Source organism: Ascaphus truei, chromosome 3 (genome assembly GCF_040206685.1).
Source record: "Ascaphus truei isolate aAscTru1 chromosome 3, aAscTru1.hap1, whole genome shotgun sequence".
NCBI lineage: Eukaryota > Metazoa > Chordata > Amphibia > Anura > Ascaphidae > Ascaphus > Ascaphus truei.
The window spans coordinates 189,961,047-190,105,225 of record NC_134485.1 but is presented as its reverse complement, the minus strand read 5'-3'; the positions used below and the strand labels follow the sequence as shown (position 1 = coordinate 190,105,225).

The 144,179-nt window shown below is 43.9% G+C and overlaps 1 protein-coding gene across 1 annotated transcript; it reads left to right on the top strand.

Moving 5' to 3' along the window:
* The first annotated feature begins 40,106 nt into the window (after positions 1-40,106).
* UPK3B (uroplakin 3B) lies at positions 40,107-113,192 on the top strand. Its single transcript, XM_075589827.1, has 6 exons — positions 40,107-40,347; positions 68,692-68,835; positions 77,980-78,196; positions 93,650-93,726; positions 106,054-106,183; positions 112,354-113,192. The coding sequence occupies exons 1-6, from the start codon at positions 40,290-40,292 to the stop codon at positions 112,514-112,516; spliced, it is 789 nt and encodes a 262-aa protein (XP_075445942.1). The 5' UTR covers positions 40,107-40,289; the 3' UTR covers positions 112,517-113,192.
* Positions 113,193-144,179: the final 30,987 nt, after the last annotated feature.

The following is a 144,179-nucleotide window of genomic DNA, read 5'->3' as shown; positions in this document are numbered from 1 at the left end:
CTTACGGTTCAAGTTCGAGCTCTCACTCGGCAACTGTCACCCGGAGCGTCCCCTGCACCTGCAACTACCTTTCCCACTCCTCCGTTTGCCCTGGAACCTCGTATTCCTCCTCCCAAACACTATGCTGGGGATCCCCAAGGATGTAGGGGCTTCCTTAACCAATGCCTCATCCAATTTCGTCTCTCTGCCTCTCGTTTTGTCTCTTCCATTTCCAGGGTCGGCTATATCCTGTCTCTGCTCACCGACCAGGCACTGGCATGGGCTTCTCCCATCTGGGAACAACAAGGGCCTCTCACACAGGATATCGATCTCTTCGTCGAGGAGTTCCGAAGAGTTTTCGATACCGCGGCACGGAAATTAACGGCAGCTTCAGCTCTTCATCATATAACCCAGGGAGATTGTACCGTCGCCGGGTATGCCGTGGAGTTCCGCACTCTTGCTGGTGAGACGGGTTGGAATAATGAAGCACTATCTTCTGCATTTTGGCAGGCTCTGTCTGAGTCCCTGAAGGATGAGCTCGCGGCGCGGGACCGTCCTACTGATTTAGAGGAGTTAATCGCCCTGGCGGTTCGAGTAGATCAGCGTCTACAGGAACGAAGATACGAACGCTCTCGTTACCGACAACGGGTGTCAAGAAACCTTGCTCCTTCCTTCATTCCTCCGTTACCTCCTACCGAGAACATTCCGGAACCAATGCAGTTGGGGGGCAACAAGTTGTCTCCTGCCGAGAAACAACGTCGGCGCAAGGCCGGTTTCTGCATGTACTGTGGCAACTCCAGTCACACGTTACCCCAGTGTCCTCACAAGCCGGGAAACGCCAACTCCCAATGAAATCCAGGAGAGTTTCGTTGGGAATTCTCACCCTTTCTCCTATTGTCAAGGACGTACTTCCCACCAGGATAATGTTGCCTATAACACTGTCTGGAGAGGGGTTTCACGCTCAAGCGCGAGTGTTCATTGATTCCAGGTCCACTGGTAACTTCATCGATGAGACTTTCGCTAGGCAAAACAATATTTTGCTTATCACCAAGAAGACGCCAGTAGGTCTGGAGGCCATTGACGGTCGACCTCTACAACCGGCATTTATCACGCTATAGACGGTGCCTCTCCTAATGCAGTTCATTGATCTTCATACGGAGTTCCTTACTCTCGATGTGATACACTCTCCCTCGGCTGAGCTGATTGTGGGTCTTCCTTGGCTTCAACTCCATAATCCTCGCATCGACTGGACGGATCGGGAACCCATTCAGTGGGCCACTTCATGTGCCAAGACCTGTACCAGGATTTCCCAGATGATTGGTGGGTTGTCTACCCTGCCAGAGAAGATCGATTCTCTACCTTCTGAGTACTGGGAATTCCGTGATGTGTTCGACAAGGCACGTTCCGAGATACTACCTCCGCACCGTCCTTTCGATTGTCCCATTGATCTACTTCCTGGAGCACCTCTTCCTAGAGGACGATCCTATCCGCTCTCTCTCCCAGAGACGAAAGCCATGAGCACCTACATCGCTGAGAATTTAGAAAGGGGTTTCATCAGAAAATCTTCCTCTCCAGTTGGTGCAGGCTTCTTCTTCGTCAAAAAGAAGGACGGTTCTCTCCGTCCATGCATTGACTACCGGGGGTTGAATAACATCACGCGCAAGAATCGCTACCCTCTGCCCTTGATTCCGGAACTATTTGACCGTCTCCAGGGAGCTACTATCTTTTCTAAATTGGATTTGAGAGGTGCCTACAATTTAGTAAGGATAAGAGAGGGAGACGAGTGGAAGACTGCCTTTAACACCCATGACGGCCACTACGAATACCTGGTGATGCCGTTCGGACTGTGCAACGCACCAGCAGTTTTCCAGGATTTTGTCAACGAGATTTTTCGGGACATTCTTAACAAATTTCTTATTGTTTACCTGGATGACATCCTTATCTTTTCCCAATCCACTCAAGAACACATCAAACACGTTCAACAGGTGTTGTTACGCCTTCGGGAGAACCATCTCTTTGCGAAATTGGAGAAATGTCAGTTCCATCTCAAATCAGTGGCGTTTTTGGGTTACGTTATTTCTGATTCCGGTTTCAATATGGATTCAGAGAAACTTAAGGCGATTTTGGACTGGCCTCGCCCGACCACTCTCAAAGCCGTGCAATGCTTCCTGGGTTTTGCGAACTATTATCGACTTTTCATCCGCAATTTTTCCTCTACAGTATCTCCCATAACTGCTCTCACTAAGAAAGGTGCAGATCCTTCATCGTGGTCTGAAACTGCCATACAGGCATTTGATCTGCTGAAAATGGCTTTTGTCTCTGCGCCCATCCTCACACACCCGGATCCCAAGCTTCCATTTACCTTGGAGGTAGATGCTTCTGACATCGGGGCTGTGGCTGTTTTGTCCCAGAGGACATCTCCCTTAGCCAGACTGCACCCATGTGCCTTCTTTTCGAAGAAATTTTCATCTGCAGAACGGAACTACGATGTCGGGAACCGGGAGCTTTTGGCGATCAAATTGGCATTAGAGAAGTGGAGACATTTCTTAGAAGGTACAGAGACTCCCATAACCATTCTTACAGACCATAAGAACCTTCTCTATCTGGAAGGGGCACGTCGTTTAAACTTTCGGCAAGCCCGCTGGGCATCATTTTTTTCACGATTTAATTTTCTTATCTCCTTCATTCCTGGCTCCAAGAATCTTAAAGCCGATGCTCTTTCTCGACAGTTCCTTGCTGAGGACAAATCTGAAGAGCAGCTAGAGACAATCATTCCTTCTAGATGTATCTTGTCCGCCAACTCCTTTGATATTATGGGCAAGATTCAATCCGAACAATCCCAGACTCCTATAGGGCTCAAAGTTCCGGAGGGAAGACTCTACACGGCATTCCAACACTGCAAAAAGGTTCTCGAATGGTGCCATTCTTCTAAATCTGCAGGACATCCGGGGATACAGAAGACCAACGACTTGGTTCAACGCACCTTCTGGTGGCCAGAGAGGGCTAAGGATGTAGAGGAGTTTGTCAAAGCGTGTGGTACTTGTGCTCGCAACAAGGTACCTCGGGTCAAACCAGCAGGTCTTCTTCTTCCTTTACCCATTCCAGATCGTCCCTGGAACCATATTTCTATGGGCTTCATTGTAGAGATTCCAGACTCCAAGGGAAAGGATACGATTCTTGTGGTCATTGAGCGTTTTTCCAAACAGACACACCTGGTGCCTTTGAGGGGTCTTCCGAATTCCTCCCGCCTTGCGGATATCTTCATTCAGGAGATTTTTCGTCTTCATAGGGTGCCAGCAACCATTGTTTCTGATCGCGGATCTCAATTTGTATCAAGATTTTGGCGTGCCTTTTCCCGAAAATTGGGGATTTCACTTCAATTCTCTTCAGGATACCACCAATGGGCAGACGGAAAGGGCCAACCAAAACCTGGAACAGTATCTTCGATGTTTTATAACCGATACGCAGCAGGATTGGGTGGATCTGCTTCCTTGGGCCGAGTTTGCTCTTAACTCTCTTCGCAATGATTTTGTTACGCCGATGCTCACCACAAACCGGGACCGGACCGCGGGGCTGAGGTGGGGTTATATAATCATCGACCTTAGTCCACGCAGACTGATCCGGAGTGCGCAGTTCGTAGTCGTACATCGCAGGGTCAGGATTGGAGAAGGCAGCATCGTCGTTAATGAAGCAGGAGTTCGGCAACAGGAAATCAGGAGTGTCCCGCTTCAGCTTAGGAGCGTGAGCGCGGGGGTGGCTTCTGCGCGAGGAGCGGCCTCGGCCCATGACGCCGATCTCAGCAGGAGGAGACAGCAGGCTGGCCGAAGTTCACCGCAGGGCAGCGTCGGGAAGAACCAACGCTTCAGCACAGAAGTCCAAGGCAGGCCACTGCAAGAGGATCGCAGCAGGCCGCAGGAAAGGAAGGGTAGCCACTGCTAGGAGGGAATGCAGCAGTTACCAGTGCTGGCATCAACGCTTCAGCACAGGCGTCCAGGGTAGGCCACTGCAGGAGAATAGCAGCAGGCCATAGGACAGGAAGGGTAGCCACTGCTAGGAGGGAATGAAGCAGTTACCAGTGCTGGCATCAACGCTTCAGCACAGGCGTCCAGGATAGGCCACTACAGGAGAATAGCGGCAGGCCAAAGGACAGGAAGGGTAGCCACTGCTAGGAGGGAATGCAGCAGTTACCAGTGCTGGCATCAACGCTTCAGCACAGGCATCCAGGGTAGGCCACTGCAGGAGAATAGCAGCAGGCCGTAGGACAGGTAGGGTAGCCACTGCTAGGAGGGAATGCAGCAGTTACCAGTGCTGGCATCAACGCTTCAGCACAGACGTCCAGGTTAGGCCACTGCAAGGAGATAACAGCAGGCCAGTGCTGGCAACAACGCTTCAGCACAGACGTCCAGGGTAGGCCACTGCAAGGAGATAGCAGCAGGCCAGTGCTGGCAACAACGCTTCAGCACAGACGTCCAGGACCAGGCCTCTGGATACTCAGGAACTTGGAAGGTAAGAACGCTAGGAGAGAGGCCTGGGGTGGTTTGTGGCAGAGACAGTAACATAGAGGTAGGAATAGTTATGCTCAGCGCTGGTTCAGAGCCAACGCCTAGAATATAAAGGGTGGAGATCCAATCACAGGAGGAGGGTGTGTGAGAATTCCTCCAATGAAAGAGCACAGGGTAGAAGCTGCAATGAGAGGCAGCACCTGTGCCATATATTGCCAGAGGAAGCTTGCAACTGCACAGGTCTGCAAGGCAATAGTCAAAGCCAGTAGTGGATTCCTTACAGATTCCACTCAAGAATCTCCATTTTTTATTAATTGTGGCTTTCATCCTTCCCGTTTACCCTTCTCCTCCCTATCCTCAGGAGTACCAGCGGTGGACAAGCGCATCTCCCGGCTGAAAGACTTATGGACAAGGATTCAGGAGAACTTAAAGGTAGCCACAGGGAGACAGAAACTCCAGGCAGATCGCCTTCGACGTCAAAGGTGTGGCTTTCTTCCAGGAATATCCGACTAAAGGTTCCTACCATGAAGCTTGCTCCCAAGTTCCTCGTCCCTTTCCCGTAGTTAGGAGGGTTAATCCTGTGGCTTACCATCTACGCCTTCCACCTTCGATGAAAATACCTTCGGTCTTCCATGTATCTTTACCCCACTTCCTCTTACGATTCAGGGTCAACAGGAGTATGAGGTCCAGTTTATCTTGGATTCCAGGATTTCCAGAGGAGGAGTACAATACCTGGTTCACTGGAAGGGGTTCGGACCTGAGGAACGTTCATGGATTCCCCATCGGGATCTTCACGCACCTCGCCTTCTTCAGGCTTTCCATCATAGGAATCCCTCCAAGCCTTGTCATGGATGCCCGGAGGTCGCCCCTGAAGGGGGGGGGGGTACTGTAAGGAAGCAGGAGTCACGCCGTGCATGGCGTGCTCCTTACTCACCCGCGGCTCTGTCTGGGCCTCCCGCGGCTCGCAGGGACTCCTTCCCCATGGCGCCGAGCTCCGGTCCTCCTATGCGCGCTCGCGCACGTCTACTCTCCTCTTCTGCCCTCGGTTCAGGGCATGGGTCCGCGCACGCAGCTACAGACGCTGCCACAGGGAGGCGCGGCCACACAGGGGCACACCAACCCTTTAAAGAGACAGTACCCTTTTTCAATGCCACAATACAATTCACCAATACTTCTAGGATTTATAGCTCCTCCTCCAGGAACTCATCTAGACCTATCCCTGTCTCAGCCTGGCCCATTCACACACCCCCACCTTGCTACTCAGCTATTGGTTCCTCATACCTACATATACCCACCAGATTCATTAACTCGTCGGCTGAGCATAGAACCAGTTGTTCTCATCACTCTCTGCCTCCCTAGTTCTATTTCACAGATTCCCTCGTGTACCGGACCGGCTTCTGCTACGTCTTCCTGCACCTCTGGCATCCCGAACTCGGCATGCGGCATAACGACTCTCCTCATCTCTGGCATTCCGATTTTGGCTTACGGTAAATGACAACGTCTCTCTCTCTAACCCTGGACTTGGCTTCCGCACCCTCTACCATCCGTACCTCTCCTACCCCGATCCCGGAATCCCAGACCACTCTTCAATCAAGACGTGCCCTCGTGGCTGTGGGTGGCGTTATATCCTATTCCACCTCAGCACCGCGGTCCCGTCTCGTTTGTGGTGAGCACATCCTGACAACCTGGTCCTCTAATCGTCCAGGGCCAGCAGGAGTATGAAGTTCAGGCCATCCTAGACTACAGGCTGTCTAAAGGGACTAAAATAGGGTAATCAGGCGGTTCACTGCTGCCGTCGGGGTATGAAATAGGAGTTCCACATGAAGATGAATAAAAGGTTGTTTTAATTAGTGCATATACACTGAAAAAGTCTGCTACAGAGAAAACTGTGACGCATTTCATCCACAGGTAGGGACTTTGTCAAAGTCCCTACCTGTGGACGAAACGCGTCAGAGTTTTCTCTGTAGCAGACTTTTTCAGTGTATATGCACTAATTAAAACAACCTTTTATTCATCTGCGTGTGGAACTCCGGTTTCATACCCCGACGGCAGCAGTGAACCGCCTGATTACCCTATTTTTGTTCTATTTCCCTTGGCTGGAGCACGCTTTGTTTCACTTACGGATCAGAGGAGCCCTACGTCATCATTTGAGCGGAGACCCGGTGTGTCAAGACTGTGAGTTACTACTCTCTTCATTTCCCCCTCCCCTACCTCCGCTGTGAGGGGATCTTGGCCGTGTATGACACCGGGTGTGTGAGGGCAGTGGCGGAGGTTTGCGGCGTACTTAGCTATATATGGTTCCCTAGTAGGTGACACGGCGGTACTGCTGCTTCGTTTTCTTCCCTACCACATCATAGCCCCTACCCGTGCACAGTCACGTTACACGGTACAAGTGGGGTGTACATATTACTCATTTATCAGTGGGACACTGGACGGGAGTGTGTTCAATTACTTATGGTGCAGTAATTTTTCTGGACTGTGTGTAGTACATATCTGTGTACAATTGGTAGCATCAGTTACTCCTTGGAGCGATTCTGGGACACTTGTTGTCTAAAGGGACTATCCAGTATCTCATTCACTGGAGAGGATACGGTCCCGAGGAACGATCCTGGATTCCACACCAGCAAGTCCACGCACCCGAACTCATCAAAGAGAATTTCACCTGAAATATCTCCTGAAGCCTCGCAGGGATCACCCAGAGGTCTCCTCTGAAAGGGTGGGGGTACTGTAAGGATTACCGAAGAACAGCCGCTCCGCGCATCCTCTCGAGCACCACCGCGCACGCGCGGGGTGTCTATGGACCACATTCCTTTCCAGACGCGCGCAGCATGCAGGTGCGCCAAAATAGCGTCATCCGACGCTGCGGACTCTGGCTCCGCTCCCGGATCATGACGCACACTGACTGTGCGCAGAGCTTGCATGTGACACGTACACCACGCCCCCAAGCTACGTGTCAAGTTTCATTAGCTGTACTAACAGCTGCACCTTCTCATAGATGCATTCTTTAGCTGCACAAACAGCCACACCTGCTCGTTGAGCCCTGGACCTATCACAGCTACCACAGAGGCCGCACCCCCACTCCACCCCCCATGGGGGCTGGCTGATCCAGCCTATATATGCTCACCAATGTTATAGGCACATTGGCTGAGCATAGATTCATATAGATAAAGAAAACCTGGCACCAAATGTTCGTATGGAAAGTCCTGTGATCTTCAAAGAATCTGCATATATGCTTGACAGGCCATGAAACGAAAAGAGAAAAAACAAACACACAAACACACAAACTACAAAACATATATTTAATAAAATAATGAATCAGTGTTGTCAATTATGACATAGTTCATTATTTTATTAAATATATGTTTTGTAGTTTGTTCACTAGGAGTTTTTATTTATATATGGTACATAGTGTATACTGATTTAACCAACAGTTGTGCGCTATGATGTGTGTTTGTTTTTTCTCTTTTCATTTCATGGCCTGTCAAGCATATATGCAGATTCTTTGAAGATCACAGGACTTTCCATACGAACATTTGGCGCCAGGTTTTCTTTATCTATATGTGGTTTCTGTTTGTACTAGACAGTAGGTACTAGACAGCCTACCTTTATTTAAAGGATATTGTTTATAACTTGTTTTTTCTACACTTTAGTGCTTTAGTCACAATTTCTTCTGTCTATGAGCATAGATTCATGTTACTGTGTGTTTACCCTTGCTGTTCCTGCCTTGTCCCTGTCCTGTTGCTTTGTTCCAGTTTTTGATCTTCTGTGTACCGAACCGGCTTGCTTTGACTACTCCAACCTCTGGCTCCTTATCTTGGTTACCTCTGACTCCTCGCTCCTCTCTAATACTGAACTCGGCATTGCACCTCGACCACTCTCCACTCTCCAACCCTGACTTTTGGCAAAAGTACCTTCTACACTCCGGATATCTCCTACGTTGAACTCGGCAAGTATAAAGACAACTCTGATATCTATATCCCTGACCCTGCTGCCAAGACAAACCTACACTCCGGACGTGGCCCCGTGCCTGTGGCTGGTGTTTGTTACTACTCCCATCTCAGTACCGGTGTCTCGTCCTGTTTGTGGTGAGCACAGCGTGACAATAGTAAAGACCCCCTGAAGAGATTGTGCAGACTTATGAAACCGGGTCGTAACCCTGCCCAAGTCTTAGGAAGCTGGGTTCCAATTTATGTGGTTGGGCAAAGGCAGCCAAAATGGGGCGCTGGGGGTGAAGCATTCCCAGCAGGTTGGTGAGAGACCAGGGAAAAGGGAGACCAAAAAGCGCACCAGCACAAACGGAGCAGGAAGAACCCAGGACAAAAAAAATGATTAAAAGGGCACTTTAATGTGGCAAAAGACCCATCCAATGCATTTCGAACGTCGCAGCGTTCTTTTTCAAGGATAAAACACAATGTGATAACATCCATTATATACCCTCTTACCTGTGGGCCATTTCGCGCCAAAAATCAGAACCTGATGACGTCATAACAGAGCGACTCAGTGCCGATCTAAGGGCAAAAGGAAGTACCAAAGGCAGTGTGGCCATCTTGGATGTGGGCAAACATAGGAACACAATAACAAAGCTTTATTGACCATTCCAGCAGAACAAAATACATTGCTGCTAACTGGACAAGCATATTTAAACGAAATAAAGCTATATTAAACTAAACTAATGCTTAATAAAGGGTACTATTATATCAAGAAAAAACATGAACAAGGTGGATTAAAAAACTAGCTGTGTTGCAACTAAGTTATATACAAAAAAAAGTTAAAAATAAAAACCTCTAGACATGATTAAAAAAATGTGCAAGAAAAGTAAATTTAAAGACATATTACACATACATACTGCATAACACAGATTGTGTACCTAAATCATAGGAACCAGGGAAATACAACCATTATAAAATATGAAGTATTATCCACAAGATACATCAAAGAACAATTTAAGCTTACATATTAGCATAATATTTGCATGATAAGGCATAGGTTCAAAGGTTATAATGATAAGAATATAATGTCCAATATAATGACAATTGTCTTATTTAATCTGTATTACCAACTAATTAATACGTCTATCACAAAAATGTTTACAAAAAATGTGTTAGTTGCCAGTCAATGTTCAAGCCCATAGGGAAGCGCGTTTGGAGAGTGAAGATCCAATACGCCTCCCTACGGTCCAGAAGGTTGATATGATCACCTCCTCTAGATTTAGAAATAACTGATTCAATCCCCAAAAAAGGAAAAATTATTAATTCCTCCCTGACCACATTCAGTGAAATGTTTTGAGACTGGATGATTAGTGTCTCTCAATTTTATGAGCCTTAAATGCTCTAACATCCTGACTTTAAGGGCTCTAGTCGTCCTCCCCACATACCTCTTGCCACAACCACATGTTATTACACTGGCGACACAGTTTATTGCACTGCGGCCAGATCCGCAAGCCGGGAGATTTCCCGGCTTGCTAGTGGCCACCCCTCGGCGTGCCGCGCGTCACCGACATGCGTGCACGTGCCGCGCGTCACCGACATGCGTGCACGTGCCGCATGCTTTTCCTGTATATAGTGCCGGGAGCTGCAGGTAAGTGTATATGTGTGTGTATGTATGTGTGTGTATGTGTGTGTATGTTGTGTGAGTGAAATTAAGTCTTAAATAAGATTTTTTTAAATAAAAAAAAGTTTAGTAATTTTTTTATTTTTATTTGTGCAATTATTTACCCCCCCCCCCACACACACACATCCATACAAACACACATCCACGCATACATGCATACATACATACACACATACACACTAATACATACATTTGAGCGCAGGCAGCGGCGCGAAAAGATGATTTTCTTCATCTTCGCCGCTGTCTTTCGGCTCCCCTCTCCCTGCCGTGCGCGCGCGCAGCCCTTCTATAGAAAGGCTGACTGACGTCAGTCAACTAAAAATCTGCGCGCACGGCATAGCGCGCGCCCGCCACTATAAAACGAGCCTAAGGGTCTCCCACCATGCTACTGTACTTGCAGGACGCATGGATTCTTCTGCATACAGGGACTAGTGGGCTGGCTGACAGGTTAATTTGTAAATGTTTTGAAATAAATAAAGCTGTGACCTTATTTTTACTTGTACAAAACTGTGTAGCCTCCGTTTACAGGTGGGGGGGGGGTAAAATCAAGGGGTAGGCACACTAAGCTTGCAAGGGTAGAAAACATTTAAAGGTCAAATAACAAGAACAATATTTACAGAAAATCCTCTTCTCTTTTTTGTGGCAGAACTGTCTGTAACACATGTGTGTTAATTAGAACGGATGTTATAGTTTTGTCAATGCGCATGTGCAGTGTATTGGTTAAAACATCTCTGCGCAATGGAAATCTCCATTAATACAGCTAATGTAACAATGCTACAGTAGTTTACCGAACAGCTATTGTTTAATTAACTTTGGGGATACACGTTGAACTGGGAACTACGTTAGTACCGTAGCCCAGGTTTTTATGGACCTCTGAGGATTTACCCATAAGAGTACTAATTTGTATGTCATTATCCAGAAACCCTGGCTGTAGTGAAGCACGGATGCTAAGTGATGATGGGTAAGGCAGGTTTGTGGGTCTTTATGTAAAAATACTCAATGTTTCCTATTTGCACCCTGAACTATCTTTGCAATTATATGATTGATTGTACTAGGTTGAGCGGCATAGGTTATCACTTTGGTATAGGTTTGTGGACCTGTCAGGAACATGTGAATGTGCTTATACTGGTAAGTGATATTTTTATTTTCAGTGAGACTAATAAAATGATGCGCCTCTGTGCATCTCTTTTCCTATATCAAAAATGTTGCCAATTTTAAGGTGGCATTAACCTTCTTGACATGAACAAGTCTTACACATATGGTGCAAGTCAGAACAGTAAATGGCACAAGTACATTAAAAAAACTGTCTAGACACGTTTATCCATACAGTGATATACACACTTACTTGTGCACATAGCTACTCAGAGACTCACTTATGCACATATACTGTTGGCACTGTAAAACTGTCATTTTTTTTTGCTTCTATGGGTGTGGTGTCCCTGGATTTAACAACATAGACAATGTCAAAGTTGTATAAGCTAGAAACAATACATACATATTACGCCCAAAGTCAAATATGGTGGAATGTTCTACAGAACAAAAATGTTGACCTTTTGTTATTTGTTATTTAATGTCTAAGATGGTGCTAAGTTGTCACTCTGCTTCTTAATACCATCTACCACATTATATATATAAAACACACACACACACACACACACACACACACACACACACACACACACACACACACACACACACACACACACACACACACACACACACACACACACACACACACACATATGAAAAAACAAAAGAAAAACAGGCGCACTCCTACTGCACCGACACACTTTATTCGAGCAAATACCCAGTATGTACCTGGCAGATACCTGGAATGCGCCGCTCCTCACCTCTGACAAGCCCCGTTGCGTTTGCCTTCCCAGCCTGGGTTCATGCCTGGCTGACGGGCGGCTGATCTGTTAAATGATAATGATTAGGATTTAATAGGCTGCAATGCTTCGCGTGTCTACCAGATGGCATAAATTCATGAATTGTAATGCAGTATATATATATATATACTGTGCAGTACTGCAGCCAGCGGGAATAAAATGCTTCAATCCCTGCCTGGAAAATACCTCAATGCACTCGGGCAGAAAACAGTCACAAACCTCAATACACCCGGGTATACCCGAATTCGTGGGACTAGCCGAGCTCGAATAAAGTGTGTCGCCAGTGTAGTGTATTAAAGTATCTAAAAGTTTTATGGAACTATAACATATAAAAAGCGCACTCACAAACAGAGCATAAAATCAAGCATATATGAGATATACTCATTCGCCAAAGACTGCAAGGGTCCACGCCAACCGTTCCTTTGGTGCCTCCTCTGCTGTACCAGATAGCTCAGCAAGATGTATGGATAATCCTGGAACCGGATGATGTCATTGCTCAGCGTTCCATGTAAAGATGTCCTCCGGTAACAGCACTTTCAGCTGGCACTATCCAACATGAAACTCGAAGTAATCGTTTTCTGTATGACTTTATCAGTCTCTCACATTGTTGTGGATGAATTTTGGCCCACTCTTCTTTACAACGTTGCTTCAGTTCATTGAGGTTTGTGGGCATTTGTTTATGCACAGCTCTCTTAAGGTCCCGCCACAGCATTTCAATCGGGTTGAGGTCTGAACTTTGAATGGGCCATTGCAACACCTTGATTCTTTTCTTTTTAAGCCATTCTGTTGTAGATTTGCTGGTGTGCTTGGGATCGTGATCCAATTTCGGCCAAGCTTTAGCTGTCAGACAGATGGCCTCACATTTGACTCTAGAATACTTTGATATACAGAGGAGTTCATGGGCGATTCAATGACTGCAAGGTTCCCAGGTACTGTGGCTGCAAAACAAGCACAAATCATCACCCCTTTACCACCGTGCTTGACAGTTGGTATGAGGTGTTTGTGCTGATATGCTGTGTTTGGTTTTTGCCAAACGTGGCTGTAGGCAGACGCTCACAGAGGTATGCAAGGGAGACTGATTAGGGTGAAATTAAATAAGCCTTTTATTGCGCCTTTTCCTTAACATCAGGAAACCATCCAAACAAGGGGTAAACAAAGCTTCTATTCACTTGGGAGTATTTCTAGTGAAATACTATGCGGTTCACAACTCCCTTAGATAAGCATGTCTCCCAGCCCCAAACATATACAGTAGCATGAAATGAACAGATATAAAAAGTCTTGTAAATAAAAGTCTTATCTGTTCCTTGTGGTTTGGAGGGAAAATATTCTCTGTCCCTGGTTCAGCTCCCTTTTCCTCAGGGTGTGTCAGCATTCAGGTTTAGAAGTTTCCCCTGTGTCTTGAAAGCAGCTCTGCTATTTCTTCTGGCAGGGCTCAAGACAAGTATCCCTTCCTTAGTTCAGCCCAGTTGTGGACTAAGGAATCTCTGCTCTGTCTCCAAAGTTCAGCTTAGGTGTGAGCAAAGGAGTCTCACTTCCTGTCTCAAAAGACAGGCTTTTCTAAGCCATCTAAATCAGGCAGGTGGTGTTAGTTAATTGCCTACCAGCAGTTAACCACCACACTGCTGGATTAGAGGCACATTTGTGAACAGGGATAAGTCCCCTGTTACATACCTCCCCTGTTTGTTGGAAGCTCGGGCTTACCACGGCCAAAGCCCATCCTTCCACTCTCATTTGAGATCTTTGTGACTTGAATAAGAGTGGATGGAGGAAGAGAACCCTCTGTCTCGCTGGGATTGCAGCCCTTTCTCCAGATTATTTTTGTCTCCTCCTGAAGGTGCTTGAGATCAGCACTCCTCAGTCGCTCGAGGAGGACTTTTTCCAAGTAAAGTCTTTTTACAGAGTGCGCGGTCATGAGATTTCTGTTGTGTCGGGCACTCCTCTTTTTGTAGACAAACTGTATGGCAACAGTTGTAGAGCAGTTTTGGACTAGCCCTTAGAGTTTTCCGCTTTTGAAGCGGTCTTTCTGCACCTCTTCCAAACAACGGAGTCGACAGTTCAGCTTCTTTGGGACTGAGTTGCACCTCCACCGCCCTTTCCAGAGAACGTCCTATCTTTTCAGCTTCCTCAGCTAAGGATTCTTCTGGCTTTGATTCTACACTCCTACCTCTGTTTGTTGCCTGTTGGGCAGCTGTAGGTTTGGCTAGTGCTTTCTTGGGTGGCTCAAACTTCGTAATCTTGTTTTGAAGGTGCGTAGAGTCCCCAACTCTCACTGTACCCTTGTCCTCACATGCATTAGTTACTGTGGGATACTGGTGATTGGGCAGAGCCAATACCTTTTTCCGTATTGGAGGAATCTGTAAGTTACTGGTCTGCAGAGTCTCAACCTGTTTGAGTGCGTCTTGCAAGTCTCTTCTCAGGGAATTTATCTGCGTACTTTGCTTTCTCTGAGCTTGCTTCCACATTTTTATTGCATTGTGAAGCACTATGAACTTCTTTGCTTGGGCCACAGTTACTTGTTTCTGTTTCTGGACCTTCTTGTGCTCCCTTTTGGGCCTTATCACCTGGGTTCTAAGCTTGGCCTTTAGCGTTGCTTTGGTGACGCTCAGGGTAGCCTTCAGTTTCTCATGCTGCTTTGCGGGGACATACTGGGTAATCAGACATTCCTGCAGCACTTGAATTTCTTTAACAGCCTGCAGATTGTCTTCCTGCAGAGTTCGCTGCTTCTCCTCAGCCTTCTCGAGGTGCGTATGGAGACCTTGCAGTTGGTTCTGCAGTCGGTGCTCTGCTTCAAACTTCTCACCTTCCAAAAGTCTATTTATTTCTTTAAGCTAGTGCAGCTTTTCATTTTTTTCCTTGACGTCGTTTGTCAAATTTTTTCTTTGTAATCTTAAATTTTCTCATTTTTCAGTCTCTGTACTATTCAGGGCCTCTTTGCAGTCCTCCTTCCATTTCCGCACATATGCTTTGAGAATGACAGTCTCCTGGCGTGAGACTTCCTTCTCTAGGTTGAGGGTCTGAAGCTCCTTCTGGGAGACTTGGAGATCTGTATTAAGATTTACAATCGTTTCTTTAGAAATGTCCAGCTCCTCAGTGAGACTGTGGAGTTCCTTTCTGGAAACTTCCAGGTCTGTGCGGCAGCTGTTGGTCTCATGTGAGGCATCCAGTGCTCAGCGGAGGGTCTGAAACTCTTTCTGAGATACATCCACCTCTGTCCGGACATTGTTGACCTCCTGTTGTGAGGCATTCAGCTCTACGCGAAGAGTGTGAACCTCTTGCTGAAAGACTGTCATCTGCTTTAGTGCCTCCTCATACTTCCGCTTCAGCTTAGTCATCATTTTATCAGATTGGCTTTGCTTTTCATCCATGCCGGAAATAGTAGCGTTTGCAGTATCTAACTCAGTCTTGAGATCATCCAATTCTGTTCCAGATTCAGAGTACATTGCGAGCATCGTCTTCTGTAACTCAGCATTATCTTATCTCTCAAGTTTCAATTGTTCTCGAAGTAGATCACAGTCACGCCTGGCATTTTTCAGGGCATCCTCAGGGCTGGTCAAGGGATCGACACTCACTGGTTCTGGCTCCGCTTCCCTGGGATGGTTGGTTGAGGGTTCCTCACTGTTGGCACCGGACAGACATTTCTTTGGGGTACACGACTTCTGCCTTGGGCCCTCTGGATATTCGGTTAACCGCGGGACAAATTCTCCATTTTCTCTAGGCTTCAGGGCAACTCGGACCCCCTTTTCCTCCACAGGATCTGCGGACATGTCTGTTCCTTCCACGGTAAGTGAAGAACCGCTTTTCTTTTTCCGCCTTTTTGATTTGGATGACACGTCCCTTCAGGGATACCTGGGGTCTCCATCTTCATTTGAAATTTTAGCAGCGTCACTGGATCCACCCGGCTTTTCTTGCAACTGTAATAGCTGACGGAAATATTCGGTGATCCACTGCTCCCGCTCTTTTTCTTGCTGATCATATTCGTCATCAAAGGGAGCGGTCTTTTCGGTTCATGCCCAGTTCAGGCACCCCCACCATTCTTGGGGTGTTTTGTGGGTGTGACTCGGTTCGGGTTCCCCATAAGAGATGTCTTCCTCTTTATTGGACTGGAAGGGCCACTCTTCCGTGGGGTAGGGTTCATTACAGGAACGCTGCATCTTGTCCTCCATTTTTAGGCTATCAGGTGTAATTTTCTTCCTGACCTCAGGAGGCGCTATTGCAGCTGTTGCCACTGTATTTGCTAGAACCCCCAATTGTGGTAGTCCTACAGGTGGGCATATTTTGCTTGTAGAGGTCGTAGCTCTCACAGGCATCTCTGTAGACTTTTCTTTCTTGGGTAAGTTTTACAATATCAGCAGTACTGTGCATGCATTTTCTCTTATCAGGTATACAAGATGTGCAGTTGCTAGGTAAAAATATCTATTTGCTTTACACCATTTACTTGCTAGGTATAATCTCTCATTAGGTATGCTGAATGTGTAGTTGCTAGGAAAAAACTTCTGTTTGCTTTACACCATTTACTTGCTAGGTGCAATCCCTCCGCTTCAGCAACAGAATTAGGTTTTCTGCTTGAGTTCAGTAATTTTCAGTCTCATCTTTGGGTATTATGGCATTCACACTTCACACTTTGGGTGTCTGTTTTGCTCCCAAGATACATAGGTAGACTTTTTTACTTGCAGAAAAAAAAACATTCTTTGCAGTGGAATATTTCTTTCACTCCCGGCAGGGGGACTCAACACTCAGAAATTGGCTTTGGAATACCTTTTACACAGTTCAGCAATTACTTTTTCCCCGGTAGGGCATGTTACACTCGGCATTTGTTTGCTAAAAATTCCCCTGCTTCAGCACAGTCTTGTATCAATTTTCACACTTTTCTGCATATACTCCATTCACAGCTGGTAGCCCTATGCGGTGTGGCAACCTTTCTTTGCAAAATCAGTACCGCTCGTGGGTCACCATCTGTATTCACTGCTTCAGCGAAACTTTTGAAAACAACAAACACCTATCCCTTTTTAAGGGCTGACTCACTTCTTGAACCCTGACTATGGCTGGAAGGCAAAACCCCTATTTCAATGACCATATTACACTTTGTGATAGGCAAATAAGGTTTAGCTGCTTCAGCAGTCTCTCTCCTCTTGGGATTGGGGAAAAGAGTCCATCTGTGGTTTTGTAGGTTTCAGGGCAGTGTAAGCTTCCTGCCTGGGTGTGTATCCCTTTAATTCTGATCTCTGCTGCATGAGTTTTTTTTTTGTTGTTTTTTTTAAGTTGCTCAGACTGTTTGTAGGCAAAAAGCATAAAAAACATTTTCACATACACAACTCACCCAAACCGCCGTCTCACATACACCCCGCGCATTGTGGTGCCGCGCTGCTCCACAGGGGGGGGGGGAGCAGGGCAGTGGCGGTCACGGCGTAGTTGAGTGTCCCCTGGGGCAGCCGGTGGAGGGACACTGGCACCGCCTTTCCTACACCCAACCCCCATCCTCTCCCCACCGGCACTAACCTTCAAACTTGCGGGCGGGGTGACCAACGCGCAGGGGGGCGTGCTGCCCAACATCCAGCCCGTGCTACTGCCCAAGAAGAGCTCCTGTGTGTGTGTGTCTCTCACTGTGTGTGTCTCTCACTATGTGTGTGTGTGTGTGTCTCACTGTGTGTGTGTATGTGACACTGTGTGTGTGTGTGTGTGTCTGACTGTGTGTGTGTGACACTGTGTGTATGTGTGTGTGACACTGTGTGTGTGTTTCACTGTGTGTGTGTGTGTGTTTGTGTGTGTGTCTCACTGTGTGTGTGTGTGTGTGTGTGTGTGTGTGTGTGTGTGTGTGTGTGTGTGTGTGTCAGACAGTCTGTGTGTTGGGGGGACACTAATGTGAGGTGCAAAGGAGGGTACAGTGATGTCACGTGTAAGGGGGAGACTCATGTGAGGTGCAAGGGGGGGGAATTATGTGAGGTGCAAGGGAGGGAGTGATGTTAGCTGCAAGGGGGGAGAGTCATGTGACATGCAAGGGGGGGTAGAGTTATGTGACGTGCAAGGGGCGGGAGAGGGATGTGAGGTGCAAGGGGGGGAGAGTCAGGTGACGTGCAAGGGGTGGGAGAGATGTGACGTGCAAGGGGGGGAGACTTAGGTGACGTGCAAGGTGGAGGACAGGTATGTTGGGGCCAGGGGGGGAGAGTGATGTGGGGGGCAGGGACGGGAGACCGCAGCTATGAAGGAGGAGGAGTGGGGACCCGAGCTGTGAAGAAGGGAGGATGGAGCTCTGAAGGGGAACGGAGTTGTGAACATGGGGGTCAGACACCTGTGAAGGGGTGTACATCCCGGGGTGAGGGGGGGGTGTTGTTGGGGGGGGGGGGGGTTGGTGCCCGTGGAGCAGCGCGGCACCACAACTCGAGGGGTGTGTGAGGTGGCGGTTCATGTGAGGGGGGGTGGTGTTGGGGGGGGGGGCGGTGGCTGCTTTCTGCGGTGAAAGCAGGTGGAGAGGCTGGAAAGTGTTGCTGGATTGATTCTTCTGAGAGTGTGGTAGATGGGTAGGTGCGTTCAGCGAACCACGCTGGCCAATGAGGTGTGCGGGGGCGGGGGTGGGCCACGGACAAATCTGATTGGCCAGAGGCTGAGTGACAGACCGACGGACCAATCAGATTGCCCATAAGCACAGCAAACATACAACATTTTCAATTATATATATACAAACCTATATACAAACCTACTACCTACAAAAAAAAAATATATATATTTATTTTTGTGTAGGTAGTAGGTTTGTTTCACCTTTTTTCACAGTATTTTATATAGACGTCACAATGTTATCACTTGTGTGTTAAGTATTGGTTTAATTCTCAAATTATCACTCTTATTTCCTGAAATTTTTTTTGCATAATTTTAGGACACTAAGATCACTTGTAGGAGCGCCCAGTTACACCCCCTCGATGTAACGCCTGTATGCCCGCAGACCTGGCCAGTCCCCAGTACTGAGGTGGGTAAGGGTATAACACGCACCCACAGCAGTGAGGGCGTGCCCGGAGTGTGGTAATTGCATTGCTGGGCCTGATGAGTAAGGGTTAATGCTATACTTGCTGAATCCGGGGTGCCAGAGGTCGGAAGGTAATGTCCAAAAACCAGAGTTCAGGGGTTGGAGAGAGCAGCGTAGTGATGTCCGAAAGCCAGGGTTCAAGAGCAGGAGAAGGCAGCGTAGTCAAATCCAAAGCAGACTTCAATTTCAAACCAAAGGAATCCAAACAGGGGAAGGGACAGGAACCAGAGCTGAAACAGACAAGGGAGCTAGGCATAGACACTGCACACACAGGAGCTACAGGAAAGCTATGCAGAGCAAGGACTGAGAGGACAGAGAGAGGTTATATGGGAAGAAGGGCCAATAGGGGTGAAGGGAGGAGCAGAGGTTTGAGTGGGTAATTGCAGGGATAGGTCTGTGAGATCAGGGGAGGAGACGGGGAGGTAATCGAGGGTAATTGCTTCAACCGATGGGGGGCGGAGCTAGTGCCTGGGGAGGGCTGGTAAATAGAGCAGATGCGCGCGTCTTCTGTAACCTTGTTACTGTATGCGCGCGCACCGCGCGTGTACCAGAGCATGGGGGAAGCATCGCAGAGGAGGCGCTCGGCACGGGATACTGATGGAAGGAGGAGTGGAGGAACCAGGTAGAGAAAGGGCTGGGATGACAGAGGAACACTGAGGGGCATGTGTACCACGATAGGAGGCAAGAGATCGAGAGCGCGCGCGCTCGGTGAGAAAACCGTGTGCGTGCACAGAACGTGTGCCTGGGCATGCGGACGTGCCATGGAGGAACGGCGCAGGGAGGAGGATAGAGATTGGGGACGTAGGGGAGCGGGACAGCTAGCTTCCATGGGACCTGGGGTGACGGGGACACGATGGGAAGCGCGAGTCCCCCGATCCGTTACACTCGAGTTTCTATTAGTAAGACCACACCTTGAATATGGAGTACAGTTTTGGGCACCAGTCCTTAGAAAATACATTATGGAACTAGAGAAAGTGCAGAGAAGAGCCACCAAATTAATAAATGGGACGGATAATCTCATTTATGAGGAGAGGCCAGCAAAATTAGATTTGTTTACATTAGAAATGAGGCATCTAAGAGGGGATATTATACCTATATACAAATATATTCTGAGTCAATACAAGGAGCTTTCAAAAGAACTATTCATCCCAAGGGCAGTACAAATGACACAAAGTCATCCCTTAAGATTGGAGGGAAGGAGATTTCACAAGCAACAAAGGAAATGGTTGTTTACAGTAAGGGCAGTTAAAATGTGGAATTCATTACCCATGGAGATTGGGATGGCAGATACAATAGATGTATTTAAAAAAAAGTTGGACCTATTTTGATAAAGGAAATGTACACTGGCGACACACTTTATTCGAGCATGGCTAGTCCCGCGAATTCGGGTATACTCGGGTGTATTCAGGTTTCTGATAGTTTTCTGCCAGAGTGCATTGCGTTATTTTCCGGCCGGAATTTAAGCTTTTTATTCCGGCTGGTTACAATACTGCAATGCCGTCAAAATACACATGGTGGCGCTTGCGAGCTATTCTCTGTGAAGCCGTCCCCTATAATGAATTGTAATGCAGTATATACTGTATACTATATACTGTATATACTGTATAACAACAACCCCTGTAAGCCCTAACATACAGTACTGTACAGTACTGTACTGTACTGTATATGCACATACATAAATGATACTACTGTATGGGCGGCGGGGGCGAGATGTGTTTGCAGCAGAGAGAGATCCGCTGCTCTCTCTCTGCGCAAACATCCGCACATTAAAAATTATTTGAAATACATTTTTATTGATAGTGTAGATGTGCAGGGGGTCTCCGGAGCTGAACCGCGTTGGTTTTAGGTCTGGGGACCCCGTGCCCCCCGAGATACAGGCCCCTTTAGGGGGTGCCGGTATCCCTCTGCGTTTAAGGTCCCGATCACGTGACCGCGGCCTGTAAACCAAGCAGAGCAGAGGGATACCGGCACCCCCTAAAGGGGCCTGTATCTCGGGGGGCACGGGGTCCCCAGACCTGAAACCTGTGCGCTTCTGCTCTGGAGACCCTTGCACATGTACACTATCAATAAAACACATACAATATACAGTATAAATAAACACTCGTTCTTTACCTTAGCGTCTATGCGCTATGGTAAAGAAGCATTATTGTAAAATATTGTAAAGTGAGCAGGGGGTTCCCTGAGCCAGAAATTAATGCTCAGGGAACCCCCTCCCCCCTGCTCCTGATCAATATTATTAAAAATACGGAAAATGCTGCGTCATTACCATAGCGGATAGCCGCTAAGGCAATGAAGGGGTTAACCCACCGTGCCCGCTTTATTGTGTGTAGTGGGGATGGGTGAGGGGGGTATTTGGCCCTTGGAGTGAGTTTAGGACTTGCGGGAGGGGGGGGGGGTTGCGGGTGCACTTAACCCCTTCACGACCGTAGCAGTTAATACCGCTACGGTCATGAAGGGGTTAAGCCCTCCCGCTACCCCACCCCCCCCGCAAGCCCTCCCCAACCATCGTTGGGGCGAATACCCCATTCACCCACCCTCCCGCAACCCACAACAATAAAATACACACAGCAGCCGCCAAAAAATAAATAAATAAATGACAATAAATACATTTGAAATACATTTTTATTGATAGTGTAGATGTGCAGAGGGTCTCCGGAGCTGAACCGCGTTGGTTTTAGGTCTGGGGACCCCATGCCCCCCGAGATATAGGCCCCTTTAGGGGGTGCCGGTATCCCTCTGCTCTGCTTGGTTTACAGGCCGCGATCACGTGACCGCGGCCTGTAAACCAAGCAGAGCAGAGGGATACCGGCACCCCCTAAAGGGGCCTGTATCTCGGGGGGCACGGGGTCCCCAGACCTGAAACCTGTGCGCTTCTGCTCTGGAGACCCTCTGCACATGTACACTATCAATAAAACACATACAATATACAGTATAAATAAACACTCGTTCTTTACCTTAGCGTCTATGCGCTATGGTAAAGAAGCATTATTTTAATAATATTGTAAAGTGAGCAGGGGGTTCCCTGAGCCAGAAATTAATGCTCAGGGAACCCCCCCCCCCCCCTGCTCCTGATCAATATTATTAAAAATACGGAAAATGCTGCGTCATTACCATAGCGGATAGCCGCTAAGGCAATGAAGGGGTTAAGGCATAATAAACAATTAATACATTCAATACATATTTTTCACGTCTGTGTTAAAACTCCCTGCCTTCTCTCTAATCTATGTAAAACCCCCTCCCCCTATTCTCGCTTTTAAAACGCCCTGCCTTCTCTCTAATCTATGTAAAACCCCCTCCCCCTATCCCACTATTGTGTGTGTGCGTTAAGCTTCCCTGCAAGCTACTGGTATGTAAAAAAACCTCCCCCTATTGTGTGTGTGTGTTAAATCTGCCTGGCCTGTGTTTCTGAGTGCTGAGTGCTCTGCGTTTAAAGGTCCCGATCACGTAATCGCGGCCTGTAAACCAAGCAGAGCAGAGGGATACCGGCACCCCCTATAGGGGCCTGTATCTCGGGGGGCACGGGGTCCCCAGACCTGAAACCTGTGCGCTTCAGCTCCGGAGACCCCCTGCACATGTACACTATCAATAAAAATGTATTTCAAATGTATTTATTTATTTATTTATTTAGATTTATTTATTAATTGTGCTGCTGCTGCTGTAAGTCGTAAACTCACACCAAGGGCCAAACACCCCCCTCACCCCCAATAAAAAAAATTCACGCACAGCAGCCCCACAATTAATAAATAAATCTAAATAAATAAATAAATAAATAAATGCCAATAAATACATTTGAAATACATTTTTATTGATAGTGTAGATGTGTATATATATATATATATATATATATATATATATATATATATATATATATATATATATATATATACAGTATACAGTATATATACACACATGATGAACCAATAGTACAAATACATGTAGAATGGTTATCAAAATCATACTGTCCTACAGATAACGCTTCTCTATACAGACAATAATAATAATCCATTTAATAATCCTACAGTAACTTATTTTACAATATAAAACATAACATTACAATCCACACAGTACATTGCATTTACATTGTATACTGTAAATGATGCATAGCATTAAATCTATGCACCATATACAGTACTGTACATTCTGCAAATGAATGTTAACAATATAATTGCAAGCTACTCTACCAGTAAATACTGTACAAACACTTCCAAACAAGTCAACTACAGTATTTTAACCAATCAAGTAAACCAAAATCAATATACTGTATACTGTAAGTACCAACCAGAAAAGACAATTTAAAACCAAACTAACCCTTACAATACCAAGGATTACATCTATCTAATTGTAAAAAACCTTATACAGTACATTATACACAGCATTGTTTAAAGCCCCCTCCCCCCTAATGTTTCTGTTAAGCAGATTACACTGAAGGGACAGAGATATAAAGGCCTAAAGCCCCTTCCCCCCCTAATGTTTGTGTTAAACAGATTACATTGAAGGGAGAGAGATGTTTCTGTTACCAGTAAATCTCCCTCCCTGCATTGCTAACCACCCTCACCCCCTACCCACATACCGTTAACCCCCCCCCCCCATCCTGGCCATGGCCCCTCCGCTTCTGCAAAACAGACACAAAAATTAAAACATACAAAGTATTGTCCCCTAACCCCTTAATCACCATAGCGGTTATTAACCGCTACAGTCATGGAGGGGTTAACCCACCCTCACCCACCCACCACTCGGGATGCCTACATACCCTCCCACACTAACCCCCCCCACCCGTGAGGCCTAACCACCCAGTCAGTACCCACAAGGGAGGCCTACCCACATACCGTTGGGGAAACACCCCACCCCCACCCCAGTACCCACAATAAAAACAGTACAATCACCCACAATAAACAGCATTCTATTTATTAAATACATTACCCACCCCCTGTGCCCCCCCCCCCCCATAAATACAAGATTTATTCTTTTACATTCAGGGTCCATAACGCAGCCCCACGCTAGTCCCCGGTGGGCTGGCAGGGCACCTGGACAGACCTACAGTTTACCAGCAGCATTCCACAGGTTCTGGAGGCCTGCTGGTGGATCCTGCCAGCACCATGGCGCCCAGGTGGTCTCCTTGGGTCACCGTGAGCCACAATTGGGTCCCCACGGTAGGCCCAAGGATGTCTGGGAGCCCCGGGTCAAACCCACAGGTGTCTGCGGGGCCTCGGTGGTTCCCATGGGGTCTGGGGAACTCACGGGTGCTCACTACGGGTCCGCGGTGCCCCCACAGAAGTGGGACCACACATCATCATCCCCGCACCTACGGGTCGGAGGTGCCCCCACAGAAGTGGGACCACACATCGTCATGCCCGCAGACTACGGGTCCGCGGTGCCCCCACAGAAGTGGGACCACACATCATCATCCCCGCATGTGTCACCCGTGGAACCACCAGCCTGCTACCCTTTAGGATACCCGAGGATTCCCCGCGGGTGGTCTCCAGAGGTCCCACGCAAAACCACGGAAGTAACCCTGAATGTAAAAAAAATAAACCTGGCCTATACATTCAATACATACACCCTCCCCCCCAACACCTACAGTACAATAATGTGCAAAATAACTATTATCCAGATATGGATAATAGATTAATTGCCCATTATTAAAAACATCAACTAGCATATACAAATAAATAAAGTACTACTGACCTCATCAATACGAAGTGTCCGATGCCAGCGCCTTCCTTCTCTTGCACACACAAAACATAGCCAAAACCAAGGAAATACATTGCAAGTACAGTACATTCAGATATCAATTAACCCCTTAAACACCTTATCAGATAATAACCGCAAAGGTGATTAAGGGGTTAAGCCACACAGGCCCGATACCCACCCTCACCCATGAATTTGTACTGTGGCTTCATCATGCAACTATATATATATACTGTATATATATATATATACACAGAGAGACAGAGAGAAAGAGAGAGAGAGAGAGAGATATATATACTGTATACCGTATATATATATATATATACTGTATATATATATATATAAATACACACACGTTATATACACACCCATGATAAACCAATATACAGTACAAATAAATGTAGAAGGGTTATCAAAAGCACTGTCCTACAACCAAACTCTTCTCCATACATACACACTAAATTAAAATAAATTTCCTTTAATATTCATAACTGATCTCTCAATCTACTGTAAATCATCACTAAACCTCTGAAAAGCCATTTAAACAACTTACATTCCAATATAAATAATGCCTAAATATCTACTGTATGCACCATATACATTCTGCAAATTACTGTAATCAACCAAGTAAACAAAACTCAATTAGCAATCATTATTTACATCCCTAAACAATTCAGACTAGATCCCGAACAATAAAATCATTAACAAATTCACGCCTAGAGCAGAACAATTAAGCCTTTGAAAAAAATATATGTACCGACAAAAATACAACCTTTCCAAACCAAGCCTACCTACAGTATCCCTGACCTTCCTCAAACACACAATACAATACCAAGGAATACATCTACTGTACAGTATCTAATTTTAAAATACGTTAAACTCACAAAATAATTAAAAACACATCTAATCCAGCTTTTAAAACATCATCATTTCTTACCCTGAATGTATACTGTACAGTATATCTCTCTAGACATATATATTGTACATACATACATACAGTGGCAAGAAATGATATACCACAAAAAAAAAAAAAATACACAGGTTAAAAAACCTTTTGAAAAAATTAACAAGTTAAATAAAATACATTTCTTTACTGTAGTTCACTTACCATTACTTGCCCCCACCGACTCCCGTTGCCCAGCTTACTCACGAACCAATCCACGATCAGGAACCCATAAAATAATAAACCATTCAAAATAATAAACATTAAACTAAAAATCCAAACCAATCCACGGGTCTTCTACTTGTAATACATCTTCATCTGTATTCTTCTTTCTTCTATCTCCTTCCGGGCGGGGCAGGGCGTGGTCTTCTTTCCATCATCGGCCACGCCCTTGTCTTTTTTCTTCTCCGGAGGTCCTTCCTCCGCGGCGTCTGGCTGCAAAATGAGACGACATAGGCTTTTAAAGACCTATGACGTCACATTTTGCGTCATGGTTCCCACGGTCCTGATTGGACCGTGAAAACCATGTGTTTTGGCCGATAATAAAAAAATGATGACGTCACTTAAAGGGAATGAAAGCACAGCCAATCAGAATGGCTTTGCTTCAATTGCCTTTAAGTTGACGTCATGAAAAGGCACATGGCCGTGCACACATGGTACTAGAGCCAATCAGAGCGTGGGAACTTTATCCCTACTCTGATTGGCTCTGGTATACCATGTGTCAGGGGCTTGGGGGAGAAAGGATGTGACGTCAATGAAAACCTGTCACGTGGTACGGTAGCCAATCAGAGCGTGGGAACTTTATCCTTATTGACGTCACATCCTTTCTCCCCCAAGCCCCTGACACATGGTATACCAGAGCCAATCAGAGCGTGGGAACTTTATCCCTGATATTCCTTGGTATTGTATTGTGTGTTTGAGGAAGGTCAGGGATACTGTAGGTAGGCTTGGTTTGGAAAGGTTGTATTTTTGTCGGTACTTATATTTTTTCAAAGGCTTAATTGTTCTGCTCTAGGCGTGAATCTGTTAATGGTTTCATTGTTCATGATTGAGTGTGAAATGTTTAGAGATCTAAATAATGATTGCTAATTGATTTTTGTTTACGTTGATTAATTTGCAGAATGTATACAGTATGGTGCATAGATTTTATGCATTTTGGAATGTGACTTTTTTCATTGGTTTGTGATCATATACAGTACAGTAGATTGTGAGATCAGTTAGGATTTTTAAAGGAAATTGATTTTAATGTAGTGTCTGTATGGAGACGTGTTTGGTTGTAGGGCAGTATGCTTTTGATAACCCTTCTACATTTATTTGTACTGTATATTGGTTTATCATGGGTGTGTATATAACGTGTGTGTATATATATATATATATATATATATATATATATATATATGTATATATATATATATATATATATATATATATATATATATATATATATATATATATACTGTATATATATCTCTCTCTCTCTCTTTCTCTCTGTCTCTCTGTATATATATATACAGTGTATATATATATATATAGTTGCATGATGAAGCCACAGTACAAATTCATGGGTGAAGGGTGGGTATCGTTCCTGTGTGGCTTAACCCCTTAATTACCTTTGCGGTTATTATCCGATAAGGTGTTTAAGGGGTTAATTGATATCTGAATGTACTGTACTTGCAATGTATTGCCTTGGTTTTGGCTATGTTTTGTGTGGGCAAGAGAAGGAAGGCGCTGGCATCGGACACTTCGTATTGATGAGGTCAGTAGTACTTTATTTATTTGTATATGCTAGTTAATGTTTTTAATAATGGGCAATTAATCTATTATCCATATCTGGATAATAGTTATTTTGCACATTATTGTACAGTAGGTGTTGGGGGGGAGGGTGTATGTATTGAATGTATAGGCCAGGTTTATTTTTTTTACATTCAGGGTTACTTCCGTGGTTTTGCGTGGGACCTCTGGAGACCACCCGCGGGGAATCCTCGGGTATCCTAAAGGGTAGCAGGCTGGTGGTTCCACGGGTGACACATGCGGGGATGATGATGTGTGGTCCCACTTCTGTGGGGGCACCGCGGACCCGTAGTCTGCGGGCATGACGATGTGTGGTCCCACTTCTGTGGGGGCACCTCCGACCCGTAGGTGCGGGGATGATGATGTGTGGTCCCACTTCTGTGGGGGCACTGCGGACCCGTAGTGAGCACCCGTGAGTTCCCCAGACCCCCATGGGAACCACCCGAGGCCCCGCAGACACCTGTGGGTTTGACCCGGGGCTCCCAGACATCCTTGGGCCTACCGTGTGGACCCAATTGTGGCTCACGGTGACCCAAGGAGACCACCTGGGCGCCATGGTGCTGGCAGGATCCACCAGCAGGCCTCCAGAACCTGTGGAATGCTGCTGGTAAACTGTAGGTCTGTCCAGGTGCCCTGCCAGCCCACCGGGGACTAGCGTGGGGCTGCGTTATGGACCCTGAATGTAAAAGAATAAATCTTGTATTTATGGGGGGGGGCACAGGGGGTGGGTAATGTATTTAATAAATAGAATGCTGTTTATTGTGGGTGATTGTACTGTTTTTATTGTGGGTACTGGGGTGGGGGTGGGGTGTTTCCCCAACGGTATGTGGGTAGGCCTCCCTTGTGGGTAGTTAGTGGGTGAGGGTTGAGGGTGGTTAGGCCTCACGGGGTGGGGGGTTAGAGTGGGAGGGTATGTACAGTAGGCGTCCCGAGTGGTGGGTGAGGGCGGGTTAACCTCTTCATGACTGTAGCGGTTAATAGCCGCCATGGTGATTAAGGAGTTAGGGGACATTACTTTGAAAGTGTTATTTTTTTTCTCTGTTTTACTGTACAGCAGCGGAGGTTGCCATGGGTAGTGGGTAGTGTATTGAATGTATTTATTGGTTATTATGCCTTAACCCCTTCATTACCTTAGCGGCTATACGCTATGCTAATGAAGCCTCGTTTCTGAACTTTTAATAATATTGTGCAGGAGCAGGGGGTCCCCTGAGATTAGATTTCTGTCTCAGGGAACCCCCTGCTCACTGTACAATATTATTAAAAAGACAGAAATGCTGCTTCTTTACCATAGCGCATAGACGCTAAGCTAAAGAATGATTCTTTAATGATGTGTGTGTTTTATTCACAGTGTACATGTGCAGGGGGTCTCCGGAGCTGAAGCGCACAGGTTTCAGGTCTGGGGACCCCGTGCCCCCCGAGATACAGGCCCCTTTAGGGAGTGCCGGTGTCCCTCTGCTCTGCTTGGTTTACAGGCCGCGGTCACGTGATCGGGGCTTTCAACGCAGAGGGATACCGGCACCCCCTAAAGGGGCCTGTATCTCGGGGGGCACGGGGTCCCCCGACCTGAAACCAGTGCGGTTCAGCTCCAGAGACCCCCTGCACATCTACACTATAAATAAAAATGTATTTCAAATGTATTTATTTGTATTTATTTATTTATTTATTGCGGGGATGCTGTGTGTGATTATTTTTTATTGTGTTTAGCGGGGGTGGGTGACGGGGTTTATAAATGTGAGTTTATAAGTAAAATAAAGAATATTATTTATAGGGGCCTTAGAACAGAAGTTCCCACGCCAATTGCGCGCTCATTGCTCTTTTGTTACAATGTTGCTGGTCTGCAGTCTGGCAGCAAAAAGCAGTTTGTACAGTAGTACTGAGTGTGAGATAAATTAACCAGTTCTTTTATTGCTGAAGTCGCCACCAAAAACTTTTATTTACAAATACAGTACAAAAACCGTGCAACACACAACAACATTCAGTATCCTTTGTTTAAGTACAGCAGGTACTATAGGGTAAAACATGTACTGTACAGTACAGCACAATATTACAGTATGGTCTCACTGAAAGTCCTCCCCATTTTCCAGCCATGGCCGATGCCTTGCATGGCGCAAAACGCCATTAATGCAGTCTCTAACGCCTCTCATTACAGGATCTGTAACAGGGTAATAGCGCTGCATTTCTTCCACAATCTTTTTCCTTAAATTGGCAGGAAGGGCATTTTTTTGGCGATTCCCATCATAGTTCACTTTGAACACCCACTCGCAGTACAATTTGTAGGGAACATGGTGTTTAAATATGATCAAGGCATACTTGTGTGGTATACCAGCACTCCTCACCCTATACTTCTCCCTCAGTGCCGGTGGCAGATCGCACAGGGAGATGTCGGGCACTGTTTGTATGCGAGCGGGTGTAGGAAGTCTTTTGGGAGCGGGTGTACTTGAGGCGATGGGCAATGGTAGGGTGTCTGGGAGGAAGCTTTCCTCCGGTAGTGGTCGCCGGGTTGTCTCCTGGCGTGGTCTTGACGGGGTTGTCATGTCCTCCTCAATAGCATAGTACACTGTATCTTCTGGTGGAGGGGGTGTGCTTGGTGATGGAAGGGGGTCGAAGGTACCATGCATCACATCCATGTCACCCCCCTGCTCCAGCGTCGGGGAAACAGGGGCATTAACACCGAGCAAATAATGTATGCCCGCTATGTCTGCCTCTATCTTGTGCATCCGTTGATCCAGCCGCTGCTCCATTTGTAGCATCCCTTGCTCCATATGTAGCACCGACTCCAGAAACAGATCTAGCTTTGCCAGCACACTAGAATTCCCGGGGAGATCCACACTTAGCCCATTCAGGATCCGGTCCAACGAGCTGCTTGTGCATGGCATCTGGAGATCTGGGGGGATGGGTGCAACGGAGGATGAGATGGGGGTTCCCTGGAGAGAAGCGGCATCGATGGAGAGTGGAAGAGGTGACCTGGGAATGCCCGGTACAGGAGAAGCTGCAGCGTGGTGGAAGAGGGATGGAGAAGGTGACCGCTGGATTTCCGGGAGAGAAGCAGAGTCGTCCAAGAGCAAAGGAGACAGTGACCCGTTGATTTCAGAGGCAGCAGCATCTTCAGATGGAACCGGAGAAGATGGGGGTGGAGAAGCCGGGCTGAAGATTTCCGGGACAGCTACAGCAGAGTCGTCGAAGCTTATGGGAAGTGGTCTGCGGATTCGGTGAGTTGGCTGCCATGCGTCTTGCGTACCGAGCACAGTACCGTATTTCTTCTTCACATAATAAGGCTGACGTGTTTTAAAAGCCTTAGCCTTTGGGGTCAGCAGAAGGTTTTCTTTGTTGGCCTTAGCCTGTCGCTTTGCCTTTGGCTTGGAAACGGTAACTGCCTTTCTCTTTTTCAGTGTGGCAGGCACAGCAGAGGTGAGATGATTCTTTCGTCCATAGAACCGGGGCTGCTCCATGTAAGCGGGAGGCACAATGCAGTATCTGGACAATGGCTCAGATAAAGATCAGCAAGTGGTGGGCTATGCAACGTGTACAACCTTTTATGCATGGCGGCCAGGTACAGGTGTTGAAAGTGGGTGGTCTGTTATGTGAGTCATTAACATATAAATATACCATCCATTTTGTGGATTCACTGCACATTGAATACACATCGACTAAACATCGAATACACATTCTTGTGTTTGTATTTCTTTCTACAGTACTCGCAGCAATGCCTGTTAAGAAGATTTCAAAGGATCTCAGCATGAGAATGAAGGAGATGTACACGAGCGGAAAACGAATTGCAGATATCCAGCGCTGGTTAACTGCTTCTGGCCTCGTTGTGCCATCAAGCACTGTGTGCTATCATGCACAAGGAAAAAACAGAGACCGCAAAAAGGCACCAAAGATAACAAATGCGTAAGTATACTGTATTTATAAAACTTAACCAAAAAAAATATAGAAAACTGTAGTGTACATCTACAGTATACCGTATTTATATAGTATATTTATTATATTACAACAGTATATACTGTAGTGTACTGTATGTGTGGTCAATTTATATTTTTTGTGCAGCAGTATACACTTTTGGTATATTGCAATTCATCTGACAACGAATATACAGTATATGATGTGTATTTATTATGATATAACAACAGTATACCGTATTTATATAGTATATTTATTATATTACAACAGTATATACTGTAGTGTACTGTATGTGTGGTCAATTTATATTTTTTGTGCAGCAGTATACACTTTTGGTATATTGCAATTCATCTGACAACGAATATACAGTATATGATGTGTATTTATTATGATATAACAACAGTATACCGTATTTATATAGTATATTTATTATATTACAACAGTATATACTGTAGTGTACTGTATGTGTGGTCAATTTATATTTTTTGTGCAGCAGTATACACTTTTGGTATATTGCAATTCATCTGACAACGGAATATACAGTATACAGTATGATGTGTATTTATTATGATATAATAACAGTATATTTATATAGTATATTTATATTACAACAGTACTGTATACTGTATATTTTGTCTATTTATATTTATAGTACAGCAGTATACATTTTTTGTATATTTATATTTACTGTATATTACAACATTACATGTACAGTATACAGTATACATTTTATATTGCTGCATATTAATAACACAATATAATTTCTTTGCATTGTAGGGAGACTACTCTTCTGGTGGACAGAATAAGTGAGGAGAATGATGAGAGGAGCGCATTAAGGGTTAAAAACACTCTTCAGGAAAACCACAATCTGACTGTATCCGAGAGCAGCATAAAGAAGATGAGACGCAGAATTGGATGGAAATATGGACGTGTGAGGTTAGTAGTGGACAGTACAGGAGGTACTGTACTGTAAAGTAAAAGTGTTGTTTTGCAAACTGTACTGCGCTGTGACGCTAACATTTTTTATTCATTGTCATTACAGAGCGTACCCCATGATACGGGACGCAAACAAAATCAAAAGAGTGCTCCAGGCACAGGCATGGATCGACAGCGGTGAGACTTTCCAGGATTGCATCTTCACTGATGAGTCTACTGTGTCGCTGGAGAGATTTGCAAGATTTGCGTTCCACAAAAAAGGCCGCATAACTTTGAAGCCGCGGCCAAAACACCCTGTGAAGCTGCATGTGTGGGGTGCCATCTCTAGGCGTGGACCGGGATGCATTGTCGTCTTTGAAGGTACAATTTCTCAAATATAATGCCGCCTAATGCACTGTACTTGACTAGTGTTGCCTTACCGTATGCACTGTACTATTGAGCACTTTTCTTTTCTTGCTATAGGAATCATGAATAAAGATTTCTTCCAAGACAACATTGTGCCCGTGATAGTGCGATACATCACACAAGACTTTCCCAATGGTCATCGCTTTTACCAGGACAATGATCCCAAGCACACCGCGTCGACGGCGCATATCCTTGAGCGCGGCATCAACTGGGTGAAGACGCCAGCGGAGTAAGTGCAGTAGACCGTGTCCCATTTATGTTCCCCACTGTTTGTACTGTGTACTGTATCTCTTAAACTAATTGTCCTTTCTTTCCAATCACAGATCGCCAGACTTCAATCCGATCGAAATGGTCTGGCATCAGCTGAAGGACCACATCCGTAAAGTGGCGAAACCCTCCAAGAAGGACGAGTTGTATAAAGCCATAATGAGTTTTTGGAACGATGTACTCACCGAGGAACGATGCAATAAATATATAGACCATATTGCCACTGTGTTGCCCATTGTCATCGCGCGCAATGGACAAGCATCAGGAAAGTAGTACAGTGCTGTAGTATTGTACAGTAGGTACAGTATGATACAGGTAAGTATGGCACAGATTTTAGCTTTCCCAATAGTCAGAGTATACAGTAGTTCCAGTATACAGTACAGTAGACTAGTTTGACATACTACAGTAACTGCCTACTAACTGCTCCATTTTTTTCTTTCCAGAGAAAGCTGCACCAGCCACCTACTGTACAGTAGTTCTACCATAATACAGTACGCACATACAGTACAGTACAGTAACTGAACAAAGTTTTTGTTTTCTTGTCGTTCCAGGAAAAAGGGTGCACCAGGGGGGAGGGGGGGCCTTGTGTTCGTCAAATCTGCTTGTGCAGTCAAATGTACAGTATATAAACAGCAGTAATGATGTACACAAAACCTCTCCTCTCTCAATGAACTACTGTACCGCAGACACAATGAGGATACTGTTACAGTATGAAGGGAAAAAGAACAGGATGGGTTATTTAACATTACAGTATACTGTGCAATATTTATACTGTATATTTATATATACTGTATTTTTATTCTAAAGGTATTCGAGAATGTACTCTACTGTATGAGGACCTGGTGACTTTCAACCCTCTCAGACCCACAGAAAGGATTATTTAACATCACTGTATATTTATCCTGTATATTTTCAGTAATTTAGAAGCAGTGGCTGTTCTGAACAGCCCAGGGCCAGATTAACAAAACAATGGCTTGGATTGGATTAGCCAGACGATTGATGCTTGGCCAGGGAGGGATTAAAAACTCTAAGGGAGGGGGTGGGTGGTGTAGCTGTAGGATTGTACTGTGTCAGTATTTCCAACGCCAGGTCACCCTAATAATTGCATGAATAAACCCCCAAAGACAAGGCCCAAATATACTAGTACAGTATACTGTACAGTACTGTAAAGTATGTATTATTGTGTGTTGATGTTTTGAATTGCTGTTAACTTGAAAAGTTTCACCATTGTATTGTACTGTATTTGTAAATAAAAGTATTTTGTGGCGACTTCAGCAATAAAAGAACTGGTTAATTTATCTCACATAAAGTACGTGAATACGACCGCAATCACCATTGCACAGTAAATGGGTGCATAGGATGGAACGACAGGTGCTAAAGGGGTATAAATATGATACTGTATTTATCAGTATTGATCAAAGAGAGTTGATCAGAAGGATTCCCCTTATAAAGTATACAGCACTCTATTGTAATTCATACAGTACAGTATACTATAGTAAAAGGTAGACAACACATGGTCTTGCAGTACAGTATACTGTATTACTAAAAATCTGTCAGGTTGACCAGAATCACTGCGGATATCGGAAAATAATACAATTTTATTAATTCAACGTACTGTATATAAGGGGAATCCTTCTGATCAACTCTCTTTGATCAACACTGATAAATACAGTAATTTATCTCACACTCAGTACTACAAACTGCTTTTTGCTTGCAATAAACAAACAAACAGGGAAGCGCTATACTGTATGAGTTAGGATCAGGCCCAGCAGCCACTTTATGTTGAAAACCACATACAGTATGAAATGAGCATAAATTTGCATGAATAATTACACAAAAATATATAAAATAAATAGCACAAGTCTCTGACACAGAGAAATTGTCCAGGTGGTGTGGATACAGGTTAATGCCCCTGTCTGATAGGACAGACTCGGGCAAGAATGGCCTGTGAGAGGTGAATATCCAGAATGGTAGCTGGGATGGAAAGCGCTACCAACTGTGCAGGTATTGAAGTGTGTAGAAATGGGAAGGTGCCGTAGGCATCAAATGTGGAAAGCGCTCACCCAGACTTCATACTGTATACTTTGCGCTTTTTGCTTGCAGACTGCAAAGCCGCAAGACCAGCAACATTGTAAAAAAAGAGCAAAAAAAGAGCAATGAACGCGAAATTGGCGTGGGAACTTCTGTTCTAGGGTCCCTAGAAATAATATTCTTTATTTTATTTATAAACTCACATTTATATATAAAGTATATATTTATTTCTCTTCATGTATTTATTTAGATTTATTTATTAATTGTGGAGCTGCTTTGCGTGAGGGGCCATGGCCAGGATGGGGGGGGGGGGGTAAGGGTACAGTATGTGGGTAGGGGGTGAGGGTGGTTAGACCTCACAGTACATTATGCACATTGGGCCCCCCCCCCTCCCCACATTTACATACTGTACACTGCACGACATCAATGCAGGGAGGGTTTACCAATGCAGGGAGGGTTTACCAATGCAGGTAAGGCTTTAGGCCTTTATATCTCTCTCCCTTCATTGTAATCTGTTTAACACAAACATTAGGGGGGAAGGGGCTTTAGGACTTTATATCTCTCTCCCTTCATTGTAATCTGTTTAACACAAACATTAGGGGGGAAGGGGCTTTAGGCCTTTATATCTCTCTCCCTTCATTGTAATCTGTTTAACACAAACATTAGGGGGGAAGGGGCTTTAGGCCTTTATATCTCTCTCCCTTCATTGTAATCTGTTTAACACAAACATTAGGGGGGGAAGGGGCTTTAGGCCTTTATATCTCTGTCCCTTCAGTGTAATCTGCTTAACAGAAACATTAGGGGGGAGGGGGCTTTAAACAATGCTGTGTATAATGTATAAGGTTTTTTACAATTAGATACAGTAGATGTAATCCTTGGTATTGTAAGGGTTAGTTTGGTTTTAAATTGTCTTTTCTGGTTGGTACTTACAGTATATATTGATTTTGGTTTACTTGATTGGTTAAAATACTGTAGTTGACTTGTTTGGAAGTGTTTGTACAGTATTTACTGGTAGAGTAGCTTGCAATTATATTGTTAACATTCATTTGCAGAATGTAAAGTACTGTATATGGTGCATAGATTTAATGCTATGCATCATTTACAGTATACAATGTACTGTAAATGCAATGTACTGTGTGGATTGTAATGTTATGTTTTATACTGTATGCTATTCATTAACTTCATTGCTCTACACATCTAGGGATTTCATTCCACCTTACCACCTTTCCTACACATGATTTGTGCTGTAGGCATTGGTTATATCACTGTATGCTAATGCAGATGTGTGATGCTTTGAGACTGTCATTTATACTTTGACAAGTCTACCTTTTGGTGTGTAGTGTGCATTATCCTTAGCGTTGTATACAGTAGGTGCCTTTGAACACAGTAACCTATTGTGATTCACTTTGATTCTCCCTAGTGTTTTTTGAGTCACTATCCTTTTCATGTTTAGGGTTGACAGTGTGTGTTGTTCCCTAGTGCTGTTCATTAGTGTTTAAGGGTCCATGCCTCTTTTTTAAGTGTTTTTAAATCATGTACTGTTTATTCATCCCTTTTTGCACTGTGTCAAATAAATAAACAAATATATCAATTGCATACCTGAGTGCTCCCATACGGGTTACTTTTTTCTCTTTTCACTCACATACAGTATGTATGTATGTATATATATATATATATATATATATATATATATATATATATATATATATATATATATATATATATATATATATACTGTATATATATATACTGTATATATATATATATATATATATATATATATATATATATATATATACATATATAGCTGTATGATATATATATATATATATATATACTGTATATATATATATATATATATATATATATATATATATATATACACAGTGTATATATGTACAGTATACTGTATACAGTATATATATATATATATACAGTGTATATACAGTATATATACAAAGTATATACAGTACTGTACAGTATATATTTATTTCTCTTCATGTCTTTATTTATTTATTTATTTAGATTTATTTATTAATTGTGGGGCTGCTGTGCGTGAATTTTTTTTATTGGGGGTGAGGGGGGTGTTTGGCCCTTGGTGTGAGTTTACGACTTGCAGCAGCACAATTAATAAATAAATCTAAATAAATAAATAAATAAATAAATGACAATAAATACATTTGAAATACATTTTTATTGATAGTGTACATGTGCAGGGGGTCTCCGGAGCTGAAGCGCACAGGTTTCAGGTCTGGGGACCCCGTGCCCCCCGAGATACAGGCCCCTTTAGGGGGTGCCGGTATCCCTCTGCTCTGCTTGGTTTACAGGCCGCGATCACGTGATCGGGACCTTTAAACGCAGAGCACTCAGCACTCAGAAACACAGGCCAGGCAGATTTAACACACACACACAATAGGGGGAGGTTTTTTTTACATAGCTTGCAGGGAAGCTTAACGCACACACACAATAGGGGGAGGTTTTTTTACATAGCTTGCAGGGAAGCTTAACGCACACACACAATAGGGGGATAGGGGGAGGGGTTTTTACATAGATTAGAGAGAAGGCAGGGCATTTTAAAAGCGAGAATAGGGGGAGGGGGTTTTACATAGATTAGAGAGAAGGCAGGGAGTTTTAACACAGACGTGAAAAATATGTATTGAATGTATTAATTGTTTATTATGCCTTAACCCCTTCATTGCCTTAGCGGCTATCCGCTATGGTAATGACGCAGCATTTTCCGTATTTTTAATAATATTGATCAGGAGCAGGGGGCGGGGTTCCCTGAGCATTAATTTCTGGCTCAGGGAACCCCCTGCTCACTTTACAATATTATTAAAATAATGCTTCTTTACCATAGCGCATAGACGCTAAGGTAAAGAACGAGTGTTTATTTATACTGTATATTGTATGTGTTTTATTGATAGTGTACATGTGCAGAGGGTCTCCAGAGCAGAAGCGCACAGGTTTCAGGTCTGGGGACCCCGTGCCCCCCGAGATACAGGCCCCTTTAGGGGGTGCCGGTATCCCTCTGCTCTGCTTGGTTTACAGGCCGCGGTCACGTGACCGGGACCTTTAAACGCAGAGGGATACCGGCACCCCCTAAAGGGGCCTGTATCTCGGGGGGCACGGGGTCCCCAGACCTAAAACCAACGCGGTTCAGCTCCGGAGACCCCCTGCACATCTACACTATCAATAAAAATGTATTTCAAATGTATTTATTGTCATTTATTTATTTATTTTTTGGCGGCTGCTGTGAGTATTTTTTTAATAATATTGATCAGGAGCAGGGGGGGGGGGTTCCCTGAGCATTAATTTCTGGCTCAGGGAACCCCCTGCTCACTGTACAATATTATTAAATCTCTCTCTGCTGCAAACACATCTCGCCCCCAGTACAGTAAGTGCAGTAATTTACTGAACATGTACTGTAGAATAAATGCATAGTTTTATTTATTCGGGTTTATTACACAGTATACTGTTCGGCTGGAAAACATCAGCATACTGTACTGTACAGCACTATATTATCCATCGAAATCCCCCCATTAGCCGTTTTCTTTTCTGAGGAAAAACAAAATGAAAAGTTTTAATGTACAGTAATGGTCAGCCCCCTAAAGAAGTACCCAGCCAGCCCCACCAAAATAATAGTACTCACCATACTGTATTACTGAATTTCCCATTCAGCTTGCGCCGGCGCCGGCCCACTTCCAGTCCAGCTTTCATCATCACCCACGTCGATAGTTTGCAGAGGGACTAGCCCACCTATAGTCAGCGGGAAATCGCTTAGGTACATGCAAGCTTCATCAAAACTGGCTGAGAAATCCATCTCAGGGTTGTCACCGATGGCGAGGGCATCATGATAAGCTGGTGCTGCTGCTGGTTCTGGTTCTGGCGCATTGCTTGGCAGGGACTGTCGCTTCTTATTTCGTTTTAACACGACCCTTCGCCTTTTGCCGCCTCCATTATCATAGATACGGGAAAAACCCGGTGCCACACACCAATACCCTCCAACAAATTGGGGCTCAATACGGTGAAAACAGGGGTCACTACATAACCTTTTCCTTATTGCGCGCTTCCACAAATGAGGAGTTGGCGAAAATCTGTAAAAGTCATAATTTTCGATAAAATACTGATAAATTTGAACAACTGTTGCCATCTTATCCTCTGTTGCATTAATAGCGGCCCATATCAAATAAGCATAACTTCTGTCAGGTTTTTGGAAAGCGGGCTCCACTTGAACACTCATGTCTCTGTAGAATAGTGTAAGCGAAAATGATCTTTGTCTTTATTTAATACAGTACTGTATGTAAAGCCTAAATTGATACATTTTTTGCAACTCTTCCTTCAGTCTCAAGGACAAGTTACAATACTGTAGCATACTGTACTGGGATAAAGTATCTTTTTTGGTATACAGTAGTAAACGAAACAACTTGCAAAGTCCACACATTACTTAAGTCATGAGTTTATGCCATCTGGTGGACAAACGAAACATTGCCGCCTAATAAATTCTTCTGGTTATCATGAGTTTATGCCATCTGGTGGACAAACGAAACATTGCCGCCTAGTAAATTGTTCTGGTTATCATTTAACAGATCAGATCCCCCGTCAGCCAGGCATGAACCGTGGCTGGGAAGGCAAACGCAACGCAGCATGCGAGAGGTGAGCAGCGGCGGATTCCAAGTATCTGCCAGGTAGAAATCGGGCATTTGCTCGAATAAAGTGTGTCGGTGCAGTATACAGAATATACCAAATAAGTAAACATGGGAAGGATGTTGATCCAGGAAGTAATCTGATTGCCAATTCTTGGAATCAGGAAGGAATTCATGCAAGTACAATATACTGTAGAATAAATCTGTTGTCTATATTTAGCATTGGTTGAACTTGATGGATGTATGTCTTTTTTTCAACCTCATCTACTATGTAACTATGTAACCGCTCCACCTGTCACTTATTTAGACTAATTATTTATCAATGTAGATATAATTCAATTAATAATATAAATACACAAGAACCGTCCTTATCATTGTTTGATATGTGAAAAATACCTGTACTGCAGACACACAAAACACATGACAGGTTTTAAACAGGTCTGACTTGTTTGTTGTAAATCTGGGTAGTTCTTCGCAAAATGTGAAGAATGCATGTATCTAAAATAGTGCATTGGTGCACAAGTACCCTAAGGGTAGAGCCGAATGTTACAGTGCCTTCTGAGAAGCTTCTTATATTTTTTCAAAATCTAGAATCTAAAGGTTGAGATTGTTAAACAGTGAGAAGTACTGATGCAAAATCTACTCTGACTCCAGACACTCAGGATAATAGCTGAAGACATCACTGCAGAGATGAATCTCCCCATAAACCTGTGGCTACTCATTGTTACATCTGCTGTTACTTTTGCAGGTAAATGTTTTCAATACTTTAGTTCAGTAAGTGCTACTGTATGTATTTAGGAAACTACTATTAAACAATGTTTTAATTGTTGGCTGGTTCATTAAAAAATAGTGGTGATGCGCTTGAATAATGAAAATTCATGTATCAATCCTGATAAAAAGGAGATGCTAATTAATTTCTCAAAAAGAATATACCCTACAACAACAAAAAAGACAATAATTTTAACATTCACCTTAATAGTTTAAAGGGTTATTCTATATGATCCAAAGAAGCCAAACGGACCATCTTCAGCCAAAATGCCTTATTGAAATCAATGGGGAATTTTGTCTGAAAACGGCTCTTGATTGACCACATTCGCTGAATGAGAATAATCCCCTTAATCATTAAAAAAGTGAAAGGTAATAATGCAGCATCTCATCCGCCAGTTTTAACTGATAAGAAGAAAAGAAAACCTATTCAGTATCTTATAGCTACATAAGTATACACTACGAAGTATTTGACACTTCTAGATGTGTTGAAATATATTCCACTCATTTCAACATTTTTTAATAGTTACTTCACAGTGAGAGGGGTGCATGGCTCTTCAATATTGCCTTAGAATGCAATGTGTAAGAAGGTTAAAAAGACGGTTTGTGTAAAAACAATCACATTATAAATGAATTATTTGATATGCTGTGCTTCTCAGATACTGACAAGATAGTTTCTATAATTGAAATTATACACCATTAGTTTGATCAACTTAACATCCAAAACAGATTTTTAGGCTTGAAAAATCTCAGGGTCACCTCATAAAAGTAGATTAGAGCCTTTTTTTCAAATGGGTGACATCGCCTGATCCTCTGTATAGGAAAGGTCCTCTAATAAAGCTTGAAAATCAAGGAAAGAGAAGAAGCATGGTGTCAAATCTTTTACTACAATAAAAAAAGATTAAAACTCACACATACCACTCACAAACATAAGTGAATAAATCCCCTTGGGTCGCATAAAGGTCATCACGAGCCTACTTCAGGTAGAGCTTTGGTCTGTGTTCTTCCTGCACTACGGTCGGCAATTCTACAGACTTGGAAAGTCTGAATCTTCGGAGCAATGTTTTATCAAAGGGATGTAAAGTATTTCTATACCTTTATTAATTCGTCTGAACTTTATACGTGTGAAGATTTTTTTGTGGATAATCTTTCTAGAAACATAACATGTATGCAAATGTATCTTGATTTTATTAGTTGTATGAACAATTTGGACTCTGTTGTGCATTATTCTGAGGGTGGTATCATTGTTTCAACCAAGCCACCTGTTTTTGTTATATCGAAAGACAAAAAATATCAACTTTTGTATTATACGGTAAAAACAGCCACTTCTCTAAGGAAGAAATTAGTTCTAAAGCTGAAATAATATAGTTAACTACTATAACTATGGTAGCAGCTCCCCCCCCCCCTCTCTCTCTCTCTCCCTGTGCTGATCTAGCCCTGTGCGGATCTCTCTCTTTCTGTCCTTCTCTCTCTACCCCTCTCTTTCCTTGTGTGGATCTCTCTTCCCCCATTCTCTCCTTGTCCTACTCTCTTCATGCGCTGATCTCTGCCCCCCTCTCTGTGCTAATCTCTCTCCCTCTCTCTGTGTTTACCTTTCACCCCCTTTCTTTCCCCCCTCTCTCCCTGTGCTACTCTCTCTCACCCACTCGCTCCTGATCTCTTTTCCCCTCTCTCTGGTAGCTTCGAAAAGGTAATGAAGGGGTTAAATACTAATGCCTGGTTTATTGTGGGTAGCGGAGGTGGGTGAAGGGGGTATTTGGCCCATGGTGGGGTGTTTAGGCCTTGTGGGGGGTTGCGGGAGGAGTTAACCCCCTCATTAACTTAGCGGTTTCTACCCCTCCTGCTATCCACCTGGTAGGCATAAACACCCACCGCAGGCCAAATAACACCTTCACCCACCCCCGCTATCCACAATAAACATTAAAAACCAATACTAGCCAATACACCCATTGATTGCCAGTGTGGTTACCTATTCCCTCAATGGGAGCAAAGATAACCCCTATGGCAATGAATGGATACCCATTCTACCCCCAACAACTCCGCCACCCCAACACATACAGTACAGTAATGGGCAAAATTACTATTATCCAGGTCTGGATAATAGCTCATTTGCCCATTAAAAATAAAACATTAGCCAGTCAGCATAAAGTAAATAAAAGTTCTACCATCCCGTTCTCCGTGGCAGCATCATAATAATAATAAATAGCAATCTAATGGCCACTAACCCCTTAATCACCTTAGCAGTTCGTAACCGCTATAGTAATTAAGGGGTTAACCCCCTCCCCCCCCGCTACCCGCCCAGGAAGCCTAACCACCCTCCCGGGGCAACTACTACATAATATGGGCTTGATTTGCCACTATGTCACTCAATGCGCAACATAAAAAAACATGCACCAAAAATATACAATTCAATCAAACCAAGCACCAAAAATACCAAATTAAATCAAACCAAGCACCAATGTTGTTTTGGTGCTTGGTTTATTGAATTGTTGTGTCGTTTTAGTGCTTGCTTTGATTTAATTGTGGTCTTTGTGGGGCTTGGTTTGATTTAATTATATACTTTTCGTGCTTGATTTGATTTCATTGTTATGTCTTTTTGGTGCTTGTTTTTTTTTTAGGTTGCCCATTGACTGCCATAGTGGCAAATCATGCCCATATTATATGTACTTCTGTGCCAATCAATGGGTAAAGGGTGCGGGCAGTTGTCCCGTGAGGGTGGTTATGTATCCCGGGTGGGTAGCGGGGGAGGGGGGTCAACCCTTAATTACAATAGCTGTTACCATTAGTTTGTTTTTTAATTGTACTGTTGCTGCCCATGGAGAATATGGATACAGAGGACGTTGATGAGGATGGACTTCATCCTGGCAGGGGTAAGTAGAACTTTTATTTACTTTATGCTGGCAGGATAATGTTTTATTTTTAATGGGAAAATTATCTATTATCCAGATCTGGATAATAGTAATTTTGCCCATTATTGTACTGTATGTGTTGAGGGGGGTTGTTGGGGGTAGAGCAGGTGGGTAGTAGGGTCATTTTATTTTAATGTTTCTTGGGGATAGAGGGATTGGGTGAAGGGAGTTGTTGCCCCAAGGGTGGATGGATAGGCCTCTCGGGTGGGTAGCGGGAGTGGTGAACCCCTTCTTTACCATAGTGGTTACCACCTCCTGCAACCTTCAAGGCAAGCCTAACCACCCACCCTGGGGTAACTACCCCCTTTATCCACCCTCTTTATCCACCCCCTGTAGCCCCAACAAACCAGGTACTCAGGTTTAACCCCTTCATTGCCTTAGCGCCTAAGGGGATGAAGCTGTTTTTATTTAAATTTTAATAATAGTGTACGGGAGCAGGGGGTCTCCGGTACTGAACCGCATTGATTTCAGCCCCAGGGACCCCCTGCTTCCCGAGTAACAGGCCCCAGTATATTGTTCCGGTATCCCCCTGCAATGTTTATATCTCCTGCGTCACGTGAACAGGACATTTAAACGCATAGGAGATACCGGGGCTTGTAACTCGGGAAGCAGGAGGTCCCCAGGGCTGAAATCAATGCGGTTCAGCTCCGGAGACCCCTGCTCCCTTACACTAGTGTTAAAATGTAAATAAAAACACTGCGATCGCCTGTGAGATCTGTGCAGGGAGATGCGTCTCTCTGTGCAGCTCTCTATACAGCTCTTAGGCCTCGTCCCCAATAATTGCGACCGCCCACGTGATGGTGTGCGCAGCGCAAAAAAGAGATGGCCCACTGCGGGGCCAGCCCCAGTCAGTGCGGGCGCGTGCATGCACAAAGCACAATGGCGCAACCACATTTTGAAAAGTCAAGAAATTTGACTTTTGGCACGGCTAAGCGATGGCAATGTCACAGTGGCGGTTCAGCCAAGGAGGACAAACCCGCCACGTGATGTCATGGCTGTGCCTCCACCACGCCTCCCTGTCGCGAGTGATCTGAACTCCTCATATCGCTTGGGTGGAGGCCACGAGCGCCGCAAGGCACTCCATTGCTCATGCGTGCTCACTGGGGCCGTAGCCTTACAGACTGCGGCCAGATCGTACGGAGGAGAACTTTGAGGCTGAGATCACATCTCTGCTGTTCGGAGCAGCAGGGTCGCCGAGAGGAGGGGAAAGAAGGAACAGGTGTCCCGGGCCCGGTGGCGGCGGAGGGGCCCAGCAGCACAAGTTGGGCCCGATCTCAGGCCAGGCCCGCGTGCGGGTCATCTCGTGGCCAGGCCCCGGCTCCCCCTGAGATGCAGGTCTCTATTACTATGTCCCATGCAGACATGCATCTCTGATGTCAGCGCACCGGAAATAGGCTTAGAGCAACTTCCAGCGCGCAACGGCATGGAGGGATGCTCGGCATAGGACAGGGGGATAGAGACCTGCAGCAAGGGAGAGCTGGGGCCCGGCCGCCAGAGGACTTGGCAGCCGGGCCAGGATAGAGGTCAGGCCCAACTTGCAGTGCCAACTGGACGGGCCCCCACAGACCATTCACAAGGTAAGTCTGTTTTTTTAAATATGCATTGGGGGAGTGGGGGTCTTTTTAAAATGTACTGGGGAGTGGGGGTCATATGTATTTAGCGGGTGGGTTTTTTTGATATGTATTTTGTAGGGGGGGGATGGAGTGAGAGTAGGGTAATTGATGGAAGGTGGGGGCGAGTGAGAGGAGAGAGGGGGTCAGGTAGGGAGTGAGGAAAAGAGGGAGCAAGAGTGAGACGCAGAAGAGAGAAATACATGTGAGACGGTGGGGAGTGAGAGGGAGGGGAGTGAAATTAATGGGAAGAGGGTGGGAAATAGAGAGGGCTCGTGAGATGTGAAATGGGGGGGCCGCAATACCGCCAGGGGGGCGGGGGGGTGACATAACTCTAGTCCTTGGCCCCAGGAAATCTGTTGGCGGCCCTGCCGAGCGGTATTGGCATTTTCCTACCTCACGGTTTGAGACACGTGGAAAGGGTTCCAGATTCCTCCTAAATACCGTGATAACACAAATGACAAACCATTCGGTGGGAACATGCCACTCCGTTCGAGATAGCAGCAATTTTATCAAACCTACTTGAATAGACTCCTCTGGGTGCTGATCTCTCTCTCTCCCCCCTCTATCTCACTCTCCCCCCTTCTTTCTCTCACTTTCCCCCCCTCTTTCTCTCACTTTCCCCTTATCCGTGTCATTCCCCTTTCTGCCTGTAGTCCCACCTGCAGTTTGTACCTATGCCTCCCTTTGTAGCTCGTCCCACATGTGCTCCCACTACAGGATGAAAGTTTAAAGGGCGTAAGTGACTGGAGAGATGGAAGGTTGGAGACACCTGTTGCCCACCAATGCTGTAGAATCTTGTGTTACACTGTTCTATACAAACAGCAGATTCAAGAACACTTTGTTACGTTTAAAGGGGCAGTCCCTCTTTATTCAGAAACGAACCAGTAACAGCGGCATGTTTAATAGGTTATATTTAGCTTCTTGAAAACTTTTAAAATAAAAATCAGATGTATTTATCTTTAGGCTTTCAGCTTTTTTTTACTTTTCCATGATAAACAAATTTTTGGATAGTCTTTACAATATTATCTAATATCTTTTGGTTATTCGACTATTTATCAGTCCTCAAAACTAGAGGTGAATTGTTGTCTTTTGTGTCGTCCATTGTTAATATAGTACTGATGAAGACATCATTAGTCAAACAGATAAACGTATCTTGAATTCAGCGGACTGAGAAAAAGGGAACCATATTCATGTTTAACATGATACAAATAAGAAAAACATTTACCTTTGGAGGATTGAATGTCTCTGAGGAAGCCAATTACATTGAAAAGCAGTTTTGTTTTTAATTTTTGATTGCATGCTTCTTGGAACTACCCCTTTAGCCCTTTCACTGACAGAGGTGCCACAGGTCTTTCAGGATCGGGAGTTTCGGGACCAGGTGATTGGTTGGGGGTAGCAATAGTGTTCATGAAGTCACAATTGCCCCCCAGTGATGTTAGTGGGGGTGAGGGTTCCATTTCCATTCCAATAGTATTTGAACCCCCCCCCTAGAAAAAATACTATGACAACGTTCATTGTATGTCCTAAGGGCCATTGCGTGTCATACAATGTCATAAGGGAAGCCTAAGGGTTAAGGTGTGTCAAATAGTTATGTGCGTACGTGATATTTTAGCTGTTGTCTATAAAGCAATGAGCTTTACATCTGGTATGTGCTTTATGTTAAAACAAACAAATGGTTTGTATGTCAAATGGTATTTTCCCTCCCATATATAAATCTTGCTAACTGCTTTAACTGCCACACCCACCATGAGAATATAGTTCTTCCTTTATGATTTTTCTTTCTTGAAATACAACAAAATGGTGATTTCAATTATTAGTAAGAATAAGAATACACGTATACATTTCACTAAACAATTCCCCCCTGCCTGCCAGCAAAGAATTACAGCAGAGGGTTAATTCAAATCTCCTTATTTTAAGTCACATCATAATGTCTGAATAAGTTTTGTTTTAAAGTGAAGCAAACAAAACATTTTAGTCAGTGTTACTGTGGGCAACCAAATGTTGAAGCTGCAGTTCAAGCTGCCATTTACAATATATATATATATATATATATATACATATATATATATATTTCCCCATTCAATATGTGCATCAATACAATCTGCACACTGATAAGTGATTAGCTAAGCTGCAGATCGATCCGTTCTCATGTTATCGATCGCTTGCTCAGGGTTATTTAATTCAGTTCTTGCACAGCATTCTGGGCAATGTAGTCCTGGAATATGATTGACTGGGCTGTTACAAGATACAATTGGTGCACTGCTAGAGAGAGTGCGGGGCTCAAAAGCCAGAGCTTATCAGAAGGGGAAGGGGGCTGTCACTTTGGAAATGCTTCCTACATTAGAAACATTAAAAATTTCTTTAAAACATTTTGTTTTTACATTTAAATGCTACAAGAATTTTCTCATAGTATAGAACTGATTTATTAAAAAAAACCACACATGTGGATATTGCTTGAACTGCTGCTTTAATGTTGGGCACATAGGAGAAGCCTGGGTCGCTTTGGATTGTATGGACTGAAAAAGCAGTGATACTAAGTGAAGTCGCGCAGCCATGTTGACGGAATTTGGAGTGGAGGATACAGCCAAAGGCAAGATAAATAAATATATAATAAAAAGATCTAAAAAATGTTGTTATCTCCGGGTTAGCCTTCAATAGAAGGTGGCAATCCTGGCTGCAGTGTGTGTTTCTGTATACAGAGGTGGGCCCTGCAGTGTGTGTGTGTGTATAGAGGTGGGCCCTGCAATGTGTGGTTGTGTGTATAGAGGTGGGCCCTGCAGTGTGTGATAGTGTGTATGGAGGTGATGGCAGCAGTGTGCGTTTGTGTGTATAGATGTGGGGGCTGCAGTGTGTTTTTGTGTGTGTATAGAGGTGGGGGCAGCAGTGTGCGTTTGTGTGTATAGAGGTGGGGACTGCAGTGTGCGTTTGTGTGTATAGAGGTGGGGGCTGCAGTGTGTATTTGTGTGTATAGAGGTGGGGGATGGTGTGTGTTTGTGTGTATAGAGGTGGGGGCTTTGCTTGGCCCTTCAACTCTTACAGCCAGGGCATTATTGGCCAAGAATGCCCAGTTCGGAGTGGATGATTAATACTTCAAAAATGTATTTGTTTTTTATTCTTAACATAACACAAACTCTCGTCTCTCCCCCTGCCCTCCCTTTCTCGCTCTCTCTGCTCCCTCAGCGTGTATGTGTGTATGTGTGTATGTGTGTGTGTAATTAAAATTTAAATAATTAACAAAGTAAAATTAAATAAATAATTGACATAAATTAAAATTAAATACAAAAATGTAGGCATTAATTAAAATTAAGACATTTTAAAAATGTGACATTCCTGACCTTGTATGTATATTACACTTTGCAAAATAGGGTCTCTTGCTCTCCTCGTGGCAGTTAGTGACATCACTGCCATGCAGGGCCGCAGACAGCTTTCCCGGGGCCCAGGACCAACATTTCCACCGGGGCCCCCTACCCACGTTTTGGCGGCGTTGCGAGAACCCCCCCTTCTCACACACCTCCTCACTCTCACGCCACCTCACACTCCCCAGTCACCCTTTCCTTCCCCCCCTTTCTCTTACACCCCCACCCCCATGTATTTTTTTCCCTTCCCCACACTCAACCTCCCTCCCCAATATACGTGTACATACAGTGACACACACACAGTGACACACACACACACACACACACACACACACACACACACACACACACACACACACACACACACACACACACACTGACAAACACACAGCCACTTACCTACACACAGCTCCTCCCCTCCTCATACCTCCCCCTCCTCACCTCATATCTCCCCCTCCTCACCTCATATATCCCCATCTCATATCTCCTAATATCTCCCCCATCCCTCCTCATACCTCCTCCACATCGCATATCTCTCCCTCACTGCCTCATAACTCCCCTCCTCATATCTCCTCCCCTCCTCATATCTCCTAATATCTCCTCCACCCCTCCTCATATCTCCCCCTCATACCTTCCCCTCCCCTCTTCATATCTCCCCCTCCTCATCTCCAAATACCTCCCCCTCCTCATCTCCTAATATCTCCTCCTGCTCATCTCCTAATATATTCCCCTCCCCTCCTCACACCTTCCCCTCCTCATTTATTCCCCGTCCCCACCTCATATCTCCTCCCATCCTCCTATCTCCCCCTCCCCTCCTCATATCACCTAATATCTCCCCCATCCCTCCTCATATCTCCCCCTCATTCCTTTCTCTCCCCTCCTCATCTCATATCTCCCCATCCCCACCTCACACCTTCCCCTCCCCTCCTCACACCTTCCCCTCCCCTCCTCACACCTTCTCCTCCCCTCCTCACACCTTCCCCTCCCTCATATATCCTAATATCTCCCCATCCCTCCTCATACCTTCCCCATCCCTCCTTATACCTTCCCCCTCCTCATACCTTCCCCTCCTACCTTCCCCTCGCCTCCTCATACCTCCCCCTCCCCTCCTCATATCTCCCCCTCCCTTCCTTATATCTCCCCCTCCATTCCTCATATCTCCCCCTCCCTTCCTCATATCTCCCCCTCCCCTCCTCATATCTCCCCCTCCTCTCCTCATACTGTATCTCCACCTCCTCATGCCTCCCCCTCCCCATACCTCCCCCTCCTCATACCTCTCCCTCCTCTCCTCCTATGACACACAGACAGGACACACACACAGGACAGATAGACAGGACAGACAGACAGGACACACACACAGAGACAGACAGGACACACACACTCTGAGAAGCAGCTCAGCTCACTACATTCGCCCCCGGTACAAAGCCTCACACCCGCATCCTCTCACCTCCAACCAATCCCCTGCTTCTACTCTAAAGCCCCGCCCCGGCATTCTACCATTGAAAAAAATACTCACCGGCTGCCCTATTCTCCTCACGCTTCCGCCGCCAACTAGCGCACAGGACCAGGGGCAAGAACCGGGACATTTCCAGGATGGACCGGCAACCGGGACAGTCCAGAAAAAAATGGGACTGTCCCGGTAAAACCGGGATGTCTGGTCACCCTACCTGTCACACACTTTGCTCTCACCCCCTCACAGTCCCCCCAATCATTCTCACACTCCCCCCACCCTTACAGTCCCCCCGTTACACACGCAGATGCAATCTGCCCCCAAAACACACACAAAATTCCCCCTACACACATATATACACAAACCCCCCTACATAAACACAATCAACTCCGCCTACACACACGCAATCCCCCTTACACACGCAGATGCAATCCACCCCCAAAACACACACACAAAATTCCCCCTACACACATATATACACAATCCCCCCTACACACACACACACGCACGCGTGCGCGCAAACCCGCCTACACACACACACAATCTCCCGTACACATGCATTTGACTGGGGGGGGGGGGGAGGCTACTCAGACTCTGTCTGTGCTCAGCCATGCGAGGGTGAGGAGACAGGGGGAGGAGATATTGCCTGTGTTCAAATTCTGAAGCAGATGCAAAGAGCAGCAGCCTGCTCAGAACTTGAGCCCAACTTCTAGTGCCAGCAGGCAGGGCTCCTCGCATTGCAGGGTTTAGCAGCCACTGGTGGTACTACTCTGTTTAGGACACACAGGGCCGCTGACAGGGAGAGAGAGCAGGGACAACTGTCTCGGGCCTGGCAGATACTGGGGGCCCAGCTAGCACTGGAAGTTGGACCCAGCTTCTGTGCCCTCTTCCCCAGCCAGTGTTGGAAGTTGGGCCCACCCAGAAGTCAGGCCCAACTAATGCGTAGAAGGTTATTTTTTTGTGTGTGTATAATGTGGTGTGGATTGGGGGGGGGGTGTATGTGTGGCTGGGGGGTGGAATTGTGTGTGGCGTGGAATTGTGTGTGTGTGTAGGGGTTGGTATTGTGAGGCGGGTTGAACGGTGTGTGTGTGTGCGTATGGGAAGGGGAGGTGTGTGTGGGAGTTGTGTCTGTGTGTGTGGTCAGTGGGTGATTGAGTGAGAGGATGGGGAATGGGAATTCAGTGATAGAGGGGAAGGAGTGTGTTAGAGGAGGGGGGAGTGTGTGAATGAGAGAAGTGGGGAATGAGAAAAGGAGGGGTAGGTAGAGAGAGGAAAGGTGTAAGATGAGAAGAGTGAACAAGAGAGGATGGAGAAATACTTGAGGGCAGTGAGAGAAGGGGGGTGAGAGAAAGGAGTTGCACCCTCTTTATCCACCTTTAGGACCCACCTTAAAGTACACCTCCTAAAAGATGCATATGAGTAGGAGGGAGAGCGAGAAGAGAGAGAGAAGAGAGAGAGAGAGCAGAGAGAGAGAGCAGAGAGAGAGGAGAGAGAGAGAGGCTGGAGTGGGTAGAGAGCGGAGAAAGAGTCAGGCTGGAGTGGGGAGAGAGCGGAGAAAGAGTTTAGCTGGAGTGGGGAGAGAGCGGAGAAAGAGTTTGCTGGAGTGGGAAGAGAGCGGAGAAAGAGTCAGGCTGGAGTGGGGAGAGAGCGGAGAAAGAGTCCGGCTGGAGTGGGGAGAGAGCGGAGAGTCAGGCTGGAGTGGGGAGAGAGCGGAGAGTCAGGCTGGAGTGGGGAGAGAGCGGAGAGTCAGGCTGGAGTGGGGAAAGAGAGGAGAAAGAGTCAGGCTGGAGTGGGGAGAGAGTGGAGAAAGAGTCAGGCTGGAGTGGGGAAAGAGCGGAGAAAGAGTCAGGCTGGAGTGGGGAGAGAGCGGAGAAAGAGTCAGGCTGGAGTGGGGAGAGAGCGGAGAAAGAGAGAGGCTGGAGTGGGGAGAGAGCGGAGATAGAGGCAAGCTGGAGTAGGGAGAGCAGAGAGAAAGAGAGGCTGTGGGGGGGGGGAGAGAGCAAGGAGAGAGGCTGGGGTGGGGAGAGAGTAAATAGAGAGGCTGGGGTAAGGAGAGAGCAGAGAGAGAGATAAGATGGGGTGGGGAGGGAGATAGATACAGGCTGGATTATGGTGGGAGAGAGAGAAAGGCTGGAGTGGGATAGAGCAGAGAGAGAAAGGCTGGAGTGGGGAGAGAGCAGAGAAAGACTGGCTGGGGTGGGGAGAGAGCAGAGAGAGCAGGCTGGAATGGGGAGAGAGACAGAGACGGGCTGGATTAGGGAGAGAACAGAGAGAGACTGACTGGGGTGGGAACAGAGCAGAGAGATGCTGGGAGGGAGAGGAGAGAGAGGCTTTGGGAAGAGGAGAGTGAAGCTGGGGGGGAAGAGGAGAGAGACAGGCTGGAGGAAGAGAGGAGAGAGACAGGCCAGGAGAGTAGAGAGACAGGCTGGGGGTGGGGGAAGGATAGAGACTGGCTGACAGGAGGAGAGAGACTGGCTGGAGGGAGGTGAAAGACAGACTGGTGATGGAGAGAAAAAGACAGACTGGGGGAGAGGAGAGAGACAGGCTGGAGGGAGGACAGAGGGAGGCAGGCATTTAACCAGCTCCCTGCTGGATTCCTCAGACCAATACATGCTTTCTATTGAAACCCTTTTTAGACAGGGGTTTTACCCTTTCACAGGCACTTTTACATAAAACACAAGTGTTTTCAAATATTTTTTTCAAAGTAAATATTTCCAGGGCTACCAAATGTATAGGGTATTACAGTATTCTCTAAGGTGCGTTAACAAGATGGCACTAACAAACAGAATCTACCATTCAAGTCAATGAGAGTTTGTGTGCATTAGTGCCCGATCGGCACAGACACATTTTAGAACATACAGTGGCGGCCGACCTGAGTCTAAGTCGGCAAGATCCGCGGCTCTCAGATTATCCCGGTTAGGTGCGTTTTTTTCTCATTTTCGCCCACAGTGAACTGCGTTATTTTCGCGCTCGTGATATTAGCATTTTATTCTCGCTGTCTGCAATACTGCAATGCCGTGTAAAAACTCAGGGTGGCGTTTGCGAGCTGTTGTCTTGGAAGTCTAATACCTTCGCGGTTCAACCAACGTCAGTACACAGTCTGTGTGTGCGTGCGCAGTAATTCTAAATTTGCATATTTAAAATATACATGCATTTGCAGTGCTGTTCTGCAGTACAGTATGTCTCATTTGAAAATTGTTGAAACGCATAGGCGTGTACTGTACTGTAACAGTGTCACATTTCGGCATATACAGCGCTCTCCCCTCGCTCAGGATAATTAACTGCACTGCAGGGTATTTCAACTTCTTATCTTCTCTATACTGCAGTACATCTCTCCCACACCATTCCTTTGAACGTGTGTATAGTTTCTGGTTTCAATCACATTCCTGCTTGACAGCAGGTGATTACTACGCATGCGCCTGTTACTTTGCCCAACACTGCTTGCTTGCTTGAGTGAGTGACCAAAAAAAAAAAATTATTGTAATTTTTTTTTTCACAATCTGTGCTGTAGCTTTTGACTGCGACCCTGTGCGTTTTTACGTACTGTATTTGGGGGTGTATTATTATGATGAACTGCCTTTTGAAATCAAAGTATGTCTTTAGCTTTGAACTTCATGCAGCTGTACCCTGTAGCCCCCTCCCCCACGAACGCTAGCTCAAGGATTTGAAATTCCACAGTCGTTAATTTTCTGAATCTTGCCATTGTGTTCTTAATCAATCCATAGCCGAGCTACATAGCCTCACTGTGCCTGCGTGTAATCCTTTTTGAGATGGGAGCTAGCTGCTTACTGCGCATGAGTCACCCAACACCCCCCCTCTCCACAGAGTCGTTAATTTTCTGAATCTTGCCATTGTGTTCTTAATTCGTCCATAGCCGAGCTACAAAGCCTCACTGTGTCTGCGTGTAACTCTCTTTGAGATGGGAGCTTTGAGGCTTTGTTTACGGCAACGCTTTGGAAAATCCCTTCTCGAATTTGATTTGCACAGAGCATCACCTCTCTATGCGCCTGTGTATAATCCTCTTTCGGATGGGAGCTAGTTGATTCCTGCTCATGCGCCTGTAACTTCACCCACCACTGCTTGCTTGAGTGCCCCCCAATTTTTTTTTAATTATGATTTTTTAACTGTTATTTTATCCACAAGCCTGCAAAAACAATCTTGATATTACGATATTCAATCTGTGCATTTGCCTGCACATGGTTGATTTGTGTGCTTTTTATGTACTGTATTTGGGGGTCGTATTTGGGGGTTTAGGGATCAAATTATTATGATGAACTGCCTTTTGAAATTACTGTACTCTACTCTACAGTATGTAATTTCTTTGAACTGCTGCACACTGCCCCACGCACACACAAACTCTTATCGACAGACACCTCCACAGAGTCATTCATTTTCTGAAGTTAGTCATTGTGTTTTTAATCCGTCCCTAGCCGAGAGTCAATCACCTCACTGCGCCTGCATGTACTCTAATCCTCTTTGAGATGGGAGCTTGCTGCTTACTGCGCATGACTCACCCAACTCCCCCCCCCCCCCCCCCCCACAGAGTCATTAATTTCTGAAGCTGGTCATTGTGTTTTTAATCCATCCCTAGCCGAGCGTCAGTCACCTCACTGTACCTGCGTGTAATCCTCTTTGAGATGGGAGCTAGCTGATTACTGCACATGACTCACCCCACCCCCCCTCCAACCCTTTGAGGCTTTGTTTACAGTAACGCTTTGGAAAATCCCTTCTCGATTTTGAAATGTAAATCTGATTTGCAAAGCATTGTGAGAATTGAGAGTTAAAAAAAACATTAACTGATTAATGTTGTTTTGTCATTCATTCTTATTCATTGGTGTACTGTAATGGTGGGGGTGGGGTGGGGGGTTGTTGTCAATGATTATGATTAGCAGGAATGTAAATAAATATTTATTTTATTTTATCAGGAACCAAAAAATACAAATTTAAAAATAATCATGAATAATAAATAATGCAGTCTTTATTAAGTTCTTCTGGCAGATTGAAATTGGATAAACATTTAAAAAACATTTGCAAACCATGGATGAACAAGAGTAATGCATTTATAAGAATATTATTTAATAATATATACTGAAATATATAATATACTGTATATATATAGTAATATTATTTTTTCCGTCTTTATCTTGTTCCTTGTTCTGTGTACAGTACAGTAGTTCATTGAGAGAGGAGAGGTTTTGTGTACATCATTACTGCTGTTTATATACTGTACATTTGACTGTACAAACAGATTAGACTGGACACAACACCCCACCTCCCCCCAGGCCACCCTTTTTTCCTGAAACGACAAGAAAACAAAAAATTAGTGCAGTTATGTGCGTACTGTATTATGGCATTGTGTGATGTGTAGTACTACTGTAGATAGCTGGTGCTGCTTTCTATGGAAAGAAAAAAATTGCACAGTTAGTAGGCAGTTACTGTACTACTGTCAAACTAGTCTATACTGGAACTACTGTATACTCTGACTACTGTTAAATACTATGTAACCAGATGGCTGGTGCTGCTCTCTGTAAAGAAAAAACTGTAACTACTGTATACTCTGACTATTAGGAACGAAAAAATCTGTGCCATACTTACCTGTATCATACTGTACTTGCAATACTACAGTACTACTTTCCTGATACTTGCCCATTACGCGCGATCACAATGGGCATCACAGTCGCAATATGGTCTATATATTTATTGCAGCGTTCCACGGTGAGTACATCGTTCCAAAAACTCATTATGCCTTTCAACAACTTGTCCTTTTTGGAGGGTTTTACCACTTTCCGGATATGGTCCTTCAGCTGATGCCAGACCATTTCGATCGGATTGAAGTCTGGCGATCTGTCATTGGAAAAAAAGGACATTTAGTTAAAAGATACAGTACACAGTAAAAACAGTGGGAAAAAAATAAGACACGGTTACCGCACTTACTCCGCTGGCGTCTTCACCCAGTTGATACCGCGCTCAAGGATATGCGCTGTTGATCGTTGTCCTGGTAGAAACGGTGACCATCTGGGAACTCGCGTGTGATGTATTGCACTCAGGGACAATGTTGTCTTGGAAGAAAGCTTTCTTCATGATTCCTATAGCAAGAAAAGAAAAGTGCTCAAAAAACTGCACAATACAGTAGTACAGTACAGTGCATACAGTAAGGCTACACTAGTAAAGTACAGTGCATAAGGCTACATTATATTTTATATATTTTACCTTCAAAGATGACAATGCATCCTGGTCCACGCCTAGAGATGGCACCCCACACATGCAGCTTCACGAGGTGTTTTGGCCGCGGCTTCAAAGATATGCGGCCTTTTTTGTGGAATGCAAAGGTTGCAAATCTCTCCAGCGACACAGTAGACTCGTCAGTGAAGATGCAATCCTGGAAAGTTTCTACACTGTCGATCCATGCCTGGGCCTGGACCACTCTTTTTATTTTGTTTACGTCCCGTATCATGGGGTATGCTCTGTAATGACAAGGAATAAATCATTTTAGCGGTATAGTACAGTTTCCTAAACAACACTTTTACCTCCTGTACTGTCCAGTACTAACCTCACACATCCATATTTCCATCCAATGCTGCGTCTCATCTTCTTTATGCTGGACTCGTATACAGTGAGATTGTGTTTTTCCTGCAGAGTGTATTTGACCCTTAATGCACTCTTCTCATCATTCTCCTCATTTATTTTGTCCACCAGAAGAGTTGTCTCCCTACAATGTAAAGAAAAACAATCCGGTAAGTAAAAATATTAGAGACAGTAGATCAACAGGATACAATATATTGTTCTACAGTGGCGACAAAGTTTATTAGAGCAAATGCCGCCGGTTCACCGGGACTTACGGCTGGTGCTGAGAATAGTCAGCGCATCAGCCGCATCCAGCCGCGTCCCCTCCGTTCCCCCCCCCCCTCCAATCCGCGCGCAATTTATATACCTTCCCGACTCCCTAGCTGCGCCTGCTGTGCCCCTCTGCTTCCCCGCTCCCCCGCTTACCTCACTTCAAACCTTCAGGGGAGTCGGGGAAGCCGGGGAAGCCGGGGAAGCCGGGGAAGCCGGGCGCTCACGTGACTGTGACGTCACCGACGTCACGCGAACGAGCCGCTTGTCAACGCTTCTCCACGCTGCCGCCACGCATCCTGCCGTGCGGTTTTTGCTCGAATAAACTTTGTCGGTGCTGTATTAATATGCAGCAATATAAAAAATATATATATACAGTATACTGTTGTAATATAAATATAAATATAAAATATATATATACAGTTGTAATATAAATATAAATATAAAAAATATATATACTGTTGTAATATAAATATAAATATAAAAAATATATATACTGTTGTAATATAAATATACAAAATATATATACTGTTGTAATATAAATATACAAAATATATATACTGGTATATATATATATATATATATATATACTGATGTAATATAAATCAACAGAAATAACAAAAATATTAGATACAGTACTGTAGATCTACAGTACATTTTTTGATATAATTTTTTTTTAAGTTGTTTAAAAATACTTACGCGTTAGTTACCCTTGGTGCCCTTTTGCATTCACTGTTTTTTCCGTGTGCATGATAGCTCACGGTGGTTGCTGGCACAACGAGGCCAGAAGTAGCTAACTAGCGTTGGATAGCAGAAATTCGGTGTCCGCTTGTGTACATCTCCTTAATTCACATACTGAGCTCCTTGGAAATCTTTTTAACAGGCATTGCTGCGAATAGAAAGAAATACAAACACAAGAATGTATATTTGATGTTTAGTCGATGTGTATTCAATGTGCAATGAATCCACAAAATGGATGGTGTATTTATACGGTAATGACTCACATTAGAGTACGCCCACTTTCAACACCTGTACCTCGCCGCCATGCATAAAAGGTTACACACTTTGCATAGGCCACCACTCGATGATCTTTATCTGAACTTGCTCTTGTCCAGATTCTGCATTGTGCCACCTGCTTCCATGGAGCAACCCCGATTCTACAGACGCAGGAACCCACTCGCCTCTGCCGTGCCTGTCATGCAGAAAAAGCGAAAGGTGGTTGCCATTTCCACGCCAAGGCAAAAGCAACAGGCTAAGGCCAAGAAAGAAAACCTTCTGCTGACCCCAAAGGCTAAGGGTTTTCATAGACGTCAGCCTTATTATGTCAAGAAGATATACGGTGATGTACTCTCGACGCAAAACGAATGGCAGCCAACCCATCGAACCCGCAGACCACTTCCTTACATACGCTTCGACGACTCTGCCACCGCTGTCCCGGAAATCTTCAGCCCATCTTCTCCACCCCTCGTCCTCGATGCTGCCGCCGCCCTCCCGGAAACCCACAGGCCATCTTCTCCAGTTCTATCCGACGACGCTGCTGCTGGTGCCTCTAAAATCCACGGGTCACTTTCTCCTTTGCTCTTAGATGACTCTGCTTCTTGCCCGGAAATCCAGAGGTCACTTTCTCCATCCCTCTTTGACGACCCTGCCGCTTCTCCTCTACCGGATATCCACAGGTCACCTCCTCCACCCTTCTTCGACGACGCTGCCGCTTCTCTCCATGGAACCCCCATCTCATACCCTGTTGTACCCATCCACCCAGATGTCCACACGCCATGCACAAGAAGCAGCTCATTAGACCGGATGCTGAATGGGATAAGTGTGGATCTCCTCGGGAACTCTATTGTGCTAGCAAAGATAGATTTGCTTCTGGAGACCATGCTAAATGTGGAGCAACGGATGCTATATATGGATAAACGGATGCAACATATGGATCAACGGATGGATCGACGGATGGAGAAGATAGAGGCTGACATAGCGAGTATACATCATTTGCTCGGTGTTCATGCCCCTGTTTCCCCGACACCAGAGCAGGAGGGTGACATGGATGTGATGAATGGGAGCATCGAACCCCTTCTATCACCAAGCGCACCCCCTCCCCTAGAAGATGTAGTGTACATGTATGCCGTTGAGGAGAACATGACAACCCCGTCAAGACCACGCCAGGAGACAACACGGCGACCAAGCCTGGAGGACAGCTTCCTCCCAGACAACCTACCATCGCCCGTCGCCTCAAGCACACCCGCTCCCAGAAGACCTACATTCGCTCGCATCGATACGGTGCCAGACATCATCCTGTGCGATCTGCCACCGGCGCTCAGGGAGAAGTATAGGGTGATAAGTGCTGGTGCACCCCACAAGTATGCCTTGTTACTTTTTAAGCACCATGTTCCCTACTCGTTGTACTGCGACTGGGCCTTCAGAGTGAACTACGAAGGAAATCGCGTAAAAAAGGCGCTTCCTGCCAATTAAAGAAAAACCATTCTGGAGGAAATGCGGTGCTTTTATACAATTACAGATCCTGTAATGAAAGGCGTTCGAGACTGCATTAATGGCATTTTGCGCCATGCAAGGAATCGGCCATGGACAGACAATGTGGTGGACTTTCTGGTTTAATCACGGGTACTGTAAGACCATACTGTTGTGCTGAACTGTACTGTACATGTTTTGACCTGCAGTACTTAAATAAAGGAGATGTTGTAGTGTGTTTTAACTTGTATTTATACAGAAATGTTTTAACTTGCTGTACACACACACACACAATTCCAGTCCCGGAGGTCCGCAAACAGACCCGGTTTTCAAGGTTGTCCTGAAAACTGGGCCTGTTTGCTGCCCTCGAGGACTGTAGTGGTGCAGGCCTGACTGACTGTTTTGCACACCATCCCACTGTACTGTATATGTTTCTTTAATAAAGGAGATGTTGCGTTTTGTAAACTGTATTTTATGAATAAAGATTTTTTTAATCACAGGTAAGACCATACTGTTGTATGGTACTGTACATGTTTTGACCTGCTGTACTGTATTTAACTTACTGTTTTTACTTGCTGTACACACACACAGGACATGCACAATGCCAATCCCTGAGGGCCGCAAACAGGCACGGTTTTCAAAGGTCACCCTGAAAACCGGGCCTGTTTGCTGCCCTCGAGGACTGTACTAGTGCAGACTGTTTTGCTCACCATCCCAATTTACTGTATATGTTTTGCCTTGCCGTTCTTTAATAAAGGAGATGTTGCGTTTTGTATATTTTATGAATAAAGAATTGTTTTTTTAACATGTGACTGTAAACAATACTGACTGACTGTAAATGTTTTTACTTTATATGCATAAATGTTTTCACTACTGTAACAGTAAACCATACACCTGTTGATGTTTTGAATTGCTGTGCACTTAAAATGTTTCTACATTGTACAGTATTTGTAAATAGAGGTTTTTGTACTTACTCCACAAATAAAAGAACATGTTGATTTGTTTTACATTGTTCCATTGGCTCCTTTGCTACTGTAACAAAATACAGTGTTTCTAGAATGTCCAGGCATACTGCACTGTATACTGTAGGCATGCTCAGTATGAATATTAAAAAAAATAGAAGACACATACTGTACTGTATGTACTGGCACTGTATAGAAGACACATAATGTATGTACAGTACCGTAATACATGTAGAATAAATGCATAGTTTAAATTTTTTCGGGTTTATTACACAGTATACTGTATATAAAAAAAGTATTGTATACTGTACGGCCGGAAAAAATCAGCATACTGTTTCAGGTACAGTATTCTATCCTAATCAATAACAACGACCACTAAACTGTAGACTCCGGTACGTGGGTTTTTTAATCTGATTCAGCAATGTGCAGGCATTGTTACACAAAGCGATATAATCCATCGAAATCCCTCCATTAGCCATTTTCTTTTCTGAGGAAAAACAAAAAGACAAGTTTTACTGTAATGGTCAGCCCCCTAAAGAAGTTCCAAGCCAGTCCCACCAATAATTTTCTCGGGGGGCGTCTCCTGTTCACATGCGCATGCACCTACCGTCAATGTAATGACACTGTAACAGGGGAGTTATCCCTGTTCAAGTAATGTGCCTTTAATCTAGCAGTGTGGTGGTTAACTGCTGGTAGTCAATTAATAAACACCACCTGCCTGATTTAGATTGCTTACAAAAGCCTTTCTGTTGAGACAGGTAGTGACTCCTTAGCTCTGACTGAGAGCTGAACTTTGGAGACAGAGCAGTGTTCTTGAGTCTCCCAGGAGAGACTGACCAAGAGAACACAGATCTCTGGAGCTGACCGGTCTTGAGCTCTGCACAGCATAGCTGATTGCAAAACACCAAATAAGACTTCTAAACCTGGATGCTGATTTTCTGTGCATGCACGGGTGCGGTTCCAGGAGAGCAGAGAAGCTTACTCTACAGCAGCTAACAGATAAGACTTTCATTATTAAGAGACTGCTTATATCTGCTTATTTCATGCTATATGTTTTGTGGCTGCGAGACATGCTTAACTTAGGGAGTTGTGAATTAATTGCATGGTATTTTCACTAGAGATACTCCCAAGTGAATAGAAGCTTTGTTCCCCCCCTGTGTTTGGATGATTTCCTGATGAAAAGGAAAAGGCACAATAAAGCCTTATTATAATTTCACCTTATAAAGTCTCCAATTGTGTACCTCTGTGAACGTCCGTCTACAGACACGCATATGCGTTTCCAGAAGGTTCCAATGCGCATGGGCCTAGCGTTCCACCAATTGTTCAGTATCCGCAGCACAGTACTGGAGAAGCCGCTCAGCCAATAATATTGCTTACAGGAGAATCGCTTGACTTTTGAATCGCACCGATATTGATACTGTATTGTCAAAATAAAAAAAACAGAAAATAATACGGCAACAATACTCACCATAGAATTTCCCATTCAGCTGGCGCCGGCGCCGGGCCACTGCTAGTCCAGTGTTCTTGATCATCCACGTCGATAGTTTGCAGCGGGACTAGTACTCCTGTAGTCAGCTGATGAGGCTGGAAATTGCTTAGGTACATGCAACCTTGATCGAAACTGCACGCGAAATCCGGCTCAGCCTTGCTGGATAGACAGCAAGGGTTGTCACTGACGGTGGGACCGTTATTGGAAGCCGGTGCTGGTGCATTGCTTGGCAGCGACTATCGTTTCTTAGTTGGTTTTAACATGACCTTTTGCCTTTTGCCGTCTGCATGATCATAGATACAGGAAAAAGCCGGTGATACACACCAATACCCTCCAACAAATTGTGGCTCAATACGATAAAAACAGGGATCGCTACATAACCTTTTCCTTATTGCACGCTTCCACATATGAGGAGCTGGCGAAAATTTGTAAAAGTCATATTTTTCGATAAAATACTGATAAATTGGAACAACTGTTGCCATCTTATCATCTGTCGTGGCCCATATCAAATACGCGTAACTTATGTCGGGTTTTTGGAAAACAGGCTGCACTTGAACACTCATGGCGACGGCTCTCTGGAGAATACTGTAACAGAAACTGGTCTTTGTCTTTCTTTAATATGAAAAGCCTAAATTGATACATTTTTGCAACCTCTTCTTTCAGTCTCAAGGCCAAGTTACAATAGCACACTGTGGTACAGTATCTTTTTTAAACGAAACACCTGCATGTCGACACATTACTGAAGCACATGCGCATTACAATTCATGAATATCTGCCATCTGGCGGACACGCGAAGAATTGCAACCTATTAAACCCGAACCATTCATCGCCGGGACTATAAACGTAGCCTAAGTGTCTACAAGATACATGTATGGGGTGTCTTTGTGTATATATGATGCATATATGAGATGTGAGTTTGTATATGTGTGTGTGTGTATATATATATATATATTACACGAGAAGAGAAACAGTGGACAACCCCAGTGCCTTACCACAAAAATAGGATTTATTCAATAGAAAAAGGATAAACAATGCCCACTTACAAAATTATTAAAAAATGAATACTGTAACGTTTTCTTTGCAACGTTATATCACTATTATAAGTCACCGTCCGCTGGGGGAACCTCCGATCCCAAGCCAGATAGTGCAGATACTCCAAGACACTTCCTGCTTCTGAGCTGGCTGCTGCAGGCTGTGAGAATCCTCTGACCCCGACACCGGCAACAGCTTTGCCTGAGATGACACAGCAGAAGAGGCGCACGTGGGTCCGGTACCACCCTGTTATCCAAATGGTCAATTGAGGTGCCCTCAGCATACAAAACACATACAGCTCGCGACCCACGTGTCAAGGTAGCACGAAGACATCACTCCCAATGCGTTTCATCAGCATGGGGATGCGGGGTCAAATGAGGCGTCAAATGAGGCATGAATATTTATAAGCAGTGCCAAACGAATATCATTGGTCAGCAGTTTACAAATTAATAAACTTATGACGTACACTCAAAATATAAAAATGCATTATAAATTCTTTAAATAAATAAGCAGCAATGCTAAACAGCAATAATATGCTTATAGCAATAGTATGGGACATATATTAAGTAAAAATAACGATTTAATGGTTAAATTGCCCAAAATTCACAGAGACACAGCTGATGTTTATAGTAAATGGAGCTAAATGAACTCCTATATACAGCAAGCAGAAAAAATATAGATCAATAAATCCAGATTGCCCATTTATATATTTAATACTATTAAAGAATAAAATGACAAGATTAAAAAAGTCACCTACAGTAAATGAATAAAAAGTTAAAAATGGGCAAACTGAGACTAATGATAATAAACAATGAGAGATAGCTAGCAATAATAATGTGAATGTAAATAAAAAAGATTAAAATGAAAAAAAAAAAGCGCAGAATAAATGAGTTCTTCAGTATTAGGTGATACCTTTTTTATTTTGGACTAACGGCTATTTCCGCTATAGCTCAACCCCGTTATAGCGTGATCTGCTATAACGCGGTTTGAGCGTGGATCCAGAATAATATAAAAATAAAAAAATTGCACACACGCACACCACACTGCACACACTCACTGCACACTGCACACACTCACAGAACACTGCACACACTCACAGCACACTGCACACACTCACAGCACACTGCATACACTGCACACACTCACAGCACACTGGACACACTGCACACACTCACAGCACACTGCGCACACTCACAGCACACTGCACACACTCACAGCACACTGCATACACTGCACACACTCACAGCACACTGGACACACTGCACACACTCACAGCACACTGCGCACACTCACAGCACACTGCACACACTCACAGCACACTGCACACACTCACAACACAATGCACACACTCACAGCATGCACAGCAAGCTCACAGCCCCCCCTACCTTTGGTGTCAGCTACTGGGCAAAGTGGGGCTGCTGGCGGGGATTGGTGCGGGGCTGGGGGATTGGTGCGGGGCTGGCAGGAGGGATCGGTGCGGGGCTGGGGGGGGATCGATGGAGGTATCGGTTTGGTGCTGCTGGGGGAAGTGAAGCTGCTGGGGGAAGTGAAGCTGCTGGAGGAAGAGAGGCTCCTGGGGGAAGTGTGGGGGGTGTTACGATGGCTGCTGGGGGACGTGTAGGGCTGCCAGCGCCTCACTCTACCTCTTCCCCCCTCCTCCCCCCTCCTCCTGATCGGGCTCGCGGCGGCCATGTTTTTAAAATTAGCGCCACCCCTGTCATAGCGAGGTCGGATAGGGTGGCCCCGAGGACCGCGCTATAACGGGGTTGAGCTGTATATATATATATATATATATATATATATATAACGGAAATAGCTGTTAGTCCAAAATAAAAAAGATATCACTCATTTACTCTGCACTTTTTTAAAAATATATATATATATATATGCAACAAAAAAAAAAAGGAAAGAAGTGCCAGCTCCGTGATGTAATAAGGACAATAAATGAGATTTATGAGAGGTAGAGTGGTCAATAGGACCTATGCTCTCAGGTGAGATTAAAAAGCATACAATTAAAACATGTGGTTGCAAATTGTGGCAGTGAACAAGAAGTGTAGGTGTATGATCAGTAGCAGGAGAGTGGGGCATCAATGGTTAATGAAGTAAACAGTGAGGGTGAGTCATCTATACCAAATGCAGTCCATGAACAGCCGTGTGGCACAAGCAGTCAGAGTTCAAATATCACCAATAGAGAATGTCCCTTCTCAGATATTGAATATGGTGTACTGACCGCAGACCTTGTTGGACACGCAACCGATTCCTTACACGTGTAGTCCGGTTCCGCTGTGGATAGTAATGCCTCCTGGTAAACTGAAGAGGGAATCCCTCCTGTGTGAGTGTAAGCTTCCACGTATCAGACCTTAGTCAGAGCTAGTGGTTTAGAGTAGATACACTGCTTCCTAGTATCAAGACCACGATCAGTACTCCGCCTCCTCATACTGCATCACTGCGTCATGAATCTCCAACGCGTTTCATTACATGTATTGACTTTCTCTCAAGGATGAAAATGCTGAAGCTGTGATAGCTTATTATAGCCACGAAATTAGCTGCAAGAAATCTCAGTCGTGAGCGTCGTGTGGACAATTAACCATTAAATAACACATGAAGCTTGGATAATCATGATGATTGATTAATAAACCAACCCCCTTATAATAGCTCATTATAAAACACTATAAAACTCAAAATAGTGTACTACATAAATGAAAAGTAAATATAATAATTGACTAAAAGGTTAAAAGAGCATAAAAAAGATGTAGAATAGGTGCAAGCGGGTTGATGAGGCAGGATAATCCAGAATCTAATAATAAATGCATAAGACATAGATGAAGATACATATAAATATAAAATATCAACAATAGGTGTGTGTCAGAGTCATGCACGCGCATAAATACACCACTTGTGCAAGAATCAGTACACACACCACAAGCGAAATAGAGATGAGCTGATTAATATAACACAGGATCAGGAGAGAGCGGAAAATGAAATTTGAGACTAAACAAGTGTACTGGTATCGATGCACTCGTTGAGGCCTCTAGGGACCAAGGTCCCCAAGGAATAAATACAAAAGGATTCACGAATGCAAAGAGTCTTAAACCTGTCACCACCTAATTTGGAACTAGGAACTGATTCCATGCCTGCTATTCATAAACTGGTAGGATCCTTGGAATGTGATGTAGAAAAATGTCTAGGGACACTATGATTGTTGGCACCTTTAATGATAGCCCTACGGTGTTCCAAGAATCTGATGCATAATGGGCGCTTAGTTCGTCCAATATACTGTAAATTGCAGGCACATGACAGAATGTACACTACGTGTGTAGTTAAACAATTGATCTGGCTCTTAATACTGTGTACAGATCCATTAGTAGAAGAGGTGACAGACTTACAGGTGTTCAAATGTTTGCACATAGTGCATCTAGACCTACCACACTTGACTTCCCTGGGGGAGAGGTGTAACAAACCGAGGGCCCTCTCTAAGTTTACTAGGTGCTAGTTGGTTTTTAACGTTGAAGGCTCTACGAAACACAACCGGTGCTCTTGGAGTGAGATACCTATTGAGATGTGGATCACAAATTAAAACTTTCCAGTGTCGATTAAGAATCCTTTATATACGACCAGAATAACCATTAAATATAGTGATAAATTTAACCCCATTGTTGCTGAATTTGGTAGCATTCCCCATTATGCCATTATCTCTGTTCAGACGATTACATCGAGATTTCTTCAAAAGTTCGGCTCTGCTAGTGGCCCTGACCTTAAGAAATGATACCTGGACTACATCACAGTCATATCCCTTAGCAGCAAACTGAGACATAATAAGACACGACTGCTCCTCGAACAATTCTTCAGAGGAACAGTTACGTCTAAGTCTATAATATATATATATATATATATATATATATATATATATATATATATATATATATATATATATATATATATATATATATATATATATACAGTGTTCGACAAACCTATACATTTGCTCGCCCCGGGCGCGTGGATTTAACCCCCGGGCGAGTAAATATTGGCCCAAGCAGCACACGTTTGGTACTAGGTGGCGAGTAGATTTTTTGGTGATTTGTCAACGTGTGTGTGTGTGTGTGTGTGTGTGTGTGTGTGTGTGTGTGTGTGTGTGTGTGTGTGTGTGTGTGTGTGTGTGTGTGTGTGTGTGTGTGTGTGTGTGTGTGTGTGTGTGTGTGTGTGTGTGTGTGTGTGTGTGTGTGTGTGTGTGTGTGTGTGTGTGTGTGTGTGTGTGTATACTGAGTTAAGTTATGGTGAGTAAAAAAGTGACAAAAACCCTCCACAGGAAAGCAAATATAGCTGTATGCTCATCTGCATGTCTTAGGCAGGTCTGCAACCCCACCTTTCCCCATTATCATACAGCACTTCCACTGCAGCAAGGGATTCTGGGAAATGACATGCAAATGAGCACATATATATATATATATATATATATGCAAATATAACTGTATGCTCATCTGCATGTCTCAGGCAGGTCTGCAACCCTGCCTTTCCCCATTATCACCCAGCATACAGCACTTCCACTGCAGCAAGGGATTCTGGGAAATGACATGCAAATGAGCACATAGTGTCACTTTTTGCCTCAATAACCATTTTTAACATGGTTCCCTATAGGCTTAAGCTTGCTGCATGGTCACAGCTTTGAGCACAGCCAGGGTTAAGGTGCATACCCAGAAAACCACCCACAGACAGCTGTTTCGACCTTGATGGGTCTCATCAGTGTGGGGTTGATTTTACTGGAAATGCAAGAGAGGTTATGGGATAGGCTAAACCATAATACTGAGTTAAGTTATGGTGAGTAAAAAAAAGTGACAAAAACCCTCCACAGGAAAGCAAATATGCAAATATAACTGTATGCTCATCTGCATGTCTCAGGCAGGTCTGCAACCCTGCCTTTCTCCATTATCACCCAGCATACAGCACTTCCACTGCAGCAAGGGATTCTGGGAATATATATATATATATATATATATATATATATATATATATATATATATATATATATATATATATAAAAGGAGACAAAAAGTAGCACCAAAAACTGTTATATAAATAAATGTAACAAATACTAAATTCAAAACTTGCTAATGGAGGCAAAATGAATGTTTAAACAATTAACAATAATACAATACCATGTGTGAATGAACAGACAACACAATACAACAAAGAACAGAGAATATAACCAGTCCCTTGAATGTCCTTTTTGTTGAAAACACTATCTGTAGTAGGGTGTAGGCTGCTTTCAGAAGGAAGAACCAGCTCCAATCGAGAATCTAAAAGAAAAGACAAGAAAGCACAGCAGAAAATGCGCACGTGGATCAGGTACCACCGCCTGTTATCCAAATGGTCAATTGGGGTGCCCTTAGCATACAACACACAGACTTATTTCTGGGGTTAGTTTTAAATTGAGCTGATTGTTATTCAGACATGCCACAACTTCGGAGAATAATATGGCAGGAACATTCCACAGAATTAGAATATCATCTCACCTGATCAACATATCAGTGTGATCAGTGTACATGGATAACTCAATGTTGAACACGTGATTGTCCTCCCACCAGCCCAGGTACATGTTGCCATGGGTAGGTGCGCAAGCTGCACCCATTGCTGTACCCTTGGTCTGGTGGTAATACTGGCATCAAAATTGAAATAATTGTGGGTCAACACATACTAGTGTAAGAGGTCTAAACCAAATTTGTTGTGCTTCCCAAACTTACAGTCCCTCATAGACAGAAAATGTGCACATGCCTTGGGACCAATGTCATGTCTTATACTAGTGTAAACGATTCTACAAGACTTGCAAGGAACATCTCAGAAGTTACAGAAAAGCCACTAATCTGTTCAGAATGTCTTTTGTGCCCGGAATTTATGGAAACTAAGTTGTTACAGATCAACAAGAAACTCCAAATAGTGATTATGAAATTGAAATGGAGCTGCAGTGAAAAAAAATGCATTTTATTTGTTATGGTTGAATTATGTAATATAATCTACAGTAAATATAACTACATTTTACATTGGGTAGGATTCTGGCACCCTTTTCCTACTGGTTTTACTAAACCATGGCGGTTTGAAGATGCTCACATTTTGCCCTTGCTTTTGTCCTTCTCTATTTTTAAGACCACACATGCATGGAGATGAGGTTCTGTCTAATTAATATTCCTTAACTGGCCTCTCTCTTTTGTTTTTCAGATATCAGTTATTATGTTCCACAGATCACTTTAAAGCCAATTCCAGGGAAACTGACGTCCTCAACTTTTGTATTGGACCAGCCACAATGTATATTTAATCAGTATCCAACAAATGATGTCTGGTTGGTTGTTGCTCTGAAAAGTGGTATGTATTATAATCAGAGCCAATTTAATGTCATATTGTATGTTCATGAGAGGTCAACCAAGAGACAAAGAATGTATAACTTAAATATACTGTACAAGGGATCATTTATCAAAGCTTAGCTTGCAATGCGGAAGTAAAGGTTTAAGGAAGAGAAGAACCACATCCTATTCAGTGTAGATAAAACGCAGAATGGGATACCTGTAATTGGAGTAACATGTCAGAAGAAGAGATTTGCAAGGTATTGAAAGATAGTACCAAACGGTGAAGAATTATTTTGTTAGAGCAAATAAAAAAAATATCATAGCCTACAATTGGAGATGTATGAATGTCTAGAAGGTTGCTTCCATTTTTTGGTGAAATTTACCAATGTTTCTTTAAATTCTGGCAAAAATTCACACCAAAAAATACTGAAATTTTCGAACAAATGGTAGTTTACAAAGGGTCATGTGACCTGCATATTGACTTTTAATGGTTTGTTAATATTTTTTACAAACTTTGCTATTTTATTAATTTTTTTGCAAAAACAAATTGGCAAATTTTTGCATTTATAGAATACTAATATTGAAGTATTTAACTATGTATTTTGATATATATATATATATATATATATATATATATATATATATATATATATATATATATATATATATACAGTATATATCAAATAAAAAGATAACTTGTGGGCACATTCACATGCCTTAGACAGGTTTGCAACCCTGCCTTTCACCATTATCACCTAGCATACAGTGCTTCCACTGCAGCAAGGAATTCTGGGAAATTACATGAAAATTAGCACTCCGTGTCTATATATATATATATATATATATATATATATATATATATATACACATATACACAAAAAGAAGACAGAGAGCGCATACCCCATAGTGTGATCCTGTACATTTAATATAGGGAAGGGAATGGTGGAGGGATTAAAAACACTTACAAAGTATAAGTGATAAACAGGCAATTTGTGATAAAAAGATCACCAACGATGCAGGAACTGTCCCGTGACGTGCTAGCAGTCCAACCGGAATCTCTGGGCAACACCCGACAGCATCCGTCCTTAACATGATCGATTGAAGTCCTCCACACAGTGTGGCATTCGAGTTGGCCTCAATACAGCTTCCACACGCTCCGGCCGTAAAGCGTGCATGCAACGTGATGACGTAGTGACGTAATGTACGTCCCTGGCGCGTTTCGTCACAACAAATGTAACTTTATCAAAGGGAATGTTCATGAACAGTGATGACTAGATATATATACTGGAGAGTCTACAATCCAATTGGTGCATCAATTTGTGTTTGTTACGCCCCTACAACGAGCATGTATACGATTAATATATGTATAACTTAATTTCTACATAGAAAATCGGATTTATAAGGCACCCCAGCATATACTAATGACATAATATGAAACTCAGTAAAAATAATAACAACATTTAACATAATTAAAAACATATACCACTATAAAAACATACTATAAAATTGTAATAAACTCAATAATCCTATAAGGGCTATAATAATCCATAATACATGAAATACCTCAAAAATAACAATATATCAACAAATCTCCTAAATAAATATTAAATCATATATTTAAAACCTAACGATATCAACCCAATTTTTTTTAAACAGCTTCTGTGTGCACAGACCCAACCGTACACATACATGCATAAATGCAAATAATGCATCTGCAAATGATATATACAAACATTGTGCATGGGCACACAGAAACAAGGTGTGGAAGGTATAATCTAGACAGGATATGGGGGGGAGGGGGAAAGGAAACAGAGGGGGAAGGGGGGAATATAGAATGGGAAAGGGGGGAGGAATATAAAATGGGAAAGAGGGAAAGAGACTGCAATAATTTTTTATTAGATAGGGAAAGAGTCCGCAAGAATTTTTTATTAGATACTATTAAGTTTATACTTACTCACAATTATTTTTCATTTGAGGAAACTTTTTATTTACAAATCTGTGGAACAGCCATGGGTACGAGGTTTACCCCCTTCCTATGCTCTAGGTGGGGATTGTTTTAAATCTTTGTGTCGAAGGGAGACATTTTGGATCCACCGGTTGGGGACACTAACCCCCGGGGGTCTAAACGAATGTCTGGATACCAGTACTCTGGTATGAGCCTGTAGGTTCGGTTCTGTATCTGTGCCCTTTGGTCAATTCCCCTTTTACTCTTTGATTCCCCACCCCCTCCTTTTGCGGTCTCTTTCCCTCTTTCCCATTTTATATCCCCCCCCCCTTTTCCCTTTCCCATTCTATATTCCCCCCTTTCCCCCTCCTTTTCCTTTCCCCCTCCCCTTCAGACATATTCTATCACAGTAGGATCAGTAGGATGTCAGGGTTTGTTTTAATATTTTTTGTATTTTATGTTTGATTATTTGTGCTGTTAAATAAATCATAATTTTCTTTGATATTTGATCTGAGTATACTTGATTACTGAGTTGGGATGCTTTTCTTTTTCTTTTCATTGTGTGTGTGTGTGTATATATTTGTATGTATATATATATATATATATATATATATATATATATATATATATATATATATATATATATACATATATATATATATATACACACACACATATATATATATATATATATATATATATATATATATATATATATATATATATATATATATATATATATATATATATATATATAAGCAAAGACAACACAAAAATTAAGTAGCGCTAAAGAGGATGTGAAATAACCCTAATAAATGATAAATTATAATAACATATTTAAAATATTAAAATAAATTAAAATTACCACAATTTAACCTAATAATATCTACAAACCATAACGTGATAGTGAAAAAAAGGGAAAAATCTAAAATGAATGTTCCACTCAAACAAAAAATCCAGGGAGAAATATAGTCCCAATAGAAGATCCAGGGAGCGTCTTTGCAGCTTTAAGGGGAGTGGTATAGCCAACCACTTTTGGAATCTATGAACAAAAAACAAACAAAAGCGCACATACACACACGGAGAAAGAAAACCCACATTACGCACTCAGATAAATCATGAAAATACAATAAAGTTTATTAAAGAACAAATCAAAACAGAGAGATAGATCAAAAGACAGATTAAGATCAAGCAGGTACCAACACAAAACCCATAAACACTAACAAAAAAGACATGAGTGACACCACTGAAAACTAATAAAATGCTGGTTGCATAAATGCAGCATATATGGAGGAATACAGGGAAAAAGGAGACCAAAAAGCGCACCAGCACAAACGGAGCAGGAAGGACACAAGACAAAAAAAAATGATTAAAAGGGCACTTTAATGTGACAAAAGACCCATCCAACGCGTTTCGAACGTCACAGCGTTGGATGGGTCTTTTGTCACATTAAAGTGCCCTTTTAATAATTTTTTTTGTCTTGGGTCCTTCCTGCTCCGTTTGTGCTGGTGCGCTTTTTGGTCTCCTTTTTCCCTGTATTGCATTGTGTAGCTGCACAGCCTACCTACCTGCCCTACCAGGATGTGAGTATTTGTATATTTTTCAGGGGAACCTGCCAATGAGACTGATGGTGAGTGGGTTGCACCACACACCACCTGTCTTCAGGAGGATAGTACACATTAAATTAAACAATAGGTACTATATCAATTGTTAGTACCCTGGTATAGTGGTTTGGCTTATTATTTTGAGATATACCTGCATTTGAGCGCTTCAGCTATTTTCCACATTGCAATATATGGAGGAATATCCTGTATAGAAAGTGGGATCTGAAAAGTTCCCATTGAAAGTAATTACCGGCCGGTCCATAAAACACACATATGCAAATAGGATGCAAAGATACAGTTGGTGGAATAGAACTGCAAAATAGCCCTCTCTGGAGAGAAAAACCCATCTAGGAAAAATGCACTCAGCTATGGGAGGAACATATCCCAACAATGAGCAGAGTGTATAATAATCATATACTGTAGTGCTAGATAAGGAATCACTATTGACTTTTTCACTATGTCATTATACCCCACTTGATAAAGACCATTAGGTTGAAACGTTGTGTTCCTTTTTGGCTAAATAAATAATTTTTCTCAACTCCGTTGTGCCTTGCGTATCCTCTCTTCTCATAATAACACATCATCCATGCCCAATATATATATGGTAATGAGAAGCAATTATTGTAATGACGTGGGAGTGGTAATGGAGAAGTAACAGGCTATGTATGAGTCTGAAATCCACAGCGTGACTCTGGTTTAAATAGTGGTAGTAAACCAATTCGCTCAGCGGGTAGGTGAGGGGAAAGGAGTAAGTATCCATATCACCAGACAACAACCGCTCATCTGTTCACATGTTCTGCCCAGTCCAAAGATTTGTCACTCATGGATGATGGTAGAAGTAAGCAGAGCTCGGTCCCAGCAGCAAAAACTCCAGCCGTTTCGCCAATGAAGGCTTCTTCCGGGAGTAATCTCTCTTATGCAGCGTTGAGTTTTTCTAATCTGTGCGTTCGCTGATGTTAGCAGACACATGTACCGGCATGACAAATCAAAATGCAGGACTGTGTAATGTAGCCTAGGCCTCCAAATGCTTGGGCGCATATCTGAAACCAATTGAAAACTGATTAAGCTCCGAAATACACAGAAAACATAAAGCCCATATTCTAATAAATTAACTAGAACATAGGATACATTATAGATAGATTTAAAAAAGCACCAAAAAGGCAGAACATACATCTAAGAACAAATAACTAAACAAAATAGCTATACCCATAGGGTAAACAAAAATCCCAATATGGCAAAGTAGAACACAGAAGAGGAATAGGTATTGATATGTGTGTCATATACCTACAGGAACATAGCATACCCCAAGCAGTCGTTTAAACCATGAGGTACAATGGATGCCAATCGAGAGATCCATCAACACTCCTTTTTCAGCAGAGCCTTTTCAAGGTCCCCACCTCTGATACCCAGCGAGATTTTATCAATTGCAAAAGTTGTTAATTGCAGAGAATCAGATTGATGTTTAGCCAGAAAATGTCTAGCAATAGATGTTATTTTTTTATTTGACATCAAGTCTCGCTGGGCATTCCTGATGTTGCGAGTGTGTTCCAAAACACGGAATCTGATTTCAAGCGTTGTCATGCCTACATATATGAGTGGACATGGGCAGCACAGGTAGTACATCACACCTTTGGATTTACAAGTGAGGAAATAAAGTATGTCAAATTGCTTGCTGCCAGCACTATTTTTAAACATATATATATATATATATATATATATATATATATATATATATATATATATATATATATATATATATATATATATATACACACACATACATATACATATACATATATATATATATATATATATATATATATATATATATATATATATATATATATATAAAACACACAAAAGAAACAAAGACAATCCCCTTGGATAGCACTCTATAATATACCACCAAAATAATTAAATAGAATACAGCAAAAAGACCCGGATGCTCTGTCAAAGCAGAAAATGAACAAGATTTTATTAGTAGAGCAGCAAGAAACATTGACTTAAAAACATAAACATACTAATGGCAGCTGAAAATACATAGGCAGTGACTCTCTAGAGATAAATGCTGATAGATGAACCAATAACTAAATTGTGTCCAAATAATGATACATATAATATAAATTAACACAAAAAAGCTAGATGGAACAAAGAAAAAAACCCTATGGAAACAAAAACCTTGCTACAAAATATAAAGTGTAACTAAAGGCACAAGGTAAAGTATGACATCAATAATCCTATATACACAAAAGTGTATATAAGCAAAAATATAACTTTAACCAAGGGAAAAATACAGGGGAGGAAAAGATAATACCCAAACTCATACCCTGATTAGCAAATACCAAAAATGATTAATAAAAACAGCATAGATACATAGAGTGGCTATGATCATAGTGCACAAGCAAACAAAAACATGGCTTTACAGAGTTGCAAAATGCCAGTACTGGAGGATAATTCAGTCACACATAGGTGCAGACTCCATACGGACCGATAACACCAGGCAGCAGGGGAAATGATACTCAGCTGTCACAGGATAGCGAAGGGATCAGTCCTAGGTGATTAGGCTCCAGTGTTTGCTCATAACAAATCTTAAAGATCCATCAGGACTGCATCAGGCAATAAGAGTCACGCCAAAAAAAATCACATGTAGTTGCCATTAGCAAACACTCAACGCGTTTCGACCGAGGGGGGCATCATCCCGAAGTGATAAAAAAATAGTGGAGGCTAGCTAGGCTTTATACTATGATCTATCAAAAATCGGCGTCGCAAATTGGTTGAGGACATGTCAGTGTTATTTGGGGACTGGTTTAACCACTTATATATAGTGTGAGCAACATACTTTTTGTGTGTTTGAGATATATATATATATATATATCTATACACATACAAAAAGAGAAAGAAAAAGTGTCCCACCAAAATAGCTCCAGTGTACATAAATATCAAAGTTATTAATCTTAACATCACAGAAAACACAAAGAATAAAACAGTCCTGAGTCACTAACAATGACGTTTGTGGCTGACACCTCTATTAAATCACATAATCCCTCTGCACCTCTACTACATATGGTTCTCATAAGTAAACACTAACCGCAGGTGAAAAAGGCACAAACTAGCCTCACACCTGTACGACCGGCCGGTCTGAGCATAAAACCTGGTGGAACATGAAATAAACCCCTAAAGCTTATAAGTTAAACAGACTATAATACAATAGATGTTATAAATAAACACATCCCAAGATCACAATATTACAAATAAAGAACCCCTCCTAACTTGGGGAGTGAAGGATTACAATGAACCCACTTCCTGAGAGTATATTAAAGGTACTTTATAAGAGGAAGCTCCACACAGCTTGAAGTCTCTTGAATATCACATGAGAAAAACTATAAGGTGTACTGTATGATGAATCAGGCATACAGTATATACTTAGCCTCAGCTAAAAGTAGAAGTCCACAACAGCACCCAATGAGGTCCACAGTCCACAATCCAGCAGAATCAGCATGTATGCGAGGCACTTAGCATTAAAGCAGCCTGTTGATCAAACCGCCGTCACTGTGCAGAGGGAGAGGGTCAGATCGCCACAAAAAAAGACATGTGAATGTGGTCACAAGTGATATTCTTTATTAGCTATACAGTATGCTAACGGTGGAGGTTTTCTGTTGCCTTTTTCACCCACCATAACTTAAAATGTAATGGTTAACCTACCCAGCCTAGAAATATTGCAAATCAAGTATAAACCAACCTCACACTGATGATACCCATCAAGGTTGAAACATGTCTGTGAGTGGTTTGACTTGCTTTGCTAGTCCCATACTGTGCTTAAACGTGGTGTGAACGGTGATGCATTTCCTTAAATGGGCTCCATGTGAATGGATATTCCAGGCAAAAGGTGACACATTGTGTGCTCATTTGCATGTCATTTCCCAGATTCCCTTGCTGCAGTGGGAGCACTGTATGAATGTGCTCACAAGATATATATATCTGCCAGACTGCAGTCGCTTTGTAACATCAGAAGGCTGATAGCGGACGGTGTCCTATGCTTCCCTGGGTGTTCTACTGCCTGTGCTGCTGTGAAAGATTTATACTGACATGCTTGTTTTATCTACCACTTTGTAAGTAGGATCAGTGCTTGCATTGTGGAAACCTTAATTATACGTACTATATATATATATATATAGTACGTATAATTAAGGTTTCCACAATGCAAGCACTGATCCTACTTACAAAGTGGTAGATAAAACAAGCATGTCAGTATAAATCTTTCACAGCAGCACAGGCAGTAGAACACCCAGGGAAGCATAGGACACCGTCCGCTATCAGCCTTCTGATGTTACAAAGCGACTGCAGTCTGGCCCCTTCTCCTCTCGGTCAGCTGTTCTCGCGATGTTTGCTCTGTTGTAGTCTGTTATACAAAGGCTACTGGCGATCTTGTATTTCACCGACACTCCTCAATAAACGAGGAACAATAAAACTTTGTATGAAAGTCCAAACATGCCTTTAAAAAGGCATATTATTAAGAGAGTCCGTTTGACTATAGGAACTCTAAAAGCACACTGCTCTACGCATTTCGTCTGGGAAGACTTTATCAAGATATATATATATATATATATATATATATATATATATATATATATATATATATATATAATGTGGTGGGTTCTGGGGTGAGAGCTTGCAGGGACTGTGTGTTCGTTAATTTAAAATTTCAACTGTTATCAGTTGTTTGGAGGTTGGTGGCCCCTCCTCCCGGGGTTTTAGCTCACCCCTCTCCACTTTTTAAGTAGCAGGGTTTTCCATGTACCTGTGCAAGACAGGTCCACCGAGGCCATTCTCCCCCCACTGCAGAGGTAAATGAGAATTGTCACAGATATTTTTAGGACCTGCATACTGGGCATGCCGTGAAGTGGCTTAAGGCTTATAACGCTTTGGCCAACGGGTTTAACTAAATGACCCTAACTCATGAGAATACTAACATGGAAGTATTTAACTATGTATTTTGTCATATTGGATGTAGCATTGAGTATTTTTGGTCTTTTGTTGCATTTATAGTTTTAACATGCAAAATATTCAGCAGAGAAGTGTGCTTTATTAATGCAGCACACTCTTCCAATGTACATACAGGCTTGGAGGAACATTTTGGTATATGATCTCCACTAGTCACTGATACACTGAATCATAATATAGCTAATTTTGTGGCTTAACACATTTTCTCCACTTGATAAGAAAGGCAATTAAGAAATATTTCCAGTGTGTGGAGAATGTTTGGTTAACATTAAAATCATTTCCAGATACTACACCACATATAAAGTCTTATATTACATAGTGACTGCATACAGAACACTTAATTAAACCTACCATACTGTATTAATATTTGTGTAGTCTAAACACTGTAACCTTACACTTATGGCGGGATCCTAACAGGTTGCATTGCATGTTTAATATTGGAAATACTCCCACCACACTAGAATATACAATAAATGCTCAAAGGAGTACAGTAAGTAATGCAGAAAAAAAATGAACTGCAAGAACAAAGCTGTAGTCTACATTTCCAGCCAATTGCAGCAGTTTTAACACTTGCTCTTCTACTTTCAATTGTTTTTCATATTTTTTATTGCAGTTGTACCAGATTTAACGGATGCAATCCTCTTTGACCCAATACCTTATTCTTCATTCGCAACTAAATCCTACTATCATATTCTCCGTGTTCGTGGAGCTGATTACCCTTGCTCTAATACATACGGGAATACCGTTGCTATTCTGCAAGTTGGCAGTGAAGTGCCCTGCGTTGAACCCGTATTCTGCAATGCTCCCTTACCGTCTCTTGGACCTTACCGGTAAGATGATTGTTTTTAAGCTCTAATCCCATCCTGTTAAGTGTGAGGGAGGTCCATTTGTTAAGTGGAGGGGTGGAGAGCCTTTCCACAGAGCAAGCAAGGGTGAGCCCAGTATAGGAAATTGAGATTGGCCGGGCCACGCTCCACCGTTGAGGCCTGGGACAGTTGTACCGGCTCTCTTTCCCCGTATCGGTGACCCTGTATTGCTGACTCTATAAAAATGATCCCAGATGAGCTGTCAAGAAAATTGATAGCTTTAACCTCTTGCATTTCCTAGAAACACCTGTTGATCTCTTTCAAATGTTTGAATTTGTGCTAAATTCATTTTTCAGTTATTTATGCACTCACAAAAAAAGCCATTGCATATCCAATGGATTCAATTGCCATTGTGCTCTGGGTCGCCCTGTCACATCCAATCTAACGATTTCAAAATTGCAGGAATCAATGCCGCTCAATCAACTGGGCAACTATAAAACTTCCCGTTGGAGAACACATAGAGAGATATGTGTTAAGATAATACAATTGACTATATACTGTATATATGTATGTGTGTGTGTGTATATATATATATGTATATATATATGTGTGTATATAGGTGTAATATGTATGGGGCTAGGGCAGGAGTAAGGACGAATGTATTATAGGCAAAGGGAGTTGGCAACTCCAATAGGGATGAACCAATTCCAAAATCGTATGAATAGCAGAAAAAGAAGAGCGCACAGTCCCTTTAGCCTAAGTAATACAAAATGTAATAAAAATCAGGCATATATAGACCAAGAGCATATATAGAAAACTCAATTGAAATGTATAATATTAAAATTAAAAAGAGTAGGTGGATGCTGTAGCCAATACAACTGAGGAAAGTCCCTTGAGGGGTAATAAAGTCTGTTTATAAGACGTGGAATCTTGGAAAGTCCTCCTGAGGTGACAATAAAATGCGGTAAATAGCCGGTGGCTGACTCCAAACTTCAGACCAGACACAAAGTAAATCCAGGTAAAGATGGTACTGTATATAGAGCTCCTCACAAGACACGCCTCACATGTGCTGACTAAGGGAAACACTGATATGCGCACCCGTCAGCTAGGGCTGACTGTCTCGGGGAGAGATATACTGTCTGTATTGGCAATCAAAGGGGGGAGTACCTGGTGTGTTGTATTGGAGTCGGAAATGGTGTCCCTCCGCCAAGATGATTCCACACCGCTCCGTGGGCACAAACCGTGACGGTACATTATGCCAACCCCCAATATGGCACGTACAGACCTCCAACGGCAAAAGTATAAAGTCAGCAGAAGGAAACAACTCCGGTTACTGCAATAAGAGTGGAGGACACTTCACAACAGCTCTTTCAGCTTTCTCCCACGTGAATAAACAGCATGCAACGTCTCTATATGCCGGCACTACACCAGTGTTGCTCCTCAGGGATTCCTCGCAGCTGATCCACCAGCAATTAGCACAATGACGCCCCCAACGTTGTTTCGTTGGCTAGTACGCCAACTTCATCAGGGGAATTGCCAGGGAGGTGGGGCTGAATGAGTATTTATAGCCCAAATGAGAAATCTGATAGGAGGACTTATAACAACCATAATTAGTGATACAAAATGTGCTACACTTTAGCTAAACAATATAAGGGTGCAAACATGGATTAAATAATACAAAAAACATGAACAATTGATGAACATATGTGTTTATAAATCTGGAAATAATACATATGAAATAATGTGTGAAAAACCTACGTGAAGTGCATATACTCACATATGTGTATACTAAATAAATACACAAATAAATGTATAGATGTGTACCTAATAATCTCAAACTAATACATATTACTTAATATTTAATTGTGAACAATCTATATGAAGTGCATGTGTATACATATACTAATGTGTGCTATATGAATGCACCAGGATTGAGTTAATTGGGACAAGATGAGAGGATAAAGAAATTATTTTTATATTGATTTATAGTTAAAATATAACACCAAAAAGGGTGTAAATAAATACATAAATGTAAAAATATAAGAAATAATATAAAAAATGTCTATAAAATATATATAAAATAAGGGGATATTGGCAGAAACAACACTAGGGCGTGTGAAACAACCTAACAGAAACAAATGGCCAAACAAATAGAGGAAAACCAGAAATCTAAACAATGGTGCTAGTATCCAGGTTTTCATTGAGATCCCCTGGAATCAAACTAAGAAGCTTAAATATCCAGTAGGTCTCTCTATGAGAAAGAAATTTAAACCTGTCACCTGCCAATGGGGATGGTGGAATGACTTCAAGTCCCATAATTTTGAGACCGTCAGTCTTTTTGACATGGCACTGGGGAAAGTGTTTCGACACATAGTGACTGGTAATACCGTTCACTATGTTCCTCCTGTGCTCAAGAAACCTCACACAAAGGGGTCGTGAGGTGCGGCCCACATATTGAAGGCCGCAACCACATGACAGCATGTATATTACATGTGAGGTTTGACAATTAATAAATCCCCTGACATGAAATGTCTCTCCACTTACATGAGAGGTATAGTTTTTTCTTGTATCGAGAAAGGAGCAAGTAATGCACCTGCCTCTGTTACACTTGAAGTTTCCTTTTGGCTTGAGACTAAACATAGTGTCCTTATAAAATGGGGTCATGGACAAGGATGCCCCAATGACGTTTCAGAATCGCCTCTACTGACATATGATTGGCTAAATTTTGTGGTGAAGGCCATCCTACCATTCCAAGGAGTATGTCCCTTATCTTTTTTCAAACGCTTTCTCTCATTAGTCGTTTTCAAAAGATCCAGTCTCTCCAGATCCAGCTGCCTTTTAAAAAGAGTCGTCAATGAGGGAAATCTCAAAGCCTTTCTGAACAAATTTGTCCTTTAGTAGACTAGATTGTGCAACAAAATCTAGGTCGGTTGAGCAATTGCTCCTCAACCGACTAAGGGGCCTAAGCAGAAAGCTCCGATAAGTCCGTTTTCTCCAGGTTTTTGCCAAAAGTGCCTATAGCTATTCAGTAAACAGCGATAACCTGGCGAGATTAGGCAAATCTGCCAGGTGTTTCGGGTGGAAAAAAAATCCGCTGATCGCTTGGTGAGAAGCCCTTTCTCGCAGCTCATCGCCAGCTTCTCAAACCCGTGGTATTCTAGGAGCCCAGATCAGCTTCTCGCAGCTGATCGAGGCTCTAGAATTTCGATTTTATCTCCAAATAGACCCACCAAAAAAAGTTGGCAAAAAGCTGGGGATGAGCGGATCCGCCAATACGGCACTTAGAAAAAATTTGGCCCTTTGCCTGCATCGGATTGATGCCGGGGGTCTCCAGAGCTGATATACATTAATATCAGCACCGGAGCCCCCCGGCATGAAGCCGATGCCGGAAAAATGCATTTACAGCCCACTTCATTACCTTAGCGGCTAACTGCTAAGGCAATGAAGGGGTTAACCACCAGTTCCAGGCTTATTGTGGGTAGTGGGGGTGGGTGAATGGGGTATTTGGCCCTTGGTGGGGGTTTAGTCCTTGCGGGGTGTTTGCGGGTGGACTTAACCACTTCATTGCCTTAGCGGTTAATACCGCTAAGGTAATGAAAGGGTTAATCCTCCCGCTACCCACCCGCAAGGCCTAAATACCCACCCTTGGGGCTAATACCCCCTTCACCCACCCCCGCTACCCACAATAAAAACAATACGCACAACAGCCCCACCACCCACCCACATTACTATATATAATGCACTACCCACCCAACCTATACCCCCCTAACATACAGTACATATATATTTATTTTTTTATGCACAGGAATGATACTATAGGCCGGCAGTGGCCCTGAGGTGGTCCCGCATGTGCCTGGGGGTACCTGCTTACAGTAGATCTAAAAACATGGCAGGAGTATCCGGAATTCATAGATCTGGAAACAAAATTACAAGTCAATATAGAAAAATTAACTAAAGAAATTAAAGAAGGAAAACACAAAAAATATCTGCATGATTTTACAGACTTTAGAGATGGTAAGATATTTAAGTTCAAGGTACGTCAACCCAATAGACCCCACTACTGAACACAAGATTCCTCAACAGAGTGGGAAGCATCCGCGAGCGATATAGTACAAAAACATAGTATGGCTCGATCGGATACTCAACACCCTGTTCCCCTTCTCCCCTTCCCTTTAACCCAAAGACCGGGACCTTCCTCTTTTTTAGAGGATTCAGGCCTCTATACCAACACATCTTTAAAAGGAAAACCAGAAGGGGGAAGGGCAGATCATCTAAAGGATCGGGAAATATTGGGATACCAAGAACAAAGGGGAAAGAAGGGATTACGATACCATAATATTGAATGCAGATCATATGAAAGTGATATCCAAAGGCCTATCATTTTGTTCAACAAGTCAGATGGACACATTTGAACTTATTAAAGATCTTAATCTTTTCTCTCGGAAATTGAATTTACACACATTTTTCAATAGACGTACACAAATGAGTTATCGAGATACACCTTATGAAAACTTTGATTTCAGAGACGAGGCAAACATTGGAATTTTGACAGGCCTTTTGGAAGAAAACACACGAACTCCTGGGGAGGCACCTTTTACTGATCTAAAAAATAGGTCCTATTTATACCACCAGCACATACATGCAATAATGTAGACATCTTCACTAAACTTGTGACTAAGGATGTGATGAAACTATCTAGACAAAAGGGATACCAAAATCTATCCCATTATGAGAGGTTTGCACTGAGGGACTTGGGAAAAGATCAGAATATTGTAATAAAACAATCAGATAAAGGGGGAAATATGGTAGTGATGAATCAAGAAGACTACGTTATGGAATGCAGACATATATTATCAGATAAGAATTGCTATATGACACACTCTATAGATCCTACAAATACATACATTAAGGAACTCACCAAGATTCTAAAAAATGGTTTGGATAAAAAACTAATTTCACAAAAGGAATATGATTTCATGCTAATTGACACAAATATTAGGTTCGTTAGTACATACTCTAGTCAATCACAAGAAGTTAAAAATATCCTCCAGAAACACTGGAATGTTTTATTGGAAGTTCAGGACTTAAGAAAAGTTCTATCAGATCAACCCTCTACTGGATATAGAAGAGCCAAAAACATTGGTGACAAATTGGTACACAGCCATTTCCAAACAAAATCAATAAGGACATGGCTGGGGGAACAACCATTGGGATCATATCCCTGCTCAAGATGTAAAGCATGCAAAACAATGAAGGTCACTAAAACATTCATGAATCAAAAACAACCTCCTTTAAAATTAAAAGCTTCATAAATTGCCAGACAACAGGGGTAATTTATTTAATCACATGCAGTTGCGGGAAAATGTTTGTGGGAAAAACCCACAGACAAATAAAAACTCGTATCCTCGAACATCTAGGAGATATAAGAAATGCCATGACAACCCAGTTGCAACATATGTTGCACAAACACACAATGGCAATAGAGACACACTATAGTTTGCAGGTATTGAGCATGTGACATTTGGCCCAAGGAGAGGCAATTGGAACAAACGCCTTCTACAGAGGGAATGCCGCTGGATATTCCAGCTGCAGACCCTTAGCCCTCAGGGACAAAATTAGGGATTTATTTATTCCTAATAGCTCTAATTCAGATAATTATATTTGGACCAATACATTGGGTTGAAACCTCTTACTAATAAGGGATAGTCTAAGGGAGTTTATAGTTTAATAACCATAGAGCTCTGTATTGACTTTAGGGGCAGATCACTTTAGAAAGTAGTCACATTCCTAGACTTTACACGCTATATAGTCTATACAATCCTAGTATATGTATATATTCTTTACAATATATATATATATATATATATATATATATACAGTGTTCGACAAACCTATACATTTGCTCGCCCCGGGCGAGTGGATTTAACCCCCGGGCGAGTAAATATTGGCCCAAGCAGCACACGTTTGGTACTAGGTGGCGAGTAGATTTTTTGGTGATTTGTCAACCACTGTGTGTGTGTGTATATATGTATGTGTATATATATATATATATATATATATATATATACACACAGTGTTCGACAATCCTATACATTTACACGCCCGCGGCGTGTGGATTTAACCCCTGGGCGAGTAAATATTGGCCCAAGCAGTACACGTGTTTGTTTTTTTAAATTTCCCTCCGCTCGTGCTGAAATTTCCCTGCTCGCGCTGCCTGAAACAAAAAAAAAACTCCACCTACCTGACTGCTGATTGGCGCGCGCTCCCAGGTTTTGTGGGCGCGCGGCCAGGCTCTATATGAGCCGGCCCCCAACGAACGGCCATTTTTTCTGGCCAGAGATCTGTTGGAGAGTACGAGAGTAAGTACTCTCCAATCCTCCATCCCCTCTGCTACTTCCCTGCCTCCTGCAGTTCCCCCTTACTCCCCCCGACACCCGCGCGTGGCTGGCTATGGTAGCGTGGGTGTTCCCCCTTCTTTCCCTGGTCCCCGCTTACCCCGGCTCCCACGCGGGGCGGAGGTGTCCCCTCCCTTCTCCCCCCCGGCTTCCCGTGCCACTTCCCACTTCCACCGATCCCTGGGTGATGGTAGTGGGTGTTCCCCACTTACCCCGGCTTCCCGCGATACCCGCGTGGGGCTGGTGATGGTAGTGGGGGTGTTCCCCGCGATACCCTTGGGGGGCGGGTGATGGTAGTGGGGGTGTTCCCCGCTTACCCTGGCTTCCCGCGCCACTTCCCGCTTCCCTCAATCCCCGCGCGGGGCTGGAGATGGTAGCGGGGCTGGAGATGGTAGCGGGGGTGTTCCCGCCTTACCTACTTTGTCTCCGCTTCTCCACTGTCCCGTGGCTGTCCGCGCAGGGCGGGAGATGGTCTCTGGGGGGGAGGGGGGCGAGCGGGGCAGTGGTGGTGGTGCTCGGTCGCGCGGCCTTTCCTCTTCTTCCCCCTGTCGTGTGTGTGTGTGTGTGTATGGGAGAGAGTGTGTGTGTGTGTGTGTGTGTGTGTGTGCATGTATGGGTGTGTATGTGTGTGTGTGTGCATGCATGGGAGTGTGTGTGTGTGTGTGCATGTGCATGCATGGGAGAGAGAGTGTTTGTGTGCATGGGTGTGTGTGTGCATGCATGGGAGTGTGTGTGTGTGCGTGGGAGTGTGTGTGGGTAGGATACCAGAAGTGTCACATCACCCCACCCCCCAATCACCCAACCCCCCAATCACCACCCCACCCAGTCACCCCACCCAGTCACCCCGTCACCCCACCCCGTCACCCCACCCCAGTCAGTCACCCCACCCCAGTCAGTCACCCCATCACCCCACCTCAGTCACCCCCCCCAGTCAGTCACTCCAGTCAGTCACCCCCCCCAGTCAGCCACCCCCCAAGTCAGTCACCAACCCCCCCCAGTCAGTCACCCCCCCCCAGTCAGTCACCCCCCCCAGTCAGTCACCCCTACCAGTCAGTCACCCCCCACCAGTCAGTCACCCCACCTAGTCACTCACCCCCCCAGTCACTCACCCCCTCAGTCACTCACCCCCCCAGTCAGTCAACCCCCCAGTCAGTCACCCACCCTCTCTCTGTGTATCACCCACCCTCTGTGTGTGTCACCCACCATTTCTCCCCTCTGTGTCTCCCCCCTCTGTGTCTCTCCACTCTCTCTCCCCCCACACTCTCTCTCTCTCCCCCCCACACTCTCTCTCCCCCCCACACTCTCTCTCTCTCCACCCCTCTCTCTCTCTTTCTCCCTCCCTCTCTCTCTCTCTCTCTCTCTCTCTCTCTCTCTCACTCTCTCTCACACTCTCACTCTCTCTCTCCCACTCTCTTTCTCCCACTCTCTCTCCCACTCTCTCTCTCCCACTCTCTCTCTCCCACTCTCTCTCTCCCACTCTCTCTCTCCCACTCTCTCTCCCCCACTCTCTCTGTCTCTCCCCCCCACACTCTCTCTGTCCCCCCCACTCTCACTCTCTCTCTCCCCCCACTCTCTCTCTCTCCCCCACTCTCTCTCTCTCTCTCCCCCCCACTCTCTCTCTCCCCCCCACTCTCTCTCTCCCACTCTCTCTCTCCCACTCTCTCTCCCCCACTCTCTCTCCCTCTCCCCCCACACTCTCTCTCTCCCCCCACACTCTCCCTCTCCCCCCCCACTCTCTCTCTCTCCCCCCACACTCTCTCTCTCCCCCCCACACTCTCTCTCTTTCCCCCCACACTCTCTCTCTCTCTCTCTCCCCCCCACTCTCTCTCTCTCTCCCCCCCACACTCTCTCTCTCTCCCCCCCACACACTCTCTCTCTCTCCCCCCCACACACACTCTCTCTCTCTCCCCCACACACTCTCTCTCTCTCCCCCACACACTCTCTCTCCCCCCCACACTCTCTCTCTCTCTCCCCCCACACTCTCTCTCTCCCCCCACACTCTCTCTCTCTCTCCCCCCACACACTCTCTCTCTCCCCCCCACTCTCTCTCTCTCCCCCCACACACTCTCTCTCTCTCCCCCACACTCTCTCTCTCTCCCCCCCACACTCTCTCTCTCTCCCCCCCACACTCTCTCTCTCCCCCCAACACTCTCTCTCCCCCCACACTCTCTCTCTCTCTCCCCCCACACTCTCTCTCTCTCCCCCCACACTCTCTCTCTCCCCCCACTCTCTCTCTCTCTCCCCCCCCACACTCTCTCTCCCCCCCACACTCTCTCCCCCCCACACTCTCTCTCCCCCCCCACACTCTCTCTCCCCCCCACACTCTCTCTCTCTCCCCCACTCTCTCCCCCACTCTCTCCCCCCCCACACTCTTTCTCTCTCCCCCCACACACTCTCTCTCTCCCCCCACACACTCTCTCTATCCCCCCACACTCTCTCTCTCTCCCCCACACTCTCTCACACTCTGGATCTGGATCTCTTATTTACCCTATATATCTTAACTGCCCTATACTACACCGAAATAACCTATACTGCTTTCTTCCAGATATGACTCAAGCTTCACACGGAAGACATCGGAACCCCCCCATACCCAGAAGACAGGTAGGGAACACATCCCCTCCAATGTATAACATTGCGGGAATGAAGGTACCTGGACATTGAGGGACTGCGGATCAGGTAAGATCCCAGGCGGGATTGCTGCTTTAGATATTGTGAAGCGGGGACGTCCAGACACTGGTTAAGGGGTTCAGGAAACTAGTCATTCACACCTGGCTTTTATTTCCAGATCCAACAGTAGTATAATGTAATACAATAAATAAATTTATGTCAAAAACGAATGTTGTTCTGAGTAGGAATTTATTAAATGTATTTTATTTATATATTTTATTTTAAAGCGGGACTGGGGGCGGGACTAGGGGCGGGACTAGGGGCGGAGTTGGGGGCGGGACTAGGTGGCGAGTAGATTTTTTGGTTGGGCGAGTAGATTTTTGGGGGATTTGTCGAACACTGTGTGTGTATATATATATATATATATATATATATATATATATATATATATATATATATATATATATATATATATATATATATATATATATATCCCTGTTTCCTATTGAACACAGTTCGCTACCATATGCTGTATAACCTGTAGGCTCGCAGGGCCTGAGCCTCCGCCACGGAGAGCCTGGGGCGCGCGTAATAATATGTATAACCTTATACGTGGTGCAGCGCGTCCACCTGCGATGGCTTCCAGCCGAGGGGGAGTGGTTCCTCGCAGGACACTTATATATCACTCCACACACACAGCATATAAAACAACCAAATGACTTTACTATATTGCATAGGCAGTATATATGTACCAACAGGTGTCCCTCTATAGAGGAGACACTATCTACTGCGTCTCGCAGGACGCTTCCCCCTTCACCGGGTGATCCCACCCCGTGTGCAGTACTCCCAACAGAATGTCCCCCACCCTCAAGTGAGATAATGAATATGTAAATGGGTGACTGCGCAGCCACTATGTCCCGTGTGAATAGAGTATGACTCGTTGGTGCACTTGGTGATGATTACCTGCCATGCACTCCAGTACCCGGGCCTGCCAAGGATCTTCACAAAGGATCAGATGTGACTGGAACCAGCGATAGCCACCCGGGGCGATCCCACCCAGATGACTGCAGCAACTGTAGAGAGGTCTGAGCCCAGACCTCCGCCAAAGATGTATTGTCTCTGAACTGACACAACAAGGGAAACTGGAACCTGTCCAGGGCCAATCCCTAGCTCCGCTCACGCTACGGGGACTCAGGGCCTAACTGGGCCAGAGTATAAGGCCTAGGTAGGGGCTGTGTGCCTCCTTACACCTGGAGCTCCATCTCCTTCCTCCTCCCGCTAGCTCTGAGCAACGTGCGCGCCCGTCCGCCCTATCTCCTGATATCCCAACCACCCGATTGGTTCCCTGGCGTCACATGGTCTCGCGGTGGCTGCTGGGACTCGTAGTCCCCTACGCTCCACCCTATAAGAACTACTCCTCCTTCGCAGGCTTTGGCAGCTATGCCCGCGCATGCGCGACTTCTGCTCCCTAGCCAGCACCGCAACCTTCTGCGCCTGCGCTAGTGTCAACATGGCAGCGCCCTGAAGTCGCGGAACCTCCGATATACCGGAGCGTTCCCTGCCCTGCTGCAACCTTCCCATTCAACACAACAATACGAGAGAGGGGAGCCCGGCTACATCTATATAATTATACGTAAATATTTTGATAATTAACTCTAGAGATCTGTATTGATCATTAGGGGCAGATCATCTTAGCAAATAGTCACAATTCTACACCTTAACGTTTATTTATATTTCATTCCCTTATTTTCACTACTGCACATATATTAGTAATAAGAGTAGAATATTAGTATTTGCACTTACCCAATGTTTTGGATTTTTAAACTTAATATTAGCTTCAAATTTTCACTCTGAACAATTGCGGATAGAAATCAATATGTATATACATTCTTATAATAATAAAACATACAGAACCCCAATAAGCTCATATTGAACCCCCAAAATAACCACAATATATATATGCGTATAGGTGTCAAAGAGGAGTGCTACTGAGCATGGCAATATATATTTAAAACCAGAGACAGAACATGAAACACAGACAGTACTCAGTGCTACATCCATTAACAGCCTATATATATATATATATATATATATATATATATATATATATATATATAGGTGACAATGGGGAAAGGCGGGGTTGCAGACCTGCCTAAGACATGCAGATGAGCATACAGTTGTATTTGCATATTTGCTTTCCTGTGGAGGGTTTTTGTCACTTTTTTTACTCACCATAACTTAACTCAGTATTATTATATCTATATCTATATACAGATACAGATACAGATACAGATACAGATACAGATACAGATACAGATACAGATACAGATACAGATACAGATACAGATACAGATACAGATACAGATACAGATACAGATACAGATACAGATACAGATATATATATACAGATATATAGATATATAGATATATATCTATAGATATATAGATATATAGATATATATATATATATATATATATATATATATATATATATATATATATATATATATATATATATATATAGATATCTTTTGAATAAAATGGTCTTTTAGTTTACCCCTTTGGCCAAAGTGTTGTAAGCCCTTGAGCCCCTCCAAGGCAGACCACATCTCAAAGGTCCTAACACTAAAATAAATTCTTAATAACCTGTACATAACCAGGAAGAATGATTTATAATAAATCTGTCAAAATTAGTTGCATAGTTCTAAGTCTGATTGAAGCTCTTATTAACCTGTACATTACAAGGAAAAGCACTCTGTATTAGATTTGTCACAATCAAACTGTATGCAGGTTCCCATTGGTCTGCCTTGGAGGGGCTCAATGGCTTACAACACTTTGGCCAAAGGGTTAAACTAAAAGACTATTTTATTCAAAAGATATTTTGATCCATTATTAGAATAGACTCTGATTGACTAAATAAATTTGGATATATAGTTAATAATTACAGAGATCTGTATTGACCTTAGGTGCAGATCATATTAGTAAGTAGTCACATTTTTACACTGAAACACTGAATACATATTATTAAATCTAAATTAGATATTTGATTAAAGTGATCGGTATTGACCACTAGGGGCAGATCAACCTAAAGAATAGTCACAATTCTACACCCCAACACACAAATAGTAATTATTATTTACACTTTATTTCACATTATCACATTTACTGTAGGGAATTCATTAGCATCTACAGTAATTTTTCCCATGCAAACTATAGAAAGTATTCATTTGCATTCACCCACTGTTTTAGTTTAAGACCTAATAGGAGCTCTAAAACTTCCATTCAACAATTATGTATGTAAACTAGTACCATTAATATTTGCACCATAGCTTAAACCCTATTACGTTTGTTCTAGGTGAGCGGATTGGATTTATCATGTATCAATTATTTCCGGACTTAACTGTATATATGTATGTATGTATGTGTATATATATATGTATATATATACAGTGTTCGACAAACCTATACATTTGCTCGCCCCGGGCGAGTGGATTTAACCCCCGGGCGAGTAAATATTGGCCCAAGCAGGACACGTTTGGTACTAGGTGGCGAGTAGATTTTGTGTGGCGAGTAGATTTTTTGGTGATTTGTCAACCACTGTATATATATATGTATATGTATATATGTAAATATATATATATAATATATATATATAGCAACTGTAAATATTACTGTATATTCATTTGCATCTCTTAGACAGGTCTGCAACCCTGTCTTTCACCATTATCGCCCAGTGCTGTGTGCTGGGCGATAATGGTGAAAGACAGGGTTGCAGACCTGTCTAAGACATGCAAATGAATATACAGTAATATTTACAGTTGCTATATGCTTTACTGTGGATGGTTTTTGTCACTTTTTTTACCCACATAACCTTAATAATATATATACTAGCTGATATACCCGGCGTTGCCCGGGATGTAAATCCGTAATAGGTAGTATTAGTTATAAATAGGGGAACTATTTGGTGGAAAGGTTGTATAATAATGTTGAAAAGAAACATTGAAGAAAATGTAATACGATGTTGTTTAAAAATGGTTTATTGTAAACACACCACAGTACAATGTATATTTTGGTGACATAAGTGATGTAAAAATGTGAGGTGTGTGTCCTGCTAGGGTGTGAGCGGGTGTGAGGCGGCGGGTGTCTGGTGAGTGCTTTCGGCGGCTGGTCAGTGATGTCGGTGCGTAGGGGTGTGAGTGCGGCGGGTGGGTGTGAGGCGGGAGGCGCCAGGTGGGTGGTGACTGGGTGCGGCAGCTGGTCAGTGATGTTGGTGCGTAGGTGTGGGAGGCGGCAGGTGTGTGTCGAGTGTGTCAAGTGGGTGAAAGGCGGCAGGAGTGTGGCGGGTGGGTGAGAGGCGGCAGGTGTCTGTTGAGTGCGGGCAGCGGCTGTGGGGCGCAGGGGTGTGAGGTGGTGGGTGGGTGAAAGGGGGAGGTCGGCTGGAGTGAGGGCGGCGAGTGGGTGAAAGGCAGAGGCGGGTGGGTGAAAGGCAGGGGCAGGAGGGCGCGTGGGTGAAAGGCAGGGGCTGGAAAGGCATGGGTGGGCGGGTGGTGGGTGAAAGGCAGGGGCGGGTGGTGGGTGAAAGGCAGGGGCAGGAGGGCGGGTGGGTGAAAGGCAGGGGCGGGCGGGTGGTGGATGAAAGGCAGGGGCGGGTGGTGGGTGAAAGGCAGGGGTGGGTGATGGGTGAAAGGGCGGGCTGGTGAAAAGCAGGGGCGGGCGGGTGAAAGGCAGAGGCGAGAGTGCAGGCGGCGGGTGGGTGAAAGGCAGGGAGGGCGGGCGTTGGGTGGGTGAAAGGCAGAGGCGGGAGGGCGGGCGGCAGGTGGGTGAAAGGCAGGGACGGGAAAGCAGGTGCAGGGGGGGGAAACCAGGTACGGGGGGGAAGGCAGGGGTGGTGGGAAGGCTGGCCGGGGGAAGGCAGGGGCAGTGGCGGGAAGGCAGGGGTGGGGGGGGAAGGCAGGGGCAGGGGGAAGGCAGGGGCAGGGGTGGCGGGGAAGGCAGGGGTTTGGGGAGGGAAAGTGTGGGGGGGAAGGTGGGGGAAGGTGCAGGTGGGGGAGGCGCAGATGGGGGGGGAAAGGCAGGGGCGGGAGGGGGGGTGTCAGTGTGTGTGTCAGTGTGTGTATCAGTGTGTCTGTCACTATGTGTGTGTCACTGTGTCTGTCACTGTGTATGTATTGGGGGGTCAAAAACAGAGCTGGGGGGGGTCAAAAACAGAGCTGGGGGAGGGGCAAAAATGGAGCCGGGGGGAGGGGCAAAAACAACGGAGCTGGGGGGAGGGGCAAAAATGGAGCTGGGGGGAGGGGCAAAAACGGAGCTGGGGGGAGGGGCAAAAACGGAGCTGGGGGGAGGGGCAAAAACAGAGCTGGGGGAGGGGAAAAAACGGAGCGGGGTATCATAAAAGCTGCTGGGGGGTCAAAAACGGAGCTGAGGCGGACAGCCGTTGAGGAGAGCCTGAGGGGTGATAGGGTGGGGGGGGGAGCAAGTCCGGAGAGGGGTGAGAGTGGGGGAGTGTTGTACTTACTTTTGGTGTCGTGGTCAGCATCTCCAGGGGTGTGTGTATGTTTGTTACGGATGTAATCCGCAAGGTAGGCTCACAAATCTCAGGGCTCACACAGTATGAGGAAGCTTCTGGGGTGTGAGCAGTCCACACAGGTGAGAGTGTGGTGTGTGAGTGGAACAGTGGCTTAGAGTGGACCGGCCAATGAGAGCCGTGGGGGGGGGGGTGCGAGACACTGTCCAATGAGAGCCGTGGGAGGGCGGGCGGACCGACGGACCAATCAAATGGTCTCCAGACACTCACAACTGAGATTTTCAAATATATATATATATATATATATATACACACACATGTAGAGGTATCAGTACCGTGTTAGCCGAGCTTCAATAATCAAAAAATAAATAGATGATACCGTTCTGTGGCTAACTAAATGCTTTCATTTGTGCGAGCTTTCGAGGTACACTGATCTCTTTTTCCGGCGATGTTACAATATATATGTACGTGTGTGTGTAATAAAGAACCATAGGCACTCCGTCTGAATAGAAAAATTGGGTGCAAATCCTGTACAAATAAATAGGCAATACGATACCGCACGTGGACGAATATCAGAGGCAGCACTCCAAATGAATATCAAAAATCCTGTATTATTCAACAAAACATCATATCCATGTAATGTTTTGTTGAATAATACAGGATTTTTGATATTCATTTGGAGTGCTGCCTCTGATATTCGTCCACGTGCGGTATCGTATTGTATATATATCACACACAGACTGTACTAGAAGTTATAAAAATCACTAGAGGTGGCCAGTTCTAGGATAAATAATATCGTAATGGATTGAAATCTCCTTTTTCTGTATCAGAGAAAAAGTAGGAAATTGATCTGAAACAGCTGTCAAAAACAAAAACACCTAATGATTTAGTACTTCACTTCAAAAAGTTATTGTTCAAGTATCCCATAAGTTTCTTATTTTGTATTTCCAGAGTGAAGTTTGTTGTGCTGAATAGTACCACTACAGAGACATCAACACGTTGGTCTGAAGTAATTATTCTGCGGTCAGGTAATAAGGAATGCAAATTTAAATTCAGATTATTCATTCTGTTGAGTTCATCTTGCTTTGCTACCAATCTAAATTTATTCAGGTCTACTTAACTCCACTAGAACTAAAGGGGTTTGCATCAATGCAAAATTCTTCTGCAAAATAAGACCAATCTGCCCAAGGAGGTAGAGGCAGTTTGTAATTGCACATGTACAGTAGCTATACAGTCATTTCTGTGTGTGCCCCTCATTGCTTTCAAGGGAACCTTGGCATGTAACAAAAAACAATACCGTTTTCAAAAAAGTTTAGAGACCCAAAAAACCACGAAGAGAAAAGATCCCAGTTGCAAGCAACAGAAAGCAACCTTTGAGATATGATCATACTCTTAGGTGCACTGCACACTATTTTTAAGACTGAAAAATGGTACTTTGGCACATTTGAAGAAGAGACTCTAGAGGTGACGAAAGCTAATTTATCACATACATTACATAGCTGCATATTTGTTCCTTAAAGGTGCTCCTTCACAAATCATAAAACATGTTTTTTAGAAGACAGCAAATCAGATTACTCTTAAATTATTCAGCAGTCAACATTCTTGCTTTCAAAATCTCACATTGGAAGGTCCTAAAACTCCTGCAAAACTATATATATGTAATATAATAAACTATATTATATATATATAATAAAAGAGAAAGGTGCGCAAATACAACTATCAAACAGTAATCTGTGTATAAGTGGATGCTGCCATAATGTAAAGGAAACACACAATTCCAATATATATAATGGAAAACAAAAGGCGCAAACCACTAACCACAATGTTTAAGTTATTAAACAATAACAGTAAAATATTGATGCAATGAAAGTCCAATCTGTAGAATCCTGGATTGAGTGGGATCTATAAATGAAAAGATAGCCAAATATGGTGAAGTATGTATGTATTATTGACACACAACGTAAGCACAGATCCTACTTACGAAATCACAGAATAAAATGTGAATGTCAAGATAGAAATCCTTGTCAGGAACTGTTATACAGGAACTGTTATCCGCAGTAAGCCGCAGGGATCACTCCAAAGTACGCCGTTTGGTTACGACATCAGCACATGTGGATCTCCTCCTCCTCAGCTCCTTAGCTGGAAATCTCGCGATATGTGCATGATGACGCACCGCTTTCGCTTCCGAGTAAACAGAAGCTCCTCCGTGGGTGAAATAAGCCACAAATGCCGCTAATAGCGGTTGCAGAATTCCAATTGCCTTGAATAAGGCATACAGTCCAGCAAATATATAAAATCCAAGGGACAAAGGTTAAGACTACCGTAGCCCTACGCGTTTCGTCTAAAAAGACTTTATCAAGGGGTATGTCATTAAATGGGCTCCATGTGAATGGATATTCCAGGCAAAAGGTGTGCTCATTTGCATGTAATTTCCCAGAATCCCTTGCTGCAGTGGGTGCACTGTATGCAAGGTGATAATGGTTGAAAGACAGGGTTGCAGACCTGTCTAAGACATGTGAATGTGCTCACAAGTGATATTATTTATTGGATATATAGATATATATATATATATATATATATATATATATTACACAAAGAACAAAGAATCCCCCTATCAAGTACTCAGATATATCAAAAAAATATGTAACAACAGATGTGTCCAAAGTAATACAAAATAATTTTTATTTAAATCTAAACACATCTGTAGATGCAGCGGCCGTTATTTGAACATTTCACGGAGCTGTTTTCGTGAAGTCTGCTGTGTTACACGTCACATTCACTCGTTATTCTTCTATGAACGCTGCCGTGAGTGCTGCCAATCGCACCAGTCACACCTGTATTTACCGCTGTTGATTCTTTGAATTACCTGGATTCTGATTTCTTCGGGTGCAGTTCTTCGTGTATCCGCCAGGTGGCAGAATGAATTAATTCCCTTTGCAATATCCAGTGGATAGTACTGTACAGTTCTGTACTGTGCTACTGTGTCAATTTGCAGGTGTTTAAAAACCAGATAAAAACCAAGTCTACCACAGTGATCCATTATGAATCGACCTTGGTCGTTGAAGACGCTGAAGACGTTATCAAATTTAGGCGTTTTCTAATTAAAAGCTCAAAAACACAATGCTGTTGGCTTTTTTCTACATTGTTATCCCAGCTCAATTGCTAAATGGAAACCATGTCAACTCCGTACATGTATACCAAACCTGGCTGTACAGTAGTTATGCATTTTTAATATTTCCTGCAATTAATGCTGGAACAGATAAGAAGACAACTTTAGCAGAAATATATGAACATTTCATTTCGAACTATTATTTAAAAAACAAATTTCACCAAACATTCGTGGGTGGAAGCATTCTGTAAGGCAAACCTTAACTAATGAAGATTGTTTTTTTTGGACTCCCCCTCCGCCGGGAGATAGAAGAGGGTATTGGTCTGTGATCCCACATTTTGACAGTGTTTTTGCTCATGCAACTACAAAAGGAGAAAGGTCGGGTTTAATCCATGTAAGATTCGTCTTTCCTGATCCAGCAATGTACCAGCCAATGTACCAGCACCGGCTTACAATAACGGTCCGACCGTTAGTGAAAACCTGGTGAACCGCAATCCTTGCTATCTGAACCCCCCAGATTACCAGACAGATTATCAGCCTGATTTCCAACCATATTATTAGCCAGAGTACCGACATAATTACCAGCTTCAGCAGCTACCTGACAACTATAATGCTGTCAACTATAATGCTGTCAACTATAATGCAGACAACTGGAGTGACCCCAACTTGTACGCACAATACACCTCTGACATTGGCTCATCTCTACCCAGTTGGCAAAGTTTATAATGAAGGTAAATATAATGTACTACAGTATTCTGTATTACACGATACAGTACAGTATTAACTTTAATTCGCAATGACACTACAGTAGTGTACTGTATGCCTGCCATTGTACAGTACTGTACAGTATCAATGCTTGTACTCATGCACACTTCAGTGCGACTTGATGCATGTGCAATACCGGGAATAATAGCATCATTTTTTTCCCCATACAGTATGCGTTTCAACAAGGTTCCAATTTGCCATACACACATGCGCGGAATAAATATTTTACATTTTACATTCGGAAGAAGCGACGTTGTATTTTTGTATTATTCCTTTTTCCTTTATTATCCTGCACAAATATAACATTTAATTAGTTAAAAATACTTTTTGTTGTGTGTGCTCATATTTTTTATCTTAGAGGATTTGTGTATGGCTAAGGAGCCTCAGAAAGGACTTCTTTCCCATATACAGTATACAGTATGAACTCATAATGTTAATCTACAAATTACAATTACTGCACACAGACTTGAAGTACTGTACAGCAATAAAAGCAAGGTTGAATTGCAATTGGATTTATAAGACAACAACTCGAGTTAGTCCACTTGAGTTTCTCGATGGTATTGCAGACAACTCTAAAATGCAATTTTCTGCACTCGATAAAAACACTAGTAAACTTGCATCTTAACGCGGTAAAGTTTGAAGAAATCACGCAGCACGACCTGGGTATGCCCAGGAATGCAACCCTTGAAATGTTCGTATAACGGCCGCTGCATCTGTAACATAAAAACTAAAATAACACGCATGGAACCAGACAAAAAGACCTACAGTAAGTACAATGTAAATACACGGACAATTACAAAAGGGTACCACAAAAAGCAACTAGCTAGAAAAATACACCTAGATTAAAGATAACATTGGGGACAAAGTACCCAATGAAATCACAACCGTCATCAAGACAAATTGTAAAAAAAACAGATGAACTTGTCATAAGTAGTGCTACTGCTGGCTGACTATGTATAAAAACCCCTAACCCCTAACCCCTACCATAGTACTATAGGCAGTGAAAAACATATGCATGAATGAACAAGACGGTGGATGCAAAAAAGACAATGTCTACATCTAAATATACCCTATCAGTGCCAACCACATAAGTACAAAGAGCATAATAAGAGAAGCTCAGAGGGAAATTAGTATGCGGATCACTTAATGAAACACCCCAAGATGGGGAAATAGGATGTAATGTCCTCTATCAAATGTCCAAATATAACCATACGAATGATATGGGTAGAGCAATACTCAGCCAAACGAGCATTGGATATCTATGGAGCAGATGAAATCACTTCCTGGATAAGGGGTTGGTGCTGGTCCAGCGCAGAAATAAGTCCTTAGAGGTAAAAAATGTCCATATTAGGGAGAGGAGGTCCCCGTCTGACCCACTTGGCACGTTTCGTCCCTACGGACTTCTTCCGAGAGTGGTGAGTATACTGTCAACAGCTGAGATTTTTAAATGTATGCCAAAGATGACATAAGTTCACGCCAAATTGATTGTGACTAAACATACGCCAGAGATGATCAGATGTGATGACGCCGATGTGCTGTGTCTTGCAGACTGCTGGTCCGCCATCCCAATCAGCTTGAATTTGCTGCATAGCTTTGGCAGGATCAGAAGCACTGTTACTCACTGTCATGTTCTAAGCCTGCTGTACCCATGCTTGGCCACCAGGATTGCTGCCGCTCTCTTAATGTCTCGTTTTAGCCTGCAATGCCTATACTTGTCCACCGGGATTGCTGCTGCTATGCTAAGGAACATTCCAAACCCGGAAACCTGACACCTCTGCACCTGTGCTCTACCTCCCAGCCTGCCTATGTAAACTTCCCCTTCCTGTCTCACAGTGCCTGTTTATACTGGTTCCTCAGCTCTTGCTAGGTTCTTGTGTTTACTGCTGTGCTATTGCTATTGTCCTGTTCCTGTCTCCTTGTTGCTGACCTCTGCTTGTGACCCCGACTACGCTGCCTGCCTCTGACCTCTGCTTGTGAACACGTCTATGCTATCTGCCGCCTGCCTCTGACCTCTGCTTGTGACCTCTACCATGCTCCCTGCTGTTCCTGCCACTGGGATCCACTCCAGCCGAAGACCAACCATTGACACTCACTAGTGTCTCAGTTGCCATAGAGATGGGGTGCGCATGCGTGGATAATCCCAAAATTGTATTATTCGCCAGCACCCATGATTCACAGGCATAAAAAAACAGCCCACCACATCATCATATATACGCTAGGCAACTCAGACATCATCAGGTAGACATGAGTCAGGAGAGCAAATGTTGATCTCTCCCAATACAGCACAGCTGTGCTAGAGATGTACATGATGGAGAGAATGTATTTCAGCAAACGCTGGGCATATCACAGTAGGAAGCTGCAGCCAACAGACAGACAGACAAATCTTTCCTCGCGATGTACAGGATGAACCACATCAGGCACACATCTGATCTCCCACTATGTGGATCCTTCATGTTTGAGTAAGTTTGAGTAAAGATAACTGTTGTTATGTACTGTATAATGGACAGGATATCCATCTGGAGTAATGACCAACCAAAACATAAGAAAAAACAAGTTAAACGATTAAAATAAAAGGGAGACAGCACAGTGCATGTGTATACAGTATAGCATAGATAGTGATAATACAAATATATACACATCCATAAAAAACAAATATTACAAAAGGGGCCCCAGACCTACATACATTATTCTACACAAACATTGTAAATCCCAAATAATCATTTATGCCGTTAGGCATCATGGAACCTAGCTGCACAATCCAGCGACACTCTTTCTGCAGGAGGGATCTTTCAATGTCTCTCCCTCTTATGCCCAGAGATACACGATCAATGGCAAATGCAGAGAGTGTTGTGTTGTCAGCACCATGTTTCTGCAAAAATCCCTTTTGATCAAATGTGGACATGAAGGTAGGGTTAACATGAGGGATATATTGACTGTGGTTCACAGTCATTACAGTATATCCCTCATGTTAACCCTACCTTCCTGTCCACAGGATAAGATCATTTGTGAACAGTATAACATCTTTGCTGCAGTGGGCAGCTGCCCCATTTGGTTGTGAAGAAATTACATGTTTAATTGCAAAGCATTTAATATACAGTAGCTGAATAAGTGTGGAAAAGAATCCCCACTGCCCCACCTTTATAACACATATGTAAACAGAGAATGCACTGCATGCTGAAGGACCAAGCTGTCCTGAATATGTGCAAATCTAGTTGGCGTTATTGCAGCCGCTGGCAGTCCCACCTCCTTTTCGTTGCTCGCTTAATATAGTTACAATGGTGGCTGCTCGCACTGACACACTGTGTGTCTCGCGCCAGCAGTAGCACCAACGGCTGCTACATCTGCACCGTAGGTACTCTAATACAGGAAAGGAGAAAAGTTAGGTAAATGGAGTAAAAGAAAGGAAGAAGGGTGTAGTCAACTTGTAAATTGATCGGTTGATATTCATGAATCCCAGAACACAGAGCAGATAGATAGACCTCCCAGTGCATCAATTCTAATTTTAATAACTTTGCTAAGTCCTGAAAATATTTAAGAGATACGTTCATTACTTCTCACGTACTACAAGTACCGCATGTCTACCCCTAAAGTAAATCTTGACTTGTATTCAGCAAATTCCACATTGCAGGTCAGCTCAAAATTAAGGTAGTCAGTGACCAATAACAAAAAATTAGTGAGGCTATAATTGGGAAATTTGTGAAGCTAAAGTTTATATTGATGGTATATTTTTTAAACTTTATATTGGTTTATATTGAAACTCTTCTACTCATAGTTTTTCAATGGTCTTACATGAAGTACAGTTCTGCTATGGCTGTATCCCACATTATTGGCCAGAATATAGCAATGTTAACATAATTTCAAATTTTCCAGACACATTTTCCTAAATTGTAGCTGCTGCTTCTTTAAAACTTTGATGAACTTTGTGCAAGCTTTTTTGTATATTTAATTAAATACAGATATCAACTAAAGTCAGTACACGCAGGAAATAAAATACCTATACAAATCATAATTTATTTATTTCAAATAAATTTCATGATTAGTGACTGTAGGGAGAGGATGTCAGAGTATATTATAGGTATAGGCAGACTCTGGAAAAGATATTAAATCCTTGGGAGGAGATTCATCTTCACGCTGTGTATCCTACCAATCCATGAGATGCCACCTTTCATCCACAACCTGAGATCCTCCCCCAAAGTCTTTATTAACCTGGGAAAGTTCGCTTTGTATAGTGTTTTATAATCCCGTGTAAGATATACCCCTAAATATTTGATAGCGGAGGGTTGCCATTTAAAGTTAAAATTGAGATCAATCAGTTTTTCTACTTCTTTGGGAAGATTTATATTGAGGGCTTCTGATTTGGACTGATTAATCTTTAAGCCTTAAATTTGGTTGAATTTACTTAGGATTCCAAACATGTTGGGAAGTGACGTAAGCGGTTTGGACAGTGTCAGGATGACATCATCCGCATATAATGCTGCTTTGTACTCCTGATCTCCACTAGAGATTCCTGATATATCTGGGCTATTTTGGATGTGTGCTGATAGCAGTTCTATACAAAGGGCAAACAGCAGCGGCGACATCGGGCACCCCTGCCTCGTTCCGCTTTTTATGTGAAATTAGTCAGAGGAGAAGCCCTGGTGCCGCACTCTCACCGTCGGGCCCTCATACAGTGCCAGGATGGCCCTCAGGAGGCGCTCCCCAAAGCCAAACGCTCCCAATGTTTCTGTTAAGTAGGGCCAGTCTTTCCTATCGAAGGCTTTCTCAGCGTCCAGACTTAGCGCCATTGAGTGTATGTTTTTCTTTTGAGCCAGATCAATCAGATCAATGAGTCTCCTGGTGTTATCTGCCGCTTGTCTACCTCTGATAAACCCCACTTGATCCACATGAATTAGCCAGGGAAGAACACTACCCACCCTGTTTGCTATAAGTTTAGAGTAGATTTTAATGTCTGAATTAATCAGTGAAATGGGCCGGTAGCTCTTGCAGTCTGCCGGGTCCTTTCCAGGTTTGTGGATCACAGAGATTGATGCTTGGAGCATTTGTGCTGGGAAGGAGGCCCCCGCTAAGATTCCGTTAAACAGTTTTAGCATATGTGGGGCTAGCGTTTTGGCATATTTCTTGTAATATAGATTTGAGAAGCCATCTGGCCCTGGCGCTTTGGCAGGTTTTAATGCTGTGATGACTTCAGAAAGCTCATCTAGAGTAAAGTCAGCCTGGAGCGCCTCTCTCTCGGCCCTTCCCAAGGTAGGTAATTTTGCCGGTTTTAGGAAGTTGTTTAATAACTCTCCCGTTTTAGTATTGTGAGTGACCTTATCTCCATTGTAAAGTTTTTCGTAGTAAGTTTTGAATTCCTCTACGATTTTCCCAGGTATGGAGGTAAGGTCCCCCTGTTGGTTCCGAATAGCGTGAATATGACAATTTTGAAGCCTGTTTTTTAGCTTATTGGCAAGTAGGGTATCAGGTTTGTTGGCTTTGTCATAAAATTTCCGCTTAGACCAAGCCATTTCCTTCTCAGCCTGGGAGGCGAGGAGGAGATTGAGTTTTGTTTTGGTGTCTAATATTTGTTTCAGCGTGTGGTCCCGCTTATTGGTTTTGTGCAGGGAAGAGAGCTCTGCTAATTGTGTTTCTAGGTCCTTAATCTTTTTATCTCTTTCCCTTTTACGTTTGGTGGCCAAATTCATTAATACCCCCGAGAGTTGCTTTATGGGCTTCCCACAGTATGGAGTGTGACGCTACACTCCCCTCGTTCTCCTCAAAATATTCTTTAATTTTTTTCCCCTCCTCCCTCTCCAGATCTGGAATTTTCAAAAGGATCTCGTTTAGCTTCCAGTTCGCTCTAGGCCTGTCTAGCGGTACCAGTGTGCACCGCAGCTCAATAGATGCGTGGTCGGACCATAAAATATCATGGATCTCTGAACGAGAGACCCCAGGGACCAATCTATTGGACACAAGGAAGTAATCTATCCGACTGTAGCTGTTATGGGGATGGGAGAAGAAAGTATATTCTCTCACTCCCTGATGTTGCTCTCTCCATATGTCAAGGAGCTGGCAGTCTTTAAGGCCCTTTGTTATTGTTAATACGTCCTGCCTGTGAGATTTGTTAGTAGTCGTACATCTATCTAGATTTGGATTTAGAGCCCTGTTCAGGTCACCCGCTACTATGATGTTCCCTTTTGCGACTTTACGGATCTTATCAAAGAATCTACTGAACAAGGCTGTCACGTTTTCATTCGGGGCATAGATTGTTGCAAGTGTTATAGGGTGAATCCCCTTATACCTTCTCTCACCGACTCTAGTGTGCATGTCACTTCCAATGTGGCCCTATCGTAGTCTCTCCTAGTTCTGCAACTTACCCTTCCCCATTTCCCATGCTCCCTCTGTCACTTACTTAAATCTCACAGCTTATAGTTCCACCCTCTCGTCCATACCTTCTACTACTTGCTTTTACCTTCATCACCCTCCAGTTTTACTGCTTCCAACCCTTCAGCCTCCCCATCCAACTTCCCTATTCCCACTCTAGCACTTCCCTCTCGCCTTCATCCCTTGGTTCCCCCCTGCCACTCTTCCTAAATTCACGTACGTCTTCTTCCAGCTTCCTCTCATAGTGTTCCTAACTTTCCATCCCCTACTCTTCACTTCCCTGATCACCCTCTATTACCTCTCCACTTCTTCCATTCTGTCTATCCACCTCCTCTTCCACTTCCCCGTTCCCCCTCCCCTATCATTCTAGCTTGATACTACCTAGTTTTCTGACCATCTTATCTCACCTTCTTGAACCCTCACGGACACTTCCATATCTCCTTCATCTGCTACTTCCCCCCTCCTACTCTTGCACTGAAACCCTGCCTTCTAACCCCTCCTCCACTATCTGACCCTCTTCACTTATTACCCTCGCCTCGCAGCTTCTTTACTTTGTTTCCGATGATCGTTGTCACTCTGTCTTCCTGACCTATACTACCTTTCTCTCTGTCCTGACCCTCCCCCTTACCGGCGTCCTTATAACTCACTTCTGTGCTTTCCTATCTACTTCTTTTTCCCGCTCCTAACCTTGCCTCGCTTACGCCGTCTACCACTCCTGTAATCTCGTTCCCTAACCTTCTGTTCCCTTTACCCTGTTTTAAATGTCCCGCCGCTGCCCTAAGCTGTCTATTCTTTGCCTACTTCCCTAGTTTCCAAGTGTTCCGGCGCGCCACCGCCACCTCACGGGTCCTTCGGTCTTATTCAATCTGCTGGCTGGCGTCATCTGTGTGCGCCGTCGGAGATCCAGCTACTCGCCCCCTCCAAGATGGCGCCCGCTTTGTCGGCTCCGCCTCCGCCCGATGACGTCCTTCCGGACCGCCGACATTTTGGATTCTGCATTCTCACCAGGGCAGAGGTGTGTTCGTGCTCTCCAGACTCCCGCCGTATCTTGCCTTCCGGCTCCTGCGTTCCACAGTGGATTCCGGCCACCTCGTGTGTCCCCGCCATCTTAAGCAAAGGGGACCATCTTCTGGGCAACGGGGAAAAAAAGGGTAAAACTTCAAACTCCGACCGTGGCTCGTGATCCTTACCCCCCACCGGTAAGTTACACTTTTTAATCGTTTGTTTCAGTGTACAACTGTCCGGGAGGGCATAACAACGTGGGACCCCTTCCTCGTGAAATCCTTGGAATTTGGTTTAACTTTTGAAGCAGCTTAACCAAACTGCTGCTTTACTTCAAACTGAGAATGTGTCTCTTCTTAGATCCTCTCTCGTTGTGCTCTGCGGGATTTCGAGGGTTGTAACCAAATGGGGTCTGGGGTTGAGCCCGCAGGGTCTGCCTCCGTGAGGGCCTCTCCCAGGCCCAGCTTATGCAGGAAGGAGGGTCCATCCTCCGGTTCTTTCACAATGAATGTCTTGCCACCTCGAGCGACCAGGAGGCCGAAGGGGAAGGTCCACCTGTACCTGACCCCCTTCTCTCTCAGGGCCCTGGTGATCGGCATCAGATTTCTCCTGCAGGCCAGCGGCACGGGGGACAGGTCTTGAAAGATTGTTATTCCCGCTCCCTCGTACTCCACCACAGGTAGGGGTCTCGTTTTGTGTTGTATTGTCTCTTTTGTCCTTTAGTAGTGCATGCGGAGCACTATGTCCCTTGGTTGTTCATTTTGTAGCGGTTTAGCCCGCAGAGCCCTGTGACACCTATCCATCACCAGGGAGTCCTTAGGGGTATCAGGGAGCAGTGCTTCCAGCCATTTTGTAATATACTCATCACAGTCCAGTACACTCTCCGGGACCCCTCTGATCCTTAGGTTATTCCACCTGTCTCGGTTTTCAGAGTCTTTCTGGCGCTCTCTCAGATCATTTATTTGCTCCTGAAGGTCTGCAGACTTTTTATCCTGCCTTCGGATTGGCCTGATTGACTGGTATACTTTAGTTTCTAGGACTCCTGTCCTTTCTCCCAGCCCAGTCACTTCCCTCTTCAGCTCCTTGATCTCGGCTTGTAGTAGTGTTTTGAGATCAGTATACAGTCTTGTGAAATCGCACTGCCTTACCGGCATTAGCGCTTGGTTGTCCAATTCCTCTTCTTCCCCGTTGGGCTCTGTTTCTGAACCGGCATATGAAACCGGCGCCATTTCTGCGCCCGCACCGCTCGGCCTTGCTCTCCCAAAATACTCCGGTAGCCCTTTTTTCTGGTCGGTTTTGAGGCTTTCCTAGACATCCTGGGTCTAAGTGCACTTGCTGGGGATGTTTACTTGCTGTTTGGTTCGTGATTCAGTGGTTTTTCTGCGTTTTTACTTAGAGCGAGGTAGGGAGTAATTAGATTAGGCTGCCGTACTCCTTGCAATCGCGCATGCGCCATCATAATTTATTTATAAACCCTGCTTGCATGGACTTTAAAAGCCATACAAGCTTTTCTGCACAAGTAGCTTTACCAAGTCTAAATAAATTATTGTGCCAACTTACATAAGATGAAGCCTCAGCTACAAGGAAAAGGTTTGTTGTAAGATTTTCCACCTTCTCACTACGTCCGCATCTCTGCTTTTCTACTGTACCGTATCCATGCAACTTTCAAATAATTCCCCCACTTGCTATTCCACGTTCTTAGGCTTCGTCCATAGTGCAGACTATGGCACGAGCTACGTAGCTCTCGACTCAACAAACACTAGGACAGCAATGTAGTAGTGCATAGTGCACGTGCGCTAGTGCGTGCACATGCACTACAGGGAGAGCGGCGCTTCGCAATACAAAGAAGTTTGTTTTGCAAGCACGACGCCGGGGAGGAGGAGGAGTGCGTAAGCAAGCGTGTCCTACTATGGACCAAGCCACTAGGCACTCTTCCTACTTGCAGGATAGGACATTCTTTATACTGCACCGTTTTTATCATGGTGGTAAAGAGAACAGATAAAGATAAGTTTATTTAGAAAGTGTTGCTGTACTTGTGTAATTACGTTCATCGGCCTACGTAAATATTGTTCCATTGCGTTTAAAGGTTATTGATTCCAGTTGTTTACTCATTCTGTAGGGATGAACTCATCTTCGCTGGATACCTGGCCTGGGAGACGTAGTGCGGGTATGATTGTCATTACCACCATCCTCTCCGTTCTTCTTGCGATTTTGCTGGCCTGCCTCATTGCTGTCCTCATCCTTAAAAGGTAAACAAGGATGAATTGCATTTACTGTACTGGATGCCTCTCATAGCTATATGTTCACATGCAAATCATGTCTAATTTACTATTAACGTGTCTCTCGGTGTATGTGAAGTACTCTTATATGGCAATAAATCAAATAAAAGTAGTAAAAGGTGCCCACAAGCAGATACAGCTAAACCCCGTTATAACGCGGGTCTCGGGGTCCACCCCAAGACCACCGCGTTACTAACGGGGTCGCAAAAAAAAAAAATGGCCGCCGCTTTAATGCAGATTCATCCCGCGGGACAGGAGATGGGAGCGGGCATGTCCCTCCGCTCCCCGCTTCCCCCTGTCACCGCGGGACAGCCCGCGGGGCAGGAGATGGGAGCGGGTATGTCCCTCCGCTCCCCGCTTCCCCCTGTCACCGCGTGACAGGCCGCGGGGCAGGAGATGGGAGCGGGCATGTCCCTCCGCTCCCCGCTTCCCCCTGTCACCGCAGGACAGCCCGCGGGGAAGGAGATGGGAGCGGGGATGTCCCTCCGGTCCCCGCTTACCTCTGATCCCTCCACGTGCCCGGTGCTCCTGCTGCCTGCATGGAGGTGGTAGCGGGGGTTTTCTTCTCCCCACCGCTGTCCCTGGCGCTCCCGCTGCCTGCGCGGGAGGAGGGGGGGGAGCGGGTGGTGGTGCTGGTCGCGGCCTTTCCTTTGCTCCGACCCCACCCCCCGTCTGTGTAGAGTGAGAGAGTGTGTGTGTGTATGTATATATGGGAGAGAAAGTGTGTGTATGTGGGTGTGAGTGTCTGTGAGTGTGTGTAAGTGTGTGTAAGTGTGTGTAAGTGTGTGTAAGTGTGTGTGAGTGTGTGTGAGTGTGTGTGTGAGTGTGTGTGAGTGTGTGCAGTGTGTGTGCAGTGTGTCAGTGTGTGCAGTGTGAGCAATGAGCAGTGTGTGTGCAGTCTGCAGTGTGTGTGCAGTGTGTCAGTGTGTGTGCAGTGTGAGCAATGAGCAGTGTGTGTGCAGTGTGCAGTGTGCAGTGTGTGTGCAGTGTGTCAGTGTGTGTGCAGTGTGTCAGTGTGTGCCGTGTGAGCAATGAGCAGTGTGTGTGCAGTGTGTGTGCTGTGTGTCAGTGTGAGCAATGAGCAGTGTGTGTGCAGTGTGCAGTGTGTGTGCAGTGTGTCAGTGTGTGCAGTGTGCAGTGTGTGTGCAGTGTGTCAGTGTGTGCCGTGTGAGCAATGAGCAGTGTGTGTGCAGTGTGCAGTGTGTCAGTGTGTGCAGTGTGAGCAATGAGCAGTGTGTGTGCAGTGTGTCAGTGTGTGCAGTGTGAGCAATGAGCAGTGTGTGTGCAGTGTGCAGTGTGTGTGCAGTGTGTCAGTGTGTGTCAGTGTGTGCAGTGTGAGCAGTGTGTCAGTGTGTGCAGTGTGAGCAATGAGCAGTGTGTGTGCAGTGTGTCAGTGTGTGCAGTGTGAGCAATGAGCAGTGTGTGTGCAGTGTGAGCAATGAGCAGTGAGTGTGCAGTGTGTGTGCAGTGTGTGTGCAGTGTGTCAGTGTGTGCAGTGTGAGCAATGAGCAGTGTGTGTGCAGTGTGCAGTGTGTGTGCAGTGTGGCAGAGTGTGGCAGTGTGAGCAATGAGCAGTGTGTGTGCAGTGTGTCAGTGTGTGCAGTGTGAGCAATGAGCAGTGTGTGTGCAGTGTGCGTGCAGTGTGTGTGCAGTGTGTCAGTGTGTGCAGTGTGAGCAATGAGCAGTGTGTGTGCAGTGTGTCAGTGTGTGCAGTGTGAGCAATGAGCAGTGTGTGTGCAGTGTGGCAGTGTGAGCAATGAGCAGTGTGTGTGCAGTGAGTGTGTGCAGTGTGTCAGTGTGTGCCGTGTGAGCAATGAGCAGTGTGTGTGCAGTGTGTCAGTGTGAGCAATGAGCAGTGTGTGTGCAGTGTGCAGTGTGTGTGCAGTGTGTCAGTGTGTGCAGTGTGTGTGCAGTGTGTCAGTGTGTGCCGTGTGAGCAATGAGCAGTGTGTGTGCAGTGTGTCAGTGTGTGCAGTGTGAGCAATGAGCAGTGTGTGTGCAGTGTGTGTGCAGTGTGTGCAGTGTGAGCAATGAGCAGTGTGTGTGCAGTGTGCAGTGTGTCAGTGTGAGCAGTGTGCAGTGTGCAGTGTGTCAGTGTGTGCAGTGTGAGCAATGAGCAGTGTGTGTGCAGTGTGCAGTGTGTCAGTGTGTGCAGTGTGAGCAATGAGCAGTGTGTGTGCAGTGTGCAGTGTGTCAGTGTGTGCAGTGTGAGCAATGAGCAGTGTGCAGTGTGTGTGCAGTGTGAGCAATGAGCAGTGTGTGTGCAGTGTGAGCAATGAGCAGTGTGTGTGCAGTGTGCAGTGTGTGTGCAGTGTGGCAGTGTGAGCAATGAGCAGTATGTGTGCAGTGACTGTGTGCAGTGTGTGCAGTGTGAGCAATGAGCAGTGTGTGTGCAGTGTGTCAGTGTGAGCAATGAGCAGTGTGTGTGCAGTGTGCAGTGTGTGTGCAGTGTGTCAGTGTGTGCAGTGTGTGTGCAGTGTGTCAGTGTGTGCAGTGTGAGCAATGAGCAGTGTGTGTGCAGTGTGGCAGTGTGAGCAATGAGCAGTGTGTGTGCAGTGAGTGTGTGCAGTGTGTGCAGTTTTTTAAAAACGGGAGCCACGGGAAAACCGCGTTATAACCGAATCGCGGTATAATGAGGCGCGTTATAACGGGGTTTAGCTGTACTATAATTACCACTGTATGCTTGTGTAGCCCTGTTTCCCCCCTCTCTGGAAACATGCTATGGCTACTGCTGATGTCTCGGTGCTGGCATACATGTGAGGCTTGCAGGAGAGCTGAGCGTCCGCGATGTAGTGGGGAAACAGGACAGGCACACAGTGATCCTATGTTCTTTCCATAGTGATACAGCTCCTCCAGACATGACAGGCTACAGCAAGGCTACAGGCAGTCCCTACCATGACAGTTCTTTCTCTCCAATACCTCTGGCTAATAGACCGCAACTCAACCAGGGGTATATAAATGAGGTCTTTATTGATAGCAACGACTGCAGATGGTTAACAGCGTTGCATATGGTAGAGTAGGGGTCTCAGCTCCCTGGATAGTGCTGGCCAGCAGTTTATTTATTTATAAAATATTTTACCATGAAGTAATACATTGAGAGTTACCTCTCATTTTAAAGTATCTCCTGGGCACAGAGTTAAGACAAATAATACATGGTTACAAATACAGTTACATAAGTGAACAGGGTATACATTATATACAAGACTTAGCATGCATAGTTAAAGATAATATATATTATAGGCTAAAGCAGTAAAATTCAGGGCATTATAGAAAACCCTGCTCTCTGATTGGTTAAAATTCCGGGCATTATCCACAGTAATGCCCTGAATTTCAGCAGCTTGCAAAATGCAGTTTTCAATCTGTTTATTTCCAGCCAATCAGCTTTCAGAATAGCTGAGACATGGCAGGGGATTGGTTTGAATTAAGTAAAAGCTCTGAGACATGGCAGGGGATTGGTCAAAAAGTATCAGCCACGGCTTGACTCCTCCCCCTCCCGAGCTGACTGAGATTTTCTGAGCAGATTCAGTTGAATTGGGGGGGGGGGGGAGAGACTGCAAAGAAGTAAGTGTGTTGTGTATAGAGGTGCAGTGCTGTGTTGTGTGTAGAGCTGGGGGGAGAGTGCAAAGTTTAGTAAGTGGCTGCATTTTTGATTGTGGCTGCAGTGTGTGTGTGTTTTGTGCTGTTGTATGTGTAGCAGCAGTTTGTGTGAGTGTAGAGCTGATGTGTGTGTGTGTGTGTGTGTGTGTGTATATATATAGAGCTACTGTGTGTGTGTGTGTGTGTGTGTGTGTGTGTGTGTGTGTGTGTGTATAGAGCTCCAGTGTATGTGTGTGTGTGTCAGTAGCAGTGTTTATAGGTGTAGCTTGTGTGTGTAGCAGCAGAGTTTGAGTGTGTGTAGAGCTGCTGTGTGTGTAGAGGTGCTAAGTAGTGAGTGTAGAGGAGGTGCTGTGTTGTGTGTCTAGAGCTCCAGTGTGTGTGTGTGTGTGTGTGTGTGTGTGTGTGTGTGTGTGTTTAGAGGCACTGTCTTGTGTGTGGTGTGCTGTTTTGTGTGTGTGTGTATGTGTGTGTAGCAGCAGTTTGTGTGTGAGCTGCTGTGTGTGAGTGTGTGTGTGTGTGTACACAGAGGGGGCGGCAGTGTGTGGATATAGATATCTGCAGTGTAAGCGTATATAGAGGTGGTTTCATGTATTTACCATTTTATTTTAATAAAAAAATCTATTTAACTATACAAAAGTGTCTATTATTTATGAAATAAGCCTACATTTAGCCTATAATAGTAATAATCCCCTCAGAACAGGGCATTACTGGCCAATAATGCCCTGGCTGGGTTAAAGTCCCTCGGCTTCGCCTCGGGCCTTCAACTCTTCCAGCCAGGGCATTATTGGCCAGTAATGCCCTGTTCTTCAGGGATTATTACTTAATTATAGGCGTATGTAACAGTTAAAGACCAGATTCAAATGTGAGAAAGCCTTAGTATTGAAAGAACTTAAACTGGTGGTGTATGTGAGAGTCTCAGGTAGGTTGTTCCAGTTTTGGGGTGCACGGTAAGAGAAGGAGGAGCGGTCGCATACTTTGTTGAGCCTTGGGACCATGAACAGTCTTTTGGAGTCTGATCTCAGGTGATAAGTGCTGCATGTGGTAGGGGTGAGGAGCTTGTTCAGATAGATGGGTAGCTTGCCCATAAAGAATGTAAAGGCAAGACAGGAAAGGTGTACTTTGATGTGGTTGTGGCCTTGTGCCATTTACAGATCTTGCTCTACCAGCCCCAGGAGGGGCTGAACTCCTCTCTCTTCCCTGGGGGAAGGACGACTGAACCACAATACATTTTTTAAAGCATCCTCCCTGATGCAAAAGGGGAGGGCACAGGGACTGCACCAGGATTGGCTACATACCAGACCCCATGACACCACATCTTCTGCCACTCAGGGCAGCTGAGTGAGGGGGGCGAACCCCACAAGATTGCCTGTCACTGCCTGTAGCTACTATGCCTTACGTGACAGGAGGGCCAGAAAGATAGCTGGACCAGCCATGGCTATACTTGCATTTACAGTAAACTGTAGATAAAAGCAAACTTAATTTGCAAAGTTAGTGTTAGAGCATCAGAGAACATAGCAATGGTAACACAATTTAAAAATTTCCTGACACATTTTCCTAAATTGTAGCCGCGGCTTCTTTAAAACTTTGATGAACTTTGTGCAAGCTTTGCACAAGCTTTTTTGTATATTTAATTAAATACAGACATCAACTAAAGTCAGTACACGCAGGAAATAAAATACCTATACAAAGCGTAATTTATTTATATACCCTGCTTGTATGGACTTTAAAAGACATACAAGCTTTTCTGCACAAGTAGCTTTACCGAGTATGAATAAATAATTGTGGAGACTTACATAAGATGAAGCCTCAGCTAAAAGGAAAAGGTTTGTTTTAAGATTTTCCACCTTCTCACTACTTCCACATCTCTTCCTTTCCACTGTACAATTTTGAAACCATCCTCCCTGATGCAAAAGGGGAGGGCACAGGGACTGCACCAGGATTGGCTACATACCAGACCCCATGACACCACCTCTTCTGCCACTCAGGGCGGCTGAGTGAGGGGGGAGAACCCCACAGGACTGCCTGTCACTGCCTGTAGCTACTAGGCCTTACAGTACGTGACAGGAGGAGGAGAAAGATAGCTGGACCAGCCATGGCTATACTTGCATTTGCAGTAAACTGTAGATAAAAGCAAACTTAATTTGCAAAGTTAGTGTTAGAGCATCAGAGAATATAGCAATGGTAACACAATTTAAAAGTTTCAAACATAAAAAAACATGATGATTTTTCAAGGCAAAATCGATGCAAATAGCACCATTTACATCATGTGTCAATGTACCTTGGCGTTTAAAAATTAAATTTGGCTTTGTTGAAAACTTTCTGACATTTCATATCAAGACAAGCAGAAAATAATTCAATGCTTTTCTTTACACTTTCTTTATGCAAATACATCACCACTAAAAGTTTTCTATGATAATCCAAGATTTGCTTAATACAGGTCATGTAAAGCAGTCGCTAGCTAGCTCTGGATATAGATAAGTTACTGTACGTACTTATTTAATTGTAACCCCACTTTTCTGTTTGTCTGTCTGTTTTTTTTTCCAGTAAGGGCATTTGCTGGTGTAGGACGATTGAAAATAAAGAAGTATTGGTCCAGGAAGTGGTAAACGTAAAGAAATACCAAACCCATCATATCTACTCTGAGACGCAGTTTACAAACAACCCCAAAAATAGTGCGGCCTGGTTTCGTCAAGCTCCGTTAGTCTAGTTCAGGGGTGAGCAAATTTTTTATGCCAAACCCCCCTTTTCATCCATGAAATTTCTCGCCCCCCCCCTGTAATCAAAATCACATGATGTCAGTGCATGTGAGCTGGTTCAGCCAATGAGGGCGAACCAGCTTTGTAACGCCCCGCTACGCATCTACAAAAAAAGTATTTATAACAAATTACATCACTTAAAAATAAATATTATGATATTTGTCTACTAGTGTCCCCATTTATGCTGTATTATTAATCTCTCTCTCCCCGCCACGTCAGGACCTCTCTCCCCTCTTCCACAGTCTCACTCTCCTCTCCCCGAGACTCTCCCTCTCCAAGTGTTTCTCACTCCCCCTCCAGTGTCTCTTCTCTCTATCCCTCCCTTCAGTGTCTCTCTCCCCCACTTTCTCTTTCCCTCCCCCACTCTCTCTTTCCCTCCCCCCAGTGTGTATCTCTATCTTTCACCCTCCCCCTAGTGTCTCCCTCCTCCAGTGTCTCTCTCACTCTCTCCCGCCCCCAGTGTCTCTCTCACTCTCCCTCCATCCATTGTGTGTCTCTCCCTCCCGCCAGTCTCTCTCTCCCTCCAGCAAGTCTCTCTCTCTCCCTCCCGCCAGTCTCTCTCTCATCCCCATGTCTCTTTCACCCCCCTCCCCATGTCACACTGTCACCCCCCTCCCCATGTCACACTCCCCCCCCCCACTCTCTCACCCCCTTCCCCATGTCACACTCTCACCCCTCCACACTCACCCCCCCTCCCCATGTCACACTGTCACACTCTCACCCCCCTCCCCATGTCACACTGTCACACTCTCACCCCCCTCCCCATGTCACACTCACACTTTCACCACCCCTCCCCATGTCACACTCTCACCCCCCACTCTCTCCTCCCCCACTCCCCCACTCTCTCACCCCCTTGCCCCCCACTCTCTCACCCCCCTCCCCCCACTCTCTCACCCCCCTCCCCCCACTCTCTCACCCCCCTCCCCATACTCTCTCACCCCCCTCCCCATACTCTCTCACCCCCTCCCCATACTCTCTCACCCCTCTTCCCCATGTCACACTCTGACGCTCTCATCACTCTGCATGCAACAAGGAAGAACAGCAGGAGCTGTGTAGCACAGTGCCACCTAATGGCTGAAAGAGAAATTGCAGCTACCGAGTGCTTTTCTCTGCTTCTAGCAAAATCGCTGCCTGCTGCCTGCGCAACCCTTAAACAATCTGTAAAAAGCAAATCATTATTAATACCGGTCATTAGTGTGAATGATATGCAAATTAGACTAAATTATATGCATATTAAATTGACTATGCTCGGTCCAGATTACCGTCAGAATGTTATGTTAAATCATAGCTATAATATAAGTTACTCCCATTCAGATTCGGAAATAGGTTTTAGGCTGCGCTTATAGTTCCGGCGACGCGACATCGCGGCAAAACAAATGTATTGCCGGCGTCGCGTACACTTATAGTAGAAGCGGCGCGATGGCTTGGTCGCGATCTCTGGAAGTCAAGTCAATTTGATTTTTCCATTTTTTTTGCTCTCGACGGAGACGGCACTGTAAGCGCAGCCTTAGAGAGAAAATAATACCTAGAATAGAAGATACAAGTTTATTAGATACACTTTTATCAACTTTAAAAAAAAATATATTAACCACTTAGTATCCCAAGTGGCTAGCTAGTTATGGTCAACACGTGGCTAGCTGGCTACTAAGTGCTACAAGGGGGTTCATATATAACACTAGACTACCTACTATCCCTTGCATACCAAAGAAAGTAGTAATGCATTGCTTGGTAATAACTTACTAATCCATTCTGACATTAACCCCACTTCACCCCACCCCTGTGCACCGACATCCATCATCCATCATCCAACCCCATTACCTCCACTCCAATACACAGAAAGCCCCCTCTATAAGAATGAATTACGGCCCTGCTAGCCAAGGCTGGCTAATACTGTTGTATCCCATTGTACAAATACAAAATAAACATACAGCACCTCCTAAAACAATATTAAAGTATACATTTCAGTGTATATAAAGTCAGTTAACCCCTTGAGTGCCAATACATTTTATTGTTGTTTTTAGTTGTGTTGGGGCGGGGTCAGGGTAGAGGAGGTAGGCAATAGGTTAGGTGCTCCATGGAGGGTGGTCAAGGGCCCCATAGGAGCTAGGGGGCATTATCCCATTGTTTGCCATAGTGTCTAGTAGCGTTTGCCAAGCAATGCCTAACTATCTCTTTGATATGCTAGGGAGGTGGGGCAGTTTGTTTAGTGTTAGCGTTATATATATATATTTTAAATATATTAACCCCTATGTAGATATTGTGACTACTTAGGGCTTCATATATTTAAAAAATGATAAAAGTTTATGTAACCCTTTGGGTGCACCATGATGTAGCCAGCTGCCCATGAGGCCAGGAACTCCTGGAACTCCTTGACGTTGTGGCAACGTCACAGATTTTATACTGTAGGTAAGATTGTGTGCTGCACTCCTATGGAGTACTGAATGTGATCTGACCAGAAGAGGAAGAGTATCCCTCCAGCACTCAAATCTTTTATCTTCTTTCTTTTTATTCTCTCCCATCCAAGCACTATTTCAAAATGGAAGTAATACCAAGATTTTAGTAACGTCTCGTTATTATGAGATAATGGAAAGTAGTATTATCCTTAAATAATATAATATTAAGCCTATGCGAATGATCTCTAATGTGACCATTATTTTTGCATTTAATTACTGTTTAAGACAGGGGGGCGCAAACTTTTTTCCCTGTGTCCCCCTGACGGCTGTCCCCTCACTCCCGCGCCCCCCCCCCCCAACCCCAACTTACCCGCGCTCCGGCGTAATGACGTCACGTTGCCATAGCAACGTGACGTCACATGACCTCGCAGCGTCATTTTGACGCCGCGTTGCCATGGCGCCGCAGGGAGGAAGCCGCCGGAGCCACGGTAAGTTAGGTTTACAGAGGCCCTGCAGCTCCCCCGGCACTTAATTTAAGTGCCTTCGGGAAGCGCGCGGGGCCTCTGTAAACCCCGCGCCCCCCGTCGGCAGTGTCGCGCCCCCCCTGGGGGTCGCGCCCCACAGTTTGCGCACCGCTGGTTTAAGGTAATGTTGCGTTATTTGCCCTGATCTAGTGGAGCTTAGTGAATTTAGGCCAGTGAAGCTTTCCTGTGTGTCTCAATCAGACAGCCCAGCTTTTAAAAGTAATCCACAGATGAAGTCATTCTCTGCTCACCTCCAAAAAAACATTGTTGAATATGTGAATACATAACTTGTATGTTTCTGCATTGCAGTATGACTGAGCCACTAATTGAGCCAGTTGTGCTGACGTAGGGATATCCTGAAAATCTGGCCTGTTTGTGGCCCTCGAGGACTTGATTTGTGCAGGCCTTTTTTAGACAATGATTGTTCTTTAACATTATAAGGAATATCTTTGGAATTTGGAGTAAGTTCGTATTCTAACTGTTACAGTAGCACTCTGCTAGAATAAATTGGGAGGATTACAGTACAGTTTGTCTACATAGATTGAAGTGTACAGATCTTTTTATTATATTTGGAGATATTTAATTTACCATGACAAAGTTGCGCATTAAATTCTGATAATCTTGTGTAAACTAGTGTGTTAAGGGGATTTGAGAATATTTTTCTATATTTGTGACTACAGTATGTTACTTGTATGTATCTTACCAATAATTATTCCTAAAACACTGTAAAGTCAAACAAAATTGTTGATTTAAGGTGTAAAGTATTCTTATTAAAATTTAAAATTTATATACCGACAAATCAGCTTTTAATATATGTTTACTTTTAATTTCTTACAATAAACCATACTTTACTAATTTTTTCCCTCTCACTGCTGAAAATACTGCAATCTCCAGTCACATTGTACCAGCTCTGAAAAGCAGAGGTGAGGTTTTGCTGAATTTGATTCCCACTATCTTTTAAACACAAATGACCACTTTTTAATTTACAGACCTACGCTTCCACTTTTTTTTTTTTTAAATGCTCCCCCTTTATGTTTTTCGAGCATACAGTAGTTATCACAGGGACCGTTCTAAAATTAGGTTAGAACTTTCCCCAATATTTAAACAGATATAGAAAGTTCACTTGGACTTTGGCCACTGCATAAAAAGAACGAACAGTGAACAAAAACAAGAAAATGTGCGTAGAGTAATGGGTACGGATATATTGTCCTATTTTACTTTGTATTTTGCCAATACAACTTGTTGAACTGGACTCTTTAAACTCTTTCCAGAAACTAAAATCAAAGCTTTCAAAGGTTGTATATTTTGAATCCTGATTTAAGTGGAGAACTCAAGTTTTTTCTAGAAACACAACACATGTACCAGTATAATATAAAACAAAGTACAACTCTGATCATCCAACAAGTCTTTGTGTTGTAAGATGGGCACATTATAGGGCAGTGCTAATATACAAAAGTTGTATAAGGTCCTTTCATTGAACCTTAGAGAGGGTGGGTGTCACAGAACACCAGACAGAAAGAACAAGTTAAACAAAACAGGTTTATTTCAATCAGAGTCAAGAAGCACAACACAATACAAGATCAAGGCATAAACTCACCAAGACAGGGGTTATGGGGGGAATCCTAGTTCTCTAAGTGCTGGGTGCCGGTTCAATAGGCTAACCCAAGATGTCTTCCACACGACAAAGTTTGGCACGAGCTGTGGCACCGGAACTCTCTCCTATGTCCATCTACAAGCATGGAAGCTGAGTGCTTACCAATCAGAGCACAGATGCTACGTCAGCCAATCACAACATGGATGCTACATCAAGCAATCAGGGGCATGGGAGGTGACACTGCTTTAGGAGAGTGAGAAATTGAAACTGACCACTGGAAACTGCGTCAGTTGGGGCTGGTCCCAATTTCCTATGTATGCTGGCTGGCTGAGTAAAGACCCCACTGAACACACAAAGGAGTAATTCAAAAACATTACATTATATATGCATGGAAGAAACAACTGCTACAGAACACACAGTATCGCACAAGTTGGCCATTTAAGCCACAATAAAATGGAAATACTACAGTATGTTAAAACCTGGGCACCTATCAGGACTAGTAGGGCCAATGGCTGGGCTTAACCTTTAACATGCAGAGAAGAAGGGTGTCCTCTGGCGCATGGATCAGAGAGAAAAAACTAAATAAAAACAATGGTGTAATATTGTTAAAAATTGTGACAGTAAATATTAAGTATACAAAATACACTCACATGCGAGAGAGGCACCTTGTGCATCCAGTTTTATGTGGGGATATTGGACATCTGGAGCCAACATCTTTAAAGGACTCAACTTTCTTTGTGGGCCATTTTCTAAAAAAAATATGTGGTAGAAAATGCCATAGCATAATTGAGTTGTTTTTTTTTAAAGGGGGTGAGGGGTGGGGGGGGTTTGATAAAAGGTGATTACACTCACAAACGCCAGTCTTGAGCTTTATGCATGTAGAATATGAATCTTTTCAGTATAATCAGCATCCTGCATTGTCTTCCTCTTTTTCCTCTGGTTACGTGTGGTGTTGGAGTCTTTGTGAGAACCTGGGGAGAGAAATCTCCTCCACTGTCTTTGCAGGCTCGCGGCTTGGTGAGATCTCTTTGCTCCAATCTCACTTCTACCTCCACGGGAGCTGCACAGGTTGCCCTCACCGCCTTCATTAACTAGTCGGGACGTCATGTGTACTCCGTGAGTTCATATATGTGGAAGCGTCCCAAGGATCAATAGACAAGGTCTGCGCATGCATTCGTGGTTTGTGCTAAGTGCCTACGTGGCCTCTACAGTTCAACCCAATGGGTTTTGCCCTTTGGCTTCCTCAAGAGTAATGATTGGTGTCAGAGTCCTGTGTCCTTAGATTCAGGTGTGGGTGGTAATCCTTTTCTGACTTCTTCAAAAGAGGACATTCTCTCAAACTTTGGAAGTATATAGTTATTGTATGCACATGAATATATATTTGGATATTATATACTCATTGCATTTAAGTCATACATATATTTTATACAATTAAAAAGATGAAACTATAAAATGGAAAAAATAAAGATGTTTTTGCTATTTGCAATTTAATACTTATAAAACGGTGCACTCTTAGAGAGGGTTTAAATATTAGTTGAGTTAGTCCTAGTAAAGGTAGTAAAGAAAGATTTTCAATTTTTTAAGTTGAGACAGGAAGCGGCCATATTGTTCTGCCATCTTTACTGCTTCCGCTTCACAAAATGAGCCAGCGCTAGCAAACAAAAGTTTTATTTGACTCTTTGGAAGAAGTCAGGAAAGGGTTACCACTCGGTACCTGTATTTAAGGACACAGGACTCTAACACCAATCATTACCCTGAGGAAACCAAGTGGTGAAACACATTGGGTTGAACTGTAGAGGCCACTGTAGGACCTTAGCACACACCACTTATGCTTGCGCAGACCTTGTCTCTTGATCGCTTACACGCATCTCTTAAATAGGTAACGTCCGTTAGTTTTCGTTAGTTTAACAGGTATCCTGAAAGCTAATGATATGCCAAAACAACAGCCATTCACCCAACTAGCATCGTTAGGTTAGCCGTATGAACGGGAATTATCGTTGCGCTTAGATGCGTTAAACAATACATTGCAGATGTGCATTTAGAAAAAATATAACATGGGTTCCAATTACGTATTCCACTCATGTTACGCATCTACGTTACCTAACATAACACCCATGATCATATGTCAAATTCAAATAAATACACAGCCATATCATCTAGACAGTTGAACTGTTGACATGGATGAGCAGGCATCCACCATTGCTGCTGGAACTGCTGTTCCTGATTCTGATGCTGCAGGAATCAGAAGTCTCAAGTTCACCAAGGAGGAACAACTGATTAATGGAGTGGTGGGAAACCACTCAAAATTGTTGGGTGCTTTGGGCTCATACACTAGCACTGCTGAAAAGCAGAGGATTTGGGGCATGATATGGACCAGAATAAATGCCCTAGGGAACACAGTCTGCTCTATGGACATGTTAAAAAAAAAAGATGGACTGACAGCAAGAGCGAGCTGGCTGACCATGTGGCCCTTGCCAGGAAGATAGGAAGGGAATCACCTGCTCCACTTCACCTGACGGCTATAGAGCAGTGCCTGAGTGAGGTAATTGCCACCTTCTGGTAATGGGACTTCCTGGACTGATTGACACACGTCTAAATATATTCCAGACTTCTGATGTTTGCCATTGCAAACATGTTAGAAATAGTCATTTTAAAGTACTTAACATAACTTAGTGCCCAAGACATGCTGAACATAAAAATGAGAGGTAACCTTAAATGTAATTGCTCCACTAAAGGGTGATAAACTATAGCATGCCTCAGCTCTCACTCATGTACAGAGTAAAGACCTTCTAAAGTTTAGCAACAGTTTGTGGATCAGGGCCTCTGTTAGTTGTCCTGGTAAAATGTTCTCTAAATAGACATGTTAAAAATGGCTGTTTATGCAAACCTAATCAATCCAAAGCTGCTTATATATACTCATGTTCTCAAGGACTGACCCCAGCTGCAGCTACTGCTGCCCGTGGTGCGCGTCCTGCTGCCCGTGCTGCACCTTCTGCTGTCTGTTTTGCAGCTCACATTGCTCCTGCTACTGCTCCTCTGGCTGCTTCTCCTATGGATACTGCCTACGACTACTGCTGCTGCTGCTCCTGCTCCTCCAACTGCTGCCCTTCCTGCAGCATCCAGATGGCCAACTGCAGCACCCAGATTCGATGTCCTGGCTGAAGGTGCTATCATGGTGCATCAACAGGAGTTGCTGTGAATGCAGAGGGCAGATTTCTGCAGCATAACCTCCCAGATGACAAGACTGGAGCACACATCAAGGTGGCAATTCGGTGTCATCAGCCACTTGATGCAGCAGCACAACAGTGCTAAGAGCAACCGTATAGTACAGATATTAGCAGCACTGAATGGGCTGACATGAGTTGTCCCTCAAGGAATGGAGAGCATACGTGCCCTCCATTATGATCACACTGGCAGCATCAAGTTACTTTCCAAAAAGGATCAGAGGAGAGACTCTTGCAGCCATAAAAATAGAAAACATTACATAGTACAGCAATATTTAAATGAGGGATACAGTGATAGTGTAGGGCTCACAAAGGGCTACTCACAGTAAAGCAGCCCAAACTGAGCAGTCATCCAACTTATGGGGTGGATGGTCCCTGTGATAGATGCAGCAACTGCCCGCAGATAATCTCCAAAGAAAGAAAAGACCATATAGTGTAGATTGTAAAATATAATGACAAGGCAAAATAAAAATGGAGGCTTACACTTAGGTAGGAATAATACAGCGTGGTTGGCAACAGATACCAGGTACACAGGGGTCGCGATCTCTCCGTGTATCTTGTGGATCTCTGCTGCCTCTATCCACTTCCGCACCTCTACCGGGGTTCGCGTCACTTCCGGCGCTTCATGGAACTCCGGCGTTGGTTGGTACGTTACTTCCGGCGCGTCGTGGGACTCCGGTGCTGGCTAGTGATGATGCGGTCTCGATATTTTCCTCAGAGCACTGGCTGACAGGACACTCTACGCGTTTCGTCGTTAACAAACGACTTCATCAGGAGCACACTGGCAGCATGAAGTAACTCCCTGTCCACATCAGGGGTCTCCTAGTTACCCATGGTAAGAGTGAGGCCCGGCAGGCCTTGTACCAGGATGCCTAGTGAGCCTGGCATTGCGGCTCCCAAAATAAGATGAGTTTGTAAACATCTTTAGTGTTGTTTTTGTTATGTAATGTAACCTTCCCTGCCTGGTTCCTAGGGAGTATATAACAAATGTCTCCTAACTTGGCTTGCTAACTGATGATTACCTTGTCAGGGTGCTGGATTTGTGCAGGATGGGCGTTGGTAATACAATTATGGGTGCCAAGAACTTTGTTCATAAAAACAGAATCTTTATTAATCACTGATACAGTCTCTGTTACATCATACACATTACTTCATGTATAGCTTCCTCACTTTTTTCTATACAGCTGCAGCGGCCATTATTCAAACACTTCACGCGTTGTGTACATTGGAATACCGATGTCATGATGCGGGGGGTCTTCCAACCGTACCGCCTTTAGATGCGAGTGCAGCGAGTGCAGAAAATGGCATTTTAGAGTTCTGTTTTTTAAACACCTTAAATTGACACAGTAGCACAGTACAATTCATTCATTTCATTGCACCCAAAGAAACAGAATCCATGAAATTCAAACAAAGCAATCGCGATAAGTGCGGGTGCCTGGGGAGATTGGCGGCATTAATGCTACGTGGAGTACAGCAGAACACACGAAATCGGCGCCATGATTTGTTTGAATAACGGCCGCTGCATCTGTATATGCAGTATGTATTCTCTTCCCTAGCTGCCCCAATCTCGGCACACTAGGAAGGTGCTTTACTAACTCCTATTACCTAAGTGATCCCTCGGCTGTGTAGCTTCAGTAGTGCTCCATCTCCTTTGGACCCCTGTCGAGCCAGATACTACGCTCTCTGTCTGTTAATATACCTGTCTCAGGTACTAAATTGCCATCTAATTGCCATCTACTAATTGCCATCAGATGGCCTTCTGGGTGAGAGTCAGCTATCCCTCTGATAGGGCTGGTCCAACTATGACTCAGCGCTGCGGCTTGGGGAGCCCCTTCTGGGCTCCCTCTGTGAATCATGAGAGAATTGTGGAGCTATTACTGGGAACGCTATATCAACAGGGCACTGCCCCTAACTAGAAAACAATAAAGAAAATCCTTTTCATATACTAGACATACAAAACACAAAACCCCAGTAAGCTCTTTTTGGGAACCCCTGAGCCCCCACAAAATATATATATGTATTTAAGTGTCAAAATGGAGTGCTATTGACCGTGGCATATGTATACAACAGACGACAGAGAAGCCCAATGCTACATCCAATATGACAGAAATACACAGTAAAATACTTATATAGTCTCTTGAAAAAGGGTCATTTAGTTTAATCCTTTGGCCAAAGCATTGTAAGCTTGCGAGCCATGACAAGGCAGACACCTGTTCGCAAGTCCTAACACTACCAGATAAAATACTAATATACCTCTATTAGGATTATCATTCTCATTTACCTCTATTAGGAGGGAGAAAGACCACATTGGATCTATATCCAGCAGAATGAAAGGACCTACGAACTTGGGGTGGGGAGGGGCGGGCTTAAAACCTGGGAAAGAGGCATCTGTGGTATTGTGGCTTTCTTAAGTGCAGTGTAGATTTCCTTCCTGGATGTGTATCCCTTTAATTCTGGTCTCTGCTGCATGTGATTCTTTGCTTTGTAGCTCAGGCTGTTTGCAGGAACTATATGCAGGAAAATAAACAGAACATTTTTCACAGGCAGTGCAGTTTTGCTGCTTGGATGTGTTTCTTTGGTTTTGTTTGCAGGAACTATGTAGGCAAAAGCACAAAAATTTTCACAGGCAGTCTCCGGGGCCCCTTTGAACTTCAAGGGCCACCTCTCATCCCAACTTCTGACACCATATGTAAGAGGACATGTGCAGAGGTACGCAATGGAGACTGTTTTAAGGTGAAATTAAAATAAGGCTTTATTGCGCCTGTTCCTTTAAACACAGCAAACATGTGAAAATCCACAAACAAAATCTGCTCCACTTTGGAGTATATTTACACTTGCAGTCCAGCCCTCTTAATTGCGTGTTTAGCCCAGCGATTCACCAGACCAAATCATAGAGACATCATTATATATATAGAGAGAGATATAGATAAGTCTTATATGAAAAGTCTTATCTGTCTCTTGTAGTTGTAGGGGGAGGCTTCTCTGTTCTCCTGGTGTCCCTTGTGTGATAAGGCAATGTCAGGATCCAGGTTTAGAATCTTGTCCCCTTTTGTCTTGTTGTCAGCTTGCAGCTCAAGACATTTGTTCGTGTGCAGTGTTTCCTTGGTCAGCCCCACGTCCCGTGTGAGACTAAGGAATTCCCTGGTCTTTCTGCTTCCTGGGTCAGCTCAACTCAGTGTAAGCTCAGGAAGAATCTCTTTCCTGTCTCAGGTGGAACCTTTTCTCTCGCAAACCTCCAATCAGCCAGGTGCTGGTCAATTAACCAGCACACTGCTGGATTAGAGACAAGTTTTCTGAACAGGGATAAGTTCCCTGTTACAGACATGTTCTCCACCAGCAAAGTGGAAGTCGTGTGTAGCCAAAACACCCAGCACACTATCCGGCTAAGTGCTACCACGCCCTTCTGGGAGCATTCCCATCGCATCGCTCCCAGAGATGTGGAGGACATGAGAAAGAAATAGAGATTGCGGGCATTGTGACAGAATCCCTTAGTCCCTAGGCATCGCCGATCGTGGTGGCTCACACATGAGCTGAACTAGGAAACAGATAGAGCAGAGGTTCCTGAGTTTCACAGGTGAGACTGACCGAGGGAACACAGAGATGTCTGGAGCTTTCAAGATACAACCCAGCTGACAAATAAGACTTCAAAACCTGGATGCTGATATATCTGGAGAAAAGGCAGCAACCCAGCAAACAGATAAGACTTTTCTTATTGGACTGTTAGCTATATCTGTATATATGAATATATCTATATGACTTGGGCTGATGAATAGCTTGGGTAGCCACCCAGTTAAATAGGGCTGGAATATAAGAACACATACGCCAAAGTGGAGCATGTTTTGTTTGGCTCACTATTTTTCATATGTCTTGCTGTGTTTAAAGTGACAGGCACAATAAACCTTTATTTTAATTTCACCTTAAAACAGTCTCCATTGCGTACCTCTGCACATGTCCTCTTACAGTGTGACATAGAAAATCTAGTCCAAGGTATCAAATGGACGCCCTGATTATATCTAACATCAATATATGTCCACGAGACTAAAGAAAGATGAGGAAGGAAGAAGAAAAAACATGTAACATGGAAGGAGAAGAATATAAAAAGGAGAAAAAGGACCTCTCCATATAGCTCATTAAATCATAAATACCCAAATAAATACATTATCCAAAACCATTGATCAAGATGTGGATACACTGAACCCAATATCTTGATCTGTGAAACAGAAGTGTAGATCTATAGAATAGAAATCCAATGTTGATGGAGGTTTTAAAATTAGTAAGTACAAACCTATATGACACGAATGAAAGTGACCAATTAAATGACCCTATCATAATACAGTCATGGAAACAAAGTTGATACAATGTTGAAACAATACGGAAGCAGTGTGAGAACAGCATTGGAACGAAACTGGAACAAAATTGATGAATGCCCCACGTATCGTCTAGAAAAGTGGTTATTGAAGTCTGGTCTATAAAAAACTTTTTCTATAAAAATAAATGAAACACATATCTGTAGAAAATGGCAACAAGCAACATGTATAACTGTCAATAAATTCTACAGAAGTGGAATTCTACACAACATAAATTCTACCAATATAAATGAGAATTCTACATAAAATGAGTAAGTTCCCAATCCAGATTTATACTATTGGGATGTAAGGAATGTAGACTGAATATCCAGAACATTTCTCGCCTGTTGAGCACGTTCAGCTGATCGCCCCCTCGAATATGGTCCGAACATGCTCAACACCCGAAAATGTAAAGTACTGGATACCCCCGCTCGGACACTAAACAAAATGCCTTGAAACTGGGTGCAGAAGATCTCCCTTTTTAATGGCCCGGATGTGTTCCATAATCCTTTTTTTGATAGGTCTTATCGTCCGTCCCACGTAGATCTTATGACATCCACATCTAAGCATATACACCACGTGACTGGTGTTGCAATTGATAAAGGTCTGGACTTTTCTGCATATTCTTGGTTTACTACAAGAAACAGTTTTCACAGGGTGTGCATACTTACACATGATACAGTATTCACATTTATGGAATCCCTTGGGGATATTCCCAATCCCAGCACAGATATCTTGTGAATTAAATAAACTAGGGGATAATACACTCCCTAACGATTTGGCCCTTTTGAACACAACTTTGGGACCCCTATCTACAGATCCCTATCCAATTTTAGAGTGTTTGCCATGTTGTTTTCTAGCCAGTGTGGTGCTCTGACACTAATAGCGTCACCTACAAGGGACTGCGGCAGTGTTTGATGGGACACCGGAGGAGAGCGCCGCTTACACAGAGGTTCCGGTGCAGCAGAGAAATTGTTGACGCACAGTCACACGCCAATTCATTCCAAGAGTGCGGGGAGCAGCAGTGCTACATGCGGCAGCATCACGCTTGTGCTCTCCTCACAAGCGCAGGGAAGAAAGGGAAGGACCTGTTAGCGAGGTGGGGAGGCCGCAGGGGATACGAAGGGAGTAAGTTGCCGCGCAGCTGGGGATCGGCGCACGTAGTCACGTGACCGCGCCGCGCGCATGAGAATGCGCGACGCGTCCGGAGGTGCGGAGCCAAGCTCAGAGACACGACTGATCCAGCTGCAAGTGCGCGCATGCTCTGACAGCAGAGCGGGAGTGCGCGCGTTCTCAGGTACCAACGCGGGGGTTGTGGGAAGCCAACGCTTCAGCACGGGAGTCTGGAAACGGAAACCAGGAACATGGGCATGGCATGGAGTCCAGAGCACAAGGTAACATCCAGAGAAGGATTGCTTCTTGGAAAACGTCCAGACTTCTTAAAGGCATAGTGACAGAAACAGCAAGGTGCAGCGAAACTAAACATAACATAAGGGTTCTTAGTCTAATCCATTGGCCAAGGAATTTTAAGCCTGCTACCACGTCAAGGTGAACCCTACTAAGCAGGTATGGTGCTAAATGGGTATCAATGGCGCTAAACACATGGACATGAAAATAAATAAATAAATTAAATATACAACCAGTTGTGATGAAGAGAAGATCTCAGCCGGCGTAAATCAAACATGAAAAAAGAAAAAAGAAAAAGAAATACATAGTGTAATACTGTAAAGACTTAACCAAACAAATAGACAAACAAACAAACAATTGCAATGTTGCTGAACCACACACTAGACTAAAAGAGATGCATTTAATATTATAAAAAACATACAGTACAATTAAGCACAAATAAACAAATGAAGGTCCCAATCGATATCAGCCGAATTGCCCGCTTACCGAAGCCAAGAGAAATAACCGCAGTGGATATATCAGAGAGTATCCCCTCTCACATTGGCTGGCACAGCTCCTGGATGAATTGCAGGTAGGCGCCGCGTGTAGATGTCAGTAATGGCAACCGCGTTCTTCCACGCTGTGGCAGGGGATGGAAATCACTGTTTGTTGGTGAAACAGTGCGGGCATGCGCAGAGGCGCCCGACACAGTGTAGCTGGTGCCTCCAAATCCCCTGCTCCTCGCGGTCGCGTATGCTCCAAAGGCGGCAAATTCAAAAGATGCTTTGTATCTCAAAGCCACACGGCAGGGCTGGCAGTGGGTATCGGCAGCTGATGGCAACGTAGGGGTAACGGGGACCACCCAACGCGTTTCGGAAGCTGCTGCCTCCTTCCTCAGGGGTAAACTTCCCTGAGGAAGGAGGCAGCAGCTTCCGAAACGCGTTGGGTGGTCCCCGTTACCCCTACGTTGCCATCAGCTGCCGATACCCACTGCCAGCCCTGCCGTGTGGCTTTGAGATACAAAGCATCTTTTGAATTTGCCGCCTTTGGAGCATACGCGACCGCGAGGAGCAGGGGATTTGGAGGCACCAGCTACACTGTGTCGGGCGCCTCTGCGCATGCCCGCACTGTTTCACCAACAAACAGTGATTTCCAGCCCCTGCCACAGCGTGGAAGAACGCGGTTGCCATTACTGACATCTACACGCGGCACCTACCTGCAATTCATCCAGGAGCTGTGCCAGCCAATGTGAGAGGGGATACTCTCTGATATATCCACTGCGGTTATTTCTCTTGGCTTCGGTAAGCGGGCAATTCGGCTGATATCGATTGGGACCTTCATTTGTTTATTTGTGCTTAATTGTACTGTATGTTTTTTATAATATTAAATGCATCTCTTTTAGTCTAGTGTGTGGTTAAGCAACATTGCAATTGTTTGTTTGTTTGTTTGTTTGTCTATTTGTTTGGTTAAGTCTTTACAGTATTACACTATGTATTTCTTTTTCTTTTTTCTTTTTTCATGTTTGATTTACGCCGGCTGAGATCTTCTCTTCATCACAACTGGTTGTATATTTAATTTATTTATTTATTTTCATGTCCATGTGTTTAGCGCCATTGATACCCATTTAGCACCATTACTATTGTCTGACCAGGGGTCAGAGGTGTATCTAGGCTGCTACACTTTTTATACTCATTTTGAGAGCATTTGCTTTGACCAATATTATTGTTAGCGCTACCTATTGTTTTTATTCTACTAAGCAGGTACCTACACTACACGACGGTAAACTAACCTCAGTAGTATAAGAGTGACTGCCCCAGTCTTCCGGAATCCACAGGAGATAAGTAAAGATCCCAAGGAGGTCCAGGCAGGAGCAGCATACAATGGTAGGACTTGCAGGAACCCAGACAGGTAGACACTGAGTGCTATTTAAATCAAGCAGCAGCTGTAAGCAATGAGAAAGTCAGAGAGAGGCTTACTTCCTGTCAGGAGGAGGAGGGCAGGATTTGCCAGGAAGCAAGATGGTGTTGTTTGCTTCGGAATCCTTAAACACACAGGATCTTGACTCGCAGCTAGAGGGCGGCGATCAGAAGTAAACAGGTAAGGAAGGAACACGCCGCAGGGGGCATGTTCCGCACATCGTTACAGTACCCCCCTCTTAAGGATCGAACCCAGAGCGATCCAACAGACTAAGGGGCAGCGATGCATAGGAGATAAACTCGCAGTTAGAAGGCAGTGCCCGCCACACAGAGAATCAACAGGTAATCTTGACTCGCAGCTAGAGGGCGGCGCATGCTATACAGGAAGACATCAGGGAAACAAGGCATGGGTAGAGAATACGCCACAAGGGAGCGTGAAACTTAACCCACAGCTGGAGGGCGGCGCACGCCGTCACGTGTACGCGCCACGCGTGAGAGAATGCGTGACGCGACCGGGGGTGTCCGGCTCCGAGGTACAAGTAGGGAACCGCGGTTGTGTGCATACTCTAAGCAGAGCGGGAACTGAGATGCGGCAAGTAAGGAGGGAGCACGCTGCAGGGGGCTTATATATTTGTTGTGGTTATTTTGGGGGTTCAATAGGAGCTTGTTAGGTGTCCAGTATGTTTTACAATTCTTGTTCAGCTAGTCTTGGCTGTTTGGAGGGTGGCAACCTCCTACCTAATTGAAGCTCACACCCTCCCACATTTAAATGGTTAAGGGCTCACTCCATAGCATCTTCCACTCAGGGGAACTGGCTTGCTTGCAGTATGGTTGTGACAACTCTAATACAGAGTGCTTTTCCTGGTAATGTACAGGTTAATAAAAGCTTCAATCAGACTTAGAACTTTGCAACTAATATTGACAGATTTACTATAAATCATTCTTCCTGATATTACACAGGTTATTAAGAATTTATATTAGCGTTAGGGACCCCTGAAATGTGGTCTGCCGTGCCGTTGGCTCAGGGGCTTACAACAATTTTGGCCAAAAATGTCAAACTAAAAGACCATTTTTCTTAATAGATATTTATACATATATATTTAGGCACTGTACCGTGTATGAGTTTCACTGGATGTTCTAAAACTGAGCTCTGTCTGTGTTTTATGTTCTGTCTCTGGTTTTAAATATATATTGCCATGCTCAGTAGCACTCCTCTGTGACACTCATATGCTTATATATATGTTGTGGTTATTTTGGGGGTTCAATAGGAGCTTGTTAGGTGTCCAGTATGTTTTACAATTCTTGTTCAGCTAGTCTTGGCTGTTTGGAGGGTGGCAACCTCCTACCTAATTGAAGCTCACCCCCTCCCACATTTAAATGGTTAAGGGCTCACTCCATAGCATCTTCCACTCAGGGGAACTGGCTTGCTTGCAGTATGGTTGTGACAACTCTAATACAGAGTGCTTTTCCTGGTAATGTACAGGTTAATAAAAGCTTCAATCAGACTTAGAACTTTGCAACTAATATTGACAGATTTACTATAAATCATTCTTCCTGATATTACACAGGTTATTAAGAATTTATATTAGCATTAGGGACCCCTGAAATGTGGTCTGCCGTGCCATTGGCTATGGGGCTTACAACAATTTTGGCCAAAAATTTCAAACTAAAAGACCATTTTACTTAATAGATATTTATACATATATATTTAGGCACTGTACCGTGTATGAGTTTCACTGGATGTTCTAAAACTGAGCTCTGTCTGTGTTTTATGTTCTGTCTCTGGTTTTAAACATATAGAAACTAGCTAAGGGCCCGCGAGAATGTTGCCTGCGAAACCCCGCCTACTATGCCCACAGTTTTCTGAAAAGACGCAGAAGCAAGAAAATGTAATGAGCTAAGCAATTGAACAAGGCCAGGTACTGCATGACTCCTGTCTGTTGATGGCTCTAAATTTTCTCTCAGCTCTTCATAGAGTTCAAAGATAGCCACTGAGCTCAATCAATACCGGCTGATGACCTCAGCCTCTGTTAAACCCTCTAGGGAGCATCTTTCCCTTAAATGTCAGACATGCAATTCCCGGGCTACATTGAAATCCAACTCCCTCTCTCTCCTCTCCCTTGCTCTCCTCGCTCTCCTCTCCTCGCTCTCCTCTCCTCGCTCTCCTCAATAGTAATAGAGTGTCCCTCCTTCTCACAAAAAACGCTGCCAAACTCAATTTTGCAATGACATCCATTTCGCTCGGAAGGTATGTGTTTCCTTGGTATCCTTTAATAGGCAGCCTAATAAGCCACATGATTGTAAATGAGTAGTATAATATGTAGTATTACATATTATTTACAACATTTGTATTTGAGTAATCCAAGCAGACATTATAGTTTCATTCAGATGTGTTAAACACATAATAGAAACTGAGGTTATCCGAAAATAAAGACCATTCATTAATCCACTGTCAAAGCGATGATGCAGCACAATATACATTTGTTGTTAAAAATCACACAATCACTGGGACTTCCGGTGACGTCAACCAGAATGGTCGGATAGAGTGGAAGCTTCTGGGACCCTCACAGTCTAAAATGCTCAGAAGCTAATTTCCCCTGCAGTTTATTCACTTTGCACAAACGGATCACGTAGCTAAACCTCCCGGCATGTCCAACAACGATGAAAAAGCTGCCAATTCAGGGTGTCTCACGGTACTTCTCGCTGCCGCAGCGCGGCTCGGGCACAGTCACTGGAGAGCAATTGTATTAAATTGCCGATAGCTGCCACAAGAAGAATTGGTTGGAGCACGTCCCCTATGGGGATTTTAGACGTTTGAAACGTAACTGCACTAAACAGGAAGATTATGATAAGCAGATCACGTCTATGAAAGATAGGTTCCTTGAGAAAAATTATAAAGCAGAAACTATTGAAACAGCAATTAAGAAAGTAGGTGAACTCAAAAGATCAGCTATGCTGGTATATAAAAGAAAGAAAAAAGATTACCCGATGGGGAAAGATTTCATTCCAATTATAATGACATACAGCACCCAATCAAACCAAATTAGGGGAATTTTAAGGAAACACTGGCATATTTTAAAACAAGACCAGTGGCTAAAGGAAATTGTAGGGGAGAAGCCAGATGTAGTTTTTTCTAAGGCACCAAATTTAAAACAAAAATTGGTGCCGAGCTATCTCCCCATACAACAAAAACCATGCTGGTTGGATAAACTTTCTAAAGGCTTTGCAAAATGCCTCAACTGTAAAGCCTGCAGAAATAATACACAGCTAGACACAAAAATAGTTTCATTTAAATGGTCTGTTTCATTAATTGACTACCCCATAAAATCACATGTTACGTGCAATAGTAAAGGGATAATCTATGTTCTGCAGTGTGGATGCAATCTCCAATATGTAGGGAGAACCACCCGGAAATTAAAAACACATATAGGCGAACACATTAGGAATATAACTAATAGTAATACACACAGTGTATCTAATCACTACAATAACAAACACAATAAGGACCCAGCATGTTTAAAATGTTGGGGCATCGCGCAAGTAAAGGTAGATTGGAGGGGGGGTGATTTTATTAAAAAAATATCTAAAAGAGAATCTTTCTGGATTTTCACCCTTCAAACCCTAGCACCTAAGGAGTTAAATCTAGAGATGGAAATAACTGCTTTTATTTGAAGTAAATCCTTTTAAACTGTATTGTATGAATATATCATGCGTAAAAGAAGGCTTTTATCACCACTGACACAAAACAGACAAACACAGCTAAATATGTAAATTCTAATTGTGTATATAATTTATTATTTTAAGATAAACTTCGTTTTAGTTAGAATACAGTGAAAAATGATAGACATCAAAATCAATGTATAATAGGATTCATAGAATTAACTTCAATGGGGAATTTTAAATCAATTATGTAATTACAAGTGTATAATATATATTGTTGTTACCCCATGTGGATTACTCACTGAAGAAGCTAAGGGTGAAACGCGTCTGACAAACTTTGGGCACTACAGGCCACCGCACTGAGAAGTTGTAGCTTCATCCAGCTTGGAGGCAGCACTGCGACTGACGCGCATGCCCATACGCGAGAAGTGAGAGCGGGAGCTACGGCAAAGAGGACAGTGAAGGGAGGAACTGGTCTGTGCACAAGTACCGGAAGAGCCCCCATCGCTGACACATCAGGGGGGTTGTGGTAGAGACCGGGGACCCGGTCTGTGGTTGTGACCCAAGGACTCTTCTATGAGTTGATGTGGTATTTTCCATGGACGACGCTGAGACATCCAGGTAATGGGTAGGTTTCCTTGGATGGTATATACCTGCAGCTGGGACTGGGGTTGGGAGGGGATGGTTGTTCTCTGGATAACTCCCAGAAATGGAGCCCCACTTTCAGCAGAATATCCAGGTTTGATCGATGCATTCCATTTACTGTTTTGTTAAGAAATATTGAGCAGGCTGTTTTCGACCTCGGGTAGTCGGAAGGGAGCCGAGCTTCGGAAGGCCAAGAACCCCATTAGTGGGATGTTAGCGTTAGAATAGTTAAATATGTTATGCTACTGTTATCATTTGAACTATTTGTATGTTTTTAATACGAGTGTGATCTGTGGCGGAGATGGGCTGCATGCGATCTCTGTTTGCTCCCTGGGTGCATTGACCCAGCCCCTGACCTATAGGTGATTTTGATGTCCCCCCCAACCCCGTTATTCACTTATTATACTACTGAGCGGGTCATCCTGATCCTTGGTTCTCGGATGAGAACCAGACACTAGGCGGCCAAGTCAATAGCCCCAGTTTCCTTATTTAGATGTGCCATAAAAATGTTTTGATGTACACTGGCGACACACTTTATTCGAGCTTGGCTAGTCCCACGAATTCGGGTATACCCGGGTGTATTGAGGTTTGTGACTGTTTTCTGCCCGAGTGCATTGGGTTATTTTTCCAGGCAGGGATTGAAGCATTTTATTCCCGCTGGCTGCAATACTGCACAGTATATATATATATACTGCATTACAATTTATGAATTTATGCCATCTGGTAGACACGCGAAGCATTGCAGCCTATTAAATCCTAATCATTATCATTTAACAGATCAGCCGCCCGTCAGCCAGGCATGAACCCAGGCTGGGAAGGCAAATGCAACGGGGCTTGTCAGAGGTGAGGAGTGGCGCATTCCAGGTATCTGCCAGGTACATACCGGGTATTTGCTCGAATAAAGTGTGTCGGTGCAGTAGTCTGAAAAGGTTTGAACTGTTTAAGATTCTCCCATTAGATGAAAGGTTAATCTTTTACCTCATGCCCATCTTCCCCCCCCCCTACATGCTCTTTCCCCATCTATATTGTAGTCAATTGTGGTAAATATGTTTCGAATAAGTTAAGTGTCTTTGAAGTGTTTGAAATGTTTGGATTTTGTCTTGAACCTTCTAGACTGAGGTTATAGCTCATAGAAATTTTTATGAGATGGCTGGTCTATCAATAATAAAAAACAATGCCTCCTCTGAACTGAAGTTGTTGACATACAAATTATCTTCCTGGTTATTCCCTCTTTCCCCTTTCTTCCCTTACCTCCCTCCCTTCCTCTCTACCTCCCTTCCTCCCTCCCTCCCTACCTCCTTCCCTTCCTCCCTCCCTACTTCTCTTCCCCCCTCCCCCCTCCCGCCTCCTCCTCCTCTCCTTCCCCTCCTTCCCCTCTCCTCCTTTCCTTCCCCCCTACCTCAATCCCCCCATCCCTCCTTCCTCTCTACCCCTGCCCCTCCATCCCCCCGCACCTACCTCTCCTTTCCCCTGTCCCTTTCCCCATCCCTCCCTCTCCTTTCCCCCCAATCCTGCTCCTCCCTCCCTTCCTCTATCCCTCCCCCTGCCCTTCTTAAAAGATCTGGTGGTGATATAATATTCCTCCAGGAGACACATTGCGGTGCTCACGATCCCCCTAATACGTTTAGGAGTGTTTTTCCATTGGAATTGTATTCCTCATTCAGCTGTAAGAAATGAGGGGTGGCAATTCTAATTCGGCAGGGGATTCCCTTCAATGCAGAAAAAATAGTCACTGACCCAGAGGTTGATTTCTTGTAATTTTTGGTTGGTTCACTTTTCGGCTCAGCAATTGCTCTAAAAAATCTGTATTCGCCAAATGAGAGCCAGATGGAATTTCTGAAATCAGTTCTAGAAATAATTGAACCCAATTTTTTTGTCCTCTATGATTGTAGGGGGAGACCCGAATATGGTGTCTAATCCCGAAATAGATAGATCTTCTACCCCAGGTCAGATACATACAGCTCATGTTAAAAAAAAAACAGGAAAAATTCAGGGTTATAATAAAGGACTTCTCGCTGATGTATGTATGGAGGGTACAACATCAGGGCCAGAGGCACTACACGTTCTATTTCTCTCCTCACCAAACTTACTCACGAATAGACTATTTTTTAGTAACAAAAAATATTCTGCAGACCTCTTTAAAATCGGATATTGGACCTATCACCTGGTCAGATCATGTACCTATTGACCTGACCCATACTTTACCATTTGTAAAAACTAATTCCTTTCACTGGAGATTAAATGATTCACTTTTAAATCATCCGGAAATAGAGAACAAAACTAAACAGGCGCTAAAAGAAAATTTCAATCTCAATAAAGGCTCAGTCTCATCTCCGGCGATGCTCTGGGAAGTCCATAAGGCTACGATTAGGGGTAATTTTTATCTTCAAAGCATCCTACAGGAAAATGGCCAAATGAAAAATATATAAAGAAGATAAACAAGCAATACAAGAAGATCTGGACCTTGCACTACAACAACTCTGCAACTGTGAGAACTTGGCTTTCTAAATGCACTGATTATTTGTACTCTTCCTATCCTCAATACATGGGAAGTCTCCCCTCCTGCCTCTCACTATGCTCTCCTTACTGCTTTTTCTGTTTACTGGTTCCTCACATCTTTGTAAACATTTCTGTTCTCTTCAACTTCCCCACTCCCCTCCTATCCCTATTTCTTCATCTATCCTCCCCTCCACCTATGCCTAAGTCCATACACTGCACTATTACCTATACACCTCTCTCCCAACAACTTCTTTACCCCTCAATAATAGACACCCCCAGAAATCCTCTATTCACACCCTCTATCTACTCTTTCCTGCTGCCGGGGATATCTCTCCGAATACTGGTCACAGCCATATACAGACCTGCTCTCATCCTTGCCTCCCTTCCACATCTTCCCTTTGTAACGGTGTTAAAGTCTGATTGATCTAATACTGACTAACCTTAAAACTTACCTCACAAAACACACATCCCAATAGCCTGCACTCATGGCCATGGCCCCACAGTCACTGAGGCAAAGCACTACCAGCCACTGCACTTATGCCCTCACCTGCTGTCTCTGTAAGTCTCCCCACTTACATTGTAAGCTCTTGGGGGCAGGGATTTCCTTTCCTATTGTCTGACTTTGCTGCACTTATTGTATTATTATAATTCCCTTTACTGTATTCTTTGTGAAGCACTGAGTACACTTTTGGCACTATATAAATAAAGATATACATACATACATACATACATAATGAACTAACAGATAACGTTTAGAATCTGGAACAACTACATACCATAAAGTAAACCCGTCAAAAAAAATATACAAAGCTATGGGTGCTGCCAGATCAGAGTTGAAACAGATACAGCTAGAAGATGTTGAGAAGGCCCTGAAATGCACTAATCAACGATATTACGGCAAGGGTAACAAAGCGAATAAACTTTTAGCCAATAAACTAAGGGGGTGTGGGTGAGGTCACAAATAACGGTGATTAAGGATAAAAATGGAAATATTATTTATAATGACAGGAGAATTGCACAAGAATTCACCAAATTTTACACAAAATTATATCATTTAAATTCCCATAAGGGAGCATCTCAATTTTCAAATTCAGAGGCAATTATGAGTTATCTAGATAACTGTAATCTACCCCAGTTGTCCGAAGAAGAAACCAAGACACTAAATTGTAAGATTCAGTGATACGGACCGGGAGAGTCTGAAAATAATATTGTAATCTAGGGAGTATGTTCATTTTAACTGATAATTTTCTCTCTATCCATGACAACTGGTATTCTTCCCACTTCGCCAGATCCTTTTTGATCTTATCAAACAGGGGTGGGTAGTTGGTCTGATATAGAGAATGGTAGTGCCTGGTCACATTTACTCCCAGATATTTAATGTGTGAGGAACTCCATCAATAATTAAAGTTCAATTTTAGTCATTTAATCTCCAGGTCTGGGAGATTCAAATTTAAAGCTTCTGATTTATCATTATTAATTTTATATCCTGAAATTTTCCCAAAATCTAATAATGCTTTTTAAAGATTGGGTAGAAAGATCTGGGGGTTGGCCAAGATCAGAAAAATATCATCAGCGAATAATGAAATGTTATAGTTATTTTTCCAATTACTATACCTTGTACATTAATATTTGTTCTAATATTGGCAGCTAGTAGTTCAATCGTTAGGACAAAAAGAAGAGGGGACAATGGGCAACCCTGTCTCGTACCGTTTTTGATTTTAATCAGATCTGAGGTATTCCCTGGTAGTTTAACTGGAGCTGTTGGATTTTGATAAAGTACTCGGACTCCTTCTAAGAAAGAATCTTTAAATGCAAATTTCTGTAATGTTTTATCTCGGAATACCCAATCTTTTCTATCAAATTTCTATTAAGTTTGTTGTGCCAACCAGGTGACTTTCTAAATGTATATAAGTAAACTCCTAACAGCCATTGCTGCTAGCAGCCATGCTTTTAAGCAGATATGCTTTTAAGTATATATGTTTCAAGTATTTATGAAGTTTAAAAAGGAAGTTCAAAAAGAAGTGGAAAAGTGGACATCACCTACTGCTTCTGATTCCTGCTTTTGATCTACGTTGGAAAGAGGATATCATCTATCTAAGACTGCACATCTCAACACTTAACTATTGCTGTGATGCCGCCTTTATTTTTTATATTTGCTGCAACCGCACTTATTCTCAAATTATGCACTTCCTTCCACCAGTCTCCTTATGTCTCTAACTCTATTCATATATCTCCATCTCTCCTTTCTTCCCCACTTCTCAGTTCACGTGAACTCCTTTCTTACCTGCGTCCTCTGTCACCACACAGCTATACCTCCTGCACTAAAACACACCCCTACAAATCATCCTCACACATCCTCTTTCTATCCATGCTTCTCCTCCTTGCTTCTGGGGATATCTCTCCCAATCCTGGTCCCTGCCTTATTTCTACTTGCTCTCGTCCTCGCCTCCCACATACAACTTCTACTCCTTCTGGTGTTAACCCCTCCAACCTCATACCCATCCCCTGCCACCCTCCCTCCTCTCTCCCTTTCTCCTGTGCCCTTTGGAATGCTCGCTCCCTCTCTAACAAGTTCCTCTCTGTGCATGACTTCTTTCTCTCTCACTCCCTGCTTCTCTTTGCTATAACTGAGACCTGGCTCACTCAGTCTGACTCTGCTCTGGAAGCTGCCCTCTCTTATGGTGGCCTTTCCTTCTCCCACACTCCGCGCCTTGATGGCAGGGGTGGAGGTGTGGGGCTCCTGCTCTCCTCTCTCTGCCGTTACCGAAACCTTCCTATTCCTCCCTCTCTTGCTTTTCCCTCCTTTGAGGCTCACACTGTCCAGATTTTCTCTCCTCTCCCTGTTCATGTGGCGGTCATCTATCGCCCACCTACCTCTACTCATCCCCCTTCTGCCTTTCTCTCTCACTTTGAATCCTGGCTCTCTTTCTTCCTCTCCTCAGACTCCCCTGTTCTTCTCCTTGGGGACTTCAATTGCCACATTGATGACCCCTCTCTCCCTTGGGCTTCCCGCTTTCTTTCTCTAACCTCTTCTTTTGGCCTTCAACAGTGGACTGCAGCCAGCACCCACAAGGATGGCCACTACTTAGACCTGGTTTTCACTAAAAATTTATCTCTCTCTGATTTCTCCATTTCCCCTTTTCCTCTCTCTGACCATCACCTCATCTCATTCTCTCTATCTCGCTTCTCAACTTCTCCACCTCCATCTACACCCCGGTTCTGCAGAAACCTGCGCTCTATTCACTTACCTGACTTTGAGTCCACGTTACACTCCTCCCTCTCCTCTCTCAGATCTGCTACAGACCCTGACAAACTGGTCAGGAACTACAACTCTGCCTTGTCCTCCTCTCTTGATCTACATGCCCCGCTTTCTCTCTGCCGCACTCGCCCTTTTAACCCTAGACCCTGGTTAAATTCCCACACGCGCATGCTGCGTTCCTCCACTCGTTCCTCTGAACGCCTCTGGAGGAAATCTCATACTCTCGCAGACTTCCTTCACTACAAATTTATGCTATCCTGTTTCAACTCTGCCCTCTCGCAAGCTAAACAAGCCTACTTTTCTTCACTAATCAACATGCACAAGTCTAACCCACGCCGACTGTTCTCTGTCTTTGATACTCTACTCAAACCACCCTCCGCTGCCTCTCCTTCCTCCATCTCAGCTCAGGACTTTGCTGACTATTTTAAGGAAAAGGTGGAATCCATACGTCAGAACATCCCCTCTGTTTCTTCCTCCCATCCTACACCTCTTCCTAACTCTCCTCCTGCCTTCCTTGACTCTTTTTCCACTGTCTCAGAGGAGGATGTGTCGCTGTTGATCGCCTCTTCTCCCTCTACCACTTGCCCTCTTGACCCCATTCCCTCCCATCTCCTAAAACCTCTTGCTCCTACTATAATCCCTACGCTCACGCACATTTTTAACTCCTCCCTCTGCTCTGGAACCTTTCCATCCTCCTTCAAACATGCAACAGTCATACCATTACTCAAAAACAGCAAGCTTGACCCTACCTGTCTTTCTAACTATCGGCCTGTCTCCCTCCTGCCTTTTGCCTCTAAACTCCTTGAACGTCTTGTATTCGCTCGCTTGCTCCATTTTCTCAACACCTATTCTCTCCTAGACCCTCTACAATCTGGCTTCCGTACTGCTCACTCCACGGAAACAGCCCTCACTAAAATAACTGACGACCTCCATGCTGCCAAAGACAGAGGTCATTACACTCTGCTCATATTACTCGACCTCTCTGCAGCATTTGACACCGTGGACCACCCTCTTCTCCTTCACATTCTCCATACTCTTGGCATTCGGAACAAAGCTCTATCCTGGATCTCATCCTACCTCTCCCATCGTACTTTCAGTGTCTCTTCTGCTAATACCTCCTCCTCCTCTATTGATCTCTCTGTGGGGGTACCCCAGGGCTCTGTCCTGGGACCTCTTCTCTTTTCTCTGTATACACTCTCTCTAGGTGACCTAATAACATCTTTTGGGTTTAATTATCACCTCTATGCTGACGACACACAAATATATTTCTCAACACCCGACCTTACACCTACTGTACAAACCAAAGTTTCTGAATGTCTCTCTGCTATATCATCCTGGATGGCCCTCCGCCGCCTTAAACTCAACATGGCTAAAACAGAGCTCCTCATACTTCCTCCCAAACCTGGCCCTACTACCTCCTTCCACATTACTGTTGGAACTACGATCATTCACCCAGTAGCCCAAGCACGCTGCCTTGGGGTCACACTCGACTCCTCTCTCACATTTGCCCCTCACATTCAAAACATTTCTAAAACCTGTCGCTTTTTCCTCCGCAATATAACAAAGATACGCCCTTTCCTCTGTTGCTCGACTGCTAAAACTCTGACTCAGGCCCTCATTCTCTCCCGTCTTGATTACTGTAACCTCCTGCTGTCCGGCCTTCCTGCCTCTCACCTGTCTCCCCTACAATCTATCCTTAACGCTGCTGCCAGAATCACTCTACTCTTTCCTAGATCTGTCTCAGCATCTCCCCTCATGAAATCCCTCTCCTGGCTTCCGATCAAATCCCGCATCTCACACTCCATTCTTCTCCTCACTTTTAAAGCTTTACACTCTTCTGCTCCTCCTTACATCTCAGCCCTAATTTCTCGTTATGCACCATCCAGACTCTTGCGTTCTTCTCAAGGATGTCTTCTTTCTACCCCCTTTGTATCTAAAGCCCTCTCCCGCCTTAAACCTTTTTCATTGACTGCCCCTCACCTCTGGAATGCCCTTCCCCTCAGTACCCGACTAGCACCCTCTCTATCCACCTTTAAGACCCACCTTAAGACACACTTGCTTAAAGAAGCATATGAATAGGACTGTGGCTATTCTGAACACATGGCACATAAAGCTTGGCCCCCTGCAGATGCACTTACCAGAACTCCCTCCTACTGTCTCTGTACGTTCTCCCTACCTACCAATTAGACTGTAAGCTCCTCGGAGCAGGGACTCCTCTTCCTTAATGTCTAAAGCACTTATTCCCATGATCTGTTATTTATATTATCTGTTATTTATTGGATTACCACATGTATTACTGCTGTGAAGCGCTATGTACATTAATGGCGCTATATAAATAAAGACATACAATAAAATACAATCAAATGCCTTCTCTGCGTCCCGACTTAGCCGAATGGCTTTGGTTCCAGTAAGATGAACATGGTCCACTATACAGTTAGGTCTGGAAATAATTGGACACTGACACAATTTCATAATTTTGGCTCTGTACACCACCACAATGGATTTGAAATTAAACAACCAAGCTGCAATAGAAGTGTAGACTTTCAGCTTTAATTCAAGGGGTTGAACAAAAATATTGTATGAAACGTTTAGGAATTGCAACCATTTTCATACACAGTCCCTTATTTCAGGGGCTCAAATGTACTGCACCGACACACTTTATTCGAGCAAATACCCAGTATGTACCTGGCAGATACCTGGAATGCGCCGCTCCTCACCTCTAACAAGCCCCGTTGCGTTTGCCTTCCCAGCCTGGGTTCATGCCTGGCTGACGGGCGGCTGATCTGTTAAATGATAATGATTAGGATCTAATAGGCTGCAATGCTTCGCGTGTCTACCAGACGGCATAAATTCATGAATTGTAATGCAGTATATATATATACTGTGCAGTATTGCAGCCAGCGGGAATAAAATGCTTCAATCCCTGCCTGGAAAATACCTCAATGCACTCGGGCAGAAAACAGTCACAAACCTCAATACACCCGGGTATACCCGAATTCGTGGGACAAGCCGAGCTCGAATAAAGTGTGTCGCCAGTGTAATTGGACAAATTAACACAATCATAAATAAAATGTTCATTTTTAATACTTTGTCGAGAATCCTTTGCAGGCAATCACTGCTTGAAGTATGGAACGCATGGACATCACCAAACGCTGGGTTTCCTACTTTGTTATGCTTTGCCAGGCCTTTACTGCAGCTGTCTTCAGTTGTTGTTTGTTCGTGGGTCTTTCTGCCTTAAGTTTTGTCTTCAGTAACTGAAATGCATGCTCGATCGGGTTGAGATCAGGTGATTGACTTGGCCATTGCAGAATATTCCACTTCTTTGCCTTAAAAAACTCCTGGGTTGCTTTCGCAGTATGTTTTGGGTCATTGTTCATCTGTAAAGTGAAGCGCCGTCCAATCAACCTTGCTGAATTTGGCTGAATCTGAGCAGACAATATATCCCTATACACTTCAGAATTCATCCGGCTGCTCCTGTCTTCTGTCACATCATCAATAAACACTAGTGACCCAGTGCCATTGTAAGTCATGCATGCCCATGCCATCACACTGCCTCCACCGTGTTTTACAGATGATGTGGTATGCTTCGGATCATGTGCCGTTCAAAGCCTTCTCCATACTTTTTTCTTCCCATCATTCTGGCACAGGTTGATCTTAGTTTCATCTGTCCAAAGAATGCTGTTCCAGAACTGGTCTGAATTTTTTAGATACTGTTTGCAAAGTCTAATCTGGCCTTTCTATTCTTGAGGCTTATGAATGGTTTGCACCTTGTGGTGAACCCTCTGTATTTGCTCTTGTGATGTCTTCTCTTTATGGTAGGATAATGATATGCCTACCTCCTGGAGAGTGTTCTTCACTTGGCTGGATGTTCTGTAGGGGTTTTTCTTTACCATGGAAAGGATTCTGCAATCATCCACCACTGTTGTCTTCCGTGGACGTCCAGGCCTTTTCGTGTTGCAGAGCTCACCAGTGCTTTCTTTTTTTCTCAGAATGTACCAAACTGTTGATTTGGCCCCTCCTAATGTTCCTGCTATCTCTGATGGATTTTCTTTTATTTTTTTGCAGCCCAAGGATGCCCTGTTTCACTTGCATTGAGAGCTCCTTTTACCGCATTTTGTGGGTTCACAGCAACAGCTTCCAAATGCGAATGCCACACCTGGAATCAACTCCAGACCTTTTACCTGCTTAATTGATGATGAATTAACGAAGGAATAGCCCACACCTGTCCATGAAACAGCTTTTGAGTCAATTGTCCAATTACTTTTGGTCCCTTGAAAAAGAAGGGGCTACATATTAAAGAGATGTAATTCCTAAACCCTTCCTCCAATTTGGATGTGAATACCCTCAAATTAAAGCTGACAGACTGCACTTTAAGTCCATATGCATTATTTAACTGTAAGTTGAATTTATTTTGGTACACAGCTGAAATAACAAAACTTGTATCAGTGTCCAATTATTTCCAGACCTAACTGTATTTATTATATTCCGGGTGTTATCTGACGCTTGTCTATCGGACACAAATCCAACTTTATCAATATGTATGAATCTAGGCAAGATGGGATTCAATCTGTTCGCCAAGATTTTGCTATATAATTTCAAATCGGTATTAACGAAGAGATTGGACGATAGCTACCACATTGCATAGGATTTCGACCCTCTTTATGTATAATGGCTAGATTTGCGGTCGACATGGAGGTGGAATTGGGTTTCTCCTTTGGGCTACCGATAAGAGAGATATGCAATCAAAAAGGTTTGAGCAGGGCATGTCGAGACTCACTTGGGAGATCTGGACCAAATCCAAGGGCAAATTTAAACTTGCGTCTCCCATGTCACAACTCACCCCACTTTTTGATAATCCTAACTTCCCCCAGGATGTGACTACAAACAATTTGACCAGTTTAAAGCAAAGGGTATTAGAGTTATTGCTGATCTATTAAATAACGGAGGTTTTCCAGTTTCCACGCACTCCAAATCAAGTATGAGGCACCAGATTTGAATATGTTTAAATACCTCCAGATTAGACATTTTCTACAAAATAATTCCCTGAAATTAGAATTCCCCTCTCTTATCGATTTTGAGGCACTGTGTAGGATAGATAATTACCAAAAAAGGTTTGATTACTAGAATATATGCGGGAATGTAGGCCGCTTTTGACTCGCCTGACATGACTATTTGCTTAAATGGGTGGCTGATTTAAATATAGAAATTCACAGGGATGATTGGGAGGATATTTGGGAGTTCGCTGCAAAAACCTCCAAATGTACTACTATTAAGGAAAATATATAAAAATTCCTGTTTTATTGATACATCACTCCAACTCGATTGAAACAAATTTATCCTCTTGTGTCTGATCTATGTTGGAGGGGCTGCGGGCAAAGGGGTGATATGGTACATATTTGGTGGCCATGCCGGAGATACAGAAATATTGGATAACCATTCAAACTATTATTAAAAAAATAAGGTGTTGTTAAGTAATAGTCAATGTTCTTTTTGTATCCCCATATTCATTTAAATTATAACTGTATCATGTTTTCTATCAATGTCTTGAGATGTTGTTTACCAAATAAAAATATTTGAACAAAAAAAATCACACAATCATGACATTTGTGGCTAACATGTTGAGTCATGAAGGTGTTAAATCTCAAAAAGTACTTGGTTGTTGCTAGAGAAGGTTAGAAGGTTGGCAGAAGGTTAGATTTGTGTTTGGGTGGTTGTTTTGTGATTACGGGAAGATTGCCGTTTAAATTAGCCCCTTCATAACTTTTGCAGTTAGACTATAAAGTTATGAAGATGGATGTTATTCAATTGTGATTCATTTGGATTCAATCACGGGTTCACTTTCGATTCAATTAATGTGGATCAATTAGCTCCACGAACACCGGGGGACACACATATATTCACAAAATCACCCGGGGACCACACATATATTCACAACATCACCCGTGGAGCCCCGGACCCGGCTTTTTTAAAATAAATTTTTTAAGGATGTGACTTCATCTCCAACGGAGGTACATCACATCCTTAAAACCACATGGCTGACATCACATGGTACTGCAGCCAATGGGATTGAAGACAATCCCTTTGGTTTCTGTACCATGTGATGTAAAAAGGTTACAACAAAAATTCAGTTATCAAATGAGTTTATTTCTGGTGCACACAGTGGAGACA

What these genes read in the sequence shown, in the direction of transcription:
- UPK3B (XM_075589827.1), top strand. Translation starts at nt 40,290, where the DNA reads ATGAATCTCCCCATAAACCTGTGGCTACTCATTGTTACATCTGCTGTT. An exon ending in CCGTCTCTTGGACCTTACCG is followed by an intron (nt 78,197 to 93,649) that starts GTAAGATGATTG and finishes TTGTATTTCCAG; the next exon opens with AGTGAAGTTTGTTGTGCTGA. An exon ending in GCTGTCCTCATCCTTAAAAG is followed by an intron (nt 106,184 to 112,353) that starts GTAAACAAGGAT and finishes TTTTTTTTCCAG; the next exon opens with TAAGGGCATTTGCTGGTGTA.